Below are 123,454 nucleotides of genomic sequence, written 5' to 3'. Positions count from 1 at the left end.
GCTGGCCGGCTGGATAAACGGATGGGTGGATGGGTGGACAGGGGGAAGGAAGTTATGTGGGGTTGTACGTGCACAATGCACAGAGGTCCACGAGAGGATGGGATGTGTGGAAGGGTGGATGAGGTAAGTGGGTGTAGATTGAGGAGGTGCTCCGGAGGATGGGTGGACGGACAGATGCCTAGAGAGATGGGTGGGACGGTAGATGGAAGGGTGGAGGGTGGGTGGATGGATGGAGGAAAGAGGCGGGTGAGGATGGGCAGGATAGGTGGGTGCATAAATGGATGGATGGCACATGAGTGGAGGGCTGAAGAGGCAGGGTGGGCCGTGCAGTTGGAAGGATGATGCTTGGATAGGTGGATGAGGGTGGGTGGGCGGGTTGGACGGAAGGTGGAATGAGTGCTGGGCAGGAGACAGAGTCAGAGGCACGGACTCTGGACCCCATCCGAGAGGATCAGAGGTTGGCGGACGTGGGAAGGACCAGTTTGAACTGCCCAGGTTGGGTTTGTTGAGTCTTTCCTCAGGGATACTCTGTTCTGAGAGATGCTGAGGGAGGGGCTTGGGAGAAGAGCCAAGGGTTTGAAAGTGAGGTCCAGACCACCACTTCCCCTGTGGAGCTGTCCCCAGCCATTCCATCCACACTCACATCCTCCACGCACCCTCCTTTGACTTGGTGACAGTGAGGGCACCCCAGTCCCATATTTAGATTTTGTTTTCCATAAGCTGATGGGGATGGCCCCTTTAGCTGCTTCATCTCCCATCTTAAAGTGAGAACAGTCCCTCTTCTTCTGAGACCTTTGGCCAGATACCCATAGGGGACCTCCCTGGAATGAAATACAGAGTCTTGGAGGAATGACCTCAGGGAAATTGCTTCAGGGTCATTCTCTACCAGGATGTTTATGCCTCGCAGCCCCTTGCTTCTTTTTCATAACTTGTGGTCCACTCTGAATGCAAAATCTTCTTTGGGTCTGCCTAAATATCCAATACTATACACATTTGTCATCTTAGCAGTCCACTAATGCCTTTGCTGCCCAAGCCCCGCATCTGGTCCAACTGTCTGCTTTTCTCAGCTTCTTCCCAGGAGGCTCCATCAGGGTGTCATCACTGTCACCATCAAGCATTCATTCGCATTCACTGTCAGCCTGAACGTCAGCAGCTCCTCCCACCCGGTTCTCCCTATGACCATTGCCATAACCCCAAACAGTGCCACTACACCACCATCACCGTCAGCACCATCTCTGGTCACTGCACATTGCTCCCCTCATCAGGTGAAGCTCCGTCCAAACCAGTCCCCCTCGAAGGGCCAGCCTGTTGCCTAAGCCTCTAGGGGTGTCCTGAGGGGCTGGTCGGAAGAGCTAGGGGGACACAGATCCCAAGGCAGTTGGGAGGGCAGGGGAGGCCCCTTTCCCAGTCAACCTCCAGGGCAGCCTTATCCCTCCCCCTCCCTCCCGGGGAAAAGACCTTCTTCCCAAAGTCTTCGAACTGGGGGAAGAGACGGAGGTGGTGCCCCCAGCGGGGTGGGGGTGAGGGGCTGCCCCACCTGCACCTCCCACCCTTCCAGGCCCAGATCCTCTCCGCCGCTGCCCTTGCTTCCATCTCCTCCCTGCACTAGCAGCTCGTGGCCACCAGGGGTCCTCTGGTATTAGGCCACAAGGCCCCGCCAAGGGTGCCCGTAGCTCTGAGTCAGGATTTCAGCTGCTGCTTTGCCACCAACCCTCTCCCGTGGATGGGGGAGGGTAGCAGCCATCCCACTCCTCTGCTTTGGGATCCCCGCCTGGGGTTCCCAGGGTGAGTCTGGGACCCCCTCCACCCAGGCCATCCAGCGCCAGGTGGAGTTCCCTCAGATGGGGCTTCTCAGCAGGGCCGTGCCTCCCCCTCCCTGCTCCGGGACCCCTTGCCTCCCTCCATTACTTGCCCCTTTTAGAAAAGTGTCCCCTTGCCCCAGTTCCTGATCCAGACCCCAGACAGTTCCCTCTCCTAGAAGCAGAGGTGCCTAACTGCCGCCATGCTCCTCCTTGAGGAAGGAGCAAAGTCAGCATGGCCCCTGAAATTCCAGGGCGCGGATTCTATCCACTGCCCCAGGCCCACACCCAGCTGAGTGCCCTGAAATAAACAGAGTCACACTGGCCCCGCTGCAGCCTCAGTGCCCCTGTGAGTACCGTGACAGAGGGTTTTGAAGGTAACTTGCAGCCCAGACACCCCAGGATTCTAGAACTCTAAGCCAATGGCCACTCTTCCAGAGATTTGCTACCAGTTTACATCCAGCACCCTCCACCAAAGCTTATGCAAACCCTTGACCGTCTCACAGCCACCTGAGGGCGGGGCCACAGCTTGAAGAAACCCAGGGTGGGCTTAGCACAGGAGGTTGAAACTGATGATCCCCTGCCAGGTCAACACTATCCAGGTTCTAGAACTTCTTCACCCAGCCGCAGAGAGAGCATGACATTAAAAGCCCTCTTCATGGCCATAAACCAATCCCTGAGCACAGCCATTGACTCATTGATCACTGACTGGTCCCACTCTGAGCCTTGTCCTCATGGCAGTCTTACCCACCCAGTTCTTTATTCCCAGGCCTGAGTGTACACGCTAAGGCATCCCTGAGGGATGAGAAACAGGAACTTTGTGGGGGGCTGGGAGGACCCCCAGTGGAGCAGCAGGCAGCTTACCTCGAGGCCCTATTTCCAAGCATTTTCATATAGGACAGTCCTCTCCTCAGGGGAGAAGGGGGTCTACCTGCGGTCGTGTGCGGAGCAGGTGGTCTAGAACCAAGCTCCCTGACTCCTGGCTCCTGGGACAGAGGTGGAGCAAGAGCCCTTAGCATCTGGCAACCACCCTTCTCCAGGCCTTCAGAGGCCACCTGCGGGCTGAGCAGGAGGGCATTGCACAGGATGCCCAGCCTGGGGACGTTCGTGGTCCTCTCCAGCCACTCCGTGAACTTTGCCAGCCAGAGTTGGCGGGGGGGGGGTGCTGATTAGCATCAGCTAATCAGTAATTAGCTGATTCACACACACATAATTAGTTGTGGATGCAACATGCCACGATTAGCCTCCCAGCCAGGACACGAAGGACCTGAACTGCCACTCAGCAGAAGCGAGGCCCCGCCCTGCGGTAGCTCTGCCTTCTGCGTCCCCCCACCTTCCCACCCCACTCAGCCCTGGTCCCTTCAGGCTGTGCAACTGTGAGGGGAGGAAAAAGAGGAGGGACGCTTGGGGAAGAAGGACAGCAAGGCCAGGGGCTCCCAGCTCCTCCGGTTAACCACAGGTTCTAAAGGTTCTAAAGGATGAAGATCAGAAGGGCCCCTCCTCCGGGAAGTCCTCCATCCTCCCCGTTGATCTCCTCATTGGCAGGCGTGGCCCCTCGCTGTATCCCGGGAACACACCAGACACATCTCAGCCCATCCACAAAGTCAGACAGTCCAAGACCCTCCCTGGGCCCAGTGACAGTGACGGGACCCTCCACAAGGGACTCTGCACCCCAGGGCCAGCCCAGAGCTGGGTGACTGGGCCAGCACATGGTGGGTCTTGGGCAGATGTGCAGCCAGCTTCCATTCCGTGAAGTCCACAGTCCTGCGTGGACCATCACACTTCACCAGCCCAGGCCAGGTCTGGACACACAGCAGCAACCCAACTGTGGTCTGCGTTCTAGCCGACTAGGTTCAGGGCCAGCGTCAGGGTGAGTTACCAGGAGGCGGGCAGTGAGAGGGCCCAGAGAGGCCGACCTCCCCTCCCACCCTCCCCTTTGCCCCTCTCCCCAGGCTGCCTACCCCTGGGCCGGGGGCGGGAGTGGCAAAGGGCGGAGAAGGTCAGTCTCCAAAGATGGCTCTACAGAGCTGTCCAATAGAGTGGACGGTGGCCACGTTCTGTGTGGCGCGGTCCGTCACGTCCACCACTGGCCACGCGTGGCTCCCGAGCCCTTGAAATGTGGCTCGTGTGCCCGAGGAACTGAATTTGTAATTTTACTTACTTTAGACGAATTTCACTTTAAACAGCCACATGGGGCTGGTGGCTGCCCTACTGCTGCTGTGGCCGGCCATCCCCGCTGGGGTCTGGCGTCCAGGACTCCTGAGGCTCCCCTGGGAGGGCTCTGGGCTGGAGGGTGCCTGAGATTTGTCATTAACCGGACTCTGGCGAGCACATGACCTGCAGCTCCAGGCTCGGCCGCAGAGTTGGTGAGCCGCCCAGCACCCTCTCCCCTCCACACGTCGGGGCCCAGGTGAGAGTGGGGCGTCCTCGGGGCGCGTTGGTGCAGTGGCTGCAGCCAGACTGGAGGCTGGGTTGTGTCCGGACTGCTCCACTCTCTCGCTGTGTGGCCTCAGGCAACTTACCACCCCTGTGCCTGCTTCGTCTGTAATGGGGGCAGTAATAGTACCACCTATGCGGTCTGTCAGGATTAAATGAGTAAATCAAGGAGGGCCTGGCACAGATGGCGAATACCAATGGAGGTGTGGGCTCCACGCCAGAGCCCCGACTTTCCTGCTCTCTGGTGCCAAGCTTCCTGGCTGGGGCCCAGCGCCCGCCCCACTCGCACTTGCCTCCCGGCACTGACTCAGCCCAGCCCACAGGACAGGACCCGCTCCCTCCAGTCCCTTGGGGTCAGGCGGCATGAAGGCGGCAGGTGGCGGTTGGCTGCCCGCGGCTCTGTTCCCCGTCTGGCCCTGACGCCTTGAGCTCCTGCTACCCGCCCCCAGTGCCAAGGAGCGAGATTCCCGTGGACCACCGTTCACACCCTCAGTGTGGCCCTGGCCCCGGGGGCCCTCCGGGGCCACCACCCATGCCGGGCTGGCTGGCTGGGTGACGGGCCCCGGGAGTGGAAGGACAGGGAGCAGGAGGGAAGAGCTGCCCCACGATTCCAGCCGTTACAACCCTCAGCCCTTGGAAGTTCCTCCTACGCCTGACCTTAGGCTCTCTTGCTGCAGCATGGGCCCCGGCCCTGCATCTGGTCCATGCTCGCCACCTCTGCCTAAGGCCCTGGAGGACACCAGGCCTGCCTGATGCAGAAATCTCAGGCTGAGGGTCACTCGGGGGGACACCAGGCCTGCAAAGATGGAGTTCCCTTCGGCGAGGCAGCGCGCTGGCTTCTGTGGATGGCATCGAAGCCAGGGGGGTCCTGGGGTGTGGGTACCCGGGAGAGGGCCGTGCCTCCTGAGCGGGGGAGCAGGTGGGCGGAGGTGAGGGTCAGATCGGCCAGTCTCACTCTGGACTCTGCCGAGCCCGCCTCTGCGGCCCAGTCTGCCCTCGTCACTGGGCGGCGTTATTTCTTTGAGCTCCCCGGGAAAGGCTCAGAGAGGCGAAGCTGCCGCTGGCGGGTCTCCATCGGGCGGGACTCAGGCGGGCTTCTGGGAGGAGGAGGAGGGGGAACGGGGCACTTGTTCGGGGGACTCAGGACCAAGTGCTTGGAGAGTTTCGTCGACCTGATCCTCAGGCCCGGGAAAGTCTGCGCGGCCAACCGTCCCCCCGCAGCTTCTGCGGGGCCCGCAGCCCATGCCCTGCCTGCACCACCCGTCCGCAGGCCCAGGACGCCTGGCTTCCCGGCCACGGGGCTGAGCCCTCTGCCTTCTCCCGGGGAGCCCAGGGCGCCGAGCTTATGTAACCCGAGCGTGCTGCCCACTCCTCGGCACCCCTTGCCCGCCCCGCCCTCCCTGGGGAGGAGGAGGCTGGTGTAGTTTCAGACTATTTTCAACAACTCGTTGTCACAACTCTCAGGTGAGAACCGGGAGCAAACGGAGGGTTCCGCGCCCCCGCCCCCCGCCTTCCCCCACCGCAGGGCACCCGGCAGAGGAAATGCAGGTCAGGGAGAGGCATGGTGGCGCCAGCTCGCAACTGGCACTGTTGCCGCTGCTGCTCTGGGGATCCTGGACAGGGCCCGGCTGGGGACCCCCAAGGGCCTTCACGGCCCTGCAAGGGGGCTGCCTGAAGCGCATCGTCCTGACGTGTCCTCAGCAGCTGTGCTGGCCAGCCCGGTGCACGCCCCATCTCCATCCATAACCTCCAAAGGCTGCAGGGCGGGGTGCCATTCCGGAGCTGGGAATCTCATCTCGTGGTTCAGAATGCTGATGTGACTTGCCCAGGCTCACACAGCCGGGGACTAGGATTGACACCAAAGCCTTCGCTCTGACTGGCAGTGACCGAGAGTCATGGACTTGTTCTTCAAAGGGGGTCTTCAAGATGGACAGGGCAGAAGGGGAAGGGGGGATCATTGCACGTAGTTCCTGCCTCGGGCGCTGGACACTTCTGAAGCGCCATTTCCAGTCCTGACGACGTCCTGACTGAGCCCTGATCCTGGGCGTACTGATCCCTAATCCCTATCACAGACTGAGCCCTGACCCTCCCCAGTCACCCCTGAGGATGGCTATCAACTGCAGCCATTTGACCCGTCTCCCTGGGCGCCTCCCATGGGCCTGGCACCTGCTGACACCGGGCCGGTCCCCACCCCACCCCTGCCGCCCCGGTTCCCAGAGCAGAGGCCGTGTGGACTCAGGGCCCGTGCCAGTAGCCGCCCGGCTTCCGTCAGGCCTTCCCCTGGGCTTAGCAGGCCCTTGGGAGTGAGGACGCCGCTCCGCTCTGGGAGCTTCCAGTGGAGGGAGATTAAGCATTGAATAAACCGTGCAGAGAAAATCAGAACAGACGATCGCAGGGATCGCAGAGCCGAGGGAGCTGAGGCTCGAGACGGCCCAGCTGGTTTTGCACACCTGTCCACCACACCTGGCGCCCAGCGGGCTCCGAGTGGCATGGATGAGGCATTGGCCCCCTTGTGGGCACAGGCCGAGTTCTCCCCCGCGAGCCGGTGCCCTGCCCAGGCCCCCGAGACAGGCGCACGACCCCACTCTCACCACCTCTGAGTGCCAAAGAGGCCCCAGGTGTCCACAGGGACCCTGGACACCACCTCGGCCTCCACTTGGACCCTACCCCGCCCCCCGGGCCCTGATGTCCCATCCCCATGGCCCCACCAGCAGGTCTCACTAGCTGGCACCCCAGGACACAGCCCAGCCTGGGTGGTGGGTGGCCAGAGAGACAGACGTGTGGAGGGCGGTAGACACAGCTCCACGCCAGGGTTTCTCAAGGAGTGGCCTCGGTCCCCCAGGGCTCCATAGGGTGACACTCTGCCTGTGCGTTGGGACAGGGGGCCTTGGCCTCTTGTTAGTCTCTCTCCTGGAGCCCAAGTGCCGGTGGTGGACACCAAGTCCAGGGCCTGTAAGGGCCCCCAGGGAAAGTTGGAGTTAGGACGGAAGGGAGGAGAGAGAGGAGGGCGGAGTGATGGGGACGGATGCCACGTTTGAGACGAGGGAGGGAGGCTTGCAGCTCCGGAAGACGCGTGGATATTTTGTGGAGCAGAGACAGGGCGAGAACATTGACCTGCTGGGTGCTCTGTCACGTGTGGTGTCTCCAAGCCTCTCCTTCCGCCTGGACCCCCGCAGCCCTGTCCCTCCACCACCTATCCTGAACAAGACCCAGGGTAGGGCAGCCCAACCAGGAGCGGGTAGGGCTCTCCCAAAGGAGGATAGGGAATTTGCTTGTTCATTTGCATGCTGTTTGCATTCCAGTCAAAGGTGGCATCAATCTTCCAGCTCCTGGAGTTGGTTCCTGGAACCGCACACTCCCAGGACCTTGTAAGTGTGTGGCTGCTGGGAGGGGGTGCAGAGAGAGGGGCTCAGCTGGGGGTGGACTCTACATGCTGAGAAGAATGCATGACATTTGCTCACCACTTTCACATTTACATAACACCTTCAAATAGTTCAATTTATTTCACTCTCAAAACAACATCAAAAAGCAGAGGGGTCATGGAGCATAATTCTACTCTTAAAGGGTGGGAAACTGAGGCTCAGAAATGACAAGTCAGTTGTGCGAGGTCACGTGACAAGCAAGGACCCCGGCAAGGATCTGGATCCTACAAATCCTCTCCTGCTCTTCCAGCCGACTCGTCAATAGCCCTGGCTATTCAGCTGCCTGCTCTGACTTACACAGTGCTGGTGACGGTGATGATGGTGATGGTGATGGTGGTGCTGGTGATGACGGTGATGGTTGTGGTGGTGGTAGTGATGGTGGTGGTGGTGGTGGTGGTGGTGATGGTGACGGTGGTGGTAGCGGTGATGGTGATGATGGTGATGGTGATGACGGTGATGGTGGTGCTGGTGCTGGTGGTGGTGGTGATGGTGGTGATGGTGGTGGTGGTGGTAGTGATGGTGGTGGTGGTGGTGGTGGTGGTGGTGATGGTGGTGGTGGTGGTGGTGGTGGTGGTGATGGTGACGGTGGTGGTGGTGGTGATGGTGATGATGGTGATGGTGATGACGGTGATGGTGGTGATGGTGGTGGTTATGGTGGTGGTGGTGGTGGTGGTGGTGGTGATGACGGTGATGGTGATGGTGATGACGGTGGTGGTGATGGTGATGATGGTGATGGTGATGGTGATGATGGTGATGGTGATGACGGTGATGGTGGTGGTGGTGGTGGTGGTGATGGTGATGACGGTGGTGGTGATGGTGATGATTGTGATGGTGGTGGTGATGATGGTGATGGTGATGACGGTGGTGGTGATGGTGGTGGTGGTGATGGTGGTGGTGGTGGTGATGGTGGTGGTGGTGATGGTGGTGGTGATGGTGGTGATGGTGGTGGTGGTGATGGTGCTGGTGGTGCTGCTGGTGGTGGTGGTGATGGTGATCGTAATGGTGATGGTAAGGACAGTGGTGATTCTGATGATGTTGAAGAGAAGGGGTCTGCCTGCTGTGGATGATTCATGAAGCCAAAGTCAGGAATCTGTGTGCCTCTTTCCTCGAAGATTCTGGAGCCAGTGGCCGGCTTATTTAATGTCTCTGTCCTTCTGCCTGTGGCTAGTCCACCATCCCCTGCTCATCTGGAGCTCTGGGAGGGTGGGGACTGGCTCCCTTCTCAGTGCTCTCCCCATGTCCTGTTCTCCCAGGCAGCCGCCTCAGGCTGTGCTGTCTCTCTCAGCACTCGGGTGGCATGGCCTGGGCATCCTTATTTCTTCGTCCATCTTGGCCCCTACCTCGAGGAGCTGCCTTTCTCGGCCAATGTGTCATGAGTAGATGCCTGAATGAGTCCAGATGTGGAGATACAATAAGACAAGGGAGCAGCTCCTTAGACCCCAAGAGCCCCCATCACTCCACGGCCCTCTTCCCTATCCTGCCCGTTGCCATGTCCGGGGCCAGGCCGCCACCTGCTCCTGCCCCTCTTTGCCCTCGTCCTAGAGCCTGGCTCCACAGGGCCCGCAGGGCTCACTGCTGGTCTCCCCACCCCCACTCACACACGATCACACACACCACACGCGACCCAGCATGCAGGCCCAGATCACGCTGCCATGAAGAGCAGAGCCAGCCCGGGGTCTGTTCTCCTGAAACCAGGATGTACTCACCCTGCTGCGCCCTGTGTGGCCTTGAATGCCGCCCCCAAGCCCCCACAGGGTCCGGCCACTCTCCTTACGGGTGTCCCCCAGCCGGACTTGTACGTTCCCAGGGAGGGAGCTGTGGCTGCCAAGGATTCTTTCTGAGAATTAGCGAACTTGAGTGCCCCTGGGAGCTGCTGGGGTCAGTGCCACAGGGAGAGAGAAAGGGGGGCCCATTCTCCCTGAGCAGGTTGGGGTTGGTCCCTAACCTCTTAAGAGGGGCTTAGATGTAGACTCTGCCACCTTGGGAACCAGCCAGCTGAGACGTTTGCAGAGGGTCCAGGAGGAGCTCCACTCTGAGCCTGCCACCTTTGATGCTCAAGGAGCCCCATGTCCCCTCATGTCCCCCTGTTCCCTTCAGGGAATGCTGCGCTGGCCCAGAGCCTCCAGGGCTGCTGGGTTGTCAGCATTTTACACCTTCATGGTGAGGAGTTAATAGATGCATTTTTTTTTTTTTTTTCGGTACTCGGGCCTCTCACTCTTGGGGCCCCTCCCGTTGCGGAGCACAGGCTCGGGACGCGCAGGCTCAGCGGCCACGGCTCACGGGCCCAGCCGCTCCGCGGCACGTGGGATCCTCCCGGACCGGGGCACGAACCCGCGTCCCCTGCATCGGCAGGCGGACTCTCAACCACTGCGCCACCAGGGAAGCCCAACAGATGCATTTTTCTCCTTTGAAACTTATATAACTTTTTTTTTTTTTTTTTTTGGTATGCGGGCCTCTCACTGTTGTGGCCTCTCCCGTTGCGGAGCACAGGCTCCGGACGCGCAGGCCTAGCGGCCATGGCTCACGGGCTTAGGTGCTCCGCGGCATGTGGGATCTTCCCGGACCAGGGCACGAACCCGTGTCTCCTGCATCGGCAGGCGGATTCTCAACCACTGCGCCACCAGGGAAGCCCAAAACTTATATAACTTTTTAAAAAATATATATATTTATTTATTTGGCTGTGCCGGGTCTTAGCTGCGGCACGCGGGATCTAGTTCCCTGACCAGGGATTGAACCCTGGGCCCCCTGCATCTGGAGCGCAGAGTCTTAGCCACTGGACCACCAGGGAAGTCCCTATATAACGTTTCAGGTGTGCTGATAAGTATGGGGGGGCAACAATTACGGGGGAGCCTCGGCCCAGGACCCAGCTTCGGCAGAGCTTAGCGTCTGGCCTGAGATCTTTCTGCTCTTAAGGGGAGAAGACGTCGCCCACGTGGACAGGTTCTCTGCGGCTTTCCCAGCACTCGTGGCCCCTCCTCTGCCCGTGTGTGAGCCAATCACGCCTCTGCCTCGTTCTTTACATCTCCGCGCGGTGCGCGCTGATCCAAACAATGAGCTGATGCGGTCTGTGGGCCCCCGCGACGCGGGTGAGCGGGGTCCCAAGCTAACTCCTTTCAGCAATTAACTCCACTCTGTGGGGTGAATGTACGTGAAGGCTGTAGCCCTGTGCTTCCTCATCGTCCTGGCCTCGAGGCACTGCATCCCGGATGGGGCCACAGCCCTTTACCGCGTCCTCTATCGCGTTCCCGGAACTTCCGGTTCCCCAGGTGCGGCTATGCGGACGAGCTTCCAGCAGCGCCTGGCTGCTGTCTCCGCATCAAGCTGGGTGGAGCAACCTGCAGGTGACCCCTCGGGTGCATGGGGTGGCCTTTCTGTGGCATGTGCGTCCAGGAGCAGAAGCGCTGGGTCAAAGGGCACGTGAAGCCTGAGCTGTCCAGTGTGGATGCGCCGTGGGCCACACCCACCCTCGGGGAGCCGGCTGCCACCTCACCTGTCCTTGTAGCGGGTCCTGCCTAGGGGCACGCGTGAAATCTCACGGGGTTTCCATTCGTCATTCCCTGTCCCTCGGGTGCGCCCATCGGCATTGGAGGCTGAGCGGGAAGGGACAAGAGACGGGCAGGCTGGGGCAGGTCATCGGTGAGGACGTGGAGAGGCCTCAGGCCCACTGCCCGGAGGCCCTGGGAGTGGTAGACAGGCCCAGGCCAGCGCAGGCCAGGCCCTGGTCCAGGCGGAAGCCCGATTCAGGCTCCTGCTCTGAGTACCAGTGGGCGTGGTGGCTGTGGCCCCTGAGAGAGACCCCAGGGCCTGGGGGCTTGTCTCCACCCCCACTGCCTCAGCCTTAAGCACACAGCCTTCCTGACTTCAGAGCCCCGTCTTCCAACACAGCTCATTTCTGAATCCCTGGAGCCCCTCCTTCCTGGCCAGCCAGACACTTTTTGGACCAGTGAATGAGCAAATGAGACCCATGAATGCATGCATGAATGAATGAAAGAACAGACTAGCTGAGAAGACTTCACTTGGGAGGAAAGATGTCCACTGACTTAGGGATGTTAGATCACCTCCAGTCAACTGCTTAAGGTAATGGGTTCCAACAGGTCTTTGGGTGAGTGGGGGTCTGAGGTCCCCCTGGGTAAGCCCTCCAGCCTCATCAGAGCCGGGCCTGGCCAGGGGACACAGGGCTGGGGGCTCTGGCTTCCCGTCCTCTCAGGCACCCTTGCCTCCAGCAGGCCAGGTGCCACCCCTCACCTGTCAACTCCTGGGCCTGTGGAACGTACAGCCAGGCCCAGCAGCTTGGCGGGCAGGGGCGAGAGAGCAGAGTGGCAGGCCCCAGGCCAGGGTCAGGATGGCAATGCAGTCGGGTGTCGGTGGTCTCCAGGGAGGTGACAATGGCCTCTGAGTGGTCTGAGAGGAGCCACCCAGAATGAGGTCCACCTTGCTGACCAAGCCCTGCAAAGGGGAGGAGGGGCCAGAAATATGCCCGTGGAGACCAGGAAGGGGCAACTACTACCGGCCTGGGGGCCTCTACCCGCTCACCTGCCCACAGGCCCTCCTGCGTACCTGGCCGGGCCCTGGAGAGAGGAAGGTGAGTGACACCGGAGCCCTAGGGCTGGCTCTTCGGGGCCAGTGCCTGGGGCCAGGAGCCGCCTATGGGATTCCTTGGCAGCGTCCCGCGGCCTCTCCAGGAAAGGGCGCCACTGGGGGAGGGCACCGCCGCCTGTCCCGGGCCTGCCTCCTGGGAGCATGGCCCCGAGCCCTCTCCCCACGCAGCCCCTGGCAGGGCGGGCAGGGGCCGGCGTGCCTGGTGAGCTGGAGTGTGTCTCAGCCGGAGGTGCGCGCCCGTGAGTGGAGGAACGTTGCCTGCCAGATTAAATTGGGTGCCTCAGGATTAAAAGTACATATTTATTTTAAGCGGTCGAGGTGTTCGGAGGGAGATGAAAGGGAGGGGAGATGAAATATTACAAACTAGATGATTAAGATGGCAGAGAGGTGCGGGTGCTGGGATGGGAACCAGGAGGGTGAATTGTGAACTCCCCTCTCTGTGCCAACTTAGAGGGAGAAAAGGGAGTTATAGACACAAGAGGAAGAAACGAAACAGGAAACCAACATGCAGCCCAGCCATCCGAGAGGGTTCCTTTAGTGCTCATTCTGGGAAGGGGGGCGGCGGCCGGCTGAGCGGGCCTGGCTGGCGCTCAGCAGAGCCCGCGCAGGCCCGGGCACCGGGCGGGGGGCGTGCGAGCCCGGACAGCTGCGGGCAAGGCTCATCTGGCCCCTGGAGCAGGGCCCGGCCGGCCGCAGGCTCCGAAGAGTATGCTGTGCACTGGAGGGCCCGGCGCCCCGAGGGAGAGCTCGCCATGCATGGGTGGGGGGGGGGGGGAGAGCAGCGGCGTGATGCCGCCTCGGGGCTGGTGGAGGTGGAGCTGGCGGGACAGGTGTGCCGCTGGCCGCGTGTGCCCTTCTCCCCGGTGCTGCTGCCACAACGTGGGACGCGGCAGAAATAAAGCCGGGGGTGCTGGGGCTGGCAGGGTGGGGCGCTGGTTCCGGGGGCGAGGGCATGGCGCCAAGGAGATGGATGGCAGGGTGGCTGGGGGGTGTTGCTGTCAGGCGGGTGATGGGAGTCCCCAGCCGGGGGGGCTGAAATCCTGGCTCTGATCCCGAAAGGTCGTGAGGCCTGGGGCCGATCACTTCATTTCTCGGTCGTCTGTGTTGCTCGACCTCAGACTTCCTGTCTTCCTGTTTCTGCAGCCAGACTCCTCCCCGACAGGATGGCGGGGGTGGGAGGGAACGTGGCAGGCGGGGCAGGGCGTCTGGTGGAGTTGATGGACAGAGGGTGGCAGAGGTAATGCAATGGAGGGTCCGCCCTGGCCCAGGATCACCCCGGGGCCTGGCATGAGGCGCTGCCTGGTCCGGCTCCCGCCCAGGACAGACCCAGAGACCAGCTTCTCGGATCGCCTCTCCCAGAACCGAGATCAGGGCCACAGCAGAGAGCTCTGGGGCTCAGGGCCACCGTCCCGAGTCTTCACGCCAACCTCCTGACTTGCGGAAGCCTCGCTTCAGAAGGCGAGGGCAGGGGGCTGCGTCCCAGCATCGGGCGAGGTGGGGCAGGGCCGCCCCGACCGGAGGGCTTCTTGGTGTGTCCACAGCCCACGTGTCCTGCTTTCCTCAGAGCCCGCGAGGGAGATGGGACGCCCACTTGGCAGATGCGTGGTGAGTGGTGACGTGGTCTGAGGATCCGGACTGAGCTCAGGCATCGCCCGGAGGGTGGGTGCTGAGCTGGACTCCCTGACATCTGCCTCTGGCCGCAGCGGTGCCCAGAGTCTGGTCAGAGGCCCCTACGGCTCTGCCACGGTGGGGGGCTGAGTGGGGCAGGCAGGACACCCCTCAGTCCAGGCCGGGCCCGGGCCCACCCTGTGCCACCCCCTGTGCTTCTGTCACCGCTGACTCTGGAGGGAAAGCAGGTGTATTGGCACATGCCTGTGTGTGCAACCCACGTGTGCGTGCACGTACGCTGGTGTGTGCACACACGATATGCAGTGCAGGCGCGCGTGCACGGAGGCACAGGCGCGCACACGCACACCACACCCATGCGTGTGTGTGCGCCCACATGGACGCACACGGGGGCAAGGCCACAGGCGTGGTGCACGGCACAAACACAGCTGGTATGCACACATGCCACACTCGCGGACACTCATGCACGTGAATGTAAACACAAACACACGAGGTCTGTGCAGACCTCACGGGTGTAAGAGCACAGGCACGTGGGTTTGCCACGCGTATGTGTGCCTGCCTGGCATGTGCTGTGGCCGGACGAGGGAGGAGTGGCAAATCTGTCTGCCTTGGAGAAGCTGCGTGGCCCGATGCATAAACCGCTTGGATTGTATAATGGTCGTGTTGTGCTCTTCACAGCTGAAGGTGTGAGGTGCTACCTGCGAATTTTAAACTGGGCCGTATGGAGACTGGCAGTGGCCTGGGCTTGGCTCCAGGAGGGACAGCAGCCCCTCCTGGTCTGGGGGACTCTGCCCACACGACGCCCAGCCCCCCACACCCTCGCCCCACTGTGGGTGGTGCCCTTATACCCCCGCCCCCGCCAGTGCGCCTCCTCTTCCAGGGAGCCTGCCCTGTGTGCCCCAGGCTCCTTTTCTTCCTCAGGACCCTGTCCACAGAGGATGGCTGAGCCGCATCCTCTCGCACAGCACATGTCTCCCCCACAGTATCTTTCAGTGGCCTGTAACAGAAAACCTGACTCAAGCTGGCTTAAACTGTAAAGGGAATGGATTGACTCCTATCAATGAAAGTCTGGACAGCATGGGTTTCAGGCACAGTGTGATCAGGGCTCCAGCTCTGCTTCTCTGCAATTCTCCTTGCTTTGCCTTGTCCTCATGTGTCACCTTTGTCTTCATGATGGCTCCCTTCACAGAGCAGGATGCAACAGCATCCTTAGCCCTCACCTGCACCCCCCCCACACAGTCTTCCTCATCGTGCGTCTTTTACCTCACGGTACAAGATAACCGCTCAAGCTCCAGTTGTCACGTCTGTCTTCCGGTCAGCAGCAAGAAGAAGGGGAGAAGAAAGGTCTGCTCTGCTCTTTATGGGCACTTCCCAGAGGTTGCTCACATCACTTCCCATGAATCCCATTGGTCAGAAAGTAGACTCAGGCTACCTCGCAGTGAAGTCTATTCTGGCAGCTGAACGTCTTCACCCAGCTGAAGACCCAGGGTTCTATTCCAGAGGAAGGAGGAGCGCTGGGTAATGGGGCCTTTGGCAAGTGGCTATGGACGCCACCCCCTTGGAGTGCTAGGACAGTCCCAGCACGGGGCCTGCCTCACCGTCGTGGCTCCGCCCCATCAGCACGCAGAGCCGTGCCCCGCGCCAGGAGCCATGGCTCGGGGGTGACTCAGACACTGACCTACCCTTGGTCACCCACAGACCGGTGGGGAGATAAGCCTCGGATCCAGGACAGGGGTGGCGAGGGACACAGAGATGGTCAGACGGATGCCGCTGAGGGAGGGATCCCTTTGCATGCTCTGGGCAGGGTGGTCCAGGGCGGGGAGGATCCCACGGCTGGGCGTGGGGCAGGGTGCCCACTGGCCCTGGCAGCGGCACCCCAGAGGTGGGCCGTCCAGCTGGGGAAACGGGCTGGCCTGCCGCGGAGCAGGGGCAGGTGAAGCGTGCGGGATGGCGTTGGGCCCCGGTGCCTGTGCCTGCCCGGCATCCCCGGGCTGCTTGTGGCCGCGGGACCTGCCCCGCGAGACGCCCCGGCGGCCTGACCCGCTGCCCACGCTGTCCGCCTCCGGCCCCCCTGCCCCTCCCCAGAGCCTCGAGCCACGGGGCCGCCGTTCTCGCTCACGGGCTATGCAGGGAGCCAAAGTGTCACTTAACGGATTAACAGGCCCCCTCCTGCAGCGGGAGGCACCTTTGAGCACCACCCACTTTGACTGCTACGAGGGGGGCCCTTGGCAGCAGGGTGCCCGAGGGCCGGCCGCCACCCAGAGGTCCGCGGGTGTCGTGCCCCCGTCACCCATGGGCCGGGGGGCCCTGCTGAGCCCGTGGGAATCCCTGCACGGGTTTCCAGCTCCCGCGCAGCGTCGCCGCTGTGCCCCCCCGCCCCGCTCGACAGGTGCCCTCAGATGGAGGACGGGGTCACTGCAGAGTGACCTGCGGGCAAAGCAGAAGCAGAGGAAAGGCCAGCGGCGCGCCGGGAGGGGCCTCCCTGGCCTCAGGCAGTCCTGGCTCCAACCGCTAGCCTCTCCTGTGCCTACCGCCCCCCCTGCAGCTGGGCCTCCAGCGCCTCCTGAAAAGTGGGGCAAAGCTCTCCCCGTCAAGGGAGTGGCGTGTGCAGCGCCCGGCAGGGCCCAGCACACAGTAGGCGCCCATTAAATACCATTCTCCATCTCTCGTTTCCAGTCTAACGGGGAGGGGCGCCGCTGCCCTCAGAGAGCCAGACGGGGAGACTGGGGAGATGGACCAGCCCGGGCGAGGACAGGTGCAAGTGTGGAGGGAGGGACCGAGGGCCACCGACCGCCTCGCTCAGCATCATAACGAGGACAGGAGCCTGTGAGCTGCGGTCCCACCCAACGCTCCCGCCGGGAGTACTCCAGAAGCCCGGCCGTCCCGGGTCCGAGGCCCTCACCCCGGACATTGAGACTAATTAATCCACACGTGGAGTTCTGTGACTCTGAACATAGTGTATATTTGTTTGTCCACCACAACTACCAGGATACGAACAGTCTCGTCCCCGCCCAAACCCCCCCAGGCCACCCATCTGTGGTCACACCTTCCCCTGACCCCTCGCCCCGGGCCACCACGTGTGTGTCCTGCGTCACTACAGGTTTGTTCTTCTGAGGCTGTCGTGTCCGTGGAATCGCACAGAGGCCGAATTCTGAGGCTGGCTTCTTTTGCTCAGCGTAAAGCTGTTGCGGTCCACGTGCACTGTTGCGTGTATCTAGCTGTTTTCTTTTTCCTGCTGGGGACCGTCCCACTGCACACAGGGACCACAGCTGGTTTAACCTTCAACCTTTGAAGGACATCCAGTTATTTCCAGTTTGGGGTTATTACAAGTGAAGGTGCTATGAACACTTGTGTACGGGTTTTTGCGAACACGAGTCTTTGTTTCCGTTGGGTAAATCCCTAGGATAGGTATCCGCTTATCAGGAATCTTATGGGCCCCGCATTATGTGTATGTCTAGCTTGATAAGAAGCCACCAAACTGTGTTTCAGAGCGGCTGTCCTGGTTTACGTCCTCACTGGCAGTGAACGTTCCGGTTGCTTGATGTTGTCAGGTATGGTGGATATTCTTTATTTCAGCTGTTCCAATAGGTATTAAGTGGTATCTCATCACGGTTTGAATTTGCATCTCCCTAATCACTAGTGATGTTGAATATTTTTCCATATGCCTATTTATAATCTGAATATCTTCTTCGGTGGTGTGTCTTTTCAAATCTTTTGCCTTTTTTTTTTTGTGGTATGCGGGCCTCCCACTGCCGTGGCCTCTCCCGTCGCGGGGCACAGGCTCCGGACGCACAGGCTCAGCGGCCATGGCTCACGGGCCCAGCCGCTCCGCGGCACGTGGGATCCTCCCGGACCGGGGCACGAACCCGCATCCCCTGCATCGGCAGGCGGACTCCCAACCACTGCGCCACCAGGGAAGCCCCTTTTGCCTTTTTTTATTCCCTTAACTTTTTATTTCAAAACAATGATAGACCCACAGGAGGTTATGAAATTTCCACAGAGAGAGACATCCTTCATTTGGGAATGTCTTCATTTCACCTTCATGCCTGAAAGGTATTTTCCCTGGACATAGAAGTCTGAAATTCCGTTCTTTCTTTCAGTACTTGGAAAATATTGTTCTACTTCTGTCTGGCCTCCATGGTTTCTGATGAGACAGCCAAAGTCATCTGGATAGCTTTCCCCTTATAAATAATTCGTTGTTTTTCTTTCTGCTTTCATTTGTCTTTAGTTTTTAGCAGTTTGATCTTGATGTGTCTGAGAATGAATTTCTTTGGTTTGTGGATCTTCCTCAATCTGTAGGTTTATGTATTTTATTAAATTGGGGGAATTTTCAGCCATTCTTTCTTCAAATATTTTTTCTGCATCACAATTTTTTGTTTCCCTCTGAGACCCCAAGTTTGTGAATATTAGACCTTCTGATATTATCCCACAGGTCCTAGAGCTCTATTTTTCTTCTTTTAATCTATCTTCCTCTCCTGCTCATGTCAGATACTTTTTATTGATCTGTGTTCATGTTCACTAGTAATTTCTTCTGTCATCTCCATTCTGCTATTGAATTCATACCCGGAGTGTTTTTACTTCGGTTATGTATTTTTACTTTGGTTATGTAGTTTTCAGTTGTCCTGTTTCCATTTGGTTCTTCTTTATGTCTTTTTTTCTTTGCTAAGGCTTTCTATATGTCTGTTTATTTCAAGACTGTTTGCCCTTACTTGTTGGAACATTTTTATAATGGCTGCTGTTAAGTCTTTGTTTGATAATCCTAACATCTGTGATATCTCAAGTTGGCTCCTGTTTATCATTTTGTTCCATGAAAAATGCAAGTTGTGATTTTCCTGTTTCTTCATATGCCAAATCATTTTGGATTGTATCCTAGAAATTCTGAATATTATTTTATAAGGCTCTGGATATGTTCTAAGTCCTGTGGAGATGTATGAAACAGACACTTAGCCTTTAGCAGGCAACCAACACAGTTGGGTCCAGGCTGCAGGTTCCGACCAGTCTTCAGGGGTTGTGATTTCCTACCTCAGGTCAGAGTTTAGAGCATTTCAGTGCTATTCAGATCCATCCTGTGTGAGCATCCAGTGGACATTCTGGGACTGGGCAGTATGTACCCTGTAGGTAATTTCTCAGCATTTTTGGCACACCGTTTAGGGTCCACACCTGCTTAGCTTGGGGCTGATCCTCAGCAAATCATAAACAAGTAAGGGGTCACTTTTCCAAGCCCCCTCTCTGTGTTCTCCTGGTCGCTTGTCTCCTGGGATGCCTCCCTTCGGTCTTCTGGCCAAAGGATAGGGTTTTCATTAGGACACTCTGCTATCTACTTCCCATGACGGCGCCCACATCCAGGACCAAGTAGAGTGAGGAGGGAGGGAGAGAGAAAAAAAGTGGGTCCACCTGGCCTTCTTGAGAGCACAGCTCCTGATTGGGGAGGGAATCTCCCCTCCTTTAGCACACTTCATGCCCTTGGCCCTACTGCTGTTGCTGGTTGCCAAGCTGGCCACTTCAAGGACTGCCTGGGGGCTGGGTGTGGGACTACAGAGAAAAGAAAAATAAATGGGGTACCTCTCCCACTCTCTTTCAGCGTTAGGAGTCCTCTTCTTTGAGCCAGAAGTAGAGGGATTTTCTTTGAACTCTCTCTGGTGGCATGGATGCCCATTCCAGACTTCAGGCGGCCTTGATCTAAGCTGGGGGACATGAGGGAAAAGGGGGGGAACTGGCCAGTGAGTTGAGGGTGCTTCAAAGTCCAGTTTTCTTCCCAGGCACCTGCTAAGCTTTACTTGCGAGAGCCCCCCGCACTGCTCTAGGCGCTCCGTCTGGATTTGCAGCCACGATCAATGAGGGGGTGTGTGTGCCTGTGCCGTCCTACCTGCAACTGAGCCCCCAGAGACTTTAACACCAACCTCCCTTCCCCACGGCCTCAGCCTCTGGCCCCCCCCCCAACCTGTCTCCAAACGGGAGGAGAAGGCAAAAGGGGATGGGGTTCCCCCATTTCATTACCTGTCTCTCCAACACAGAGGAGTCATAGACCCTCCACCTGGGACACTAGGGAGGGTCTAGGCTTGACCTGCCGAGCCAAGCACCACCCCACGTTCAGAAGGCTGGGGTGAAGCAAGCCAGGCCACACGACGGGGTAGGCGAGGTCCAAGGCCATCGCTGACCGCTCGGCCTGAGCGTGGCTCCCAGAAGCATCGGAAGTCAGGAAGGACAGGTGGGAAGGAGCGTCATCGTCTGACCTCCCGAAGGTTCTTGGACTCTCCCTGCACCGCCTAAAACTAAACTTCCCTCCTCGACCCTTAAGAAAAGCCTGTATCTTCTCACGAGGTACTGGCCCTCTGAGCCGTTAGATGTTTGTTCTAGAGTTCTCGTCCTTCTCTGTCATCAAAGGGGTGGAAAAACCAAATGTCCATTAGGTGAAGGACAGAATTCCCAGGACTGAGAGCCGGTGGGCCTCCGGGGGGCGGGGGGCGATGGGGCTGAGTGTTGGTGACCGCGCAGTTATTGCAGCAGGGGGACGTGAGGTGGCCCCACGCACAGCGGTGGCCGGGGGGACAGCGGAGGTGTCGGTGTTCCCATGGTGACGGCAGGGGTGGAGCCACTGGTGAAGTGGAGGCAATGGCCGACGGTGGTGTGGACATTTGGACCCGCACCCAGCAGCGGGGGTCCCCATATCACAGGCACTGCACGCTGGTGCGTGAGCCCGACCTGACATCAGACGGCAGAGGTTGGACGGTGGCCACGTCTGCCTTGTGCGATCCGGACGGGAGTTTGGCCTGAAGCTGCCAGGGGTGTCGGACGGAGGGTATGGTCGCCTGAAGGAGAATCAGGCTGTGTCCCCAGAAGCCACCGCAAGCCCCACGACCCGGGGTGGAGTCACTGCTGACCTCTCTCCTCCCCAGCGTGGTGACTTCACGGGGCTGAATTCAAAGCAAAGGCAGTCGGTGGGATGGAGCTGGAGAGGAAGCTCTACCCCCGGAGGACAGGGCTGCGGGCCTTAGACGGGGAGGGCCAGCGGGGTGCCCACCTTCCACACAGAACTGCCCTGGTTGCTTGTGAGGGACTCGCCAGGAGAGTGACCCGGAGGGGATCCAGACCCGGTGATGCTTGATGGGGACACTTTCAAAGGCACCCAGGTTCCCAGCCAGGACCTGAGCACTGTTCCTCCTGGGGTTCCAGGACCGTGGGAGACCTCCCGCCTCGCAGCCAGACTGAGACCCAACCTCGGCGCACGTGGAGCCCTGAACCTGGTCACAGGCTGACCCTGGTCCCAGTCTGAGCCCCTACCTCACCGGACAGCCCAGTGGCACAGTGCTTGGCCACAGGGAAGCCTGGGTAGGAGAAGCAGAGGGGCAGTGGTTATGGGGACCCCACTCTGAGCTGGGCACGTGGCTCTCCCGACATCCACCAGCAGGTCCACACCTTGTCCTGGGCCCACGCGCCCCCACTCCCTCCCCACTGCCCCCGAGACCCCCGACTCCTGGCGGGAGAGGCAGCGACCACGCACGCTTGCGGTGCTGCACGGTGACTCCTGCAATGCTCCCTCGCTTTATTTTTATCCCCATCGAGCCCTATAAATACAGCAGTGATCACCAAATACAGTCAACGTGCGCAACGCCTCCTGCCCGCCGTGTTGCACGCCCACACAGCCGGGGGCCCAGAGCGGAGGGACAGACACGCGAGGCTCTAGGGGAGGCGCGGCAGGTCCTCAGCTTGGAGCCCTGGGACAGACCCCATCTCCCTCCCAGTGGGCATGCTGGCACCTCTCGTCTTTCTTCTCAGTTGTGACGCCCAGTTAACAGGACATTTTCTTTCCCTGGGATCTCTGGATCTCAGTTTTCCCATTCGAGAAATGGGGGTGACAGCCTGGGTGGACATCGTGTGTGGTCACTGCCCCACGCCCGACGCCCACTCCTGGAGGGGACAGGGGCTTCGCCGCTTTCAGTCTCTTCTGTCCCCTGTGCTTGGTCAAGACCCTCTGTGAATGTTCGTTGAGTGAGTGGATGGACGGATGGATGGACGGAAGGAAGGCGGGATGGCTGGCTGGGTGGGTGGACGGATGGAGGACATGAAGTAACGGCCCCACTGAGCACCTGAGGGGGTCAGCGCGGGGCGAGGGAGGTACCACTGTGCTTTATCAGGGCAGCCCCCCCACCTTCACCTCCAGGCAGCCCCTCCTCATGGATGGGGATCTGTCAAGGCAGGGAGGGAGGAGGGGCTCTGCAGCTCACCGGCGGGACTGCAGGGAGGTTCCCAGGCAGGGGCAGGAGGAGGGGCCCATAAAGCCAGAGAACCAACGTGGGGGTTGCTGTCCAGCCAGGAAGCTCTGCTCTGTCCCCCAGGGTGATGGTGCCCCCAGGTGAGACTTGAAATCGAGGCCAACGTCTTCTTTTCCCAGATGGGAAAGGAATGTCCGGAAATGCTGATGTGGCTCAGGACACGGGGAGTCAAGGTCAGGCTGGGGCCTTGGTCTTCCCTGATCTCACCCCACTGACCACCACTCCCGGGCCAGGCCGAGGTGCAGGTGCGTGGGAGGGACAGCCTGAAGGATGGGGACGTCACCTCCCGGGCAGAGGGAACCGGCTGGGCACAGGTGAGAGGACGCACCTGGAGAGTTAGCGGCCGTGGCCTTGCACAGCGTCCGGCAGGGCCTGGGGCCTGCGCTCCCACCCTGCCACCTCGCAGACACCTCCTACTTCACCAACAACCCGGGAGATGGGGCTGGCGGGTGCTTCCTGCCCACACACAGCGCTGTCGTGAGGTTTGGCAGTTCGCTTGCCGGGAGGGGTCCCTGGAAGCACAGAGTGTTTTGATTTTGTAAAATGCGGTTCTCTCTGAGCTTTACCTTTGCTCATTAGCATCTCGTTACTGCGGTTCCCTGCGCACGGCGGGTGGGGATGGGGGGGAACGCACTGAAATCAGTTCTTGATTCTATGAGTGTGAGAATGTGTGTGACTGTGTATGAGTGTGTGGGACTGTGTTTGTCAGTGTCAATGTGTGCAGGGAGGAGAGGAGGGGGAAGCAGGGAGACCGGGCAAACCCCCACATGTTAGGTTTGGCATAGGAGTTCGGGCAGAATCCGACACAGGAGGTCGATATGGCGACCCTCTTCACGCAGCCACGTTAGCTTCATACCGGTCCTGCTGGCAAACTCCTACTCATCCTTCAGCACCCAATCCAAATGCCCCTTCTCTGGGAAACCTTTCCAACGCCCTGTTTCCTCATACAACCTTCTAACAACAGACTCACAGCCCAGTAGGTGATTCTTTGGGCCTGTCTGTCTCCTTCTGCTCCTCTGAGACACCCTGAGGGCAGCACCCACGTGCTCTTGGCCCTGGCATTTGGCACTGGTGCTCCGCACCCACCCAAGAGACCAATGACAAGTCAGACAGGCCATGTGCTCACACGTGCCCAGGGTCTCCAGCGGGCCAGGTCTGGGCTGTGAAGGGCTGTGAAGGCTTCACGGGCGTCGGCCCACACAAGCCTCACGCGGAGCAGGGTGCACTGTGGTCCAGGCTGCAGATCTGAGGAAGCCAAGGCTCAGGGCAGGTGTCGACGTGCCGCCCCTGCTGGCCAGGGGTAGAGCCAGGGGGAGGCGCTGTAGGGTTGGTGGCCAGTGATCTGGCGGCCCAGCTGGAGGGAGAAGAGGGACAGGGAGAGGAGAAGGAGTCGGTCTGTCCCTAAACAGAGACTTGGTACCAAAAGAACAAGGTGCCATGTGTGCAGAGCACCTCAGAGGAAATCAAGGCGGGGTGCGCACAGAAGCCACGTTGGTCCCCGCATGGGGACGCCTTGGGCCAAGAGAACTCACCACACTCCTCCCAGAGGAGCCCAAAGTGCAGGCCCAGCTCCCACCACCCTACCTGGGGGTGAGCCAGACCCACGCAGGGTGCGCGAGTGGCCCCCTGCTCCCTTCCCCCTCCCCTAACACCCCCTGCTCTTTACTTCTCTTCCTCCCCCACTTGCCAGCTCCTCACCCCAACTCCCCGAGCCCCTGGGAAACAGCATTGGGCTGACGTGCCCCCTTCCCCAAACCCCAAGTGCTGTCTGGGGCTCAGATAGCGGTCCAGGCCTTGCAGAGGTGGTGCCTTTTCCTCTGTCCGCTTCCTGTAGCCCAACCTTTGTCCTCTCCTCTCACACTCAGCTGCCCATGGATGAGGGAGCCCCTCGGCCTGGAGCCCTTCCCTCTTGGGGCTTGTCCGGCGTCAGCTGGAGGCCGTCAAGCCGGCGGAGCTCCTCTACGTCCTGGTGACAAGGGGGATGCACGCAGGACGGTGGGGCAGGCTTGGCGCAGCTGGAAAGAGGCGCCCCTCACTGCTGCTCCCGGTCCTATGTCTGGGGCCAGCCACGGGGCCGCCAGACTGCGCGGGAGGCCACAAAATGTGGGTGTGTCCTGGGCAGAGAAATAAGCGCCAGTGTGCGCTGGCTGCCTCGGTTGGGCCCCAAGATGTCCCCTTCAGTGTCTGTCTTCCCGTACATTCTGCTCTCGCCCCCCCACGTGAGTGCCGCAGGCTGCCCAGGGGCTTGGGGGGTGGCCAGCACGCTTACGGCCCTCATGGGGTCCCGGTGTCACCTGGGCGCAGGTGCACTGCCCATCAGTGCACACCCGGGCACAGGTGGTCAGGCCAAATTGTGTGTGGTGGACCTTAAAGGGAGAGGTAGACGAGACCCTCCCTAAAGTCCACTGGGCTGGTCTTCGAGCCCACGGCCCACAATCTGAAGGCCACTACATGCCCATGATCTTAAGCCCCGAGGGATGCGGGCTGTGATGTAGAGGTAGAGCCCTGGCCTGGGCGTCAGAGACAGGCCTGGGGCCCCAGCGCCGCTGAGGCCCCTTGTGGACCTGTGTGTGCCCTTCGCTGCCAGGACCAGGTTCCCCACCTGTGGCTGAGGGAGCAGAAGGGGTGGTCTCAGCAGCAGGGGCTCGGAGGCCATCAGCGGCTGGAGAGGTCAGGACGCCTCCACAGAGGAGGTGTGACAGTGGCATACGGATGTCCACAGGCTCCTTGCCTTCCTGCTGGACACTCCCAACTCACTTCCCAGAAATGCTACCCCTCAAGACACCCCTGTGCCAGGCCTCCTTGTCAAGGGGGACTTCCCTGACCCCCAGCCCCCTTTGGATCCCTCAAGCCCCCGTCTGCTCCTGTACAGCCTTCACCCAGGTTCCCAGTGCACATTTGTGTGTTTTGCGGCCTGCCTGCTAAACAGCAAGCACTGTGGCAAGGGCTGTGTCTTGGTGGAGACTATTAGATGGGCCCCATCCTCCCCTTCTTACTTGGTACAAGAGCCCAGATGGCCGCTGGGAACATAGTCCTTGGGAAGAAGACATTTCCTAGCCTCCTTTGCAACTAAAAGTACCCAGTTTTGGCCAAGCGGGGTGGTGGTGGTGGTGTAAGCAGATATGGGGTGTACAGTATCTAGGAAGTGTCCTTAAAAGGATGGCATTGGGGGTGCGTGCATTCCCACTATCCAGTTCTCCTTCCTGCTGTTGGAAAGCAGACGTGATGGCTGGCACTTACACAGTCATTTTGTGCCATGAGGCAGAAGGCCCATTCAGAGAAACAACAAGATTAAAGGAGTCCAGGGTACTGATGATTGTGAGGCCCACCCTCCCAGCCCTATGGTCTATTTGGACTTGAATGTGTACCGCTGAAAGTAAACGTTGATCTTATTTAAGCCACTGTTATTGGGATTTTCTGGCATTAGCAACCAAATCTAATTGTGTGGCATCTCCAAGGCCTAGCATGTTGCCTGACATCAGAAGGTTGTTGAATGAATAAATGATGGCAAACAGGATAAGATTTGGCAAGAGGAGAGGGGGACACTGTGCCAGGTAGCAAGCCTGGGTGGTGGGTGAGGGACAGACAGACTGGCTCCTTGGGGGTGTGGAGATGCCTCCTCCCACGGTGGTGGGGAATAAGCAGGTTCTGCTACTTCCCAGGAGGGGCGGCAAACTCCTCCTTCACAGAGGTTGAAGTGCTCCTGTCGTGGAGTTTCTTTTTCTTTTTTTTTTTTTTTTTTGCCACTCCTGCTTGGTGGTAAATACCTTGGGAGGCTGCTAGGTGTTTCACGTGGAGTCAGTTTTCTAAGCACCTGAGACTGGTCTCGAACAGTTGGGGGTGAGGTGCTTGTGTTGGCCAAGCCCCTGCTAGGTGCTGGGCCTGTGCCAGCCCTTTCCCAGCACATGTCCCCCAGTGACACTGCCCTGTACGTACGGGTGACAGGTGACAGGGTAGCGGTGCACCACCCTGCCCCTCCCATGCCTGCTCTCCAGCCGGCTCCCACATCACCGCTTTGAACACGCCCAGAGAAGGTGTCACTGCTCAACGTCACACAGCAACACAGGGATAGGTTTGGTGTCAGAAGAGAGTAGGCTCTGTGCGGACACAGAGTGAACACTAGGCCCCCGTGAGCGCAGCTTGTGTGCTCACTGACTTGTCGTCTCTCCCCGAGGCCACACCACACGTAGGGTGCCCTGCTGAGCACCGAGATGCAAATTCAACCACATGGGGCTGCCCTCAAGAGGCCTGTTGCACGGTGGGCAGGTAACAAGCCTAAAAGGGTGGTCCTCATGCCCGGATGTGGTCGTACAGGCTAGGAGTGGTGTCAGCAGCACTGTGGAGGAAGCAGGGGCTTGTTTCCTCTCTGATGAGGGGGTACTGCTGGGGCGGAGGCTCCACCACGCAGCCGCTCCCTGTCCACAGCTTGGGACCCACCCCTTTGCTCCCCAAATGGCTGTTCTCCTTGGGACACCGTGCCCACATTCCAGGCTGGAACAAGAGAAGGCAGAGGGCTAGCTGGCTACGTCGGTCCCTTCGGGGTCTGAAGATTCACCGTGTCCTCTGCCGTCGTCCTCCGGGCCAGCACTACCTTGCTGCCTTGAACAAAATGGGTTCTGTTGGTAAGGGACAAAGGGGGACTGGGCCGCAGGATGACCTGCTCACGGGATTTGATGGAGTAGGATCTGTGGTGAGTGAGTGAGGGCTGCCATGTGCTGGGTCGGGGTGGGGGGGGCAGAGTGGAAGTGTAGACACCTTCCCCTGGACGGGGCTGGGTGGGCTGATTTCCCAGAGAAGCTGACCTGGGAGCCGGTCTTCAGCGATCGACAGGAAGGGTGGGGGAGGGGAACTCGCTGCAGACCCCAGGTTGACGGTGTTTGACCCAGGGATCTGGTACAACCACGCAGAGGCCCAGGTGGCTACCCCTGGTTACAGCGAGCGTTTCTGGGGTGGGCTTCGGTGGCGCTACATGGAGGCTCCTTAAGACCACGCGGGCACAGCGAGAACGCCGGGCAGCGGACAGGTGCTTCGTGGGGGCTGCGGCAGCTTCTTCCCTCCGCGCTTCCTCGGGGGGCTCTTGGTCATCCCCTCGGGCCTCACCCGTCTGGGTCCTGGTTCTCCCAGAGGAAGGTCCTGATGGAGGAGGCCGTCTCTCCTGCTTCTCCGGGGGGCGCTGGTGGGCCTCGCCCCAGACTGGGGAGGCAGCAGGTACTGAGCATCCGCCCTGGGCGGCCCTGCTCGCGCTAGACCACCCGGTCCGCAGCCCCGGGGCACCCGCTCGGCCCGCTGGGTCGGCGGGAAGCACACTCTGCAGGTGATCGTCCTGGAGGAGGTGTACTTCGCTTTCCCCTCCTTTCTTCCACACCCGCGCCCGCTGAGGGTGGGGCATGGCCGGAGCACCCTCAGACCCCGCTCTCTGGAGACTCGTCCCCCGAGGGCCCTCAGCGGAAAGGCTTTGGTGTGTGGTGACGATCCCGTCTACTCCCCCGCAGGCACGGACCAAAGCGTGAGGTCTGCAGGGCACGGCCCCTCCCGGCAGTGCTCAGCGGCCGCCCTAGACCCGGGCGCTGGTCCTTGTGCCCTCCGGACCCGAGTCCGGGTCCCGCACGGCCACTGCGCCGTCGCGGCTCTGCCTCTCAGACCCGTGAGATCCGGTCGGGCCTCTAAGGCGGGGACCGCGCACTCCGCGTCTGTCACCCCCGTTCCACAGATGCGGGGACTGAGATTCGGGGGTGCGAGTGAGCCGACCACCTACAGGCCCGGGAAGGCGGCGGAAACGGCTCGGCCCAGCCCGGCAGGCCGGGACGACGCGTCCTCGGTGGCCCTCGAGGGCCGCGGCCCTGGGTACCCGCGGCGGCTCCCACCGGGCGCAGGCTTTCTGGCCCTGCCGGCCGCCGTCCCAGGCCGTTTCCGCCGCCCGCGCGGGGCACTCTGGGACTTGTAGTTCCAGGGCCCACGCCGTCCGCAGCCCGTCCGCAGCTCGGCGGCCATTGGCTGGCGCGAGGCGTCGGGGCCGACGGGACGGACGGGGGGCGGCCTCGCGGCCCTCGCCGGCGCGAGAGGGGCCGTCACGTGATGTTTGGGTGCCGGCTCCGCCCCCTGTTCCGCCCCTCCCGCCGAGAGCGCACGGAGCGCGCCCGCGAGCCACCGAGGCCCAGGTGAGGCAGCGGCGCGCGGTGGCGCCGGGCCGGCGGGGGCGGGCCGGCGGGAGGAGGCTGGCTCGGCTGGGAGGGCGCGAGGCCGGAGGCGGGGGCGGCGGACGCAGGGAGGGGCGCGCAGGGCCCGAGGTGGTCGGGGGCGGGGCCCGCTCGGCGGGAGGGCCTCCGGGAGGGGCGGGACCTCCATGGGAGGGGCGGGGCCTCGGGGCGGGGTCATGGGAGAGGCAGAGTCTCGAGGGCGGAGCGCTCTCACTGAGGCCCGGGTGCCCACCTGTTGGGCGCCAGGGACGCTGCTCGTCACCAGCGAGCGGGAGGCAGCCCTTGAGGGAGAGCCGGACGCAATGCGCCTCCCCTCCGCTCCTTTCTGCCTTTCCTCTTCGTTTGGCTTAAAACGTGCCTCTGGGGCACGGAGGGTAGGGGTTTTCCCGCCCGTCCAGCTTCCAGGTGCCCCTGATCTGTGCTGCCCCCGCGGAAGCTCTCCAGGGGCTTCCTGTTGGGAGACTTACGTTTCACTCCTCCTTTGCCCTCTGGGCTCTTTGTGCGCCGTCCAGTGTGGCGTCCACTAGCCAGCGCGGCGCAGGCATGGAACACTGCGGTCATGGAAGAAAATTCTTTGGGTCGAGCTGCTGGACTAGATGGGCCTGCTGCCATCGCAGCCACACCTGGCCCCTTCCTCACCCACCCTCTTCCTGCCCTTGTCTTAGTTCCTGGTGGGATGGCAGCTTACCATCTTTCCGGCAGGTCACAGCCCACTTTCCTGACCGCCCTCTCCTACCAGTACCCTGGTTCAGGTCCTTTCTCTTTTCCTTCCCAGCACTTCATGTTTTGTCAGTGTCGCTTGTTTGCTTGTTTTCTTCTTTATCTTGGGTCCCCAGGAGGCAGGGACTGGGATTGTTCCTCACTATAGCCCCAGGGTGGACGGAGTGTCCGGGTGAGGTCCAGGTGAAGTTTATCAGTATTGGAGTGCTTCAGCCTATTAAAATGGTACTTATGAGTGGTCAACCTCATATGTTGTAGGTCCTCGGTAGAAACCCGGTGCAGCCTGCCCAGGACAGTGCAGGAGCCCAGTTGCGACTGCAGTGGCTGTGGGAGAGTGGCAGTCCGAGAAGGCTTCCTGGAGGAGGAGGCCTGGGCCACCTGCACATTTCTCTCCTCCTTTGTTTGCTCTGACTGTATCCAGGCTACCTTCTCCGGCGCTCCTCTTCAGGGCCCTGAGGTGGGCACCTAGACACGGGCACTGCCATCTAGGGGTTTGGGGGCTCATGGGCAGACAGGAGTCCTTAAGTCCCCTCCTGCAAGGTGAAGGTTGGGACCCTGTTCCTGCCTACTGCTCCAGCCACATCTTCCACCGCTTGCTTCGTGTGCCCTGCCAGTACACAAGCCCTTGTCTCCTTTACAGCCCATGTCTTTTCTCACGTCTGTGCCTTCCACTTGGAATGCCTTGTACTCCGGTTCTCTTTGGACGCTTTCCTGTTCCCTTCCTCCCCTGGGTCGGTTCACCCACGTTTATGACCATGGCTCACAGCGCATAGCACCCTTCTGTGTTACTGAGAGTTTCGTTGCTCTCTGACTAGTGTCTGGGAGAAACAAACTGTTGGCCAAGGCCTAGATTTTTTTTTTGAACGCTCACAGGCATATCTGTGGCTGCTGCATTTGTTTTGATGGTGTTATTTGCTACAAAGGAATCTAACCTGGGGGGCTCAGTCCAGCCGTAATTCTTTCTGTTCTTTGAATTGTCGTCTGTGCCACGTTAGTAATGACGGACTCGCTAGGTTGTGCAGGTGGGCTGCCTCTCGGATTCCTGTTTTCTGCCAGAACATTCAGCACCGCCTGGCTCCTAAGTGTTTGCTGGATCCCTGAATGGAGGAGCGGGTGACATAAGACTAAAGTGAAGGGAGAATGAACAGCGGCAGACCCGAGGGAGGCACATGAAGCCTGGATTTGGTGCTGATCCCGGGAGGGCCAGCCTGTGCCGCGCTGAGAGTCACTTGAAGAGCACCCGAGACAGGGCTGTGGGGAGCAGGGACCAGGGGTCTGGGGTCTGGGCTGGATCACACGAAGGGCCTATGGCTAGAGGTGTGTGCCCCCTCCCAACCCACAGAGTCCAGGCTGTCGGCCCCCGGGCTCGGGATCACGTGGCCGGGTCCGCGATGGTGGTAGCAGTGCCGTGGACCTTTGCCTGGCATGATTGCTGTCTGGGAGAGCGAGGTCTTCCTGGGAACTGGCGCGGCAGGCTGCCTGCTGTCCCAGCAGCCCTGCGCTCCCACCTCCAGGAGAGGGCAGCCCGCCCCGAGGTGGACGCAAGAGAGCAGGCCAGGCAGTCATGCTGACCCTGTGAGCCCCCGTCTCGGAGCTCCCAGTCAATTAAGTTTTATTGTTTTCTTTACGTGGGTTGATGGAAGACTGTCTCGTTTTCTGCCTCTTAATGTCCCCCGAGGGAAGGATGGGGACCCAGCCCTGACTGCGTCAGCATCCTGGTACGAACAGTGAAGTCCCGCGGACACGGCGTGGCTGAGTGTCAGCTGTGGGGTCCTGAGCCACGTTCCTCATTAGCACGTCCCCGCCGTCTGTCCTTTCTGATCCCGCAGCCACCGGGAGGTGGTGGCGTCCGCGCCATCGCAGAGGCACAGGCGCTGAAGCTCTGGGAGGGGCTGTGGAGTCGGGGGGCCCGGGAAGCGGGTGCAGCTGCTCCTCTTCTGAGCGACACCCCGGCTCCAGAGAGCGCTCGCTGGCCTGCGCTTGAGGTGGGTGAGCGGGGACACAGGAGACCTGGCCATCGTCACCCTCTTCGTATCCTCATCGTGATAGTCAGCACCGTTTATGGCCCTCGCGCCTGCTAGGTTTCTCTTATTCCTAAGATCGGGACGCTTCCCAGGGCTGAGTAACTTACGGGAGTCACAGGCCCGAAAGTGAGTGGCCAGGGTTTGACTGCAGCACTCTGGCTCCAGAGCCGACTCACCGCTCTGCTGCGCCGCCCGCCCAGGCTTCCTGCTCCGCTGCTTCCTGGGAGGACCAGATCGGAAGATGCCACCGCCCCAGAGGATGCTTTCTGAGTTGGAGAACATCTTTGGTAGTGATGATGATTATACTAATGAAGACTTAATCCTGGGCTTCCCTGCTGGCGCAGTGGTTGAGGGTCCGCCTGCCGATGCAGGGGACGCGGGTTCGTGCCCCGGTCCGGGAGGATCCCACGTGCCGTGGAGCGGCTGGGCCCGTGAGCCGTGGCCGCTGAGCCTGCGCATCCGGAGCCTGTGCTTCGCAACGGGAGAGGCCTCAACAGTGAGAGGCCCACTTACCGCAAAAAAAAAAAAAAAAAAAAAAAAAAAAGAGAAAAAAGACTTAATCTTGACTTTCCCTCCGTATTGAACTGATGTTCTAAAGGAGTGCCTGGCAAAGGTTGAGGGCGTTAGGGAGTCCAGGTCTGGAAGTGTGGTATCTCTCATGGGGGCGGGGGTCGCGGCTGGGGTGGAACTTGGAATTCTTGTTCCCAGTGTGGCCGGATGAAAGGGGGTCAGAGTGAGCCCACCATTGGCCAGGGCTCCTCTCTGGGACCTGTGGAAAGGAGTCAGGTCCTTAGGGCTTTGGGACCAGGTGCCATGCTCGGGCATCCGTCTGTCCTACTGTTGCCCGAGCCAGAACCTGGATGTGGTCGCGGGGTCACAGGCTGCGCCTGCACCGACTAGGAAGCTGGATGTTAGGGGTGCGGGGTGGTGGGGAAGGAGGGGGGAGGGATGTTGTCTGGGGAGGATGAGGCGCAGGCACCCCAGGGGACGGCAGGGGCATCAGAGCTCTGTTCAGGGAGTCGGTGCCAGACAGAGCCGGCCAGCGGCAGCCCCCCCCGCCTTCCGCCCCAGACACCTCTGGCTGGTAGCCCTCCACCGGGAGCCATAATCTGTCCCTGCCAAGTATTTGGAAGGGGACACAGTTTTACACCGGCAGCCCGGAATCGATCTCTCCCACGTGAACAGGGCACAGCAGCCCCCTTCCCGGGCCTGGCGGCCCTCTCAGCACAGTTTCAGTGGCAGTGCCAACAAGGAGCTGGATCCCTGCCTCGGGTGTGCCCTCTTTCCCCGCTACGGCCTCACCCACAGCCAGGGTGCTAATGAGCCTGCGCAGGTGGGAGGTGGGCCTGGGCTTGGGAGGCGAGTCGGTTCTGTGTCTTCCGGGTCCAGGGTCCAGAAAGCCTTCAGCCGCAGGGCGGACGTTCTGGCTGGTCCGCAGCCCCCAGCCTGGACCCCGCAGTCCCCTCTCAGTGTCCTGGCTCTTCTGGCCGGGGGCCGCTCCGGCGTGTTTCCCCGGCTGACGTGGCCCGGGGCGCCTATCTGCAGCATCCAGCCGCCTCCGCACTTGGCCTTTGCAGCTCTCACAGTGTGACCTGAATGTCTTTCCAGCCTCTGGTCAACCTGCTGGGCCGATTTCTCGGCTGCCCAAGCCTGCCCTCTGGGGTCGGCTTGGCTGCCCCTCTGGCTGGAATGGCCGGGCGCCGGTGCCCCCGGGGACATCCCCCGCCCGGTCAAGGCCCAGGTCTGTGCTGCCGTGTGGAAGCCTGGCCCGCCCTCGGGGGCCTGGCACAGGGCGGGGCAGGGGCTGCAGACTGACGGAAAGCCTCGCATGGCTGCTTTCTCGTTTCCTTGTGGTCATTTGTTTGGCGTCGGGCTCCCCATGTGCTCTCCAGGGCCGGGACCCTGTCTGTCTCTGTGGCCCTAGCACAGGAAGAGCACACAGTAGGTGCTCGATAAATGCTCACGTAAGCACAAGCCAGCTGTTGGAAAGGGCTATTTCTCAGCTCTTTCAGCTGGTTTCTGGGCGTCTGCTGTGCCGGGGGCCACCCGCATCTCCAGGTGGGCCAGCCGTGAGCAGAAGGGAGAGGGCAGCTTGTAGGGGGCGGAGCTGCGTGGGGATGAGCCCTCCAGGGCCCTGCAGGCGGGCGGCGCGTGGGACATGCTGTAGGGACCCTGAGGAGCGTGGCCGCAGCTCCGAGTGGAGGGTGTGCTGGTTATAGTGCCCCAGGTCAGGGCGGGGAAGTGGGCAGTCATTTCCTCTTAGCCCTCCGGAGGTGATGCCTGTTTTCCCAAGGCCACGGGGTGCAGAGCGGGCCGGGCGTGGGACCTGGCGTGCCCAGCCCTAGAACCTGGGCTTTCCCACTCTGCCCCACGGCGTTACCGACCCGGGGTTGTGGACCAGTGGCTTGAGGGGGTCCCCGGGACTGGAGGGGCTCTAGTACCCCAGCTGGCAGCATCCTCTTCCTTCAGCCAGAGCAGCTCTGATCTCACCCATTTCACCTGGACCTTCTGAGGATGTTTGTGTTTGAAGAAAAGATTCTGTAGCTGGGAAAAGCTCTAAAGCTGGTTCAACCCTCGTTTTACGCCTGGGGAGGCAGGGGCCAGAGCCGCCTGCTGCCGTGGGGTGCAGCCTTGCCCTACCTCTTCCGTCTGGCAGTGTGTGCTGCTGCCCACCTGCAGGAGGGGTTGGAGGCCCGTGGAGGCAGCAGGCGGGGTTCTGTCTTATGGGCCAGGAGGGCCAGCTGGGCAGGAGTGAAGTCAGGCAGCAGGTGCAGGCATGGATGTGACTGGATGGACAGAAGTCTTAGCGGTGTAGGGTAGGTCTTGCTGCGGTAACAAGTATCCCCCAGGTGCCAGCAGCTTAAAATCACAAAGTCAGCTTTGTGCCTTGGGAGGGACACCCTTCCTTGCTGGGCTTCCCCTTTTCCTTGAAGGATTGCCCTGTGCTCAGAGAGAGTTCGGGCCCTGCGGGGTCACCTCCCCGTGGCCCCCATGTCCCAGGAGGCAGGCGCTCGGGAAACAGATCAGGCTGGATATGTCCTCTGCTCTGGCCACTTGGTGACCTCGGGCATGGAGATTGACAGCCCAGTGTCTTTTGTTTTTTTCATTATTAAACTTTATATTTAGAGACATTGTGTGTTCACACGTACAACTGTAAGAACTGATTCTGAGCCTTCCTGTGTATCTTTACCCAGTTTCCCCAAAGGTAGCATCTCACAGAGCTGTAGCACCTATCACAGCCAGGATACCAACAATGGATGCAGTCAAAATAGAGGCTGTTGCCGTCACGTGGTTGTACTTTTGTAGCCACACCCACCTCCCTGCTACCTTCACCCTCCTGAACTCCTGGGAAGCCCCAGTCTGTCCTCCATTTTTCATATGTCATTTCAAGAATGTTATACAAATAGAATCCTACAGTGTGTAGCCCTTGGGGACTGGCTCTTTTCATTTGGTATAATTCCCTGGAGATTTCGCGAGGTTGTCACATGTACCTGTAGTTTGTTTTGATCACTGAGTCCTGTTCCATGGTGTGAATGGACCACGCTTTAACTGTTCCAGCGCTCTTGCACTTTTTGAATAGCATATATCGTTCAAAAGTAGAAACGTATGAGGAAGCGTACAGTAGAAAGTTAAAAGTCTCCCCATCCCAGCCGGCCCGGTCCTTGTCTCCACATGTGACTCTGCTCTTGGTCTCTTCTCTATCCTTCCAGATACGTAAGAATGTGATGATCTACCAAATGATATTTTTCCTTTTTCTGTCACAAGTCGTGTTATAAATTTCTTCTCCACCTTGGTTTTAATTTTTTCCCCCACTAACCAAAACGTCCTGGAGGTCTTCCTATATTAGTACAGAGAGCTTCTCTTTTTCTTGTTGACAACTGCAGAATATTTCGGGTATGGGTATGTCAGAATCGATTTAATGTAGTCTTTTGTTGATAGAAATTTAGGTTATTTTCAGTCTTTGCCTATTACAGAATGAATGACCTCTTCATACGTCATTTGATGCATGTATGTAGGATGTACGCTCTGAGTGCAAGTGCTGGGTCAGAAGACTCAGACTTTCCTCATTAGGACACACCCTGCCAACCCCCCTCCAAAGGGGAGGCACCGGTCCACATACCCGTGGAAAGCTGCCAGCGCCCGTCCGCCAGCTGCTTCCATGCTGAGTAGGATCAGGCTTCAGAGGGGGACACATCTGCATTTCCTTTATGATGAATGAGTTTGGTATCTTTTTATATATCAAAGAGCCATTTGTGTTTTAGTCGTGAGCTTTCTGTTCCTTGACATTGTTCATGTTTTAAAAACTGCGTTGTTGATTTTTTTCCCTGTAGATTATGGAGATGAGCTCTTTGAATGTCAGATGAATTCGGGGCATTTGCTGCTGCCTTTTGTTGTGCTTACTGTTTTGCCACGTAGCAGCTTTCGTGTAGTCAGATCCGTCAACTTTCCCATGTGGTGTTTGGATTTTGAGTCGTAGTTAACGGAGGCTTCTTTTCTTCAAGTTTAAAAAGAAGTCCTGTGTTTTCTTCTTGTTTTCGTTGATTTCCTGTGTTTTCTTCTCATTTTCTTTGATTTCCTTTTAAAGTGTTTATTCATTTGTCTTTTATCCTGGTGTATGGTGTGAGGTACGAGTCTGACCTTAATTTTTTCCCAGATGGTCTACTAGTAGTCCTGTCCGAGTTATTAAAGAATCCATTTTATCCCCCACGGGTTTTAGGTTCTAGCTTAGTCATGCCCTAAACTGCCATTTGTATTTAAATTTTAAAATAATGTATTTATCCTGATAACAGCCCTTCACGTGAGACCTACCCCGTTTGCAGATTTAAGCGCACAGTACAGTACCGCATGCACAGTACAAGTACTGCGTGCTGTGGACCAGGTGCAGTGTTGCCCACACGTGCTCTGGAGCCACATCATCTTGCTTCTGCATGTTAATTAGCAGCTCTGTATCTCCCCTGCCCCAGCACCTGGCAACCACCGTTCCACTCGGTAGTTCTTTGAACTGGACTATCTAATAGATCCCTCGTATAGACGGGGTCATGCAGTGTCTATACTTCTGTGACTGGCTTATTTCACTTTGCATAATGTCCTCAAGGTCCATCCGTGTTGTCACACACTGCAGAATTTCCTTCTTTTTAAAGGCTGCATGATACCCATTATGTGGATATGCTACATCTCCTTTACCCATTCATCTGCAGACAGATGCTTCGGTTGTTTCCGTATCTTGGCTGTTGTGAATAACACTGCAGTGAACGTGGGACGCAGAGTGTCTTGGAGATCCTGATTTTAATTCTTTGGAACAAATGCTCAGAAGTGGTATTGCTGGATCATATGGTAGTTCTATTTTTAATTTTTGAGGAAGCTTCATACTGTTTTCCATAGCGGCTGTGCCATTTCGTGTTCCACCGTCAGTGTACAGGGTTCCAGTTTCTCCATATCCTCGCCAGCGCTTATTCTCTCTCTCTCTTTTCTTTTTTTGTTGATAATAGCCATTCTGACAGGTGTGAGGTGACATCTCATTGTGGTTTCGATTTGCATTTCTCTGATGATTACTTATGTTGAACAACTTTTCATGTACCTCTTGGCCGTTGGTATGTCTTTTTTGGAAACATGTCTATTCAAGTCCTTAGCCCGTTTTAAAATTGGGTAATTTATTAGTTTTCTTAAATTATTGAATTGTAGGAGTTCCTTATATGATTTGGAGATTAACCCCTTATAAGATACACACAGTCGTATACTTAGCATGGTTCATCTTAACGATTTTACAGTTTTCTTGACTTTTCGTGGTGCGGAAGTGCTACACATTCAGTAGACACCATGATTCGAATTTTGAATTTTGATCTTTTCCTGGACCAGCGATGCGGGGTGGATACTCTTGAGATGTTGGGCAGCGGCAGCCGCAGCTCCCCGTCCGCCCCGAGGTCACGAGGGTGCACAGCCGGTGCCCAGACAGCTGTTCTGTATTCAAGTTCAGGACAGTGTTCAACCAGTTACGTGAGACAGTCCACACTTCAGTATGAAATAGGCTTTGTGCTAGATGGTTTTGCCCTCTTGTAGGCTAATGTGAGTGTTCCGAGCACGTTTCAGGAAGGCCAGGCTAAGCTGTGACCTTCGGTAGGTTCAGTGTTTTAAATGCATTTTCGACGTACCTTCAGGTTACCATGGGTTTATCAGGGTGCAACCCCATTGTGGGGCAAGGAAGGCCTTCTTCCACTCCATAGGTGCCTTGTCACTCGATGAGTACTTCCTTTGCTTTGCAGCAGCTTTCTAGTGTGATGTCGTCCCACTTAGCTGTTTTATGTTTCTGTTACTTGGTGCTTTTGGCATCATATCCATGAAATAATTGCCAAAACCAGTGTTGTGAACCTTTCCCCTTGTGCTTTCTTCTAGGAGTTTTACAGTTTGGGTCTTCTGTTTTAAGTCCTTAATTGATTTTTTTTTTTTTTTTTTTTTTTTTGTGGTACGCAGGCCTCTCACTGTTGTGGCCTCTCCTGTTGCGGAGCACAGGCTCCAGACGCACAGGCTCAGCGGCCATGGCTCACGGGCCCAGCCGCTCCGCGGCATGTAGGATCTTCACGGACCGGGGCACAAACCCGTATCCCCTGCATCGGCAGGCGGATTCTCAACCACCGCGCCACCAGGGAAGCCCTTTAATTGATTTTGAGTTGACTTGCGTGCATGGTGTAAGATAGGGTCCAAGTTCATTCTCTTGCAGGTTCAGCTTCAGTTTCCTGGCATCATTTGTTGTGGAGACTGTCCTCTCCCCTCTGTGTGTTCTTGGCACCCTTGGCAGATCCACTGACTGTGTGTCGATTTATTTCTGGGCTCTCTATTCTGTGCCATTGGTCTGTGTGGTCATCTTAATGCCAGTAGCATACTGTTTCAATGACTGTCACTTTGTAGTATGTGTTAAAATCGGGATGGGTGACGCGTCCAACTTTATTGTTCTCAAGATTGATTACGCTTGTTTGCCTGTAAACTGTTCCATCGTCCATGTGTCCAGCTGAAACCTCTATTTTAATTTTTAAGGCCTTATACCGTGTTTCGATATATCAAAGAACTCATTGCTCTTTTGTCATATTTTTTTTGCCTATTCTAGATTATCTTTACATATGAACTTTGAATTAGCTTGTCTATTCTTTACTCAGTCCCCCCCACCAAACACACACATACACACATTCGCATTCCTAAAACCTGATTGGTTTTGGGTTGGAATTGTGTTACATGTACAAACTAACTCAGGGAGAGCGACATCTTTATGACATTGAATCTCCCTTCTTAAGAATGTGCTGTAGGGCTTCCCTGGTGGCGCAGTGGTTAAGAATCTGCCTGCCAATGAAGGGGACACGGGTTTGAGCCCTGGTCGGGGAAGATCTCACATGCCGTGGAGCAACTAAGCCCGTGTGCCACAAGTACTGAGCCTGCGCTCTAGAGCCCATGAGCCACAACTACTGAGCCCACGTGCCACAACTACTGAAGCCCGTGTGCCTAGAGCCCAAGCTCCGCAACAAGAGAAGCCACCACAATGAGAAGCCTGCGCACCGCAGTGAAGAGTAGCCCCCGCTCACCTCAACTAGAGAAAGCCCGCCCACAGCAACGAAGACCCAATGCAGCCAAAAATAAATAAATAAAATTATTTTTTTAAAAAAGAATGTGCTGTACTTTCCCAATTGCTGAGGTCTCTTTTTCTGTAATGTTTTCAAGTTTATTTGCAGGAATTTTATCATCTTAAATGTGATGGTTAGGAGTCTTTTCTTCTGTATTATCCTCTGCTTGTATATACATGTATGAATACTCTTGATTTCTTCATATGACTTGTCCCATGCTACCTTGCTGAATTCTGTATTTTTAATTGGGTTGGCCAAAAAGTTCATTCGGGTTTTCCCGTGAGATGTCACGAAAACCCGAACAAACGTTTTGGCCAACCCAGTAGTTAATTACCTTGAGTTCTCCAGGCGTCCGATCATAGCAGCGGCCAATAGTGATATTTAACCTTCCCCTTTCCAGTTTTTATATCCCGGGTTCCTCCTGTTACCTCACTGCAGGGACTCACCCTTCAGTATCTCTGGGGAGCTGGTGGAGGCCACCTCCCCTGCGCGCCCCTGGCGTTTCCCCGTGGGACAGATGTGGATTTGGAGTGAGACACATGCCTTCCACGTGTCAAGGAAGAGCCTGTCCTGCCCATTTTACTGAGGGTCTCATTTTTAAAACTCAAGAATTGTTGTCGAATTTTGTCAGTTTCTTTAAAAAAATCATCTGTGGGATGATCATATGACTTTCCTCCTTAGCTAGAGTAACACGATGAATGACACTAATGAGAGCTGCTAACAGCGAGACCTTGAGTTCCTAGAATGCCCTTCTCTTGGTCTGATGTGGGATTCCTTTCAGGTGCTGCTGGACACTTCGTGCTGTTTAATTTAGCATCTGTATTGCTCTTCATAAGTAGGCTTGGTCTGTCATTTTGTTTTTGGTGTGTACTTTCTTCTAGGTTTTGATATCGGGGTCGCATCTGCTTCATAAAAATAAACATTTTCTTTCTGATGCATTTCTAGAGTAATAGCGTATAATAGCATAGAAATCCCTGGTCTTTAAAGTGTTGGTAGACTTTGTGAAACTGTTGGGACCCAGTGCTCTTCTGTTAGTTTTGTTTTTGTTTTGAGGAAGAAAATCCTGTAATTTTTTTTCTTTCTTTTTTGGGGGTCAGTTTTAGAAATTATACTTTCCTGGAAAATTATCAGTTTTGTCCAGGTTGTCAGATTTATTCATGTAGACTTGAGTATAATTATCTTTCACTCTTCTCTTAATTTTCTTGTTTTCTGTGATTATTTCCATCTTATTTGTTCCTGTTTTTTCTTGGTTGGATTGGCTAGCTGTTTCCATTTTATGGTTTTTCTTTGTCTTCAAAGATTAACTTTTTGGGTATTTTAAAAAATTCATTGTCCTTTTTTTTTTCCTGCTTCCTAATGCGTCCCTTTTTGCTTATAGTTAAGAATTTCTTTTGCTTTCTCTCAGTTTATCTTATCATCCTTTTCCCTAGGTGTTAAGATGCTTGATTAACTTGTTTCTGTTCTTTTCAAAAAAGTGTTTAATATTTAAAGGCTGTTCTTCAGTTCTGATAGTGTGTGTTTTCCTTATCAGTGCTGTCTGCAAGTGCTATAATTTTGGTTTGTAGTCTCTTTTTTGGTCCAAGAGCTGTTGAGGAGCAAGTCTTAAAAGCATCTTTTGATTTCTTGGTTTTGTTGTTATGCTGGTTTTAATTGCTCTTTTTTTTTTGTTTTTTTTGGCCGTACGCGGGCCTCTCACTGTTGTGGCCTCTCCCGTTGCGGAGCACAGGCTCCGGACGCGCAGGCTCAGCGGCCACGGCTCACGGGCCCAGCCGCTCCGCGGCACGTGGGATCCTCCCGGCCCGGGGCACGAACCCGCGTCCCCTGCATCGGCAGGCGGACTCCCAACCACTGCGCCACCAGGGAAGCCCCCTTAACTGCATTTTGATCAGAGAATGTTGACTCTTCTCTTTTGAACTTTTTGGATTTTATGTGGTTTTTCTTGTGGTTCTAACACGGAGTCAGTTTTCACCATTGTTACACAGGCACTTGAAAAGAAGATCTGTTCTCTCTTTTGGGTGAACAGCAGTTGATGTGTGTGTCAGTCAGTTTCACCACCTGATCGTGTCGTGGGTCACACAGGTCTTAGTGTTTGTCCTGCTCTGTCGTGGACTGAGAGAAGTGAATTGCAGTCCCGCCGTCGGTCTGTCTCGGTCCCTTTCTCCTGTGTCTCCCGTGACTGCTGGCGGCTGTGGTACAACTATCATTTTTATTCTGAATCGCGTCCTTGGTTTCGTCTCCACGCAGCCTGACTTCGGGATCCCGGGGCACTGCCCTCCCTCTTGGTTTGCCTGGCGCGCCTTCGGCTTCCTTCTACCCAGCACCTCCTGCGTGCCTTCGTGGGTGTCTCTTCCATAGCATGAGGTTGGATTTGCTTTGTCATCCAATCTGAGAATCCTCCTTTCTTTGACGAGAGAAGTTAACCTCAGTGCCATCAACTGACGGCCAGCCGGCTGTCTCCGCGAGTGTGCTCAGCACCGCGGACAGCTCCGAGGGCGGGGCCTCCATCCCTGCAGCCGCCCATCCTGCTGGCGGACACCTCCCTGCAGGCCTTGGGGCTGGGCTGGAGGCCCGGGGCTGCCCTTGGGTCTGAGCCACTGGCCTGCCCTGGCATCAATACCAGCGGGTTGGTGGGCAGTCAGGGGAGGGGCTGCAGGGTGTGACTGTGGGTTTGGGGGTGAGGGCCAGCTCTCCTTTCCCCGGGGGCCCCTCCAGCTGGGTCTGCACTTTCGGGTCCGGGGCAAAGAGCCTGGGCTTTGGGGGTCCAGCCCACACCTCCTGCCTGTCCCTCTGGGCAGTGACGCTTGTGGTTTACCTCTGCCGTCTGTAGAAAGGGCGACCCCCATCTTCCTGCTGCCACCCCGTCTCCTGCAGGAGGGGTCTGGCCCTCCTCATTAAAGCAGCAGACAACAAGCTGTCCGCCAGCCCCTGCCTCCTTGGCATCACTTCGTCCTGTGCTCTGCAAGGGAGGAGGTGGCGATGAGCTGGGGGGTGGCAGTGGGGCTGGCGGCTGCAGCCGAGGGTCGGCCGGGTGATCCTGCCCCGGGGGAGGGGGGTGCCGAGGGGTGGGGACGGCAGTGGAGGTTTCCCGGTGGCCGGGGTGGTGTGCTGACACTGTCCGGTCACGCTGCTCCTGGCGGGGCGGTGTGATGTGACGGTGAGACTGGAATGCAGCTGCACCCTGGACACTTAGGTGGTGACGGTGGCTCAGAAGAAGGTCCAGATCTCAGCGCACCAGGCCCCCGTCTCCTCGCTCCCTCAGCACGGGGCTTCCGCACGGCGCCCCCAGCGTTCGGCTCGGCTGCCTTCCGTAGCGGTGGTCAGTATGCGCCTGTCTCTGCCCGGATGAGGGTGAGGGTGGGCCAGGCAGGGAGAAGGAGCTCTGGGCGTGGGGGTCATGGAGCCTGTGCCCTTGGGGTTGAGGCTTCAGGTTTCGGGCGACCCCCTTTCCCTGTGACCGGTGGGCTCGGCAGCGCCCTCAGCCAGCCCGTTCCTAGGACACGGCATGTGCATGGCAGCCCCTCCGCCCTGTGGCTGCCCACGAAGGGCCGGGGGAGAGCCCTGGGGCTTCTGCTGTCTCTTCCGGTGACCGTGGCCACCCTGGCCTCGCCGGCCCCTGTTGGGAGAGCTGGGCTGTGACGCCCACGCGTGGCCTGAGCTCCAGTCTGATGCTGCTGCTCTGACGGGGCCGTGGCCGCGTGGGGTGGGGACAGCACTGGCTTTGCCCAGGGACGGACCTGGGTCTGGTTCCCGCCTTGGCCTCGGATCAGCCGGGCTTCCTGGGCAAGCGCCTCACCTCCCTGAGCCTCGGTTTCCTGTCCACGAAGTGTGCCAGCAAACGTTCCTTCCCCACAGTTAAGTGGTGGCCACGGGCTGTGAGTCCAGGGCCTGCCGGGTAGCTTGTCCCTGGAGAGCAGGCTGTCTGGTGAGGTGGGCTGGCTTCCCTCCTGAGCGGGCCGTGCCCAGGACAGTGGGGCCTCCGGCTCCGGCTTCAGGCCGCGCTCCTCCCCCACCCCACGGCCCGGGCAGTCTTGGGGTCGGCAGGGGAGTGAGTCCTGGGCGCGTGCGGCCGTGCTGTGGGCCCCGCCCTCGTGGCTCAGGCACAGCCTTCTTGCTCCGTGGCTGCCGCCGTCCTGGGAGAGGGCCTGGCTGACGGGCAGGCAGCAGGGCGGTGGGCAGAGCTAGGCCCTGAAGCCGGGCCTCCCCTGGCCTTTCCGGGAGGGGGCGGGGGGTGGGGTGGGGGTGGTGTGACGGGTGGGCCGGGGGAGGGCACGGGTGGCTGGCACCCCAACCGCCCTTTGGTGCTGTCAGCAGTCCTGCTTCTCCGTGGCCATCCTGGGGTGCCTGGGGCGCCTGGCGGGCGCTCTGTTTGACGAGGAGTCCACGTTGCTATAGCAACACTCCACCGCATACTGTTGGGTCGCTTTTGTCTTTCTTTGGTAAACTTCGTTTTCCTAAGATATTATCCATCTCATCCATGTTTTACGATTTATTCGTATAGAGATTTGAAAGTAGAGCCTTAATGATTCCTTACTTTTTTTGTTTCAGTGATTTGCCTCCTTTTTCATTTGCTTATATTGTGTATTTGTGGCTTCTGCCCTCTTTTCCTAAGTTAGATATTGGTTGTCTTTTTTGTTAGTACTTTTTAGAAAACAGGATTTTTTTTTAAGAGATTTTTTTTTTTTTTTTTTTGCGGTACATGGGCCTCTCACTGCTGTGGCCTCTCCCGCTGCGGAGCACAGGCTCCGGACGCGCAGCCTCAGTGGCCACGGCTCACGGGCCCAGCCGCTCCGCGGCACGTGGGATCTTCCCCCACCGGGGCGCGAACCCGCGTCCCCTGCATCGGCAGGCGGGGACCTCAACCACTGCGCCACCAGGGAAGCCCAGAAAACAGGATTTTGATTTATAAATTAGGTCTATTGTTTTTCTGTTTTCTACCTCATTAATATTATTAACTTTTATTTATATTGCTTCCTTCCTTGTGGTTACTTCTGACTCTTTTCCAACCTTTTGAGCTAAGAAAGAAGTCCATTTGTTTCCATTTTTGTTTCATGAAATGTTAAGTGTTACGACTTTTCCACCGATCACTGCTTTAAACGTGTTCTATTGGTTTTCACATGTAGTGTTTTCACTTTTTTAAAAAGAAATTTCATTTTAGTGTTTTTTTTTCCTTTTTCTCCAAGACTTGTCTAATTATTTTTGAAGTGGGAGGAACTTCTTGGTTTTAGAAGGTGTGTCGGACACGTGTGCGTGTTACCGCCAGTGAGGTGCGTTACAGCTGATGCTGTAGCTGTGCAGTCTTGGTGCGCAGCCCACGAATATGGCGTGGCCCCTCATTTGTTTATGTTTCCTTTACTTTCTTTTAATAATTTTTTTTTTTTTTTTTTAGTTTTCAGTACACAGATCTTGCATCTTTCTTAAATTTATTTAAGAAAAAACTCTAGTAGAATTTTCATTTTATTTTGAACTTAAAACTCTTGGACGTAGTAATTCTAGTTTTAAAGAAGAGTTCCCAGATTAAGAGAAAGCCTGCCCTTCCGCCAGGTTCCCCACGCGGTACCGTTTCCCCGTATTTGCTTCATCCCCTTCCCTCTTTGTGTTCGTGTGAATGTCGTGTGTTCTTCTGAACCGCTCGGCGAGCTGCAGACGTGATGCTCCTCGATCCCCAAACACAGAATCTCTTGCGTAACTGCAGGGCGGTTACCAAAATCGGAACATTAACACCAGCCAGTACTCTAGCCTAAGGGTCTTACTGGTGTGCACGGGTCAGACCTTGTGAGGGATCCAAGTAACTCGTCTTGGCAAAATGAAATCCAGGATTGTGTGTTGGTTTGGGGGAATGACGTCCCTTTAGCCTCCTTGAACCTGGACCCTTAGTTCCTCTGTCTTTGTTTCCTGAAACTGACATTGGTGAAGACTGCAGGTCAGTTGGCTTGCAGGCTTTTGCTCAGCTGGGTGTGTCTGACGTCTCCACAATTGTTTGTTCTTGGCAGGCGGACCTGGAACGCACTGCCGGGTCCTCCTCAGCGTGTGTGGCAGCAGCAGGCACATGACGTCTGATATGTCCCCGATGGTGTGATGTAGGTCCTTGGGTTAAGGTGACTAGTCGGCCAGGTTTCTCCTCTACAAGGTTATTCTTTGTCCAATTTTAATTAGTAAGTTTCTTGGGGAAGATACTTTGAGACTATGTGAATATCCTGTTACTCATGGGACTTTCACCCACCAGCTCTAAGGTCCACTGGACATTCTTGCCTGAATCAATTATGATCACGGTGTTGCTAATTCCATCATTCCTTCCCCAGTTGTCAGTATGTGCTCTAAGAAAGAGCTTTTTCCTTTTTTTCACTTGTTTATTTGTTTATAACCATGTGGACGCATGGATTTCTATTTTACTTCTTTATTATAAGGCTATAATAAATAAAAGTTATCTTTTATTACCATTGTCTCTTTTTAAAAAATTAATTATTTTTTGGCTGCATTGGGTCTTCGTTACTGCGTGTGGGCTTTTCTCTAGTTGCGGCGAGCGGGGGCTATTCTTTGTTGCAGTGCATGGGCTTCTCGTTGCGGTGGCTTCTCTTGTTGCGGAGCATGGGCTCTAGGCACGCGGGCTTCAGTAGCTGTGGCACATGGGCTCAGTAGTTGTGGCTCGCGGGCTCTAGAGCACAGGCTCGGTAGTTGTGGCACACAGGCTTAGTTGCTCCATGGCATGTGGGATCTTCCCCAACTAGGGCTCGAACCCATGTCTGCTGCATTGGCAGGCGGATTCTTTTTTGTTTTTTAAATAAATTTATTTATTTATTTATTGGCTGCATTGGATTTTTGTTGCTGTGTGTGGGCTTTCTTTTAGCTGTGGCGAGCAGGGGCTACTCTTCGTTGCGGTGCGCAGGCTTCTCATTGCGGTGGCTTCTCTTGTTGTGGAGCACGGGCTCTAGGCACGCGGGCTCAGTAGTTGTGGCTCACGGGCTCTAGAACGCAGGCTCAGTAGTTGTGGCACACGGGCTTAGTTGCTCCACAGCATGTGGGATCCTCCCAGCCCAGGGCTTGAACCCGTGTCCCCTGCATTGGCAGGCGGATTCTTAATGACTGCGCCACCAGGGAAGTCCCACCATTGTCTATTTTCATGCTAAAGTTGTCCCAGACTTGGCCAGCGGAAGCCTTTCAAGCTCGTTCCTGTGTCCTTTTGGGATAGCCCCACCTTGCTTTGAGCACTTCCTTACTCTTTTGTGTAACAGAATATTCTAGGCTTATCTTTGATTTTCTCTGCCCAGTCCTGGAATCAACCATTTCTCCAAGCAGTCTTAATTCCTTTTTGTGAAGAATGGTATTTTGTAACCAAGATCTCTGTGCTGGGCGTGTCCGTTGCTCTGGGGTGTTACCCCATCTTAGGGGACAAGGCTGGGAAGAAGATGAACATTACACTCACAGCTGTGTGAGCGAGTGGTCTTTATGCGGCTCTGTGTACCCACTCACGTCTCTCTCTGCACCGTCTGTGTGCAGTGCAGACTGCATTCACACACTGCCTGCCGGCTCCAGTGGGCGGGGAGGGTGCTGGCAGGGTACCAGGCAGGTGCAGGAGTTGCTCTTTTCTTCCTCCGCAGCTGTGGGACCACAGTGGGACCGCAGTACCCAGGGCAGAGAGTACTAGGGAGGACTGCAGCCATGGGGCTTGGGGTGGGGGGCTTGTCCTAGACCCCGTCTGTCTCTGTGACTTGGGTGAGTCGGTTTCCCTCCCTGAGTTCAGTTTTCTCTTCTTAAAAATTGGGGTTTGACCCACAGCCAGCATCGTTCTCAATGGTGAAAAACTGAAACCATTTCCACTAACATCAGGAACAAGACAAGGTTGCCCACTCTCAATGCTATCATTCAACATAGTTTTGGAAGTTTTAGCCACAGCAGTCAGAGAAGAAAAAGAAATAAAAGGAATCCAAATCAGAAAAGAAGTAAAACTGTCATTGTTTGCAGATGACATGGTACTATACATAGAGAATCCTAAAGATGCTGCCAGAAAACTACTAGAGCTAATGCGATGAATTTGGTAAAGTAGCGGGATACGAAATTAATGCACAGAAACCTCTTGCATTCCTATACACTAATGATGAAAAATCTGAAAGAGAAATTAAGGAAACACTCCAATTTACCACTGCAACAAAAAGAATAAAATACCGAGGAATAAACCTTCCTAAGGAGACAAAAGACCTGTATGCAGAAAACTATAAGACACTGATGAAAGAAATAAAAGATGATACAAACAGATGGAGAGGTATACCATGTTCTTAGATTGGAAGAATCAACACTGTGACAATGACTATACTACCCAAAGCAATCTACAGATTCAATGCTATCCCTATCAAATTACCAGTGGCATTTTCCACAGAACTAGAACAAAAATGTTCACAATTTGTATGGAAACACAAAAGACCCCGAATAGCCAAAGCAATCTTGAGAAAGAAAAATGGAGCTGGATGAGTCAGGCTCCTGGACTTCAGACTATACTACGAAGCTACAGTAATCAAGACAGTATGGTACTGGCACAAAAACAGAAATATAGATCAGTGGAACAGGATAGAAAGCCCAGAGGTAAACCCACACACATATGGTCACCTCCCTAACACCATACACAAAAATAAACTCAAAATGGATTAAAGACCTAAGTGTAAGGCCAGACACCATCAAACTCTTAGAGGAAAACATAGGCAGAACACTCTGTGACATAAATCACAGCAAGATGCTTTTTGATCCACCTCCTAGAGAAATGGAAATAAAAACAAAAGTAAACAAATGGGACCTAATGAAACTTAAAAGCTTTTGCACAACAAAGGAAACCATTAACAAGGCGAAAAGACAACCTTCAGAATGGGAGAAAATATTTGCAAACGAAGCAACTGACAAAGGATTAACCTCCAAAATATACAAGCAGCTCATGCAGTTCAATATCAAAACAAACAATCCAATCCAAAAATGGGCAGAAGACCTAAAGAGAAATTTCTCCAGAGAAGATATACAGATTGCCAACAAACACATGAAAGGATACTCAATATCACTAATTATTAGAGAACTGCAAATCAAAACTACAATGAGGTAGCACCTCACACCAGTCAGAATGGCCATCAAAAAATCTACAAACAGTAAATGCTGAAGAGGGTGTGGAGAAAAGGGAGGAATGTAAATTGATACAGCCACTATGGAGAACAGTATGGAGGTTCCTTAAAAAACTAAAAATAGGGCTTCCCTGGTGGCGCAGTGGTTGAGGGTCTGCCTGCCAATGCAGGGGACGCGGGTTCGTGCCCCGGTCTGGGAGGATCCCACGTGCCGCGGAGTGGCTGGGCCCGTGAGCCATGGCCGCTGAGCCTGCACGTCCGGAGCCTGTGCTCCGCAACGGGAGAGGCAACAACAGCGAGAGGCCCGCGTACCACAAAAAAACCCCCAAAAACCTAAAAATAGAACTACCATACAACCCAGAAATCCCACTGCTGGGCATATACCCTGAGAAAACCGTAATTCAAAAAGAGTCATGTACCACAATGTTCATTGCAGCACTATTTACAATAGCCAGGACATGGAAGCAACCTAAGTGTCCATCAACAGATGAATGGATAAAGAAGATGTGGCACATATATACAATGGAATATTACTCAGCCATAAAAAGAAATGAAACTGAGTTATTTGTAGTGAGGTGGATGGACCTAAAGACTGTCATACAGAGTGAAGTAAGTCAGAAAGAGAAAAACAAATACCGTATGCTAACACATATATATATGGAATCTAAAAAGAAAAATGGTTCTGAAGAACCTAGAGTCAGGACAGGAATAAAGACGCAGACATAGAAAATGGACTTGAGGACCCGGGGAGGGGGAAGGGTAAGCCGGGATGAAGTGAGAGAGTGGCCTGGACATATACACACTACCAGATGTAAAATAGTTAGTGGGAAGCAGCCACATAGCACAAGGAGATCAGCTCGGTGCTTTGTGACCACCTAGAGGGGTGGGATAGGGAGGGTGGGATAGGGAGGGTGGGGGGGAAACGCAAGGGGGAGGAGATATGGGGATGCATGTTTATGTATAACTGATTCACTTTGTGATACAGCAGAAACTAACACACCATTGTAAAGCAATTATACTCCAATAAGGATGTTAAAAAAAAATTGGGGGTTTGGGCTAGATCAGGGGGTGCCTGGCACAGGGGCCTCCACCCCCTCCCCTGGGCCCACGGTAGACGCCTGTCATCCTCCAAGGCCCCCATGACCCCAGACAGGTCCCAGATGTCTTCTCCACAGGACACTCCAGATGCGGGGCCTGGTGTGCCGGGCAGCTTGGACTTGAGTGATGTCCTTGCCTTCATCCCGGGGTCTCCGAGCTGCTTTGGCCTCCCAGATGCCCCCGGTCGGAAGCCACGTTGGTGGGCCCGTGGGTAGTGGCCAGTGGGGGCAAGTGTGGGTCTTGCTTGAGGGCTCTCGTGTGTGGGCTGATTCACGGCGTCCTCCCGGCCCTCAGGGGGCAGCAGCCGGGGCCGCTCAGCCTCCACCTGGAGTGGTGCGGGCGGGACTGGGCATCAGTGCTGCCTCCTGCCTCCCCCTCGCCGGGGCGGCGCTGCGGTCTCTAAGCGACGCAGGTCAGGACCCGGAGCCATGCTGCTGGGCCCAGGGTGGAGCGGAGCACAGAGCAGAATCGGGGGCAGGTCTGCCCCAGCAGCTCCCCTGAAGGCGGGCGTGGGACCAGCTGAGCAGAGGTGCCGCAGCGGTGGGGCTTGGGCAGTGGGCGAGGTGCCCGGCCAGCTCTCCTCGTGCCCTGTGTCCTTCAGGGGGCCTCCCCTTCGCCCCCGATGCCTCACACAGAGCGGGCCCTGGGGATGCCCTGGCGAGGCCTCCTGGCTGCTCTCGGCCTGGGTCAGGCGTTTAGGCATGAGCCCCCCCCCGACCCCCGAAGTCCCATCGGCCCTGACCCCCTGCTTGTTTGGGCTTAGCGAGGAGCAGAGAATTCGCTGAGCAGTGGACCAGCACCCCCTGGATCAGGGCCGACCGACCTGCAGCCTCAGCGCCATGCCTGGCCTTCTGTGTATTTCCCGGCCTGGCCTGTGGCCCGAGGAAGGCTCACCGTGTGTCTGGGGAGGGGCTGGGCCACGCCAGCGGGTGTGAAGCAGCCCACGACACCCACCTGGGCTCCAGGGCCCCTGGAGAGCTGGATTCACCAGGGTTGTGTTTGTGCAGGGGCAGGGGAAGAAGGGCAAGGGAGGGTGGCCGGGCCGAGCCCAGGGTTGGCGCGGGGCCTGGGAGGAGAGGGGACACGGACGGCTGACGGGCGGCGACCCGGAGGGGCTGTGGCCGGAGCTCGGGCCGTGCGGGTGAGGTCCCGAGCGCCGTCAGCCGGGACGAGGGCTGGGTGAGACTGAGGGAAGGTGTGGACGGCAAGCACGAGGTCCCGGACGAGGGGAGGCCCCTGAGTTCGTGCAGCGGTCCCCCTGCCTACGGCCAGGTGCTGAGGCCCCTCCTGGGAACGCAGGCCGGGGCGGCAGGGGCTTTGGGCTCGGCTGGGAGGAAGGCCCAGCGCACCTCCCTCTGCGGACCCGTGGGTCCAGCAGTTCCCTGCTCCTCGCCCGGCCCCCGGGGTTCCTCTGGGCTACGTGGTCTGGGACTCCCTCCCATGGGTGTGGGGGCCGCAGGCCCTGATGTGGCTGCTTCGGGGGGAGGGCAGGCAGACCCGAGGGCGGCTGGATACCAGGCTCTGTTAGCCCTTTGGGGCTCGTGGGTGTTCGGGTGGGTGCAGTGGAACAGGGGCCCGGAAGCGTGGGGATGGGTGCCTGGAGGGTCGCCTCCTCTCGTTTGACTTCCCACCCTCCCCGGGGCTCCCTTCCCGGTACCTCCTACAGGGAAGAGACTGGGTCCAGGCTCAGGACTCGGGGGCACCTGGCCGGGTGGGGCGGGCCCGGGAGTGGACCCTCCGGGCGGAGGACGCCTGCTGCTGCCGTCGGGCCCGTCAGCACGGCCGGGAGGGCCTCACAGAGGCTCCAGCAGGAGCAAGGTGCAGGGCGAGGTGCAGCCCTCCGGGCAGAGGTCAGCTCGTACCTGCAGGCGGGCTGCGGGGTCCGTGTGCCCTCCTCCTGCTCTGGGCTGTGGGCGCATTGTGCGGTTCCTGGTCGGCTCAGGCCTTCGGGAGGCTGAGGGCAGGATGAAGGAGGGACAGCCGTGCCGCTCTCGCTTCTCCGCCCTCCAGGCCTGGCCCTCACTCAGCGCCGCACGTGGCCCCGTGTCACCGTGGGGCTCAGGCTCACAGGTGAGCTCCTGAAGGTCACTGATTGACGCCGCACCCTAATCTGCTAAGGGCGGGCGTGCTGCCCCCTATTACAGATGAGAAAGCAGGACCAGGGGGGTGAAGTGGCTTGTGCAGGCCCCGGCTTGGGAGGACCGGCTCTCCATCCCTTCAGCTTAGTGAGGGGGGCAGGGCCCATTCTGTGGCACCCCCGTCTAGACAGTCCCTTTCCTTGTCTGCTGCTGGGAAGGTCGGCCCTGGTCTTGGGGGGCCCCGTCCTCTGAGAGACCCAGGCCGGCAGGAGAGAGCTGCAGGCAGAGGTCACGCCCTGCGTGGGAGCCCATCCGGGCAGAGACGGCCCTCCCACAGCCTCAGCGCTGGCCCTGGAGCTCGGCTTGTTGGTCCCCAGCCCGAGCCACGTCCGGGTGCCCCCTCCAGCGCCGCGTTCCCTGGCATCCTGCTGGTGGGCCGCTCCTCCCCCGGGCCTGGGGGCTTTGTTCTGCAGGCAGGGCTGCATTGCTGGGGGCGTCCCCTGGCACCCTCACTTCCTCTGGTGCCTGGGGGACAGGATCTGGGCAGTCTGAGGACAGACGCCTCCCTTCAGGCTGCTGGGGGGCGGGGGGCTGACGTCCAGGGCACAGCCGGGCGCCAACATGAGTCAGGGGCACGAGGCTGGAAGAGGCTGACAGCCCTGGTGGGCGGTCACGGAAGCCGCTTGGTAGGAGGCCTCCCGGGGAGCAGGCGTTGCTCCCTTGGCCTCCGCCCGGCAGTTTGGAGGCAGCGTAGGGCTGCCCTCGGACACCACAGCCCAGCAGCATCCGCCCGGCCCTCTGGCCTGGCCCTGCTGCAGCTTCCGCCCGCCCTCCGGGCTGCCAGCGGCTCCCTCCCTCTTCCTTGTTTGGGTCCTTGCTGCCCGCCGCCTGCCCTTGCTGGGGGGACACCTCGGTGCAGAAGTTGGGGCGTGAACTGGCTGCGGGTGGCTGGGCGGGAGCGGCGGGGAGGAAGCTGGGGGTGCAGCCTGGCACGTGGGGAGCCTGGGGGTAGGGGGGGTGGCTGCGAGCCACCGGGGACGGGCCCGCCGGGCTCCAGCTCCCCAGGGCCTTGAGGCCCAGCGTCCTGCCCGGTGGCGTTTCGTGGTCCCAGACCAGTGTGCTCGGGCTGGGCCGAGTCTTTGTGGCCCAGCGGTGGGATGGCCTCCGTCTCCCAGTTCCTGAGCAAAGGCAGAGGCCGTGTGAGACTGCAGCTTAGATGAGATGGCAGGCTGGGGGCTTTCCCGTCTCAGACCAGGACTGCCGCGACCCCTCCCCTTCCTGGACGTCGGTGGCAGCGCCTCGGATAGTTTTTGCCTCTCGAGCAACAGGTGCCGTTGTCTGGGCCCCGCAGTCCCTTCCAGTTGCCCGCCTGTGGCCGGGCACACGGTGGGCCCTTGGGCTGGAGGGTCCCTAGTGCTGCCCCGCAGCCTCCGCCAGTCCCCCAGGTGACCGTGGGCCCGCCTTACACTTGCTGTCCCTCCCGTCTTCCCAGGGCTGCCCTGCCCCTCCCTTCAAACCGTGGCTCTGCGGCTTGACCGCCTGCTCTCTGCTCCCGGCTCAGATCGCGCTTGAGCTGCTGCCCTGGGGACCCTCTGGTCTGGGGCTCTGCTGTGCCCCCAGGGTCTCTGAAAGCTGCTGTTGGATCCCTTGTCGCCCCCTCGATGCTCAGGTCCCCGGGGCCACGGACAGGCACCCTTGACCACGTTGGACACAGCGCCTGGTGCACAGCAGGTGCACCTATGGAACTGGGCCGAGTCCTCTTGGGTCCCTGTGCCTGCCTGGGGTCTGCCCGGCTGCACAGGACAGTGGTGGGGCGGCCTTCCAGAGATCTGAGGAGATTCTGGGTCCCCTCCTGGATCTTGTCTGCTCAAGGCAGACACCCCTGCAGCCCGCAGCTCTTGCTTCCACACTGATCTTTCTGGAGGATGGTCTTATTGAAATTTTGCAAATTGAGCTTTAATATTTTTATGTCACCTATGCAAGAAGTTATGCAGTAAAGGAGCGCTACATGGTTAATTCAGAGAAAAGTCTCCCCTGGCCGCCCTCCTTCCTGTCCCGAGGCAGCTGCTTTGGATTCTTCTAGTGGATCTTTGATGTTTTCCTCTGAATAACACACTCGTGTCGCTACTGCTTGATTTTTTTTCAACATGTAGACATCACTTGTGGACTTGCAAGGTGAGGGTGCAGCAGAGTCAGACGCCTAGGCGGGGTGGGCGGGGCCTGAGTGCACCCTGAATCCCAGCGCTAAAGCCTCTTTCCTCCCTCCCTGCCCGGGTTTGGTTTCTTCCAGCTCTGCAGGAAGGCGGTGGCCCTGCCTTCTGTGAGAAGATGTCCTGCGGATCCATCGCTGGCAGCGGCGGCCTGCGGAGCCGCGGCCCTCCTGGGGGCCCCTCCACACAGGGCTATCGGCCCCTAGGTAAGGACAGCGGCTGGCAGCGTGGGTGGGTCTCCGCTGTGCTGTGTTGGGGGCTGTCTATGGGTTCCGTCCTGCCCGGCGCTGCCTGTGACCCGGGACCAGGGGTGACCCTGGCCCCGGGCTGGGATGATGGCGCCAGGAGAGAGCAGAGCGGGAGAGGCTGCTCTGCCGTGGGGTGGGCTTGGGTGTCTGCGGTGGTCTGCGGGTGCTTGGCAGACGGCTGAGTGGGTGACAGCGTGGAGCGCGTGTCAGCGGGCAACGCCCAGCGCGGGAACCGAGGCCCGCGGGGTGACGGACGCCATCCCGGGCTACACCGGGCGGGACCCGCGTCTGGGGTTCCGGGTGCCGAGCCCTCGCCCCGCAGGCTGACGGCGCGGTCTGCTCCCTCGCCGGCTCCCGTCCGCGGGCGAAGGGGGTTTTCGGCAGGACGTGCGGCTTACGTAACTGACTTCGTGTCCCTGGGGGTGGCGGGCAGACGTGCGACTCAGTGCGTGCGAGTGAGCGCGCGTGGGGACTTGGAACGCGGCGGTTTGCGGCTCGGCGACGCGGACGCCCGGGTGCCCCCCTGGATCCCAGTGCTCTCCCGTCACCCCTGGGCTGCGGGCTACGGCTCCCTGGCTCCTGCTTGTGGTTTTGCTGCTACGCGTCAGTCTCACACAGACCTCGCGGGCCTGCGTGTTTGGGGCTCTGCACGGTCGAGTCGTTCTGCCGTTTGCCGGTTTTGCTGTTTTGCCCCCGAGTCGCTGCCGTTCACGTGGCTGCCCTTCCGTCTCCCTGCGCTGTGGCGCCGGGTCACGTGCGTGGCCACGGCAGGCGTACCTAGTCCATGGGCGAGGGGCTGTTAGGGCCCCAGTTTTGGGCCCCGTCTCGTGGCGGCGCTGAGGACCCGGGACGCCGGCGCTGTCGGGACGGCCCGAGCGAGGGGGTGGCCGGGGGTGGCCGGGGGTGGCTGGTGGTCGTGCTCACCTGCCCCTGCTTCCCATCCCGTCAGCGCCAGACGGCGGCGGCCTCGGCTGCTTGCCCGTCTGTGGGCGTGGAATGGTGTCTTCTGGGTTTAACTCACATTGATCTGGTAACTAATGGGATTGATCAGTTTTTCGTGTGATCACTGGGCACTTGGGTCTCTCCGGGTAACTCTTTCGTGTATTTTTCCTTCGAGTTTGTCTTGTTCTTGTCGATGTACAAGGTTTCTGGAGGTGAGACGTTTGTCCACTGTGCTGGCTTTTCCTTAGGGTGCTGCTGAGGAGAGCAGGTTCTTAATCACGACGTAGCTGAGTTTATCAGTCATGCCCGTGTCATGGCGTGTGCATTTTCTGTTTAATGAAGTCTATGACAAGGTGATAATTATTTTGCCTCTACTTCCTCTAAAGCTTATATAATTTGTTTTTCATATTTAAGTCTTGCAGTCACCTGGAATTGACTTTTGTTTACGGTGAGAGGTGGGAAGGGGAGGGTGGAGTGCAATACCACTTTTCTCCGTGTAACAGATGGTCCCTGGGCCCTTGACTGAAAATTCCATCCCTTTCTACAGACCTGCAGTGCCAGCTCTGTGATGAATACAGTTTCCATTACAGGTTCTCCTGGTCAAGTTTTCTATTCCTGTGCAAAGTTCTTCCCTAATTTTCATACAGTTGTTGTAACTTTGATATGTTTTAGGGCAAGTTGCTCTACTTGTTTTTCCTTAGACATGTCTTGGGTATTTTGGCCTTTTGTTGCTGAATAGATTATAGAATCCCCGTGTCTAACTCGGGCTGGATTGCTTTGCACCCGCTGTGTTAACGTGTGAGAATTGGAATCTGTCATCAGCAGTCTTCCAACCCATGAACGTGTAGGTCTTTCGGTTTATTGGGTGTTTAACGTCTTTCAGTAAAGGTTTATAATTTTCTCCAGAAAGATCTTACATATCTTCCATTAAACTTAACAAAATGAGAACATGTTTTTTGCTGCGTTTATAATTGGTACCATTATAAATGGTATAAATTACACGTTCCAAGTCTTCGTTGCTGGTGCATATGCACACACGACTGGTTGTTTTAAGGAGGAAAGTCCAGAGGTTCTATTTAATTTTTACATCCTATTTTTTAACTTTCTAAATGTGAGATGTCTTAAGCAGAAAGTAGATGCAGCGAGATGTCATGAACCCAGCACCTGTCCACTGGGTTTTGGGGTGAGGGACATCCCCCGTGGCCGGTCCGGCCTCACCTGTGCCCTCAGGACCCCCCTGCCCAGGGCATTTAGAAGGAAGCCCCAGACGTCAGCACATCTCCTGTGTGAGTATTTCAGGGGGTGTCTCCTTTCCGTGACCAAGTGTTGTACGGTTGCAGCCGTGGCTTCCCTCCCACCCGTGGGTTCCGGAGCACCACAGAGACATGCGTTTCCACAGGGTCCTTATGAGATCCACATGTTGTAATCGATGATGCGCCGTTTTTTTTTTTTTTTTTTTTTTGCGGTACGCGGGCCTCTCACTGCTGCGGCCTCTCCCGTTGCGGAGCACAGGGCCCCGGTGCAACCCCTCTGGACGCGCAGGCTCAGCGGCCACGGCTCACGGGCCCAGCCGCTCCGCGGCACGTGGGATCTTCCCGGACCAGGGGCACGAACCTGCATCCCCTGCATCGGCAGGCGGACCCTCAACCACTGCGCCACCAGGGAAGCCCCGATGCGCCTTTTAAAAGGTCTTTCCAAATCTCTAGATTATCCTCTATCTTTTAGTTTTTCTTTTTTCCTCCTGAATTTTATTTCTTGAAGAAGCCAGGTTTTCCCTGTGGAGTGTAATTGAGTTTTGCCCGCTGACTTTGTCCTGCCATTTTGCGCAAGTCTTTTTATTAATTGTAATAATTTGTGGAATCTTGGGTTTTCTGTATAGACAGTGTCATTTATGAATAACAACAGTATTTTCCTCTTCTATTTCAATGCTTTTATCTTTTACTTATTTTTCCTGCCGTCCAGAGCCGGCCCGATGCTCTCGTTCAGGGTTGAGCAGAAATGGTGCTTATGTTCTGTGTGAGTTGGGACCAAGAGGGCTCCGTGTTCCTCACAGGCGTCTGGGATTTTGCTGTAAAACTGCCAGCCGGGCCTGGAGTTTGCTTTGTGGACTGCTTTGGACTGCCTATGACTCTCTGCAGCTGTGAAGGCTGTCCAGGCTCTCTGTTTCTTCTTGGGTCAGTTTGTTGTGTTTTTCTGGACGCGTGTCTGCTTCATCCGAATGTTCAAATTGATTGAAATAACGTTGTGCGTGGTAGCGTGTCACTGTCCAGTGGGACCTGGGCAGCATTGTTGTTTGGTCAAGGGCATGGCTCTGAGGGTAGCTGCTCTGATTCCGACCCCCTGCTCTGCCGCGTTCCAGCTGTGCCCCGACCACCAGAAAATGGACCAGGTTAGGCTTCCCTCCTGTCGTGGTGGAGACTGAGCAAGTTACCAGGGTGAAGCTCTGTTCCTGTTGTTTTGATAACGTCCGTGGCACCTGGATCACATTCTCTTTTTTATTCCTAATGTTGTTTATTTGTACCTTCCCATTTTCTTCTTTTGTAAACAATATTGACAGGCGCTTGGCAGTGTTATAAGCCTCTCCAAAGAGCTGACTTGACTTTCTTGATCTCTATTACACGCTCGTTTTAAAATCGCATGGATTTCTGCCCATGTTTTTACTGTTTTCCTCCTTCTTTCTTTGAGTTGATGCTGTTTTATTTTTCTGACTCCTAAGCTGGATGTTCACCTCATTCAAATTTAGTTTTTATTCTTTTCTAATAAAAGCATTTAAGATTATAAATGTCCAAATAATCACTGTTTTAGTCGAATCTCACACATTTAAAAATATAGAGTATTTTTTTTTGTTAATGTTTAGTTGTAAATATTTTATGTCCATTATGATTTCTTCTTTGACCCAGGATTTATTTAGAATTGTAGTTTGTCATTTCCAAACATACGTATTCCTTTCTAATTGTCTTTTAAAAATGATTTCTAAGTTAAATGCATTTCTGTCAGAAGAGGATCTGCATCCTCCTGATTTGTTGACAGCTGTTGAGACCAGGGCTGCTTCTGGGTTGCTGGTGTGATTCTGGGGGTGACCAGGAAGGCTCCCAGGGAGGCAGGGCTGGGCCTCCCAGCCGGGATGGTGGGGTCCCGCGGAGACCCCAGGTGTGGGAGCAGCCGCCATTGCCAGTACCTGCTGTGTGCCAAGCACCGTGTGTTACGGGTTACTCGGGGACCCGAAAGTTAACTATGAAGAGCTCAGAGTGGGCTCTTATCATAAAATCCCACCACAAATGCAGCAAAAAGCCAAGTGGGACATGACTAACACATAAAGAATTCACATAAATAGAAGGAACCCCCCCCCTGCCCCCCGCCAAATCTTCATACAGATGGGCCAGATCTGTGAAGAGATCGGGATGGCTCACAGCACGTGAGAAGGCACTCAGCCTCATTGGTACCTGGAGAGGTGGAAGTGAACTTGGCCATTCTCCTGTGGCCAGGCTGCGGGGGGGCGGGCTCCCCCGGAGGGGAGGGCACACGGCTCCCTGCCTCCACACTCCGCTGCCTTCCTTCTCTCGGCCCAGCCACGCCTCTTCTCTGTTAGGGAATAATCGGAGATACAGGCAGAGGTGTTTGCCACATGGGGGTAGGAGACAGAGTTCAGAAACGCCGTCACCCCTCAGCCTGGGGAGACAGTGCAGAGAGCCGCGGTCCGGGGCGGGACGTGAGGCCGCCGTGGGGATCCGTTGTTGCAGAGTGCCGACGACGCATCCACGGCCCGGTGGGGTGACGGACGGACATGGTGAATGAAACAGGCAAAGCCCCGTCCGCGGTCTCCTAGTCGCGTGAGACCTCAGCCCCGAGTGTGCACAGCGTTTAGTAGGGATGTGTGGTTGCAGATGATCTTTATTATTTTCTTTATAATTGTCTGCATTTACATGTCAATTGTGTAAATTGTCCCAGTCACCCCCCTCCCCCCCGCAAAGTTCAAGGGTCACGTGATTCCGGAGGGCGGATCAGACCGGCCCCTCCATGGTTGTCTGGGAACCTTGTGGAGCAACCAGGGGGAGGCGGGCAGGGTCTGGACTGCTGGTGACCGGATGCCAGCGAGGCTGCCAGCCGGGCCTGTGGTCTCCCTGCTCCCCACGAAGCAGAAGGGTGACCCCATCGCCCGGGACCTGGGTGGCTGCATCTCCACCCTACACAGTGCTGTCCGGGCAGCCGTCGCCGGGGCAGGGGTTCCCGGGCCTGGGGAGTGTCTGCCTGCAGCGGAGCCTGGGTGGGTGCCTGAGGAGGAGGCCCGGCCTGGAGGCTCCCCAGGAAGCCCTTGGAGAGGAGGGGAGGTCAGGCTCTGACCTCGGGCGGGATGGGCCCTGTCCTAGACCCTCAGACCTGTAGACACACCCGACGTGGAGGCCTTTTCTGCGAAGGAACTGCCGCTGTAGGAGCTCGGCGCTGAGACGGGCCGGGACCGCCAGTCCCCAGGACTTTGCCAGACTGTCGACATGCTCAGATGTCTCCCCTGGAGCAGGCTTCTGGAAAGTGCCCTCCTCGTAGAGCCAGGCGGAGCAGGGCCCACGCGCCCTCAGCGGGCTCTGGCGTGTAGCCTCTGCCCGGCACCACCGCCTCCGTGGGCCCCAAGGTGCCGCGGACAGAAGGCAGCTTGCTCACAGAGGTGTCTGAGTGTCTTCGCAACGTGCGTCTTAGGGCTCAGGAATTTTGGCACACCTGTCCAGGAAGTGTTCCTGAATGAATGAAGATTATCGAAGAGGAAACCCCACAGTTGCTCCTCAGCTCGGCAGCCGAGCGTCAGGGGAACTCGTTTCGTTTTTATTTTCACTTCCAATACACCACGAACAGTGTTTTTATAAAATACAGCAGTATGGCCCTGTGCTGGTGTTGCGGTGATTTCAGATTGCCACAGACGTTCTCAAGGCCTTATTCTCTGTTTTTGCCGCGTTGTTTGTTGCACACAGATTAACACCTGTCAAAGGCCTGGCCTGGTCTGTGGGCTACACCGGAGGCTCTGCTCTAAGGAGTTTCGTACTGGTTTGGAATTACCTTTCAGAAGAACCTGGGTGTGGAGAAAGATTTGGAAAATCTAAAGTTCTGAACTGATTGCTCTCTTTCAGCAAACGGGGCGTTCTGGAGGGTGTGGCAGTCAGGGAGGGCTTCCTGGAGGAGGTGGGTCTGAGTGAGGGGAGCTCTCAACATGGATGCTTGGAGGGCCTGGCGCACCCGCTGTGCTGCGTGAGAGCCTTGTTCTACCAGTGGCACCCTGAGCCGCTCTGCAGGCAGGCGGGGCATAACCGAGACTGTCCCTTGCTGTCTGTAGAGTGCGCTAAATGTTGGACTGAGTACGGAATCCGTCATTTCCCCTGCCCGTCGCCAGAGAGCAGCCTGCAGGACCCCTGTGTGGGCAAGGACGGGGAAGGTGATCTGGGGCCGGCCGGTACGCCCAGAGGCCCGAGGGCCAGGAAGCGAGGTACTTCCGCTGGGATGCTGGGTCTGGGGGTCCCAGGGAAGGCCCCCCAGAGATGACGAGCACTGAGGAGGCAGGGTCAGTGGGCGGGGCATGGACTTCCAGGGGCTCAGGCTGTGGGCGCTTCCCTGGCGGCACAGTGGATAAGACTCCTTGCTCCCAATTCAGGGGGCCTGGGTTTGATCCCTGGTCGGGGAACTAGATCCCACATGCATGCGGCAACTAAGAGTTCGCATGCTGCAACTAAGGAGCCCACGTGCTACAACTAGGACCCGGTGCAACCAAATAAATAAATAAACATTAAAAAAACAGACAGACAAAAAAAACGGGGGCCTGGCCCGTCTCCACTCTCACCCCCACCGGCATGTCCCTTCCCAGGGCCAGCTGATGGCGTGGTGGGGCTGGACCAGTGGCAGGAGGGATGTTGCCAGGCTGTCAGGGCCCTGTGGGCTCCAGGGACGAGGCTGACCCTACAGGACAGAGTGAGGGGCTGGACCCGCTCCCGTGACCCCTCGTGACCCCTTGGTCTCTTGGCCCCGGAGCCTGCATGCTCCTTGCAGAGGGGGCTGGCAGGGGAGTGTCGGGTCCTCGGTGTGTGCTTCAGGAGGACGCTGCGTGGGAGGAGAAGCCGAGGGTGGGACTCTTGCAGCTGGGCAGGAAGGCAGGGGTCAGTGGCGCCCCAACGGGTGGGTTCTTGGTCAGGTTGTCTGGCGTGTCAGTGGTGAGTGCTGTCCCCAGGCTGGCCCTGGCCCCAGAGGGCCTTCTCCCTGCGGACAGGAGACAGCCGTCCCAGCCTTCTCACTCCTTTGCCCCTGACATCAGTTTCTGGAGGCAGGTAGATGTGCACCATGGCCCGGAAGTGAGGTCCACTGCTGCGTGGCGCCCAGCCAGGCCGCTGCAGGGCCAGGACTTGGACCCGGGCCTCTGGACAACCCAGCAAGGAGGGGCCGGTGGGCGGGAGCCGGCAGCAATGTTCTGAATCTGAAGAGGCTCCCTGGGAGCCCCCACCATATCTGCCACCCCACTGGCCAGGGCCTTAAACACCCGCCTTTTGGTGCCTTTCCAGGGCCAGGGGTCACCACAGATGGCAGCGGGACCCCGGAGCGCACCTCGCCGCCTGCCGGCCCGAGGAAGGACTTGGCCGCGAGGGCCCATGGCCGGGTGGCGGGGCCCAGAGCCTCGCGGGCCAAGAAGAGGAAGCCCAACTTCTGTCCGCAGGAGACGGAGGTGCTGGTGGCCAAGGTCAGCAAGCACCACCAGCTGCTGTTCGGCACCGGGCTGCTGAGGGCCGAGCCCACCCGGAGGTACCGCGTGTGGAGCCGCATCCTGCAGGCCGTGAACGCGCTGGGCTACTGCCGCCGCGACATCGTGGACCTCAAGCACAAGTGGCGGGACCTGCGTGCCGTCGTGCGGCGCAAGCTGGGCGACCTGCGTGGAGTGGCCCCTGGCCCCGGCCCCGCCAAGCCCCAGGCCCTGGCCCTCACGCCCGTGGAGCAGGTCGTGGCCAAGACCTTCTCCTGCCAGGCCCTGCCCTCGGAGGGCCTCAGCCCCGAGCTGCCCAGAGGTGAGTTCATCGCCCAGCTCGCCCTGCAGGGAGCTCGTGGCCCCTGAAGGCCGCTGTCCCTCCCCTCACTCCTCCCTCCACGATCCCGGGATCCTTCCCGTCCTTCATGCTCGGCTGCCGCACTCACGTGCTCGCCCCGCCGGCCGTCGTGCGCGCGATCGCGTCTAAACCCCAGGCGTTCGGGGGGCTCGGCTTCCTCCTCGGCGGTGCTCGTCCCCTCCCTCACCCGTCGCCGGGCGGAGCCAGGCACAGACGAGATGCAGCTCTCTTCTCAAGCGCATCTAGTTCCAGCCTTTGCGCTGTGACCTACGACGAGAAAGACCTCTTCTGCTGGCAGTGTCACACGCGAAGCTGAAACACAGGGTCTCCAGGGCAGCGCTTATCTTGCTCTGTCCCAGACGTGCTGGCTTTTCTCTCTCTGTTTCTGATGCAGCGTCCAGAAGAGGCCTTGGCTCGGGCTGGGCTGGCCCTGCAGCTTCAGGATGGGCAGGTGGGGACCTGAGACCCTGTTACCCCGCTTCCCTCGGGCCTCCCAGGTAGAGCCCTTCCCAGGCTTTCCAGGGGAGCATTGCTCTGCGGGGCCTGACTTCTCCACAGAGGCTCCAGTCGGGCACAGCGGGTCAGGGAGGGCGAGGTCAGCGCAGGCCTGCTGTCTGGCAACCCAGAGAGCGCTGGGGCGGTAACAGCAGGTGCCGTCCGGGCGGCACGTGGGCCGCAGAACTGCTGTGTGAGGCCATCGTGGCAGCAGCCGCGGAGCCGGAGGAGGGTGAGGGCGCCCAGTACCCGCGCTGGGTCCCCGCTGCGCGTGCTGCCCTGGGGCTGGGCTGGCCTAGAGCCGGGGCTGCGGTGGGTGGCCCCTGGTCCCCTCCAGATGCCGGCCCAGCTCTGCTCTCGCTCCCAGCGTGTGTGAGGTCTGCGGGCTGCTCTCCTTCGGCTCCGGCTTCCTTCCCTGTCCTAATATGTTCGAGGACTGGCCGTGGGTGTTGGGCGTGTCACTGTCCTGTCCGTCTGTTGCTCAGGAGGGGCTGCTCCACGGTTGGTGTCCTGTCCACGTGGTGGGCGGGCTCCTCGTTGCTGGCTTTCGGCAGAGTAAAAGGGCGTGCGAACATCTGTGTGGAAACACGTCCTCGCTTTCTTGGCGGGTTTGGGTGAATACCTGAGAGTCGAATTGCTTGCTAGTCCAGAGTGAGTGTAAGTTTAACTTTGTAAGAAACTGCCGAACCATCGTTCACAGCGCTTGTACGTTTTCAGGCCCCAGGGCAGCTGTGAGACGCCCTCTGCTTGGCGTCCGTGCTGACAGTCATGCTGGTTTCGGCCACTCAGAGCTGGCGGGAGGGGGGCCTGGCTGCAGTTTCAGGCCGGTCTCTGCACCAGGGGCTTGTCTTGTGCTCCCTGTCCGTTCATGCGTCTTCTTTGGTGCAGTGTCTGCTCACACCCACGTCCATCTCTTCCTGGGCTGCTGGCCTGTCACGTGCATCTGCTCAATCTTCATCCTGGAGACAAGGCAAGGGACCTACCTGCCAGACACCTGTGTTGAACCTATGGTCCACGTTGAGTTAATTTTTGAGTGTGGTGGATTTGGGGTCGAGGTTCCGTAGATAGCCAGTTATCGCACCGTTGGTTGAACAGGGAATGACCCGGGCACCTCTGTTTTCAGGTTTCTTTCAATCTGTGTCTCTGCTTATGCAGCCCACACTGTCTGATTACGGAAACTGTGAGGCCAGCATTGAAATGAGTGGGGAATCATTTCCTCCTGTTTTCCGGAGGGGTTTCTGTAGAATTGGTACTATTCTTCCGTTAAATATGTGGCCACCATCTGAGATGGCATTTTTTTTCTCTGTGGGAAGATGGTCACCCACAGCCTCTTTAACAGTCTGTGCCACCCTTGCTGAGGTTCTTCTTGAGTGAGCTGCATTGTTTTGTGTCTTTCAAGGACTTGTCTGTTTTGTGTAAGTTGTCAGTTGCTGGCACCAGTTGTTCCTGAAGTTCCCCTCGGCTCATCTGAATGCCTGTAGGACCTGTAGTGAGAGCTCCTCCTTCCTTCCTGATGTTGCTCATTTGTTTCTTCTCTATTTTGTTCTCAACTAGTCTGGCTGCAAGTCTATCAATTTTATTGCTAGTTTCAAAGAGCCGGATTTTTACTTCATCCATTCTCTCCATTTACCCACTGTCGATTTAACTGATTTCTGCTGACCTTTATTATTTCCTTTCTACTTTGGGGTTGATTTGTTTCTGTTAGATCATTGACTTGGGACTTTTATCCTTTTCTAATGTAAGTATTTATTGCTATAAATTATCCTCAGCACGTTGCTTGACTTACACACATTTCTATTATGTTTTCATTCCGTTTAAAATATTTTCCAATTTCCTTTGAGATTTTTTTTCTTTTACTAATGGTTATTTGGAAGTGTGTTATTTTTCAAATAATTGTCTATCTCCAGATCTCTTTCTGTTACTGGTTCCTAGTTCTGTTGTGGTCAGAGAATATACTGGGCGTAATTTCAGCTGTTATCAACAGTCGAGACTTGCTCTATGGCCTGAGGTATCGGCATCCTCTGCGAGTTCCTTGTGTGTCTGACAAGGACGTGCGTTCGGCTGCTGCTGGGTGGCGCATCCTGTAATGTCACTCTGGTCAAGTTGCTGGAGAGCACTGACGGACAGCTGCTCTTCTGTCTGCTTGGACTGGGAACTCCTGAGAGTGGGGTGTTGGCGAGTCTCAGTTTTGCCCGTTTCTGCTGCGTGTATTTTCACACAGTGATACGAGGTGCATACTTAGGGGTCATTTGTCTTTATCACTCGTCCCCGATATCATTGTAACCACGTCCTTTTGGTCTCTGGTTGGACCCGTTGTCCTGAATGCTACTCTGTCTGATGTCAGTTGTGGCCCCTCCAGCTGTCTCATGATTACCGTTACATTGATGCATTTTCCAATCCTTTAATTTATGAGCTGTTTCTGATTTTACATGTGAGCTGGGTTTCTTGTGTTCAGTGTGCCCTCGGGTTTGCTTTTGTCCCATCTGACATCTCTGCCGTGGATTGAGTGGTGGCAGCAGTTCACCCTGGACTTCCGGTGACGATGACAAAGATGTGCCGAACCCACACTCCAGCGTGGTCTTTACTGGTCCTGCGTGGGCCGTGATGCGTGACCCTGCTTTAGATGGGTTCTCTCTCGTGTCAAAACGTGTGTGTTTGGGGTAAATCTGCCATTTCGATAGTTGCTCTCTTTGTTTCCCTGTGATCCCGTGTCCTTTTTCTCTCTGCCGTCCTTTCTTTGGAGTGACCGAGTGGAGTGTTCTCTGTTACCTCCACTGCGGGCTTATGGGTGTTCCTCTTTTTGAGCGGTTTTGCTTGGAGTGTGTAACAGGCGTCTTTAGCGTCCACGGCCTTCCCTCACGGAACAGCCTCGCCTCCACCCGGTGCGTGAGCTCCTTACAGGACTCCCGTCTGCGCCCCTCCACCCCACACATACATCATGTCCAACGCCGTTGGTACTCGTTTTGCTTCGACGGTCGCTGTCTCTAAACTAGGTCGGGAGCGAGACAAGACGCCTTCGTGTGCCTGTGCGCACTTGCCCCCTGCAGTCGTCAGCTCCTCCGGCCCAGCCAAGCGTCCTTTGACCTCATGAGCTGCTTTTAACGTTTCCTGTCCTGCATCTCTGGCTGAAAGAGCTTCTCTCAGCTCTTTTCTGCCTGAGAATCAATCTTTATTTTGCTTCTAGTTTTGAAATATATCTCCACTGGGTATAGAGTTCTGGTTGACTGATTTTTTTTTTTTTTTCCTTTCTTTTCCGTGCTTAAAGATGTCATTCCGGGGTTATTTGGCTTCCGCAGTTTCTGAGGCTGCCGTTGCCCTGGGGTGTGCCCAGCAGTGGGGGGCTTGGCCCGAGGAGCTGCCCTCTTTGCCTTTCCCTTCGTCCCCCACTGAGCATTGTGGCTCCTGCTCCATCTCTGAGGCTCTGCTGGACCCCGAGGGGGCACAGCTGGGAGGGGGTGACTCTGCCCAAGCACGGTGGCCCTGGGATCCACCCAGGGATCCACCTTCAGGCTGCGCGGTGAAGATGTGACCTCCCCTTCCTGTCTCTTCGCAGCCACCCAGATGGACCTGAGTGACCTCCAGGAACTGTTCCAGGAGACGTCGGCCAGCGTCTTCCGAATCAACTCCAATGGTGAGTCGGCGCCCTGGCCTCACCCTGCCCTGACCCGGGCCGCGGAGTGCGCCGTGGGAGGTCGGGCTGGTGGCCTCCCGCATTAGGGTGCCCTGTGGCCCAGGCCCGGCCGACGCGGGACAGCGGGGATAGGGGCAGGGCGTGAGCCCGGTGCTTTGGGCTCAGGCTGGGCTGTGTCCTCGGCAGGTGCCCTCTCTGCCCCGTTCCTCCCTCCCCCGTCGCCTGCCTGGGACCTGGACGGGCCGCCGGGGGCGGGGCGTGTCAGAGCCTCCCTCAGACTGGCGGGGCCGCCCCCTCACATGTCACCGAGGCTGGGGGTCAGGGCGAGAGCCACAGCCCACGAGGACAGGGCTTGTCCTCCACTCCCTCAGGACACAGGGGCATGGACACGGGGCGGCCCGGGCTCCCTGTACCCTCATGGGTGGGAGCTCGCGTTTGCCCTGAACTCTGAGCTCTCCCAGGTCAGAGAGCGCTGACGAGCGGGGGAGAGAAGCCCCTCCCTCCCCAGAGCCAGGGCGAGGCCCACTGGGGCAGCTCCCTAGGGCCCCTGAGCCCCACTCGGGCCTGGGCCCCTGTCTCTGGACAGCTGGGGAGAGGGCTGCCCTGGGGCCCTGCTGTGAGGCCTCGGCACCCACGTCCCCGCGCAGAGGCCGGCTGGGGGTGCATCCTGGAGGGTGGGGACCGCGTGGTGGAGCCCCGCTGCCCCTGACTCCTGCCCCCTTCTCTCGGCAGTGGCCTTCTTGGAGCAGAGCCTCCGGTCCCTGGGGACGCCGAGCGGCACGCAGGAGCTGCGGGACAGCCTGTGAGTGTGCGTGTGGGTGTACGCGGGTGTGCCCTGCACCCACTCGCATGCCGGCCCACCCACACGCCAGCCCGATAGCTGGCTGGGCTCACGTGGGGCCAGCCCCAACACAGATGTGAGACATCCATGTAGACACACGTGTGCACAGGTGTGCGCCCAGTTGGCGGGCCATGCGTCCCTTGCGCACTTTTTGCTTCCCTGACCGTCCCCACACGTGTCTGCCACACGCCAGAGCTCCGGCTGCACCTCCGAGGTCTGGGCCAGCCACCGGTGGGTTTGGCGTTCTCTGCCCTGATGATTCTTGATGCTTTCGAATTAGCTGTTATGGCAGCAGGGTAGGGCTTCCTGGTAGCGGGGCTGAGCCCCGCCCTCGGCTCCTCGTATCCCGCAAGTACCCTGGGCAGGAAGAGGGCAGGTAAGGCTACTCCCCTTTATGGAGGGAGACCCTGAGGCCCTGGGAGGGGCTGGATGTGTGGCTCAAGCTGCACCTCTTTCAGCGGGCAGGCCAGAACCCAGCCACCCACTCGTCTGTCCATCCACCCACCCGTCCTTCCTTCTCTCCGTCCCCCCAAGCAGTCTGGGACCACCCCTGCCAATTCTCGGGGTGCAGAGCAAGGCAACAGAGGGCCCTTGGCAGATTCTGTGTGCATTTCTGCTTTAAATTATTCTTTACGTTTCTTATTAAAAGTAGCATGTATTGTTTCCTGATTGTGAAAGCAGTGCGTGCTCGTGGGGACTCGGATGGCCCTGCCAGCCTCTTCTCCGGCCACAGGTGTTTCGTCGCGTCGCGTGTCAGTGACCGATGTTCTGGGTCCCGCTCGTTGCACTTAGGGCTGGGGCTGTGCGTGCCCCCGCCACACACTGAAGACGTGCCCTTCAGAGGCACAGACGGCGCTGTCGGCTCTGTGTGGTTGTTCAGCTGAGATGCGGGGCCGCTCTCGGGCTGGTCTGTCTTCGGCATCAGGAGTGCGCGGTCTGTCTCTGTGCTGCTGCCTGTTTCTGGGTTGGGCTCCTGGAGTGGGGTCCCCGAGATCAGACGGGTGGCCTTCTCAGAGCCCTGACCCTTGAGCGCATTTCCTGGGCTGCCTGGTCTGGGGGCTGGAGGATGGCATCACCGATGCGGGTCTGGAGAGGGAAGCGGGCCCTTCCCCGGGCCCCAGCTGCTCCCCACCCACCCCTGCAGCCTCAGCTTCCAGGTCCACAGCTCACTGAGTGCCTTTCTGCCCCCCTCCGCCCCCCAGGAAGCCCAGCCCTCTTGCCCCTCCTCCAGGTGGGGCTGACCAGGCTCCCTAGCCTGTGTGTCCTGGCCCTCCAGAGCCTTCCGTGGCCCCATATGTGGGGGGAATTTGTGCACCTCCTGGACCGCCAGCATTTTTTAATGCCTTGAGACCGGCACAGAGTTGTCAAGTCTATATTTTCTCCACATTGACAGTCGCCAGCTTTTGCGTTTTGCCAAGTGAGGACGTTAAAAAAAAAAGTGCGCTACCATCCACTATTGCCATCATATTAAAAAAAAGATATTCCGGTACTCCTGAAGTAGGCGGGACCTGATCTCAGGAGAAAGGACAGTCTTTCAAATTGAATAAATACAGCTTCACGAGAGCCTCCCAAGGCTGAGCCTGTTTTTCTCATCTTGCGTGAGACAGGTGTGGGCCTCGTCATGCTGTCAGCCACCGTGAGTGGCTCTGTCCCGCCCCCCAGCACGGGCTCCCAGGCTGGCCGAGGTGGCGGGGGCGGGGGTGAAGGTGAGGCTCATCGGTGTCAGCCCGGGGCACTGCTGGGACCCCCCCCGGCAAGAGTAGCTGAGTGAATGGACGGTCCTTGCAGGAGCCCCGGGCAGGAAGTCTGCCCTGCGGCCTCACCTCCCTGCTGGACATCCTCCAGCTCTGCTCATCTTTTCTGAAATCGTTCTGGCTACTTCTGATTGGTGGTATTTCAGCATAAATTTTAGAGTCAGCTTGTCCGTTTCTGTTTTCTGAAGCTTGCTCTAATTTTATATGGGGTCACAGTGACTCTGCAGACCCATTTAAAGAGAACTGACATCTTAGGGATCCTGAGTCTTCCTGGCCGTGAGCGTGGTCGGCTTTCGTCTCATTTACAGGTTTTGTTTCTTCCAGCAGTTCCTTGTAGGTTTTAGTGCACTGGTCTTGCATGTATTTTGTTAAATTTATGGTAATGATTTCATACGTATATATTTTTATTTTTATTTTTATTTTATTTATTTATTTTTTTTTGCGGTATGCGGGCCTCTCACTGTTGTGGCCTCTCCCGTTGCGGAGCACAGGCTCCGGACGCAGAGGCTCAGCGGCCATGGCTCACGGGCTTAGTTGCTCCGCGGCATGTGGGATCTTCCCGGACCGGGGCACGAACCCGTGTCTCCTGCATCGGCAGGCGGATTCTCAACCACTGCGCCACCAGGGAAGCCCAACGTATATATTTTTAAATTAATTAATTAATTAATTTGTTTTTGGCCGCGTTGGGTCTTCGTTGCTGCACGCGGGCTTTCTCTAGTTGCGGCGAGCGGGGGCTACTCTTCGTTTTGGTGCGCAGGCTTCTCATTGAAGCGGCTTCTCTTGTTGCGGAGCCCGGGCTCTAGGTGCGTGGGCTTCAGTAGTTGTGGCATGTGGGCTCAGTAGTTATGTCTCGCGGGCTCCGGAGCGCAGGCTCAGTAGTTGTAGCTAATGGGGTTAGTTGCTCCGTGGCATGTGGGATCTTCCCGGACCAGGGATCGAACCCTTGTCCCCCGTGTTGACAGGAGAATTCTTAACCACTGCGCCACCAGGGAAGTCCCTATATTTTTATACTATTGTCAGAGGTATTGTTGCTTAAATTTCATTTCCCATTTTTGGTACCAGTACATGGAAATACAGCTGATTCTGCTTATTACCTGTGCCCTGTGCCCTCGTTAGAGTCCCCGTTCCCTAGGGTTTTTCTACATAAATGAACCTGTCGTCTGTGACAGAGACTCTTCCACTTCTTTGTTTTAAATCTCTGTGCTGCTTACCTCTTTCGTCCCATTACAGTGTTGTAACCGTGTCCTTTTATAGTTAGAATGTCATAAACCTTAAAGTTCCACGTGGAGGTGGGCGGTCCTGGAAGTGCACGCCTCTGCCGGTGCCCGTTCGGGGGAGCCACCCGCCTCTCCTGGCAGTGACAGGCTGCTGCTTTGACTTTACAGTCTCTCTCCATCGAGTTGACCACGTTCCCTTCCCTCTTCTAGTTTTCTTAGGGCTTTTGTCATGAATTCTTGTTGAATTTTGTCGGATGCTTTTTCTGCATAGTTTACTGAGATGATTTTCTCCCTTTTAAATTTGTTCTGTTAGTATGAGGATTACGTTAATTGATTTTGGATGTCAGACCAACCTTGCGTTCCTTGGACGATGTTATCCTTTTTGTATGTGGTTGGATTCAAGTTTCTAGTATTTTGTTCAGGATTTTTGCTGCTCTGTTATGTGCCTCTTGCTTCTCTTTGCTTTTAGATTCTTTGTTTAGGTTTTGGTATCAGGGTAATGCTGGCCGCGTAAAATGTAAGTGTCCCTTCTTGTCTGTTTTCTGGAGGACTCTATAGTATTGATATTACTTCTTCTTTAAATATTTGATGGTGAAGTCGTCTGTATTTGTAGGAATGTTTTTGAGAACAGATTTAATTCCTTCAGTAGGTGTAGAGCTGTTTAGGTTTCTTGTTTCTTCCCGAGTCAGTTTCGATAATTCTTGTCTTTCAAGGAATTTTTCTTTTTCATCTTAGCTGTCAAATTTATTGACATTGGGATTCATAGTATTTCCTTATCTGGGTGGGAGGTGTGACAAGGAGGGAGGGCTCTGTGGCGCCAGCGGCCACGTGACCAAATCCCAAGGGGAAACACGGCGTGTGTCCCTGCTGTTTCCTGTGGCCTCCGGGCGACCTGGGAGGAAAGGGTCCCCGCACCGCATCCTCGGCCCACGCCCCCTTAGGCTGGTGCAGGGTCTCCCGCCTATGCCACCCCCGTCCCCCTTTCCGCATGCCGCAGCTCCGTGTGACCCAGGGGCCAGCGTTGGGGCCTGGGGCCTGCCCGTGCCTCCTGGGGCGTCCACCTCGGCAGACGGCACCTGGCCTCATGGGTGGCCTGTCTGGAGCTTCCCATGTTCCGCCCGAGGTGGCCTGGTGCCCACGCCCGCTGCTGCCACGTGGGGGTCCCACAGGGAGCAAAGAGGGGCATGTGCGCTGCAGCTTGAAGGTCGGGAGGGTCTCTGGTGTCTGCGCCCCGCAGCCAGGCCGGGCCCCTTCCCTCACTTGGGCCTGTGAGCCCGCAGGAGGCCTGAGGACAGGGTCTGCCCTGTGTCACTCCGTCCACAGGGGCAGTGGTCAGCCCTAGGCGGCGAGGGGCTGGTCTTTTTAGCACCTTCAAGGTCACACTCAGAATCATAAACCGAGGGGCTGGGAGAGGCCCCGGGCCCAGCGTCCCCACGTTCCTGGGTCTGGAGGTGGGAGTCTCACCGTGGCCCCCAGAGGCCTGGGAGAGGGCCGAGCTTTCCTTAGCGGTGGTCCCAGGGCCACCTGTGTGGCCACCGTGCTTCCTGGGCCCCGACCAGCGCTGACCCCCAGCGGCCTTTGCACAGGGAGGGCCCATGGCTGGGGCCCCGGGGGTGCAGCTGCCGAGCCCGTGGCTTGGGTCTGGGGGTCCATGGGGGCCGGGAGGTGAGGGGCCTGGTGATGCTGACCCGAGTTCACCGTGTCATGTCACCCCCCTCCCCCCGCCTCGCCCGCCCGCCCCCCCGCCGTGTCCGTCCCTCCCTGGGCCTGTCTGCACGTCCTTCTTCCCATCTGTTCCCTTTCTCCGCCGCACGACTCCTCCCTTCCCGTGCGCTTTCCTGTCCCTCCGCGAGCCCCCCACCTGCCGTGCCGCCCTTCTGTGTCACCCCCCGCTTTCTGCTGCCTGCCCCCCGGCCTTCTCTCCCCTCCACACCCCCTCCAGGCACACGGTGCAGCAGCAGACCAACCACGCGATCACAGCCAGCACCAGTGCCCTGAAGCAGATGGCTGAGCTCCTGCGGGGCTGCTCCCGGGTATGTTCCCTGGGGGCCGGAGGGGGGAGACAGATGCTGGCCACGCGGCCGCTCGGGGCAGAGGTCACGCGTCCCTCTGTTCGCTGGGCTGCCGGCCGGGCAGCGGTGCAGGTGCCGGGGGCTCTCGGCCTCCCGGGCAAGAGTGCCCCGTCCCCCTGCCCTGCTCCACGTGCCCCCCCCCACCTGCCACCTCCACGTGTGCCCTTCCTGCCACTGCACTCACCGTCGGCCTCTCCAGCACGGTCACGGCCACCGCATCCCCGGCCACGGCCCCTTCACGGCCCCCACGTCCTCGCCGCCCCTCCCCGCTGGCCTCTCACGTACCCTCCAGCCCTGGCCGGCTGTCTGTTATCCACACCCCACCTGCTCCCCCAGAGGATGGGGGAGCCCAGAGCATGCAGTGTTGTTAAGCCCTCGCGGGTTACAGAGCAGAGGCCTGTTTTCTTCTGCGAAGCCTGTCTGTTGCCCATTCGTTTACATGTGGCCCAGGGCTGCCGGCAGCTACAGCAGCAGAGACCCCCCTCCAAATCCTAAATGCTGAAGTGTGGCCCCTCGCAGAGAGGCCGTGCCTCTGGTGAGGAAGACTCAGGCCCCGTGGCGAGCCCCGCGGGCGCCGTCCAGCAGTGGGCAGGCGCGGACCACTGACGCTGCTCAGCCTGGACGAGCACACAGCTCCCGCGGGGCGGGAGGAGCACGTGTGCGCCCCGCTCGTCCGAGGTGCCCGGAGGCCCCTTTGGAGACAGAAAGCAGACGTGGTAGCCTGGGCGGGGCGCTGGCCTCACGAGGACACAGAGGGCTTTGGGGGCGACGGAAATGCTCTAAAACCAGGTGCTGGTGATGGTTGTACAGCTGAAGCTTACACTTAAGGTGAGCTGTACACCTAAGGTAGATGGCTTTTACCTAGTAAAACAGAGCAGACCCAGCTCGAAAACTTGAGTTACACTTTGATTAAAAAAAAAAAACACACTTAGAAAAACGTCCTAGGATCAAGGGTCAGGTGTCCCCGCATGGCGAGGGCAGAGGGTGCAGCCGAGGTCTCAGGTGGAGGAAGCACTCAGAGCTTTGCTGGGAGTGGCGGGCACTGCCCTGCGTGCGATATAACAATCACAGCCCGGCCGTCGGGACCACAGGCAGGTGCCTGGTCCTGGCCTTCGCCCAGGGTTCACGCAGCACAGGGCAGCGTCTGCAGCGCTTCTGAGGACTTGGTGTTGGTGGGCCTGTTCACGTGTGGCCTTGTGACGCATGTCCCCAGCTCTGTGTGTGTCACGAGGGCTGGAAAGCAGAGTTGACCCCCTTTGGGAGTTCAGAGGGCTCACTTTTAGCCTAATACATCCTTCCTTCTTTCCATCCACCCACCCACCAGCCCCCCTGTCTGTCCATCTGTCCCTCCATCCATTTACCTGCCCATGCACTGACTTACCCGGCCATCTACCCACCCATCCATCCGTCTGAGAACCAACAAACATTTATTGCACGCCTACTCTGCCAGATGCCGGGAGAACACAAATGAGGTCCTACGGGAGGACGTCTTGTCCAGGCGGGCAGCATGGGTCACTGCTCTCGCAGGGAAGAAAGGCGGAGCCCATCACCTGGAGCTGGTGGTGGATCACGTGGGCTGCAGAGCTGGAGATGTTTTGCTCAAAAAGCACTAAATAGCCCCTTGGGCTCTTAGGTCTGTCCTGGGGCATACATATGGTGCCAATTACAAGAGCCTTACCTGGACACTGAAACAGACTCCACAGAGCTGCAGCCACACGCAACTGTGAGGCCCAGACACTGCCAAGTGCCCTCGAAGGGCAGGTGTTGGGGAGCTGGTCTCCCGAAACGTGCCTGGCCTGCTGGTGCCCCACGGCTCCTTCTCACCCATGGGCTTGCATGGGGTGCATGGTGGGAGTGAGGGCTGGGTTCTGGGACTTGAGACGCAGGGTCTGTGGAGTGTCCAGGGCCCTCCTGGGAGCTGACAGGAGGTGCTCGGGGCAGGAGGAGACCAGGAGCCTGGGTCCGCATCCTGGTCCAAGGACACTGGGACTGGCGTGGCTCCATTGGTGCTAGTGCTGTGTGGTGTGAGAGGAGGGGCTGTGGCTCCTGATGGCCTGGTGGTGCCAGGGTCCCGGGCTTGCTTGCCCGTTCCGTCGTTTGTCAGTATGCCTTGAGTGCTGGCTCTGTGCCGGGCATCATCCTTGAGACTGGGGTGCAGAGACGAACAAGAGATGAGGTCCCGTTCCAGCAGGAGGACAGAGGCCGTGTGTGAGTGCTGAGGTGCTGGGGGCAGGGCGGATGGTTTGCCGACTGCAGTTCTGATGCTGGGGATGAGATGCAGCCTCACCACCCGTGTGACCTTGAACAGGCCACTTAGAACTCGTGCCCAAGATCTCCTGAGCCGTTAGATGGGGACCGTAACGCCTCTCACCTGAGTAGTTTGGTTTGGGGGCCGGACAGGCGTATCATGTTAGAGCCGCCGGCCCCGAGGTCAGCGTTGACGATGCCTGTGGTTTGGGTGGAGATGGTCTTCACGGTGATGCTGGCTGAGCCCGTGGCGCCCTTGCTGGTGTTTGAGGTCATGGAGATGATGGCACCGGGTGATGAAGATGAGGATGAACCCAGTTCTAATGGCAGAGGGGGTGGTGACAGCCGTGAGGCTGGAGATGGATGGACGGGGACGCTGTGGTGCAGGTGCTGCCAGGAGGGACGGGAGGGGCACGGGATCATAGCGAACTGAAGCGCCCGGGGGTGGAGGGGCTGCGGGGGCAAGATGAGGCCTCGGCAGCCTGTTGAAGCCGCCCCCCCTCCCCTCTTTGCAGCAGGAGCGTCTTCAGCTGGACCGTCTGAAAACTCAGCTTTCAGACGCCATCCAGAGCTATGGAGTGGTGCAAAAGGTGAGGCCCCTGCAGGTCCCCTGAGCACCCGCTCTGGGTCGGCCTGGTACAGCCCCATCCCCCAAAGCAGAGGAAGGGCCACCTTGCAGACATTGGATAATCGCCACGATCTGACTGGTGGGACCACAGCATGCGTGCAAGTGAGGGATATTTACCTCTGGAGTGCCGCCCAAGAGGGTCCTCCTGACAGCCCCCTGGGAGGTGGGAGAACAGGTATCAGCCATCCTTCCACACCCGCCCGAGTGTGTGGAAGGAAGCCATCTAGCAGATCATCCCCCGAGCCCAGCCAAGCTCCCAGTTTTCCAGAGCCCTGGGGCGGCTGAAGGTGTGCTTTGCTCTTGGTCATCGTCCAGTACTTTGTGTTTATCTGACTGTTTCTTCTCTTTTCCCCACCTTTTCTGTTCTTCCCTTCCCGTCTCCCTTTTCTTGTACTTTATCCAACAGAAAATTGCAGAAAAGTCCAGAGCACTGCTTCCCACAGCGCAGAGGGTTGGCAAGCAGCAGGTGGGTGCTGAGTATTTACCCTGGTCAGTGGGCGTTAGAGGACAGCATAGAATCCAGTGCCACTGGGGCTCCAGGGAAGGGCAGGGAGGACCCAGGTCCTACCGTAAAGCACAGAGAACTATAGTCAATATCGTATGATAAACCATAATGGAAAAGAATATAAAAAATAATGTATACGTGTATAACTGAATCACTTTGCTGTACAGCAGAAGTTAACACGATATTGTAAATCAACTATACTTCAATAAAAATGTAGATAAAATAAATAAAATAAAATAATGAATTAAATATCCTTAAAACAGAAAAAGAAATGGACATTTTACCCTCAGGTCTCTGGCATGGGCTTGATACAGGGAAGTGGTTGCAGACAGTTCTACCTACTGTACGGGACCAACTTGTATTAGACCAACCCTCCTGTGAGTAGGAATGATAGAAAATCCAGTAAAGAGTGTAATTGGAGTCCTAGATGAACAGGAGGGAGAGAGAATGGACAGAAACAATATTTGAAGAGGTAATGGTTGAGAATTTGCCAAAACTGTCCAAATACTTCAGGCCACAGATTGAAGAAACTCTATGATGTATAGGATAAAGTTATCCTGTTTCTTAAAACTACGCTAGTCACATCATAATAAAAACTTGAAAACCAAAGACAAAAATAAAATCTTAAAAGCAGATTAAAGCCAGAAAAAAATTTTTAGATGCCCAAGAAAAAGTCACATTGTTTTTAAAAAAGCAGTGAGACTTACACCTGACTTTTTAAAAGAAACAGTGGAAACCAGAGGACAGTTCAAAGAAAATAACTACCAACCTGGAATTCTACATCTGGTGAAAATATTTTTCAGAAGTAAAGGTGAAATGAAAACATATTTAGAGAAACAAAAACTGAGAGAATTCATCAACACAACTCTCTAAAAGTAGAAAAAGGAAGACAATCCCAGATGGAAGCATAGTAATGGAGGAAGGAATTATGGGCACTGAAAACAATAAAATGTGTGGATACACCTAAATTCATGTTGACTGTTGAGTAATAACAATAATGACTTGTGAGGTTTAAGATATGGGGCAAATGAAAATACTTGTACAACAGCAGCACAGAGGACATAAAGGAGGTAAATGGTGTTAAGGTATTGTAATGTCCTTGCGTCATCAGAGAAGAGACAAAAATACCAACGTAAGGTAGGCTGTAATAATCCAAGGATGCATATTGCATTGTAGGCAGTACTAAAAGGACAATACAAGAATAGAAACTGTAACATAAATTAATAAAGAGGTACCTGTGAAATAATAAATGGTTAATTTCAAAGCAAAAAAAAAAAAGAAATCAACACAGAACAGGAAAAAATAGGAAATAATTGTAAGATGGTTGATTTATACCACTTATGCTAAGCTAAAATGGACTAACCCTTCCAATTAAAAGACACAGATGGTCAGACTTGGTTAAAAGAAAAAAACTGTGTAGTGCTTAGAAGAGTCAAACCTTAAATATAAATCCAGAAAAATGTTGAAAGTAAAAAGATGGAAAAAAAGATATATTGTGCAACCAAAAGCTAAAGAAAGCTGGTGCAGCCATATTAGTGTCAGAATAAGCAGACTCCACATGAAGAATTCTTAGTGGGCATACAGAGGTATATTTTGTAAGGATAAAAAGTTAATTCAAATCATAATTTTAAATTTATATGAACCTAACAATATACCCTCAAAAATAGAAATATAAAGCAAAACTGATAGTAGTAAAAGGAAAGCTAGTAAATCCACGATCTTAGTCAGAAATTAGGACACACCACTTTAAATGACTAATAAAATACATTGAAAAGTTCAGTAAGGATCTAAAATATTCAGGCAATACTACTGATTAATACACGGACCTAATTGATATTTATGACACTAAGAGAATATAAGCATAATGCATATGCTGGATGGTAAAGCAAGTCTCAGCAGATTCTAAATGATTGACCTAATACTGAATATGTTCTCTAACCAGAGTGCAATTAAACTAGAATCTGGTAACAAAATTCTCAACACCAGGGGTTGAGAATTTAAATCATATAATTTGAAATAACCCATGGATCAAAGAAGAAACCCTAGTAGAAATTAGAAATAATCTTGAACTGAACAAAAATGAAAATGCAACAAATCAAAGCTTATGGGTTGCAACTAAAGCAGTGCTTAGAGGGAAGTTTATAACTTTAAATACATATATTAGAAAAGAAGCATGTGTGAAAATTAGTGATCTAATTCTCAATCTCAAATGGCTAGAAAAACAACAAAAAATTAAATCCAAAGAAAATATATAGGAAAAAGCAGAAACCAATGAAAAATGAAATAGACGCACAATAGACAAATTCAACAAAGCCAAAGATTGGTTCTTTAGAATGATTAATAAAATTGTTAAATCCTACAAGATTCATCAGGATACAGAGAGAAAATACAAATTGCTAGTATCAGTAATGAAAATGGCTATATCGTTCTAGCTTCTAAAAACTAAAAAAAAAGTAAAGATACTGTTAGCAACTTCATGCCGATAAATTTGACAACTTATATGAAATACAAGTTTTTAAAGAAAAATGTAACTTCCCAGGATGTGTAAAAAATCTGGAAAGTCCAGTATTTATTAAAGAAATGAAATCCATAATTAACAAACATCCTAGCAATAAAACTTCAGACTAGATGGCTTTACTGATGAATTCTCCCAAATATTTGAGGAATAAATAATACCAGTTTACACAAACTCTTATATAGAATATAAAAAGAGGGTATACATCCCACCTTGCTTTATGAGGCTAGTAAATGGAAAATAACATGTTGTCTCATGAGCATAGAAGCAAAAATCCTAATCAAAATGTTAATAAGCTAAGTCTAGCAATATATATAAAGGTAATACATCCTTATAAAGTGGGGTTTATTCTAGGGATGCAGGGTTGGTTTACATTCAGAAATAATCAGAGTAATTTACCATGTTAATTCAGTAAGAAAGAAAATCTATTCGATCATCTCAATAGACACGGAAGAGCATTTGGTAAAATTCAGTACCCACTTAGGGGGACTCAAAACTTTCCGCAAACTAGGAGTAGATAGGAATGCCTTTAACCTGATAAAGGGTATCTTCAAAAGTCTAACAGTCATGGGGCTTCCCTGGTGGCGCAGTGGTTGAGAGTCCGCCTGCCGATGCAAAAAAAAAAAAAAAAAAAGTCTAACAGTTAGCAGCACACTCACTGGTGAGATATTAAAATCTTTTCTCCTGAGAGTGAGGAGGAGATATGGTGTCCAGTATTATTGCTTCTATTCTCCATTGCACTGAGGGCATATCCAGTGCAATAAGAGATAAAAAAGAAATAAAAGGCTTAAAATTGGGAAGGTTTAAAACCCCTTCACAGACAACGTGATTGTGTAACTAGAAAATGTGAATGAATCTGATGAAACTTAGAGTTCGTAAGTGAATGTAACAGGATTTCTGTTATCATGTCAGTATGCAAGAAAACATTGTGTGTGCCAGCAAAAGAAAATTTGGAAATGATACTTAAAAAGTGATAGCATTTATAGTAGCATCAAAACTAGGAAGAAATCTATGATCAGTCATTTAAGCTTCTATATCGAAAACTATAAAACATTACTGAGGGAAATTACAGAAGATTAAATAATGGAGGGGTACACCATGATGTATAAAGATGTCAGTTCTCACCAAGTGGTTCTGTAGGTTCAGTACAATCCAGATAAAAATCCTAGCAGGTTTTGAATATGTGTTTGTATATGATGTGTGTGTAAATTGTCAAACTGATCATAAAATCTATATGGAAATATAAAGACCCCCGAATAATGAAGACAATTTTGAAGAACAGAACTGGAGGGTTTACATTCCCAGGTATCAGAACACAATATAAAGCAATAGAAATTGGAACAGTGTGGTATTTGTTGAAGGCTAAGCAAACAGACCAGTGGGATCAAAGTCGCACATAGATGCAGACTCACACATACGTGATTACCTGGTTTGTGGGAGATGCACTGCCACGCAGTGGGAAACACAGGATTTGCACAGGACTTGATGCTGATTGGCTGATGGTTGAGCTGAGAAAGGTCCTGTTGAGCACACGGCAAGTACGGGTCCGAACACCCCGCCCACTTCATCTCGGTGTCGGAGTGACTGAGGAGCGGTGTGCAGGGCAGGGTGTCCACACGAGGCGACAAGCCAGCTCAGGCTGTGAGTACCCTCTCAGCCAGGAAGTGCTCCGGGCCCAGGGCCATCGCGACGTGGCTGGGAGGGGGCTGGACCACTCCTGGCACAAGGCTGCCACCCCCAACAGATCCTTCACCCCGGTTCACCCAGGCTCAGAACACTTCCCTGGATCACAGATCTAAATGTGAATGGTAAGGCAGTGAAGCTTCCAGAGGCTACCATAGGAGGCCGTCTTCCTCCCACACAGATGAAAATGTACTTACTATAAAGCAAAAGTGATAAACTTGACTTTGTTACAGTCTGTACAACCCTAAGAGAGTGAAGAGGTGACCCACTGAGTGAGAGAAGGCATTTGCACATCACGTATCTGAAAGGACTTCATAATATGTAAAGATCTCTTACAAATCAGTAGGAAAAAAGGCAGACAACTCAATTCAAAAACATAAAAGGGCAAAAACCTTGGGCGTGCACGTTCAAAAGGGACGTCGGAATGGCTGGTAAGCACATGGGTGTGTGCTCGGCATGTGTCATTAGTAGCAGGCGAAGTTAACCCGCGGTGCTCCACCTCTGCACACCTCCCACCCACCAACACAGCTAAAAACAAACGAAAACGCAGGAGCGTTCCGAGTGCCGGCCAGGCTGTGGGGCAGCCGGAGACCTTGCGCAGTAGCCGGGAGTGTGAGTGGTGCCCCCCCCCGCCCCGGTAGCTGAACACACCTGTGGAGTGAAACGTCCTGTCCGTGGCCTTGCAGCGCCACCTCAAGCGTATTCTCGGTGAAGAGTCACATAGAAGAACGCCGAGCACACGTGAAATGCAGCAGCAGACACCTGGGGGAGAGCCAGCCTGCGGTGGGCTGGACAGAGCATTTGTGCTGAGTCCGCACATGGGAGACTCTGGCAGCAGAAGGGTTGTGCTGTGGCCAGCAAGGCCCCGGTGACATCTCGGACACACGCTGAGCCCAAAGAGGATAGAGGTCAAAACCGGACCAAACCAGCGGGCAGAGTTAGAAGCCCCTACCCTTGGTAGGGGACAGCATAATGAGGAGGAGGCTGGAATGTCCGTATCTTGACCCGGAAGTCTTCCTTTTGTTACAGTACAGACCGATCTACACTTGTGATTTGTTCATTCAACAGCTGATGTCCTGTTTCAGTAGAGTTTCTCTTAAAGAGGAAGACGGTGGTCAGCAGTGCTTCTGAGAAGTTATGAAAGATTAGGTTATTTCCAGGAATCCTGCAAGCTCTAGTTGAGGAGACGACATACTGCAGGATTCAGCCCGGGGGTGTTGCTGCACTGACGCTCCGGACTTCGGGGCCGCCATCTGCAGGCCGGTGGTCCGGGTCCTGGCAGGAGCCAGGTGCCCACTGCCTGCTGGCTCTCCTCCGAGCGAGTGCTGGGTGTGGCTGTGAGCAGGTTGAAGCGGGAGCAGGTTGGCTTCTCTGGAGTCGGCCTTCTTGGCTGTGGTCGGCCGCAGCGTCAGCTGGGTCCTGGGTCAGTCTCCTACCCAGGCCTAGGCAGTGGGCAGCCCCCAGGTGCTTCTGGGCCGGCCTCTGTCTCGAGGCAGGGCTGTGCCTGTCCAGCGCTGGGAACGCTCCGAAGTCTGCATCGCCGTCGCCGGCTCGGTGTGGGTTCACCAGGGCCCCATCCTCCCGGCAGCAGCAGTGGAGACCGCCCCACCTTCACGTCTGCTGGGAAGTACCCTCGTCGTGCGTCCCCGCCAGGCGCAGGGCGCATTGGCCCTGCCCCTGGGCCCCAGCGCCTTTATTTAATACAGGGCCAGAGAAGAATTGCGACAGCCACGCCTGTTCTGTGTCCTGGGCTTTACTGAGCCTCCGGAGACTTCCGTCAGCTAACACACAGCCTTTGGCTATTTGGAGAAGTGGATGACCAGCCTCGGGCTACTACACAGAAGCTGTGTTTCCCAAGTGTGTGACCAGCTCTCGTTCTGACGCTTGCCCTCCTGCCGGGGTCACGGACTTCCCATGCAGAGCCCTGGGCCGTAATTGGCGAGACAGCGGCCCGTTTCCCAGAGCCCCTGAGAGCCCTGGGTTTTCGCTCACTGGCCCTGGGTGGGGGGCCACGCTGAGCCCCCGCCACGCGCCCTCCTGGCCTCCCTGAACCCCCATCGGGCTCCATCTCTTCTCACGGGAAACCGCTGGGCCCGCCCCCCAGCAGTCACGTTGGATTGTGGGCTAATGGACGTGTCGGAACGGAACCCAAGCCCTGGGCCTTGGAGCGAGGAGAAAGCCGCCTTTGTTGGCTGCCCTGCGAACTGGAAAACCCTCAGACGGCTATCCCCTGCGCTGCGGCCCCAGCGCCCGCCCTGCCAGCAAATCCTAATCCTGGCTTCAGAGCTCAAGATCCAAATTGAGCCTCTGTGAGGAGAATAAAGGGTGCTTTCTGATCCTTACAGGAGGGGGGCTGTGGCGGGATCGGCCCTCTCTCCCTCCCTGGTCCCTTGTCCTGAGCCGCCTGGAGAGGGCGGCCGGTACCTGTGGAGGCCAGGCGCCGTACCCACGCCTGCAGGGAGGCCGGCACCCTTTGCTTCGGCTTTCTGGAGCTTCCACGGAAACCCAGACTCCGGGAGGCTTCACGCGACACCCGGGGTGTCACTTCTGCACCGTAGTGTCTGACTCGCTTTCAGCTGGTCCGTGGTGCCCACTGCAGGCTGCGCCCCGGGGCCTCTGCCTACCCCCTGCCGGTCGGGCTGTGCTTTACAGCAGAGCTGCAGGGGGCGTGCCCGCCTCTCGGGCCCTGGGTGCGCAGGCCAGGGCGCTTCCCACGGGGGCTGTTAGATTTGCCAGAGAGGCCTTTAGAAGCCCCTGTCCAGGCGGTGCCCCAGGCCAATGGAATCAGGTGGGTGGGGGGCAGGCGTCAGTGCAGCTCCGGGCTGGGTGCCCTGTTCTGGAGCAGCCGCTGCTGGGAGGGGTGCACCGTTGGGGTCCCCCTCAGACACGCGTGTCCCCTGCCCTGAAACTCACTTGCCCGGGGCCGGCCGGCCCTGCTTGGCTTCCGACCTGGGCTTTCTGTCGGCATCTCGTTTTCTCGTGTGCTGGCCGGTCAGTGCCTCGCCTTCATCACGGTCACTTCTTTTTGTGACTCTGGGACACGGGTGGCATCAGCCCCGTCTTAGGGAAGCGAAGGCTGAGGTTGGAGAAGTTAAGGAACTCGGCAGGATCACACAGCTAGTAAGCGGCAGAGCTGAGCTCTCTCGGTCCCCTCCCTGCCTCAGACGGAGGGCGGGGGATCAGCGAGGGGGGCCAGATGCCACACCTCCTGCTGGGAGCGAGGGGTGTGCCGGGCAGCACGGGGGAGGGACGGGACAGGGGCCTGCAAGACAGCGCAGCTGCTGTGTGGTGAACACAGGCCACAGGCCTTGGGCGCGGGTCACTCTTCCCGCTCTACGGAGGAGAGCGCTGAGGCCCTGAGAGTGTGCCGCTGGCCCGACGGTGCCAGTGCTGGGCCGGAGGCTGACTTGGCTTTGCAGCCTAGGCGGCGCCTGGGGGGCGCAGAAGGAGAGGTGGGGGGGGACACACGGCCCGGCACTGCTCACTTCCTCCCGCCCATACCGGGGAGGGGAGGTGGGAGGAGCGCCCGTCGGCAGAAATTTTAGATCTTTTACTTTGTATTCGCGTATGCACGTATTTATTTATTTAGAGGCCTCTGCTGGCGAGGTGCTGCGTGTATCGGTGTGGTCTGTAGGGAGAGTGCCAGCTTTTGGAGGGGGGACGGGCTGCGTGCGGACCCGTCACCCTGTAACCCAGGGGAGCGCGCCCACCCTGAGGGGCCGCGAGCAGAGCAAAGGGTGGCAGCCGGCGCGCCCCCTTTCCTAGGCGTGGTCACACGCGTGCCTTTCCACTGCCTTGCGCCCGCCTGCACCAGCGTTTCTCCAGATGCCCCAAGGTCCTTGTTTGTGCCATTGGCTGCTTTTGGTGCCCAAATGAGTAGGTGTGCGTGGTGTCCATCCGCTCCATTCCACCGCAGGCCAGGCCTGCGGCGGCCACCACGGGCCCAAAAGTGGAGGAAAGAATGTGGACACTAGACTGTGTTCTCCTCCTGCTGACCCGAGGGGCCTCCTGTAGGTGGTGTGGTGGGGCCCGCAGGGGGCAGGGTCTGCTGGGGGGACCGGCACAGAGACCGTCCTGTGGAGCCGAGTGGACCCCTGGACTGCCCCCCGCCACACACACACCTCCAGAGTCACTTCTCTGGCATCAGTGTGGCCAGGACTCTGCCATGGGACCCTGAGCTGCACAGCGCATGGGAAGGTGGTCTTCATTGCAGGCAGACATCAGGGGCCTGTAACAAAGGGGAAGCAGAAAAGAGGCACGCGGCAGCCTCTGCAGCCTTCTTCCAAGGTGACCGAAGCCAAGTATCCCGGGCTTGTGGCAGAGGGCTGTTCCATGGGCAACGGCAGCCCTGTGTTTCAGCCCTGTCCCTGCTGCCCAGACCCCTGTAGGAGGGGCTCAAGAAGAGCGGCAGCTGTCCCCCCACTGTCTCTCTGTGCGCCCAGCACTGACCTCTGCCTCCAGGGCAGTGTGTCCCCGGGCCGGGAGGAGGGCATGTCGTCAGCATGGTGCCGGCACTGTCTTCTCTCCTGGTCTGTGGTTCTCGCCCTGGAGCTTCCTGTGCCAGGTGGGAGCCCGGAGCCCTGCTCCACGTCCCGGCTCTTCTGGGTACCTTGGCCTCTCGGCCTCTGCGGCCTCACCTGTAAAGTGGGCTCCTGGCTGCTCCCTGCAAGGATGTCAGGAGCGTCAGAGATAGCGGCTCCAAGGAGCTTCGACGCGTGTGGGAGGTGAGGGGCACTGGTGGGCAGGCTGCCCTCCCGGGGCTCTGCCCGTCCTCTGTGCCTTCTCCTCTTGCCCTGGTTATCACGACAGGCCTGGGGGAGCGGGGCTGGGGGGAGTGCGTGTGCCGTTATCTGTCGTCCCAGGGGGGTGGCCGTGGGGTGCAGGTCAGTAGTCTTTGTTGCTGAACGTTTGCAGGTAAATTGGAAGCATTGTTCGTGTGAAGCTGTCTCACCTCTGCGGGGGGTTGGGTCGGCGCGGCCCGCCACTGGCACCCCACTCCCCACTCAGGACCGGCGCCTCAGGGGTGGATGTCAGCTCACTTGTACCGAGGTTGTCCCATCAGGGAACAGATAGAGTTCATTAAAGGGAGAAGCTACTAGTTTATTCAATTCGAAAATTTGGTGAATTAAAGAAATCAGTAAAGGATAAGACAACTTGAAAACCTCCCTCAGGCTTTCCTTCCCCGTGATCTGGTCCCAGCTGAGGCGGGTCTGTGCCCTACTGGGTGACGTCCATGCTTTGGTTTCCATGGCCCCTGCCCGGCAGCTGCACTTGGTCTGTAACTAGCTCTGGGATGGGCTTTCGGGGGGGCCGCAGCCCCCAGACGAAAAGCTGGGGCTTTTGTGCATGTAGGGACGTTTTTCTGGGGGCTCACGAAGAGGCCTGTGACCCCTCAAGATCTGGGAACGTGGCGGCTGTGGTCTGCAGGGTCTTGTGTGTGGCCCTGGCTCTGGGGGGCTGTGGGGTCCTGCCGAGTGCTCCCTGCAGCCAGGCCTGGGACGGCCACAGGGCCCGGTGTCTGCCCACCATCTACGGCAGCCCCAGCCCCCAGGACCCTGTGGGGACGTGCCTCGAGTGACAGGGTGGAGCCCGCCCCCCCGCCCCTTCAGGGCTGCAGGCTGGGGGCTCCTGGGTGCCTGCCGAGAGCTCGGCCTGGTGGCAGCGGGCTGTGCGTGCGGGTAACCTTGGTCTGTGTCTCGGCAGAGTCCCCAGGCCCCGTTTGCTGAGCTGTCCGAGGACGAGAAGATCTTTAACGGGGGTGACGGCGTGTGGCAGGCCCAGGGGCAGGCGCTGCTTCCGGAGATCACCGAGGAGGACCTGGAGGCCATCCGGCTGCGTGAGGAGGCCATCCTGCAGATCGAGGTGAGGGCTGGCGTGCACACGCGTGCGTGTGTCATGGGTGTCCCCGGGACGTGGGTGTCCCCGGCTCCCGGCCGTGGCGGCTTTCGGCGCTCCAGCAGTGGAGGCTGGGCCGGCCCTGTGCTGGTGCCACTGCTCTGTGACCAGCAGACTGAGGCCCACCCCCTGCCCGAGCCCAGAGGGGCTGGACCTGGGCTCCCAGGGCATTGCCTGAGCTTGGCCACCTGGGCCACCCAGTGGAGAGAGGGAGTCCAGGGAACCCAACAGAGTCTCACCCTGCGTCTCATCGCCCTGCCCCCCTGCGTTTTCCTGGTGGGCTCAGCCCTCTGGCCTGGAGCCCAGGGCCTGTGCCCGGGTGGCACGTGTCTGTCTCCGTGGCTGCTTCCTTCACTGCATGCTTAGGTTTCCAGGAAGCCATTTCTCTCTGATGAGGCCATTCAGCGCCCAGAGCAATTAGTTCCAGTGGATAGTTTTTGAGTGAACTGCCGAGAGAACTGAACCTGTAATTTGGGGCGGCTGCCAGCAGGTGGCGGTGGTGTTGTCAGGGTCCAACCATGGGGTGTGGGGGGCTGCTAGTTCTTTGTTCTTCTCAAGTTTGCACGTGTGTAATACGTGCTGCCAGATGTTTTGCTGGCCACGGATGACCTGTGACAACTGCCAGAGGTGTGCAGTTCCCTGAGATGGGCCTGTGGGAGCAGGTGCCTGAGTAGGTGTGCCAGCATGTGGGTGGATGTGCAGGTGCAGGGGCAGGTGTGCCAGTGGGTGTGCGAGGGGGCCTCCTGATGTGGGAAGTGCATGTAGAACGTAGCCGTTGGGCTGCCTGGTTCTCTTGATGGTGGGGCCTGAGTCTCCGAGTGTGTGTTCCCTCCTCCCTCTGGGCCTCGGTTTTGCCTGCCAGTGGAGGATTTGGGGGGCCTGCCTGCCCCGAAGCTCTCAGGAGCTGGGCTTCTGGAACAAAATTTCCCTAAAAGCAGCTTCTTTTAGAAAAACAGAGACTTGGGCAAGTTGGTAAACTGAGTCAGCGGCCCAGGCCCCGTCACCGTGTCTGCAACGAGCAGGTCGTACACTCTTGAAGGAGGTGGACGCCCCCCTGAGAGGCGGGGTTCAACCCCCTTCCTTGTGCCCAGCCCCGCACTTTGGCCTGGTGGAGGAATGCTTGTTTCTTGAGCCCCGGTCAGAGGGCCTGTCTCAGCAGACTGCCTCCCCGCACCAGACCTCGCTGCCCGGAGAGGAAGGCGGCCACACGGGGGCCGTGTCTCGGAAGGCAGGCCTCTCCCTCTTGACGAGATGGTCCAGAAAGGACCAGACACACAGAGGTGTTTTTAATCGTGCTGTTGGCCCGGTGAGACCTGCTTTCCCAGAGAGGCTGAGAACGGATCAGAAGCCATCGCCCCGGCAACTCTGGGTGCCGGCAGGCCTGAGCGGAGAGGGACCCGCTTCTTCCTGCAGCTCGGGAGCTGAAGCCCTCTTAGGGAGAGCCCCCGACAGCCCCTCGGGCACACCCGGGGGTCTGGACCGGCTGTGTGAGGTGGGAGGAAGCGGCTGCTTAGGACGGACTTGGCCTTGGCCTGGCACATAGGGAGCAGAGGTGCAGGCTCCCCAGCAGGGCCCAGGGCCTGAGGACGTGGGTGGGGTGAGGGCCGCCCCCCAGGAAATGCTGGGAGCTCCTGAGCGGCTGGGCGCCCCGCTCTGAGGGCAAAGCCCCAGGAGGTCGTGGGGTTTGCTCAGGGGGTCAGCCAGTGCTTTGGACAGCCTCTCGTGGCCACCAGGTTGAGGTGGGGGCCAGATGCACAGCTCTGTGCCCACACGGAGGCCCCCAGGTGGGGTTCAGGGGAGCAGAGGCCCAGGTGCCGCCAGCCCCTCCTCGTGTGAGTGGTGAGTACAGGCGGGGCGGGGGGGCTTTACCGGGGGTGAGGGGGCCCCATGTGGAGGCCACTGCTGTCATTTAGCCAAGGTGGAGGGGCACGGGCTGGTGGGAGAAGAGCGGGGCTCTGGGCCGACTAGGACCTCGGTTGATGCAGGGCCGGCCTGAATTCAGTGTCTCGTCTGTGTCCCTCAGAGCCAGGCTGGAGCTTCCTGGGGGGCCGTGGGCGGGACCTGAGGCCAGCCTCACTGATTTGCTTGTTTCCTCGTCTGCAGCGTGGCTGATGCGGGTACCAAGCAGGTGCTGGCCAGAGGGTGATGGCGTGGGACGGGGAGGCAGCATCACTGGTCTTGGGCACCCCACCTCCCTCGGTCCCTCCCCCAATTCGGGGTCTTTGGAAGTGGGGAAGACAAACTCAAACTGTCATTAGCGTTTCAAAAGCCCTCCCCCAGGTTTGCAGCTGTCCCCGGTGGTGGCACACCTCTAACGGGACTTGCTGGGAAGGCTCGGAGACTCAGTCTGTGCAGCAGAGACTGGTCTGGGTGCAGGTGGGTGGCCCCCGGCCCCCTCCAGGGACAGCCGGAACGCCCGCTGCTTAGGTTTCTTGGGGCTTTTTTTTTTTTTTTTTTTTTTTTTTTTTTTTTTTTTTGCGGTACGCGGGCCTCTCACTGTTGTGGCCTCTCCCGTTGCGGGGCACAGGCTCCAGACGCGCAGGCTCAGCGGCCACGGCTCACGGGCCCAGCCGCTCCACGGCACGTGGGATCTTCCCGGACCGGGGCACGAACCCGCGTCCCCTGCATCGGCAGGCGGATTCTCAACCACTGCGCCACCAGGGAAGCCCTCTTGGGGCTTCTTTGTCCAGATCTGCAGGGCCTGTCGGGGGCTGGGCTGTGGTGAGTGGGCCAGTGCTCTGGGAAGGGGAGTGTGGGAACAGCCTCAGGAGGACGCACGTGGCATTTCTCACCTTGGCTGCAGACCGCCTCCATGTGGAAACGCCTTACCGCGCCCCCACTGCCGCCCCCCACATTCCAGGGGGGCTTCCGGACTTGCATGGGTTTATGCATTCACAGTGTTACTGGAGTGAGACCTGTGGTCCCAGGGAGCCCCTGTGAGGCCCTGTTCTGCCTTCAAGGACTTACCTATTAGGTGGGGGGTAGGGGGTGTGGACAGATGGGGAAACTGAGGCCCAAAAGGTGGAATTAACGTCACGACAACAGGTCAGTCACCTCCGATTCCTTCATACTCTTCTCTTGTCTGCTTTCTGGTCCATGATGGGCATTTTCGGGGTGGCTGCTGGGCACCTAGCAGCCTGGCGCTGAGGGTGTAGAGCTGATGGGTCCACTCAGTGTCTCTGTCCCTGATCTCCTCCCCCTCCCCGAATCACCTTATGGGACAAAATAAAGTGCCAGCCTGGGGTGCCTTTTCCTGGCTTTAGACCCAAGTCTCCACTAACTGGTTGGGTGACCTTGGGCCTGCCTCTCACCTCGGTCATTTCATCTGTGAAATGGGTGGGTCGTGGGTAGCCTCCCTCTCAGGGCCCTGCCATTTCAGACGGCCCGTGGAGGGCTGTCAGGGGCTGACTGGCACCTTGGCTTGCCGGCCAGGGATCCGGTGGTGAGTGGGCAGGAGACTGAGGGCTGCCAGGGCCTCCCGCAGTGATTCTGGGCCCTTCCCTGGCTCAGTGGCCCCTGGACCTCTCAGTGAGGTTTCGAGTGAGGGCATCCTGCCCTGGGGGCGCCGTACAGACCTCCACCCAACCTCCTCGGGCAGCCCGTCCTCTGGCAGCACAGAACGTCCTTTAAGACCCTTTGGGGGCTCCCCACTTGTGGGCACGATGAGATGGCCCCCACTGCCCTCTTCCCTGTTACCCCGCAGACACTCCCGCCCCCACCCCCGGGCTCCCGTGGTGCCCAGAATGCGCCTCGCCTGCCGCTGCTGTGGCTCCTGCCGCCCGGGAGCCCCGCCCCTGCTCTGCCCTCTGCCTGGAGCTTTAGGGGCGGCCTGGCAATGGAGAGCTGTGTGCCTGGTGTTCCAGTAGCTGGCTCCCTGTCCCAAGGACGGCTGTGCTTGGCCTGCAGGCTCCCAGAGTGCAGGAGACCCCTCTGGACAGCCCCTTCCAGCCAGAGGAGCAGAGGGGCACCTCGTGGCTCCAGAGGGCAGAGTGGCTGATCACGCAGGGGAGCTGCGCCGGCCCAGGGCACACGTGTCCCCGGCACGCGCTCCCGTGCAGCCAGGATGCCAGTACCCGCTCCCCGACAGGCACGCCGCGTGGCTGGGACCCGGGTGGTCTGAGCCCTGGCTGCACCCAGGCGAGGCGCATCGGGAGGGCTATGCCAGGCCGAGGGGAGCTCCGAGTATACGGGAGCCCGGTCTGCGGGGCGGGTCGCTCCGACGGGAGGGCCCCCGCGGCACCGTCCACCCTCCGCCAACCCTTGGCTCCCCTCTCGGGCTCCTTCTCCCCGCCCTGTTTTGCAGGTGGCTGGTCTCTGGCTTCCCAGCTGACACTGGTCCCACATGGGTCAGGCCTCAGGGGCCCCAAACCTCCCAGGACCCCGAGGGTCGGGGAAGGGTGCTGCTGGGGCAGAGGTGACGGCTCGCAGCCTCCTGGCCCGTGGCCCTGCCTGGAGCAGAGAGGAGAGGGAACGTCCATCTCGTTCGGGAGTGTGAGCTGTATGTGGGTTCCGGCGGCGGCGGGAGGCTGGGTGTCAGGAGGTGTCTGGGCTCCCGGTGAAGTAGTGTCCAGGAGCTGCTGCCCCTCCCCGCTGTCGGCCAGTGGCAGCTCTGCCCCCGGGCCTGCCCTCTGCCCCTCGACGGCCTGTCTGTCCACCCGCAGCTGTGCCAGAGCCCTGCGTCCTCCAGGGCCTTGGCCCTCCCTCCTGTGGAGTCTGGCCTGCAGGGCTGGCTGCCCCCTGCCCATTCTCAGTGGCCGTGTACCCTCCATCCTGTGCCTTCTGTCACTGAGCATGTGGGGCCCTGAGAGAAGGGCTGGGGTCCCTTCGGACACACAACAAGGCTGTGGCCAGCCTGGGGAGAGCCAGCTTTCCCAGCTGGCCGCCCCTCGCATCCCTTCCAGCCTCAGGTCCCCTGTCGGAGCCTGTTTCTTAGTCCCGTGGGGCGATCAGAAATGGGGACTCTCAGATATCTCAGGCTGCTTGGCAGACTGGAATGTGGGGCATCCCTGGGTGCCGCCGTGGTGACCCCTGGGGCTGCAGGCTGAGCTGCGGGCTGGGAGACAGGGCGAGGCCTCTCCTGAGGGGCGGGAGGGGTGCCTGCAGGTCCTCACCACACTCCCCCAGGCGCCCAGCCCTCCGCCGGGGCCTCTTCCCGGGAGACCGTCCTCCCAGAGGGCGGAGGCAAGGCCTCCAGAGCTTCCTCTTCTGGAGACAAGGCCGCCCTCAGCCCGCGGTCTCCCTCTAGCCAGTGGCTTGCCTGCTGTCTGTACAGCTGCGGCCGGCGGTCTCCATGGACCCTCAGGGCCCTCCCTGCCGCCCAAGCGCTGACGGGTGACCCCTGCTTTGTCCCTGCACGGCTGCCCCTCGCCTCTGCCAGGCGTGCCTCCATGCCCCCGTGCTCCTGCTGCCCCGGCAGCTCTGGGCCCACGTCCTCCCAGGCCCTCTGCGGGGCGGCCCTCTCCAGCCCGTGGGCAGTTTGGTCCCCACTCCCAGACCTGGGCTCCTCGTTGCCCCCGAAGTGGGCTGCCCCGTCCCTCCTCCCCGAGTGCGGCCGAGGTCACAGTGCCAGGACCGGGCCAGTGCGTCCCTCGAGCCCCACCCCTGTCCTGAGCCTGGACTCTTGTTCCTCCAGACACTCCGGCAACTTGTTTCCTTTTATTTTCAGGTTTTGACTCAGATGTTCCCCGTCTAAAATTTCAGTTGTCCTCTGCATTGTCTAACATACCACTTAATTACTTATCTCATTATTTCTCTTCTTCCAGGAGAACATAAGCCCCATGGAGGCAGGGATTTTCGTCTGTTTTAGTCCTGGCACCCCAGAGGGTGCACGACACTGTCTGGGCACTCGGGGACTCTCTCCGGAACGATCAAGGGGACGGGGGATGGAGTGCTGGGTAGATAGATGGATGGGTGGGGGGTGGGTGGGTGACGGGTGGGTGGATGGACAGGGTTGAGTGGATGGCAGGTGAATGGATGAAAAGTTTGACGTGTTGGGAGTCCGCAGAAGACTTGTGTTTTAATAAAAGGGCTCTGCTGCCTTTATTTACACACACCTTGTCATCAGCCTGCACAGAAGCCCTGCGAGTGTGAGCGCGCCGCCGTGCTCCAGTTTTACCAGAGATGAGGTGGGGCTTTGGAGGAGTCGTGTCACTTGGCGGGGCCACACAGCTTGCGTGTGGCAGAGCTGGGGCTGGAGCCCAGCTGCCTGACTCGAGAGCGGGGCTTCCTGGCCGCGATGCTCTGACACCTCTTCCTCAGATGAGGAGGATGCAGCAGGGCACCGAGGTCGCCCCACGAGGGGATGGCGGAGCCCAGGAGCCAGCCCACGGGGCCCAGCTCCGCCTGCCCATGGCCGGTCACTTAACTTGGTTGAGGTGGGCTCTTCCTGTCTGGAGGGCAGGGCGGTGCCTGGCCTCCCCAGGGGGTTGGGAGGAGGTCGAATGAGACGGGCACGTGCCCCCAGCCACTGCCAGCATGTAACGGGCTTGCCAGGCACTGGTCTGGCCGAGTCACCTGCTGCCTCCCAGCCAGCTCTGCCCACCGGCCTGTGCTGCCATGTCTTCACCGGCTCCTTGTGCTAAAAGCCCAGCTCACCCGATCTCACCTGTGAGGCCTGGCACTCCCTGCTCCCCTCCTGAGCTGCTGTGTCACCTGACCCAGGTGCGGAGCTCTGTGCTCACCAGCTGCTCTGTTGCCATGGCTGCCTGGCAGGCCGAGGAGGGAGGAGGCTGGGGTGAAGAGGGCCCAGGAAGGGCCTCCAGGCTGAGCGGAGCCTGTGCGGCCTCAGCCACCCTGCCGGTAGCTGCCACTGTGTGGCCAGAGCGCAGGGGGCTGCTTGATCTGGCCAATATCTAGCTATAAATAGGTGAATAAATCGATAAATGAAGTTTGGCTATTCCATTAACTGGGACCGTCGTCTCTGTAGGTGGAAGGTTGCCAAGATCCTAATTACGAGAAGAGATTGCATGATAGAGAAAACTATGCCGCGGCATTTTCTTTCCTTTCGCTCTTAAAGGTGGAGGGCACGTGCGCGCGTGCACACACACACGCACACGCACGCACGCGCGCGCACACACACGCACACGCGCACGCACACACACGCACACACCCCCCGAGGTTTTATCGTGTCCTGTGCATGGCTGTTATTCCGCAGCGCCAGTAAAAGAAGAGGGAAGATTCCGCGAGAGCTTTTAATGAGTTCTAGTTTTAGAAGCAATCAGGAAAATAATTGCCTGATTTAAACATTTACTAAGTTAAGGTGTTTTATAGTCTCTCCCGCTCTCTGGTGCCCACGCCTGGGCACATGGCTCCCAGTGCGCCTGCCACCCTCGTGCACCGCGGCTGGGGCTGCTTGCCGTCTCCGGGGGCTCCATCCTAGGGCAGCCCTGGGGGGCTTCTGGGCTCCCAGCGTGGCCCCTGTGACCAGCCTGGCCTTGAGGTCACACCCCGGGGACTGAGTCCCGGACTTCTGCCTGGAGCTCGACTCCTACCCGGGCTCCTGGTGGGGCCCAGATCTCTGGCACATCCGCCTTATTTGCGCTTGGCATCTTCCATCGGGAGCCGAGGCCTGCTCAGGTGCCCAGCACGGTGACCGGGGAGACAGCCGTCCGTGCCGGTCGCCTATGCCCGGACGCGGCCGCTCTGTGTGCTGCCGCCTCCCCTGGGCCCCTCCCGCTCCTGGCCCATCGTCAGGTCTACCCCCAACAAGCACGTCCCAGCATCCGGGAGTGATCCTGGACGAGGAGGAGGTGTAGCCCACAGGCTCCTCCACCGGCCAAAGGCCTGGGGCTGGGGGTGGGGACCGCAGCGCCCGGGCATCCAGGGTCACACCTGCTCCCCATTACTAGCGAAGTGCGCGTGGGGCTCCCTGCCCCAGACCTAGCAGGGGGGCCGGAGGCTGTGTGCCCACAGGCTCATCTGGCTGGGAGCTGGGATCCTGGGGTCCCCATGCTCTGAGCAGCCCCTCGGAGCCAGTCTGGTCCGTTCTCTGAGGTCACATAGGAGGCTGCTGCCTGGGAGTCCAAGGAGGGGTCTGTGGCCCCAGGCTCGCCTGCCACCCTCTCCCCGGCTCTGCGTAGTGGGGGGCGCCCTGCTGACCCCCTCACGGTGGCACGAGGTCGGGGGTCAGCCGGGTGCTGGGGCAGTGTCCCCTGCTCCCATCTTCGCTCCCTTGGCCACCAGGCTGGTGGAGACCTGGTGGAGCAGGGGGGGCCCTGGGACGCCCTCACTGCCCTTATCCCCCCAACGCGGCTTCCTTCTTTTTGCGTGGGTCTTTGTTCAAAAGGATTGTTCCAGAGAGTGGGGGGGGCTCTTGAGCGAGGAGGACGCTGTGCTGTGATGTAAGACGTGCAAACACCTGGGAGTCGGGACAGGCTTCTCGTCGGCAAGGAAGTGCGCCGAGCTGGAGGGGCTGGGCTGGGGCGTCGGCGGGGGGCCCAGGCCGCGGAGAGGAGCTGGGCTCACGCTTGGCCAGCACGCCTCCTGTCCCAGGGGTCGCGGGATGAGTGGTTCGGCTCATCTCGTGTGAGGCATAGAGGGAATTAGGGGTCCGGGTCCAGCCTCGTCCTGGGCGAGTCAGGTCTGAGTCACGTGGGGAAGGGTCTCTGCTCCGCCTCCTCGGTGCTGCCGGCCTGTGTGCCCGGTGCCCTGGGTGCATCTCAGCTCACGCCAGCAGGACCCGATCATTGCCGATCCAGGCCGCCGTCCTCGGCCACAGCCCCGACCGCGTTCGGAGGGCCCCTCGCTACAGAAACGTCACGTGGGGAGGAGACAAGGCCCTGGTGGAGACGGCAGTTTGTAGAGCTGGTCGGCAGCCACAGCGCCTGTGTGTTTGCAGCGGTTGGAGCTTTGCCTTGGCTGCTGCATCTCCATGGGGGCCTCTCCCGAAGCCCAGAACGTGAGCCGGACTGGGGACCCGGTGTTCCACCCGGGCTGTCCCGGGTTCTCGGGGTCAGTGCTGCTCCAGACAAGGAACACCCGCTACAGTAGCTGTGTGTCCCGCCGAGGCCAGGCCAGACCAGGGCGGCGCACGGCTGCTCCTGCCCCAGGGGCGGCGGGCTCGCTCCCAGGCCCCCAGGAGGCACCGGGCTCGTGACCCCTGCTCAGCCACCCCCTCCCAGTCCTCTCCTTTGCCGAGGCTCCGCCCCTGTGCCCACGGGAAGGGATCCAGCGCGTGCACGTTAAGTCTGCCGGCACCGGTGGCCGTGGCTCCACACGTCCCTGGGAGCGAGCGCGACGCCCCTGCGTGCTGATCGGGCGTCCCACTGCCGGGGCTACCCTGCCCCCAGCGGTGACCCGGGGAGGGGTGCCGGGCGGACGGGAACGCGGGTGCCGGTATTTCCCAGCTGCGTGTCCCAGGGCAAGTCCCTTAACCTCTGGTGATGATTTCCCTGTCTGAGAAGTGGGGGTACCAGCGGCGCCTTCACACAGCATAGGAGGCTGTGTGCCCTAGAAAAGCTCCTCTGAGCCCCTGAGACCAAGTGCACCCACGGTCAGGCTCAGGGCCCCCAGGCCAGCCTTGTGCGAGAGAGGCTTCTGTCCGCGGCCCACCGGACAGGCTCAGTGGCCGAGGTCAAGGTTGGTGGTGTGGTGGCCTTGGGACGGGAACCTGGAAGTGTGAAGAGGTGGGTCTGTCTGCCTGAGGCCTGGCTGAGCCCACGGCGGCTGTCGCGTGTGACCTTGAGGTCTGGACCTTAGGGTGGCACCTAAGCTTGGCCTCCCCGCCGGTGGCCTCAGCCAGGGAGGGCCGTGTGGATGCGGATCCCGGAAATGGGCCCAGGCCAAGGCCGCTCGAGGCCCCACGCTCACCACCACCTTCCTGGCCGTGGCCCCGTCCCAGCAGAGCCGCCGCCGCCGCCGTGTGTGAGCCCAGTGGTGGAATTACAGTTGATAGTCCACGTTGGTTTAAGATCAGGCTAATTGCTTCATCTCCCAGAGCCCTCCGAAAAAGAGAATGAGTCTCCTGGTAATATTTTGCAGTGGGGTGAAGCGACCCCTGTGGAAGTCAGTCCAGGCTCCGCATGAGCTGCAGGGTGGTAGGGGCAGGGGCGGGCTGTGAACCCTCCCCCACGTCTCACGGGCGTGAAGGAACCTCCCCTCTGGCTCTACCCTGGCCACGCGCCGGGCACTGAGGGAGGAGGAAGTTTGGATTTGCCCGGTGGTAGGTGGGGGAACCTGGCTCCAAGGTGAATGGCTTTGCGCAGGGTCACCTGGCTGGCCGGTGGGGGAGCCGTCTCCTGCAGGGAGAGGGCTTCGAGTCAGTGAGCATCGGTGCCGACCCCAGCCCTCCCCCTTCCTGTGAGGCCCGGGAGGTCACGCACCTTTCTGAGCCCCACAACCTCCATTGTCGGGTGGGTGCTGTGACCTCCCTTCACAGGTGCTGCCGGGTGTGAAGGCGGCCGTGTGTGATGTGCCCCTAGCACAGCCCCAGGTGAGTGAGCGGCGTGGCCGCATATCCCTCACCAGCGTGACTGGTACTTTTGCGGGGCAAGTGGAGTTAGGATAGAGGCGGGCGGCATGGAGGATGCAAGAGGCCAGCATGACATGCGCGGTGGGAGGTACCCCAGAGTTTCCTGGTCTCAGTTCTGCCTCTTACCCCATTCAGTAGCTTCACGAAGTTACTCATTCTTTAGACAGCAGTGGGGCTACCGTCCATCCATCCACCACCCATCCATCTACCCTCCACCCACCCACGTGTGCTGGCCCGTGCTAGGTGCCTAGTGTACAGAGAAGGAGAAGTGGGCCCTCTGTCAAGGAGCCGCCTCGGGAGGGAATGAGGAGTGAGGTGTCCGCAGGCCTGGCGGGCCTGTGGGAGGCGCGGACGGTGCCCTCTGCTTCCGACAGCCTCTTCCCTCCTTTAGCCAGGCTCGCAGGACAGTGCTGGGGCCACAGTCCTGCACTAGACCAGACTGCAACCTCCCAGCCCCTGGGTCCTCTGTACGCAGCGAGGGAGCCCACAGCCCCGGGATCCTCAGCATGGGGTTTGGCCTCGGGGTCAAGAGACAGTATTTCAGATCCCAGCAATGTCTCTGACTTGCGGGGTGACCCTGGGCTTGTTTCTGGTCCTTGGCTCTCATTTAGCACTCTTGGTGGCCATGCCCTTGACCTAATGGCTGCCACCTTGTTTCCACAGAGTGACCTATTGGACGTGAACCAGATCATCAAGGACCTGGCCTCCATGGTGTCAGAGCAAGGAGAGGCCATCGGTGGGTACCCATGCCATCCACCCAGCCACCTGCCCGTTCCCCCAGCCGTGGGCCGACGGCAAGGCCTGGGCAGGTTTGGAGGCCTGAGCGTCTGCCGCATTCCCTCCCCACTTCCTCAGGTCGCCCCCAGCCCCTCGGGAAGGCCGGGCCTGAGGAGTCTCACGCCAGAGGCTGGCCCACCCGTTCTGCTCATGGAAGAGCCCTGGCCGGCCTGCCCCACCCCGCCCCGGGCCTTCCTCCCCAGCCAGGGACTCCCCAGGGGGAGGGCAAGCTGTCCTGGGCGGGGGATGGGCTGCAGCGGGTCCCCCCCGCGGACACTGCTGGGGGCGTGGAGCTGGGAGCCGCTTCCCAGGAAACGTGCGTGGTGGGTTACAGGGCTGAGGGGGGAGCTGACGTCCCTGCTGTTCCCCAGTCTCCCCCACGTGAGGGCCTCCGCCCCACCCAGCCCGGCCTGCCACCCGCTGCGGCCTTAAGGCTTTCCTGCTGCTGCCCTGAGTGCACGGGTGCCCCGGGCAGCAGGGAGGTCGGGGAGGGGGTACTCATAGCCCCTGGCCTGGAAGAGCAAGGCGGCTCGGGGCGCCCAGAGCCACTCGGCCAACAGCACCCAGCCACGGCCCAGGGCTCGCCCCCCCGCCCCTCCACCTCCCCTCCACCCCGTTCCCCTGCCGAGTCGTTGCCTCACCGGGGTCTCCTGGCTGTGAATAACCTCCCGCCTCTCAGGCCCGGGCGCCAGGGAGGTGCTGAGGCCCGTGCATGTCCTGCTCCCCAGCGGGCAGCCCGGCTGCCCTCCTCGGGGTGTGCTGCACCCCCAGGAGTAGAGCGCTGCCTCCGGCCCCTCGCTCACCTGCAGAGCCCTGCTGGCCTGGGCGGCTCTGGGCGGGGCTGCCCGTCACCCCAGGACCCCCTCTGTCTCCATGTCCTCCCTCACCCTCGCTCTGGCTGGCCGTCTCATGGTGGGTGTGCAGGAGGCTTGTACGCCACAGATGGACACCCAGGTGTCACCCGGATGGTCACTGAGCCCCATCACTGATCGGGAGGGGCTGTCTCCCGGGCGGGGAGGTGGCGAGGACTCACCTGCCGTGACCCCGGTTGGGGCCCGGTGGAGGGGATGGGCGCCTGGCCCCAGACGGGACCCCGCCGCATGCTGCGTGCTGTTATGGGTGTCCCTGCGACGACGGTTGTTGGTCTGGGGCCACTGTTCCTTCTACGGTGGGCGGTGGAGACCCGGGGCCACGAGCCGGGGTCGGAGGCTCCGCTCTCCACGGCCCGTCCCATCTGCCGCCAGGCACCCGTTGGCCTCCACCCGCCCTGAGCCTCGGTGCCTTTCCAGGGTCCAGCAGCGGCAAGGCCGTGTGCCGGCGCAGCTCCAGCCCCGAGCCGGCCGTGGTGGCCCTGCTGCCCGGGCCGGGCTGCGCACCCCTGCGGCCGGGCTCCCACTCACGCACCAAGACGCGGAAGCCCAACTTCAGCCCACAGGAGACCGAGGTGCTGGTGCAGAGGGTGACGCGCCACTACCCGCTGCTGTTCGGGGCTCTGCGGGGCCCACCCGCCCGGAAGCACCGCGTGTGGAGCAAGATCCTGCAGGCGGTGAACGCGCTGGGCTACTGCCGCCGGGACCTGGGCGACGTCAAGCACAAGTGGCGAGACCTGCGGGGGGTGGTGCGCAGGAAGCTGGCCGAGCGCCCCCGGGCCCCCGGCCCCATCCTCACGCCCGTCGAGCGCATGGTGGCTGAGACCTTCGCGGCCCCGGGCTCCGCTGGCGAGGGCCAGGCCGCCGAGGCCCTGCCGAGTAAGTGGACCCTCGACAGCCTGCACGGAGCTTCGAGCAAGAACCGCGGGGAGAGCTGAGGCCCCTCTGCATCTAGATGGGGAGACCGAGGCTCCAGGCCAGTCCTGGGCATGAAGGAGCTGAGGCTCAGAGCCAGGTCCATCTGGGGTCGCCCCACATGACAGGGCCTCCGCAGGGCCTCAGAGACCTCCAAGAGCCGAGGTCCCCGTGAATCGCTCGGGCGCTTGTGGGAGGCTGGCACTGTTTCCTCCATCACTGGCCCGGCTCAGCTCACCTCCCTGCCCCTGCTGTGCCCTGTCATGGGCGTGGGGCAGGCAGGGGGGTGAGCTCACCCCCCGACGCCCTCTTGTGCTCTCAGAGTAGGGTCCCTTCTCCCTGGGTCACTCAGCCCCCAGAACAGGCCAGGGCAGTGTCTGGGGCTCGCAGCCTCCCAGGGCCTGCTGACCCTCGGAGCCCAGGGCCCACCGCCAGGGCCACCTTTGCAGAAGTTTCTGAGCCTGGTGAGGAAGAGGGTGCCTGGCTGGGCCCTCCTGGCCACCTCCAGCGTCTCCTCCTCGCACTCCTGTCCTCCTCCTCCTCCTCGAGACGCCTCTGAATGTCCGTCAGGACTGCCCTTCGCCAGGGGTGCCGTCTGCCTGCGCATAATGGCTCCACCCACAGCTCGAAGCTGAGCTCCACCGGACCCTTCCCTCGCCCCTTCCTGGGGAGCTGCTGGAAGGACTTTGGAGACGATGCCAGAAGCAGGACCAGCTCCCTCCTGAGGGCCGCAGAGTGGACGGCAGGATTCAGCCTCGTGGGGACAAGCAGGGGCCACAGACGCCCCCAACAGAGGCCCCAGCAGACCTTCTAGTCGGGGTCTGCACCGAGCAGGGCTGGGCGGATCAGAGATGCACGCAGATCCAGGACACGGCCGTGCCCTGGGCTGGACCAGGTCGTGGGCCTGGAGGATGGGGAGGGGCCTAGTGCGGGAGGCCACCCGCTCCCCTACAGGCAGAGCCAGACCCGGTTTTGGGGTGCTGCAGGGTGGGCACACGCTAAGGGCCGACGGGGGCTGGCAGCAGGTGGCACGGGTGTGGCCCCGGGCGTTCAGACCCGTCCCGCGAGTTCCCAGCCCCGGATCGAGGCAGGAGCTTGGTGGCTGTGTTTCTCCTGGTGGCCCCTGTGTGGGGCGCTCGGCATACCCCCGGGTCACGGGGCCCAGCCCGGCCCAGTCCCTGCCCGCTCTGGTGGGCCGGCGGCCCCTCTCCTGGACCCCGTGGCTCCCAGGCTGTCCTCCATCAGGACAGCACGCTGACAGTGAGCTCCTCTTGGGATTGGCTGGGCGCAGTGCTGACTCGGGTTTGTTGAACGAGTGAGAGAGAGGGGTAGGGGCAGGACACCCCCTCCCCGCTCCGGTGGGCTGAGACCAAGCAGGGGAGTGGCTGCCACGCCTGGTTTGGCGGTGGCTTGAGGCCCAGCCCCACCGGCTCCTGCCTCTGGGTCAGTCCTGGCCTGGGGCTTGGGCAGGGTCCGGCTGCACGTTGGCAGAGTGCAGGGCCCCCCCCCCCCCGGCGGGCCTGTAGCTCTGTCCGTGTTTGGGGGAGTGGTGCTGAGGGGCTTCTCTTTGGTCCCGGGGGGCCTGACCCAGAGTCTGGGTGCCCCGGAGACCCCCAGAGCAGAGGCGTCCAGGGCAGCTCCCGCCGAGCACCCCCCGCAGGGACTGGGGGTGAGCCCGGGGGCCTGTGGCCCTGCAGGGCTGCCCCCGGCCAGCCCCGGGTCTTCAAGACATGCGAAGGCTGTGGCCAGGGTCGAGGAGGCACCAGAGCCGCAGGCCCCGTGGTGGGTGCTGCCCGCCCACCTGGCAGCCCCCAGGGATCAGGTGGAGGGAGCTGGCCGCCGGCCGGGGGTCTGCGTGTACGACGTCCCGGGGTAGGGCTGCGTCTGATCTGGGGGCACTGAGCAGACGTGCGATCCAGCCCTCCAGGGTGTGACCCCAGTGACCAGCTGGCCTGGACACCGCTGTCTTCCGGCACACGGGGCAGCCGTTCTCACCTCTCTGCCACCTCCCTCCCTGGCGGGCGTGGCCAGGCCACCGGCGAGAGGGTCTGGGGCACGAGGTGGCTCCTATCCACCTCAGTCCTAAGTCGTTGGCGGTGAGGGGGGCGGGCCTGGGTGGGCGCCTCCTGGCCGCGCCTCCTGGCCGCGCCTCCTGGCAGCTCTGAACGGACAAATCAGCCTTCTGTGTGTCCTTTCTTCCCTGCTGCTCTTCCAGACAGGCCGGAGAGACAGTGACCTCGGCGTGACGGGGCCGAGGACGCCTCTGCTCTTCCGGGGCTGGGGTGGGGGGGCGGCCCTGTGCCTGTGAGAGAAGCAGGGGTGCCCCATACTCTCCTGATGGGGCTCCCCTTGGAGGGGCCGGACTCACACTTCAGGGAGGGAACCGCAGGCAGGGAGGACGCTCCCTGCTCAACCCAGGGCCCAGGGGCCTTGGTGCCTGGGCGGCGCCTGCGTTTTGGGGCACGGTCCCTGCCTCGGCCCGGGTGGCGCCCAGGTGCGCAGCTCACCAGGGAGATGTACGCGTTTAGCCGTCGCTGCCTCCGGAGTTCTCACCAAAATGCGCGAATTTGGAGGCTTGTCCTCTTTTCCTGGAAGAATTTACTGGATGCGTGTGTTTGCGTCTGGTCTCTGCTGAGGGCCGTGCCCCTGGCCGTGGTCACTCCCTGATCGTCTGGGCGGTCCTTCCCTTTGGGAGGAGAGAAGACAGCATAGAGAATTGCCCTGGTCCTCAGCTGGGTGCAAACCCGGTCCAAGGGCGGCCCCTGGGCCTCGTCAGGGCGGCTCAGGTGCGCTGCGGGGCTGGCATCTCGGGGGCTGCGTGGACGTACCCAGCTGGGCCCTGCCTGGAGTCCTGGCCCCCGCTCGGCCCCTCCCTGTTGTCAGGACGGCCGGTCAGTGCACTTGCTGATGTCCGGGGCCGAGCGCGGCGGAGGGTGTTCCCAGGCGCAGTCTCGCTGTCTTCACGGCGACGCTGAGAGCGTGCGGAGTCATTGCAGGGCCGGGCCTCGCCCTTTCCTGAGCGGGCTGCCACGGCTCCAGGGCACGGGCGCTCCCAGCTCTCTGTCCTGACAGCTCAGGCCGGCCAGTGCCCACGCCAGGGGGTGACCAGTGCCCCGTCGCCGCAGCCTCTGTTCTCTGGAGGCCGGACTCCCCGCTTGTGCCTCCGGGTGATCACCGGGGGGCAGATGCCGTCCACGCCCCATCCCCATGGCCCTGGGTGACCTCGGGGTCTCCACTCTGTAATTGCTTCTGTTGTCTTGATTTGCAGATAGTATTGAAGCCGGCCTTGAGGCTGCGTCCTCGCACGCAGAGGCGGCCAGCGAGCTCCTGGCTGGAGCCAGCCGGCACCAAGTAAGTCAGTGTGAGGGGACAGCCCGCCGCCCCTCCGGCCCCTACCCGCGCCTGGGAGGGGCAGGCCCGCAGGGTCTCTGCGCCCAGGCGGGCTGCTACGGGGGAGGGGAGAGGAAGGGCTTGAGGGCCGCGGGCCCAGGGTGGGAGGTCCCGCCTCCCCCTAGTCTGCACCACCCGCTCCCCAACCCCGCCGCTGAGAGCACACCCGGGGCTTCTGCCCACTGCTCAGCAGTGAAGTGAGAGGGCAGGGGTGAGGGGCGGCCAGGAGCAGCACCCACCGGCTGGGTGTCGCTGCAGTGGGTGCCGACGTGGCTGTGTCTCCCTGTTCCCAGGGTGTGCGGCTCCCTAGCTGCCCCTGCAGGAAGCCCCGCGGCTTCTCCCTTATTCTCAGGAGGGCAGGATGGGTCTCAGTGTCTGCTGCCTTCCTGGAGGGCGCCGGCCGTGGAGAGGGCCGCCTGGCCTTCTAGCCGCCGGGCCGGGTGTGTCCGTGTCTGCTCCTGGCCTGGCCCCTGGCTGGAGCTGGTGGGGCCCCCTCTCTGCTTGGGACGAGTTGGCCGGCTCAGAGGGAGTGAGGACAGATATCTGACCCTGATTTGCTTGAGATGGGCTTAGGGCAGCCTTGGGGACCAATGCCGGGCTGCCGGGCTGCCGGGCTGACCTTCAGCCACCGTGTGAGCCCCTGACTAGGCCAGGCAGGCTCGGACCTGGGTCCAGCGGGGAGGGGGGGTCAGCAGCCGCCCTCCACTTGCTCCCCTTCACTTGTGGCCCTCTGCTCCCTGCTGCTCCCCGACTCGCAGAGGCGGAGCCCCCAGAGCGCGTCTCTCCTGGAGCGTGCGTCCTAGGGGAGGGCGGGGTGGACAGTGCGGTCCAGTGACGCGAGGGCCCTGGGCCAGCCGAGGCGGGGAGGGCTTCCTGGGGGAGCGCCGAGCAGGAGTTGTCCTGGCAGAGGGGACGGAGGCCAAGGGAGGGGCTGCCCAGGCGAGCATGGGATGCCACAGGCCGGGGTGCGGTCAGCTGCGTGGGGGCTGAGCCGGCGGGAGCAGGGAGGGGGCCGGGGAGAGATGATGGATGACGTCCTGTTCCCTGGGGGCTTTGGGAAGTCAGGGCCGTGCTGGGCAAGGGACTCCGGTTTCCTTAGCGGGGAGGAGAGGGTGCGGGGTGATGGTCTGGACCGGGCAGGGGTGTGGGCGGGGCAAAGAGTGGGAAAGAGCGGCCCCCTCCGAGCAGCTGTGCTCTCTTCCCGGGCTTCCCCTCCCTCAGGGAGCCCAGTGGGCAGAGCACCCGCGGGACTGGAGGCCGCTGGACTCCATGAGAGTGCGTCGTGGGGTGGCGGCTGGCCCCACTGCTGGCCTCCCCTTGCCTCTGTCAGTGGCCACCAGACTCCTAAGTCAGGGCGACAAGCGTCGGCCGCACGTGACAGCCGGTGAACAGCACACCAAGCGGGGAGCCGGCATGTGTCTGCAGGGCGGGGCGGAGGCAGGGCCGGAGGCCGTGTCTGCTGGCGCCAGCTCGGGGCTCTCTGCCCGAGCCACGGGCCCCGACCTTCCAGCACGCCAACGGCGGCCAGACCTGCGCACGGACCTCTCCGCCTGGCCGGGTCCTTCCAGGGCCTCCCAGAGTAGGAGGTACAGGCTGCAATTGACAAGCAAGGCGGACTTGTCGGAAGCCCAGGGCCCGGCCTCTCCAACGGGAGCTCTCCGAGTGGGCCCGTGTCTGCCGAGGGCCCTCACCCCCAGGAAGCCTCCTCTCGAGAGGGAAGCAGCACGCCGGCAGGGTGGCTCCCCCCGTGAGCTTCCGGGCTCAGAAGGGTCAGCAAGCGCCTGGACCGCAGATGCCTGGACCCCAGAAGGAGGACGTGACAGTGAAGAGGAGGAGGAGGAAAAGGAGGAGCAGGAGGAGGACAGGCAGCCAGCTGTGCCTCCAGACACATCAGGCTCAGAACCCCTCCCTGGGGCCAGGCAGCCCACGGGCCAAGTCCTCTGGGCTGATGCTGTCATCGCCCCTTTTCCATTGCAAAGCTGGACGCCCTGTGCCGTAGGTGAAGTGAGAGGGGCTCTGATCCAGGAGGTACAGCCCAAAGGTGCCGCCCCGTAGTAATTCCTCCTGCTCTTGGCCACTGCGACGCGGCGTGTCGGCAAGTGTCAGCAAGGCAGGACACCACAACCTGGGGCGCACGCCCAGGGGTTTTCCCTGGGACCTCGGTTGACTCATCCTCCACAGCCAGCCGATTGGAAGGCTAGCCTTCAGCCGGGCCTTTCATTTGCAGACTAGGGATTCGAGACCCGAAGGAGAGAAGGGTTTTCCCAAGGTCACACAGCTGTCAGGAGGAAGAGCTGCTTTTGGAGCCCAGTTTGTAGGATTCCAAGTATTGGCTTTTCCTGCTACCCTGGGGTAGCTCTGTTTTTATATACAGCTGCTCATCTTTATGGGATGTCCCCTTGGTGGATGGATGGATGGACGGAGGGACTGAAGGATTGGAAGGGTGTATACACGGTGGGTGGGTGGGTGGGTGGATGGATGGATGGATCAAGGATGGGTAGTGGATGGATGGATGATGGATCAAGGATGGATAGTGGATGGATGATGGATGGATGGATGGTTTGAGGATGGATGGCTGAGAGATGAACTGATGGATGGATGAATGATGGATCAAGGATGGATAGTGGATGGATGATGGATGGATGGTTTGAGGATGGATGGCTGAGAGATGAACTGATGGATGGATGAATGATGGATCAAGGATGGATAGTGGATGGATGATGGATGGATGGAGGATGGATGGATGATGGATGGATGGAGGATGGATGGATGGTTTGAGGATGGATGGCTGAGAGGTGAACCGATGGATGAATGATGGATGGGTGTAAGGAAGATGAAGGAAGGAGGAGGGCAGATGGCGGGACGGATGGATGCTTGATGAACAAACAGATGGGCAGACAGGAGGCTGGGTAGATAATGGCCAGCTTGGGTGGGTGGGTGGATGGACAGACAGATGGCAGCATGGTGGCGGCACCTTGGCTTTGGAGCTGCCGGGTTGAAGTTTTACCTCGACGTTGCTGGAGGACGTCTTTCGCCCTCTGAGTCTTGGTGTCCTAGTGAGGGTGCTGCCGCCCGCTGCAGAGGGGCCCCGCGAGACCTAAATAGCTGCGTGGGCAGAGGGCCTCGTGCAGGCGACGCTCCCCGGCATTGCCCCGGTCCTGGCTGGCGAAGGCTCACGTTTCCTGTCTCCCCTCTGCCAGCCGACGAGGACGAGGCCCCCGGCTGCCTGTGGCTACCCCTGCGGACGCTGGATGGGCCGAGCCTGCCTGAAGCCGACCCCCGGGACCCCCGAGGAGCCTTCCCTGCGTCCCCCTCCTCACCCTCCCCGCCCGCCTCCCCGGCCTCGGCACCCCCCGTGGCCACGTTCCCTGGGGCCTCCGGGCCCTCGCCGCCCTCCTCGGCAGCACCCCAGCCCTCCGGGAAGCCCGCGGGGGCTGAGGCCTCGGACTTGGAACGGCGGCTGCTGGACTCGCAGCGGCAGCAGGGCGCCCTGCTCAGCTCCTGGTCCCAGCGGCAGAGTGCGCTGATGGCCCAGCAGAACCTGCTGCTGCAGCGGCTGGCCGACGGCGTCGAGGCCCTCAACCGGACCCTGGAGAGGCTGGTGGAGGCCCTCCCGATCCGGGGCGCCTCGCCCGCAGTCCCCGATGGCTCCCCTGGGGGCGGAACAGCCTGCAGGCCAGCTGGAGGCTCCCAGGGCAGCCCCCAGGGGAGCCACGCAGGCCAGGAGGTCTTCTCAGGGATGATCCTGAAGGTGGAGGAGGAGATCTAGGGTCTGGACCCCGTGGGCCGTGTGCAGAGCAGGGACTCCGGTCCTGCCCCTCCGAGGGGCAGAGACGGGGCCTCGATCCAGCCGGAGAGGACGCAGGACTTCCGCCTGTGGTTGCCCCTTCCGTCGTGCCATTGTCCGAGGGCCTGGGTGACGGGACGGAGGGCCGGGCTGAGGTCCGCTCGGGGGTGACGCCGGTGGGCGGAGCGAGCCCCCTCCGCTCCCATCCCGTGCTCCGACGGTCGGGGCGAGCGCTGTGGAGTGCAGAACGGGGCGCCTCTCGGCGGGCGGTGGGCGAGCGGAGCTGCGGGAAGAAGCACGCGGGGCGCGGCGCCCCCAAACCACTGCCTCGGGTGTGGGCGCTGGAGCGTGGCTCTGCTGGGCACCCAGAAAGCCCCCGGCACGTGCCCCGGAGCGACTCCTGGAAGCCCCCCTGCTCCGTGGGTGTCCAGACTGAGGGGGGCTGGGCCCCAGCTTCCTCTTGGTTGTGCCCCGAGGGAACCACGCCCCGTGGGCCTGCGGCTATTTCTCTCAATTTTATGTTTGTGGTGTGGGGTATATAGATATATATATATGTATGTATGTATGTACACATATGTTCATTGGCACTGGATTGGGTGGGATGCCATTTTATACCTGTCGACTTTTCTTGGAAAAAGATATTTTTCTTATATAAGCATAAAATAACAACAAAAAAAGGCAGTGATGGTAACGAGGGTGACGCCGACAGGAAATGAGACGGAGCCCGTCTGTGTGCGCGTGGGCTCTGCCTCTGCCCGTGCCCGGCAGGCAGCCCTGACCCCCCCGGGTGTCAGATCCGCCTCACCTGTGACTCCTGGCCCTGTGGGTCCCTCGGGGCTGGCCCCAGCTCCTGGCCCTGCCAGGCAGGGCACACGGACCGCGGGGCACACGGGCCTCAGCGCACAGTTCGGGTGGCTGTTGGGGTCCTCGTGGCCCTGGGGCCGTGCCGCCTCCAGCTTCCCCTTCGCCTCCTTCTCCAGACTCGCGATGAAAACCTTTTCCGGAAGCAAGAGGCTGAGGTCCTGGCATGGACTGGACAGCATGCTGGTCCCAGGGCTCCCAGGCAGGCAGCTGGCGCTGAGGCGAGCAGAGACCGGGGTGGAACTCACACGGTGGGAGGGACTCTTCCTGGTTTCTCTGTTTACCGTGGAGCCGGCAGCGGTCAGCAACTCTTGTCCACAGAAGAAAGCCCGAACTCTGTAGCTGCCCATCCAGCCCTCTGCAGTGTGGCCAGTGCCCTTCCAGCCGCCTCTCCCCCTGTGGTCTGGAGGACCCCGTGTGTTCTCCGTGGCGGCCTGTCCTTCAGCCCTGCAAAGCCAGAGTGCGTTTCAGTGCCATGTCTGGCATCTTCCTAGAGCTTCATTCCAGGTGAAAGGCACGGACCCTGCTTGTCCACTAGTATGCCCACTGCAGTGGACACACACCTCTCTATAGGCCACGAACACTGCTCTCCAAGGTTACCCACGAACCCTGGTCAACACCTACTCGGATCCCAACCTAGCCCTGACCCTGGTCTCGCTCTGAGCCCAGACCCTGGTCTCACGCTGAGCCTCGACCCTGGTCCCATGCTGAACTCTGACCCTGGCCAGTCCCTTAACCCCTACTGGACACCTCCTCTGGGTCGTGCACTGAGTGCTGAGGGCGCAGAGCGGCCCAGGCTGAGTAGAGGTCTGCCTGCCTCCACGGGCCCAGTGCGCTCTTTGCCCGCTGAGGGCCAGGCAGGGCGTGACTGGGATGGGGTGCCTGCCTGTCGGGCCATCGGTCTGGGGGTGCACGAGGGAGCCTGGGAGGCCGGCAGTGGGGACAGGGGCCTGCCTGGCCTCGAGGGCAGGGGTGTTCACGCGGGAAGGGGAACCAAGGGTCTGGGGTGGGAGTGGCCGGAAGATCCGTTAAGAAGGAGGCTGGGTCTTGGTTTAGACAGGAGCTGGTCAGAAGCAGAGCTTTGAGGGAGGAGTACGTGAGGTGAGGCAGCGGGGAGACATCTGACCCTCCCGGGGGGGGGGGCGGGGGGTTCCGGCACCTCCTGTGCTTTCTACCCAGACTCGGGGCCGGGTGACCAGGCAGATGGTGGGCCTGGACAGGGAGATGGGGGAGAGGAAGGCCACCAGGAGGGTGGTGAGGGCGGGCGGCATGGCCGTCCTGTGCGGGGCCTGGGGGCCGGGGGGGCTCTGGCAGCCCAGGGTCGGGGGCCGTGTGCCTGAGGAGGGCAGGGCCCACAGGCCAGGGCTCTGAGGACCCCGTGTGGGAGCCCGGGGACAGGGCAGCAGGGAGAGGAGGAGACCCCGTGGAGGCTGGGTGACAGGTGCCGGGGGGGTGGGGGTGGTTTAAGGAGAGGGGGAAGGGCAGCTGCGTCCTGTGCACAGAACAGCCCAGAGGTGTGAAGACTGAAGGGTCCTGACTCAGGGCGTCTAGAAGGCGTCAGCCACCACGGCAGGCCATGTTTCTGTGGCTTGCTCTGGTTGACTGCAAGACCTCTGTGCGCCAGAGAGACAGGCTGGAGGGCGGCCAGGGCAGCTCTCATCAGATCCTGAAGAGACCCCGGGTCACCATGGCAAATCTGAGACCGGGTGGCCTTGGGGGCGCAGGGGTGGTGGCCGGGGTCATGGAGAGAGCTGGGGGCCTCTTGGAGCCCGGTTTCAGGACTCCCCGTTCACTCCCCGTCCCTTCGTCACGCTGCTTTACCAAGTGCGTGAGCCCGTCCATGGGACCCCGAGGGAGCAAGGCCAGGTCCCCGGCCTGGGGGAGCCGCAGGCAAGGAGGGAATTGGGCAAATCCTTCTTGGTACACTGCGGGTGAGGCAGCCCGTGCGGTTCCCCTGCTAGGAGACAGCTTAACGTGGGAAAAAACCACGACTGTAAACGCTTTGCTGGCTTGCAGGGGGAAGGAAAATAACCAGACTTGTCCCCGCACCGCCAGCCCCTCGCCCCCCCAGTCAAAAGCGCTGGACGGGAGGCAGCTGAGATCCTGGCAGATGGTCCTTTCGGGGAGAGTCCCATAGGCCTTTGGGGGCGCTCAGAAGAGGAAGAGCCACGTGAGCCCACGGGCAGAGGTCAGTTAGTCTGCAGTGGGCGGCCACGGGGTGCAGAGGAGGAGGGAGGGCCAGCAGTTGCAGCAATAACGAGACCACAGCTTTAGGCCCGCTACAGGCGAAATTATGTCCCCCTAAAGTTCAGATGTTGAAGTCCTCACCCCAGGACCTGAGCAGGTGACTGTGTTTGGAGTTGGGGCCTTCAGAGGTGATCGAGGTAAGGTGAGGTCTCTGGGGTGACCTCGGATTCAACGTGACTCGTGTCCTTATAAGAAGAGGAGATCAGGACACAGATGTGCACAGAGGGACGGCCGCGTGAGGACACGGGAGGGGAGGGCTGTCCACACGCCAGGGTGATCGGCCTCAGGAAGAGCAGGCCTGCAGACGCCGTGGTATCTGACGTTCGGCCTCCAGGACGGGGTCGGGGTGCGTTTCTGTTGTTGGAACCACTGAGTCTGTGTTACTTGTTAGGGCAGCCACTGCTGACTCGTGCAGCCCCCCAAGAAATTAATCAGATACCTAACATAAGATAGTTTCTAAGAAATATTTTTAAAATAAGATGAAATCACAAAGATGAGTAATAATAAGAGATGATCAAAAGTGACTCAATGAGTCTGGGAAAGATCAGTGATAACTTCTAGAACAAAGGTCTCCGTGGGGGACCGGGCAACACGTTTGGTCCCGGATGACGTGAGAGGAGCAGCCTGGAAGGTTTAGCTGGGGAAGTGACAGTGTGCCAGGGAGAGCTAGGAAACGGAAGGGGTGACGTGTGAAGGGGTGTGGAGGGTATACCAGCAATTCAGCACAGGTCTGGGCGGGGTCCCAGGAGAAGAGAATTGAATGAAGAAAGGCAGTGCGTGAGGAGGCCCCACCCGACCGCCCACCATCCCGCAGACACAGGAGGCACCTGACACCTGGCAGCTCCATGCCTCCCGGAAACCGCGGCCCCAGAGCGGGAAGGAGGCTCGGGAGGAGAGGGAGAGTGACAGCCCCTCTCCCAGCTCAGTCACAGCAGCAACCTGGAGGCTGGAGACAGTGGAGTGAGAACCACCCAGGCTGAGAGAAGGGACTGTCAGCCTGGAATCACGCCGCCCGCAAAACCATCTCTGGAGAGCAAAGACAAGCGAAAACTTGAGGATTTGCCGCCAACAGACTTGCACTAAAGGAGCTTCTGAAGGATGGACTCGAGGATGGAGAATAATCCTCGAAGGAAGGTCTGTGACAAGGAAAGTGAACCAAGGAGCTGGTAAATGTGGGGCAGATCTAACAAAGGACTGTGTGAGATAATGACATCATTTCATATTAAGGAGTGATTTGTGACTGTAATGTCTTACTTGTGCGGTTAAGTTTTTAGAAAGGACAGAACAACAATGGGACAGTGATAGTGATTAAATTATTCTGAGCCCATTTTCAGAGAAATTAAAGATTCATTAATTTTGGTGTCTGTTAATAACTATACATGGTAAAAACTCAAGGATTCCTTCATTGAAATTAAAGACTAATGCTCTTCAAACGACCCTGTTAAGAGGATAAAAAGACAGACTACTTACTGGGAGATAATGTTTGTAGATCACATATCTGGCAGAGGAATTGTATCCTGAATATATAAAGAGCTCTCTAAATCCAACAATAGAAAAAAGATACTTGAATTAGAAAATGGGCAAAAGATTTGAGCAGACCCTTCACCAAGGAAGATATATGGATAGAAGATAAGCATCTGAAAAGATGTTCAACATCACTAGCCATTAGAGAAATGCAAATTAAAACCAGAATGAGATACCACCGCATGCCTGCTACAATGGCTAAAATAAGAGATACAATGATACAGAGAAAGTGGACCATTCATACACTGCTGGCAGGAATGCAAACTGATGCAGCTACTCTGGAAAACCCTGGGGTAGTTTCTTAAAAAGTTAAACATTCACTTACCATACTTCCCAACAATTGCACTCCTGTGCATTTATCCTGAAGAAATAAAAAGTCATGTTTACACAAAAACCTGTACGCGGATATTCACAGCATCTTTATCTGTAACAGCCCCAAATCGGAAATAACCCAGATGCCTTCTGTGGGTAAATGGTTAAACTGTGGTGCATCCACGCCAAGAAATACTACTCAGCAATAAAGATGGATGAACAAGGTGGAGGGTTCTGAGGGCATTTTGCCGAGTGGAGGAGCCTGTCTTGTAGAGCCCATGCTGGGTGATTCCATGGGTCTGACATCCTCTAAGGGACGGGATTGTGGAGATAGAATCGGGGCCGGGAGGTGGGCTGGGTGGGTGCAACTCTAGGACAGCACGAGGGTACCCGAGGTATTGGAGCAGCTCTGTATCCGGTCACCACAGCGGTACAGGGATCTGCATGTGTGATAGCGTCTCACAGACCTACACACACAAGACACCAGTGGAAAATACAATAAAATCGAAGGCAGCAGTAACCTCTGGAAGAGTATTGTAGGAGTCTATAACTTCCACACCAGGAAGAAAGGAGTAAGAATGCAAGTAAGCAGACGAAAAGTCTTTACTGAATACAAAAGGGGGAAAAAAAGAGAGAAACTAAAATAATACAGAAGAAAAAAAAATTGGACAAATAGAAAACCTGAGACAAGCTTTTGAAATCGTGTCCAGTAAACAAATTAATGTGGACGGATTAGAAGAGCCTATTAAATGTCAAGGATCATGAGATTGTAAGAAAAAAAACATCTCTTTGCCATTTACAAGTGATCCAGTAAAACATAAGGACCAGAAGGTGAGAATGAAGCTGTAAAGAAAGACACACCGGTCAGAGAGTCAGGGAGGGTGTGAGTGGTAAGGTCAGCTTTGGACAAAATGGACGTGAAGACAGATATGTACATGAATACTACCAGAATTAATCATATAAGTAAATATATTAAACAGGATAGCACAGATTACTGCATGATTGGCTCAGCTCCGCAGGAAGATGAAAAATCTTACATTTCTATACACCTAATAAAAGAGCTCTAAATAGATAAACAAAGCCAGAACTTGCCACCTGCAAAGGGACTCCGTCACGAGAGTAGAAGGTGTCAACATGGGCACAGAGACTAGGAATTAGTGAAGATAGTTCAGGTTTCAGTAATAATCAGCACTTGACTTACTGGCCCCTCAAAGAGCAGATAACGGTCTCTTCTCCGGGACGCCTGGGACGGCTACAGATTTTGACCATCACTTAGGTCCACAGAGCAAGTGTCAACAAACGTCAAAGAATCAGTCATGGGTAAAACACTGCAATTATTAGAAAATGCAATTAGGAAAATGCACAAAAATAAAGAAAATGTTCCTTGTATGTTGGGAAATATTTAGAACAGTCCTAACTAACTGGGAGGTTGATGAAGAAATCATTAATAGATATGTAAAAAAGACATAATTGAATAATGATGAAAATACTACATATCAAAATCTGTGAGGTACTTCAAAGGAAATTAATAGCCTTAAATACTTATACAGGACTTCCCTGGTGGCGCAGTGGTTGAGAGTCCGCCTGCAGATGCAGGGGACGCGGGTTCGTGCCCCAGTCCGGGAGGATCCCACGTGCCGCGGAGCGGCTGGGCCCGTGAGCCATGGCCGCTGAGCCTGCGCGTCCGGAGCCTGTGCTCCGCAGCGGGAGAGGCCACAACAGTGAGAGAGGCCTGCGTACCATAAAAAAACAAACAAAAGAAACCTTATACAACAAAAGAAGAAAGGCTGAAAATTAATGATTGATATTAAAAAGACATTAGATAAGGGTAAAAGGAGTACAGAATGAACCCTGAGAAATTAGAAGGAAGAAGATTATAGAGAGTAAGCGGAATTTATTAAGTAATAATAGCATCTGCAGGAAGCCAAGAGCTGGTCCTTTGGAAAGATGGTGAAAGTAGACAAGCCACTAGTAAGATTGACCAGCATTGAAAGAGCAGCAATTCCAAAGTAATCAGAGAATTCTACGAATGGTCTTACACCAAGTTTGGGAACTTAGGGAAAAAACAGACAGATTCCTAGAAAAGTACAATTTGCCAACATTGACTCAAGAATAAATAGATTAGTGCTTCTGTAGCCATTAAAGAAACAGAATGGGTCGGAAAGGCTTTCTCCCCATGGAAACACTCAGCCCTATTGGTCTTTTACATGTGTTCTACCCAACTGTCAGGGCAGAGATCCCGTCTTGTACAAACCTCCCCGGAGAACGGAAAAAGGGGAAGTTCCTAAATACATAACTCGAGGTCAAATCAAAGGTGACCTACGTCCGGGAAAGGATCATCGTGGTCATCGTGGGCCTGTCTGTCTCATGGACACAGACCTGGTCACCCTATCACAACGCAAGCAGACCGTGCTGAGTCCTGTGGCCTGCCTTTTGGAGCTGGTAGTTTAGCAGGAAGCCCGGAGAAACCAGCGGCTTCGGGGGAAGTCATGCCCCCCACCCTCCATGGGGCTGCCTCAAGGACGAGGATGAGGGGTGATGCCGAGCTTTGAACGCCCGCCCTGAGGTGGCGTCCCCACAGCGTGGGGAGCTGTGCAAGTGTCCTCAGGCAGCAGCAGCAGCAGAAGAAAGCAGTGACTGCCCCGCAGGTGCCAGGGGCAAGGTCGGCCTCCTCTCTTCCCCCTCTCCTGCATCCTCTCCACATACCAACTGCTCCCCGGTGTAGGTCTTAACTCAGACATGTGCTTAACAGAGAGGCTTCCCCTGCTGTCTCTCACCCTCCCGTCCCCACACGTGCCAACCCCCCCTGTAAGTCCTTGTCCTCCTGGGCAGGTCGCCTCCACAAGGCAGGGCTCTGGCTGCCCCCGGCCCCCGGGACAGAGCCCGGCTTGCAGTCCGTGCGCTGTCAACGCACCGCGTGGCCTGTGTGCCGCCCGTACCTATGCAGAGGCACCCGGGAGGCAGGGCTGGGGCATGGTCCCCTGGGCAGGGGAGATTAGGAGGTGCAGAAAGAAGGAAGGTCTCCAGTGGGCCAGGCCCGGGGTCAGATGGTGCCTTGGGGAGCTTGGGCTTCTGAGCTAATCCAAGTCCAGCCAAGGGCAGGACCCCCGAAGGGCCCAACTGGTGGCCTGGCCCAGGCCCCCCGAGCCTGCAGGGCGGATGAGGAGGGACTCTGGCCAGAGCTCCTCATCTTGTTCCCAGCGACAGGGTGTTGTCATCTGAGAGCCGGAGAGGCCTCGTCCAGGCTGTTTTGGGCCTGGGACCTGCTGCCCTGGCCAGGCTGAGGGCCACGCCGGGCAGCTTGTGGGGGAGGGGAGGCGCGTTTTACTTTGGAGCCGAGCAGGGTAAATAAGCCGCAATTGGATTTGCCGAGGCCTGAGTCCCTGGGTGCAGAGCACACTGGAGAATCTTACTTTCGTGATCAGATTGTTGTAAATCCTCCCCGCCACCTGCCGGGAAATGTAAATGTGAATTGGGTTCCAGGCGCCGGGAGGGACAGCTGGGGGGGGCCGCGGGGGGCGGGAAGGGGGACCCCGTGTGCACCCGGGCCTCGGGCTGGACCCCAAGCCGTGCCCCTTCCTGCGCGCCGTGGCTCTGTGCGCCCCGCGGCCCTGCTCTGAGTGATCGCCCGCAGAAAAATAACCCCAGGCGAAGGTTCAAGTCAATCTGCTGGTGGCTGGGCTCGCCACGCCCGAGTAGACGGGCAGAGGTCGCGGGCGTAGGACAGAGGGGCTGGGGGGCCTGCCCTTGGGAGTGAGTGCGGGGCCGTCGCGTGTTCTTCCTACTGTGCTGACCACACGAGTGGCGCTCCCCGTGGGTGCGGGGGTCCAGCCTGACACACATTCCTGTTCTGGAGACAAGGGTCGGGGGGGGCGGTCCTTGAGGCCCAGGAGAAACTGCCAGAGTGATGGCTAATGAAATGCCAGCCCCGTGGGCCAGAGGAGGACAGAGGATAAATCAGCGCGGCCCAGATAGATGTGGAAAGGCCTCCAGAGGAGGAGGGCACTGGCTGTGAGGGGCGGTCTTAAAGCTCGAAGTGCCTGCCCCCCGAGGGGTGCCTCTGAGCCCCTGAGGTGAGAAGAGTCTCACCCCCCGCACGGATGAGACCTGTGAGGCCAGATGGTGAAGACTTGCCCTAGCCTCAGGGACACGCAGCCACCACCGCTCACGGCGTGCGGGGGACACAGGCACGGGCAGGCCCTGGTGGCGGGCAGTGCATGTGTGTGTACACGGTGTGTGTGTGCGCACGCGCTCCGGGATGTTGCAGCTATGTGCGCGAAGTTTATGTATGTGCACGTGTGTCGCGTGTGCCCGTGCACGTGTGTGTCGCGTGTGCCCGTGCACAGGCATCTGTTCTCCCCGCTTGCCACACAGGCAGCGTCCGGAGCATGAAGGTGGGAGCGGCCCGCTTCCTAGATGGGGCACCAGGTGGGCAAAAGGGCTTCTCTGGGAGGCCGCTGCTCTGTGGAAGGCCGGTGAGGGAGCCGGGCACGGGACAGAGGAAGAGCTGCACACCCCAGGCCAGGCCGCCAGCCCCTGAGCTGCCCACCCCTCCGCGGGAGGGGCGCCTGGCCGCACCTCCCGTCACCTGGCCGCTGATGAGACGTGCCCCTCTCCTGGGCGGGTCCGCAGAGAGCCCAGGCCATGTCCACAGTACCCGTGAACACCCACCGGGGGTCGAGCTTCGAGCGGCCCTCCTAGCATGGCTTCCTCCCGGTCTGGACTGAGCTCCACAGCACCATGCGAGCAGAGGAGCTGCCTGGCCTCCCCGAGCCTGGACACAGGGCAGGCAGATGGGAGGGGCGGGCCGGGGGTCCCGCGGGAAGACGTGGCCCGGAGGAGGGATGGAGGCTCCTGAGGCATCGCCTGGCGTCCGGCGCGGTCCTGGCGGTGAGACTGACCGGGCCGGCTGTCCAGGGTGCCGGGGCTCACAGACAACTGCTGCGCATGCTGGGTGGCCCACTTCAGCGTCTCCCTCTGCACCTACGAGCCCCTGCCCTGCTCCGCAGGCTTCAGCTGGGAGGGACGTGGGAGCTCCTGGCTACTCCAGAGGAAGGAGGTTCTCAGGCTCAGGTCACCCCTGAGTGGGGGCTGGACTGGGAGTGGGGAATTGACCGCTCCAGAGAGGTGACGAGGGGACACCACCCCACCGCGGGGTGACTGGGGGATGGCTGTGTGCGTGGGAAGGTCCCTTTCAAGGCAGAAACAATGCAGTTTTGAAGTGGTAGGGAATCTGGGCTCATTTTCAGCAGCTGTATGCAAATTGCATGCAAATGAACCTCTTTTCCTTCCAGTACCAGTGAGCGGCCCCGGGAAACAGTGATCCGGAGGGCCAGAGTGAGCCCAGCATCTTGTCCGATTCACAGCGAGAATCCCCTTCTTCAGAAGCTGTGCCGAGTCGGGGCAGCCACCGCTGTTTATTTAACAGATGAGGACGGTCCCTGGAGTCACACAGACTGGGTTCTAATCCCAGCTCCGCAGAGACTGCCTGTGGGTGACTCTGAGCCCGTTGCCGAGCCTCTCCGCTCCTCATTTCCCTCTTCTGTAACATGCGTACAGCACTGCCGCAGAGGGGTGCGTGCAAAACACTTAGCACGGTGACTTGTTCTGATGACGGTGTGCTGGTGGTGATGGTGGTGGCGGTGGTGATGCTGATGGTGGTGGTAGTTGTGGGGGAGGGGATGATGGTGGTGATGGTGTTGATGGTGATGGTGGTGGTGGTGGTGGTGATGATGGTGGTGATGATGGTGGTGATGGTGGTGGTGGTGGTGATGATGGTGGTGGCGAAGGTGATGGCGATGATGGTGGTAGCGGTGGTGATGGTAGTGGTGGTGGCGGTGATGGTGGTGATGATGGCGGTGGTGGTGGTGGTGGTGGTGGCCGAGCATAGGATGAGTGTCCAGGACCTGCCAGAGGGCCTGCTGGGCCTGCTGGGAGCTTCCCACCAGGCGTGCGGTTGGTGGGGGGCATGGGGGGCGGGGCTGCAGCACCCGAGGAGCCCTAGAGCGTGGCCGGTCCCTGTCCTGCTCTCATGACAAACAGCCCACTGTTGCCCATTTTGTGGACGTGGGGCTGAAACTCAAGAAAGACCAGCACTTGCCACAAATCATGCAGCTGGTGAGGGGTGGAGCCGGCGTTCAAATCCAGTCTCTGATGCCCGGGCTTTCCCGCGCACCTCGGAATTTTGGACAGAGCCCGGAAGTCGGGAGCAGGCAGGTGTTGTACGGAAGGGCCACCAGGCAGCGCGAGGAGCCGGAGGAGGAGGAGGAGGCTGGCCAGCGAGACAGGGTGCAGCGGTCCCATGGGACGGCTCCCTCCCCCACCCACTGTGCCCAGAAGGGGCTTCTGCGCTCTCCGGAGGCTCGGGGAATATTTGGTGTGTCTGTCGCCTCGAGCCGGTGGAGGTGGGGTCTGGAGAGGGGCGGTGTGTGGGCGGTGGGGGGAGAGGCTGGGCCGAGGGGGTGGCCTCCGTGCCAGGACTCGGAACACGTGGGGCGCCGGGGAAGCCAGCTGCAGCCCCGAGGCTTGGAACCCGGCGGAATCCAGTTGGCTGGGCCCTGCCTTCTGAAAACAGATATAGATTTGGCTTCATCGAGAACCTCGGCGCTGCCAGGCCCACAGGCCCGGGCCCACGGCTCTCGTGCTCTTACCACCAAGAAGGAAGGGGAAAGGGAGACAGAACTGTGTAGCCCTTTTGCAATGAGAAGCCAGGAGTGTTTGCGTGAGATCGATTTCTGTTTCTGGAAGAGGCTCAGCTCTTAGCCCAGCCCCGCCACCCCGCTCCAGCCTCGGGTCTGAGGGGTGGGTGGGCGGCTGCGGTGGGGTGGCCTGAGACCCCCACCTCCCCCGCACCCTGCGTGTCGCCAGCCTTGTTGTTCGTGTCACTACTGCATTCCCGCGATGTCGCACGAGCGAGGTCACACCCAGCAGTGGCTGGGCGGGCGCCCTGGTTGTCCGGCTTCCAAGCCTGTCCTGCCACCGAGTCCATTCTCCCCGAGTCAGCGCCGCCTGCCCCGTCCAGTCCCCCTAACGTGCCACCTGCCCTGGGAAGGGCTGCGTCTGGCCTGGGCTCCTCGTCTGTGTGAGGGATCAGATGTGTCCTCCAGGGCGGGAGGTGCAGGGCGGGATGGAGGGGGCTTGTGCCCCAGCTCTGCGAGTCCAACCTCACTCAGCCGAGCCGCACACCTGTCCTGCGCAGGGGGCAGGGCAGGGGGCAGCATGCCCATTGTACAGATGAAACAACTGAGGTGTGGGGAGGTTGGGGGGCCCCCCGTTCAAGGAGGAGCCAGGATGGGGACCCGGTGCTGAGGCCACCCCTGGGGGGGCCTGCATGTGGGAGTGATGGTGGCAGCGACCACAGTAACTAACAAGGGTGCCTGCAGGGCTGTCTGGTCCAGACGAGCTCCCGGCCGGGGAAGCAGCGGAGCTTAGAAATGCCCCAGCCTGAGTACTGGCTGTGTTAGTTACTTGCTGTGCAACTTTGACGAAAACTGCGTATTATCTCTGAGCCATCCTTTTCTTGTCTGGAAATATCCTTTGCCCGGGGTTGGAGGATTAAGGGACACCGTGCAGGTAACTAACTGCCTGTCAGGAGCCCAGCCTGTGCAGGTGACCCCTTCTTGCACTGAGCACTGTCGCTGCCGACACCACCTCAAAGTTCAGGGCTGGGCAGGGTTCCAGCCCCAATCTGTACGCAAGGAGAAGAGGCCCAGAGAGGCTCCGCGACTTGGCCTGGGTCACACAGCCGGTCGGGGGCACAGCCCGGAAGAAAACCCCGGTGCCCGTGTCCTGGCCATCTTCCTCCACCTGCTGCCGATGCATTAGTAATCGGCCCTCCCAGGAAGACAAGTAGAGTCTCTGTTTACCTCTTGACAGCAGAGAGGGGGAAACAACAAAATTAAACCAAACAAACCGCCCAGACAATCAAACAAGCTCTCTCTCAAAGTGCGTGCTCTGCAGATAGAAGAATGCGGAGGGGCGGAACGCGGCTGCTGGGAGACTGAAGGATGCAACCCCTCCAGCGAATCGCGGGCCTGTCTCCAGGGCGGGAGCGCTCCGGGCCTGATTGATGCTTTCAGAAGGCAGCGGCGAGAGGCAGCCTGCCCGGGGCGGGCAGGTGTGCGCTGCGTCCTAACCGGAAGGGCTGTGGCTGCCTGGAGCGCTGTCCTGGAGGCGTGGGCTGTGGCGAGGAGAGCGTGAGCAGACCGAGTGCTCCCCATGCTGTGCTCCCCCCAGCCTCCTTGTCCCTCAGAAACAGGGGGGTCCAGCTCTCCTTCTTTATTGTGGTTTTGGGGGCGGTTGGCATCTCCTTTTCAGCCCCAACTGGTGGGAACCGTGAGCTCTGAGGAGCCCCAAGTGGGCACCATTGGATGAGCCCCCGTGATCTGGGGTCACAATGTGGAGAACAGGGATCTGACCGAGGTGAGCGTGGGAAGCCTGGATCCGATTCCAAACAACGTGGGCTTGACCCGGTCACTTGCCTTCTGTGTGTTCATGGGCCTTGGTGTTCCCAGCCTGTAAATGGACCACGGAAGGAGAGTCAGAACCACGGACAGGGGCAGGGGCGGCTGGACACTGGGTCATCCTTGAGGATGTGCCCTCCTGCGCCTGGCTCAGACCCCAGGCCTAGGGGGGCAGCGATTCACCCTTGTCGCTCTGCGGGGGTCCCGGGATGGGAAGGATAGTCACTAAGCATCGTCCCTCCCCTTTGCGAGGCTTTACCTGTTTCCCAGGTGCGCCTCCCTGCAGCCCCAGGGTAGGAGCTGAGTGCACATTGCAGAAGGGGGCGGGCGTTAGGCTAACCCCCCTGCACCGGTGGCCCGTCCAGCCATGTCCTTGCCTCCCTCGCACATCGGTGACCCCATGGTCCCCACTACCCGCCCCCCCCGCCCCCGGTACCTCACTGCTGCTTCAGGAACATCTGTCAATGGCTCATAAATGATGTTGCCAACAGGGCAGATGAAAAGGTTCAGAAGGGAAAACAGGAGCAAGGGGACAGCTTCGATCCTGGGATTGTTAAGCCGTCCCTGATGCTGTCCCCGCAAGCAAGACTTCTGCCACGCTGACGCCCTCGGCGTTGATGGCTGTGTCCCTTTCCGCTGGCCCGGCGCCCACCGCTGTCTGCCGGGAAAGGGATCGGGGGCTACACCTTGGGGCCCCCCCACTTGGAACGTTAGCACCTTGAGGAGTTTCAACTTGCTCTGCTCTGGTGGAGGGAGGCCTTGTTACAGCACCATTTTTAGCCTGGTGAGGAGCTCTCCATGCCCCCCGGATTTGCACTTTCCCTCAAAATGCTCTTGCTGCTGGCAGGAGAAGAGATGTGAGAATAAGAGAGCAGCACGTGGCTGTGAGCGTGAGGGGTTCCAAGTGGTGTTTGTTAACTCAGGGCCTGCCGGCGTTAATGACTAGCACACACATCCCGCTGAGCTGCCAGCCTTGGCACCGGGTCCCCTGTGTTAATGGTCACCAGAGCCTCGCTGTCAGCTTTGGAGGAGGGAGCGAGAGGCCAGAGAGGCTGCAAGGGCCGCCGAAGTCACACGGCAGGTTCGCGGCAGGATTTGGCATCCCCCTGGTAAACGGAGCTCATCCTGTTCCTCCTTGTATCAGTCAGCTCAGGCTGTTTGGCTGCAGTAACAAACGAGCCCAAGGCTGGGTTTGGTTCTAGCTTGTGTTACATACCCATAGTGGGTTGGAGGTGCCTTTGCTCCTGTGCTTTGACTCTGGGACCCAGACTGATGGGCAGCCTCCCTCAGACATTGCCAGGCTCACAGCAGAGACCAGAGCATTGGAAGAATCTCACAGTAGCTTTGGGTATGTGCTTGGGAGCAGCAAGTGACCTGCTGCACCCACCAGGCACTTCACAGGCCGGAGCCGGGGCCAATGGGACTGCTGTGTATGGTCCTGCGGGGAAGAGGGGGGGGGAGGTGCTGAGAGAAGGGCCGTGCACTTTGGAATGAGGGTAGAAACTGCCCCCTGCTCAGAATCACACCCCTACCTCCAGCAAGCTCTCTCCACCCCGGCTTCCTTCGTCCCCTCCTCTCGTGGCCTCTGCCCAGGCCCTGCCCTCCTTGGGGGTCTGGGGAATTGCCACCCCCTCCTCCATTCCCTGAAGTCAGGGAGGGACCCCAGTCCCCCCACCACACACTGACCTCAGTGACCCGCTGGGTTTGGACCTTCTCTCCTCTCACGTCCTGGGCCTGCTCTCCCCATCCCTGAGGGAGGAGGTGGCCTGGCCTGGGGCCCCCAGTCCGTGGGGTTTGGAGCTCATCCAGGGGGCCTCCTCCAGGCCCTCCTCGTACTTCTGTGCCTGGGGAGCTTCCGTCCCTGTTGCACCCCTGCATCCTCACCCTCCGAAGCCCTCTCCTGACCCCTGTCAGGTCTCAGCCTCCGCCTCTGGTCTGGGTGGGGTCCCGGGCCTCTGGGGGTGCCCGTCTCCCGCCTCTGCCCCGGCCACCCAGGCTCGGGCTTTGTGGGTGCCTTAGGCCAGGACTAGTGCCCCCGCTTGTCAAGGAGGAGAGCTGCACGGGTGGGGTGCTGTCAGCGCAGGTGCAGAACTGTGAGAGAGGGGGTGCTCGGGAGGGCGCTGGACGCGTGGGCTTCGCGGCCACGTTGGGCTGCAGCCTTTGTGACCTCCTGGCTCGTCCTGTGCCCAGACACCCGGGGCATGCCGGCGTGCAGCGGGACGTGCTGGCGTGCAGCGGGGCCTGCCACACATCGGCAGAGATGCCCGGGAAGAGGAGCGCGAACCACACGCTTTGGGTTCCAGATCACCAGCCTCGTCGTGTGCGGGCGTGAGCTCACTTGCGATCTTTGGTGAGCCCGGGGTCTCCCTGTCCCCACGTGGAAGAGAGACCCAGGGCTCAGCATGGCTACGGGGCCTTCCCAGTTACGCTTGACTGAAACCCCGCCTGCCTGACCCTGGGTTGGGGGTCTGGTCAGGCTGCCTCCCTCCGCTGAAGCCGGGACTTGGGGACACGGCTGGGGCGGGGGAGGGGCGGGGCAGGGGGAGTGTGCGCCCCGAGTCCGCTCCTGGCAGGGAAGGGTTTCTCTGGGTTGAGACCTAGGAGTGGGGCACGTGGACGGTTCAACTTGACCTGATGAGACTAAGTTGTCTTCCAAAGGGGGTGTCGATCGTCACACTCCCCCCAGCCATTTGCGGGCCCTGCCCGTCCGGTATGTGATATCGTCAGATTCCCTCATCTTGGCCAGGCTGGTGGGAGTAAAATAAGGGTGTAATTGTGGTCCTCATTGGCACTTCCTTGATTACTAATGAGGTTGGAATTTTTCATACGTTTACATTTATGTTTCCTTTGCTGTGAAAGGTCTGTTCATGCCTGTTGCCCATTTAAAAACTTGGATTGTTTGCTTTTCCTCCTCGGTGGTTTGTGGAATGTACACGCGCGCGCGCGCGGGCGTTCTAACCTGGACGCCACTGCTCTGGGCGGCTGGGCCTGCTGCCAGCGTCACGGCCCGCCCGTGCCTTCCCTCCCGCCCCCAACGTGGGGTCCCTGCACACTTGTAAGTGCCCCCGTCCCAAGTCCGGGAGATGTTCTCATTTGTTTTCTTATGGGCTCCCGGCTTTGCCTCTTACATTCCTACGCGGGTGTTCAGTCCCCTGCACCGTGTGGGAAGACCCCTCCTTGCGCACCCGCCCTGCTCCCGGTCCCACGGCAGCTTCCACACGTGCTCCCTTCTGTTCCTGCCAAGCCCTCTCCCCGCGCCATTTCTTCCTTGTGTTCACCACTCCGCCTTTGTGCTAAACGATGCTGTCTGGCAGGTGGACCCCACCCTTATGATTTCTAACAGCAGCCTGGGTCTCCCTGGCCCTTTGCTCTCCCGTATATATATATATATATATATATATTTTTTTTTTTTTTTTTTTTTGCGGTACGCGGGCCTCTCACTGTTGTGGCCTCTCCCATTGCGGAGCACAGGCTCCGGACGCGCAGGCTCAGCGGCCATGGCTCACGGGCTTAGTTGCTCCGCGGCATGTGGGATCCTCCCGGACCGGGGCACGAACCCGTGTCTCCTGCATCGGCAGGCGGACTCTCAACCACTGCGCCACCAGGGAAGCCCCTCCCGTATATATTTTAGAATCACCTCATCAGGTTCCATAAACAACCCTGTTAGCATTTTTTATTGGAATTGCATTGAATCTATGGCTCAAGTGGGTAAGAATTGATATCCTTGTGATATTGGGACTTCCTATCTGTGAACACAATATATCTCTCTATTATATTTATGTCTTTTAAAATACATTTTTTTTTTTTTTGCGGTACGCGGGCCTCTCGCTGTTGTGGCCTCTCCCGTTGCGGAGCACAGGCTCCGGACGCGCAGGCTCAGCGGCCACGGCTCACGGGCCCAGCCGCTCCGCGGCACGTGGGATCCTCCCGGACCGGGGCACGAACCTGCGTCCCCTGCATCGGCAGGCGGACTCTCGACCACTGCGCCACCAGGGAAGCTCTTAAAATACATTTTAAACAACTGTCTCCATATATATCTCATACCTTTTTAAAGATGGAGTCCTAAACATATATTTGTTTATTTGTTTCTATAAATGGTACATGTACCAGCATGTTGCTGGTATATAGAAATATGTGTGATTTTTGTGAATTGAGTCTATATTCATCCAGATGTTAATGTCTCATTATTTCTCATACTTTGCCTAAGAATTCTGTTAGGTTTCCTTTGAAGATAATCCTGTTATTACTGATAATAACAGCTTTATTTCTTCCATCCCTATACTTACGCCTGTAATTTCTCTTTCCTGATCACTGTGTGGGCAGGGAGCCCTGGTGAGTCGACTTAGAAGGAGGGACAATGGACATCCTTGTTTGGCTCCTAATTTTAAAGGAATGCTTCCAACTTTACCCGTTAAGCATGTTAATTTTAGATTTATTGTACTCTTTCTCAGATGAAGGAAATTTGCTAGGAGCTTGATAAGACGTTTTTTTAAAAAAACGATTGGATAGGTGTTCAATTACATTATATATATATATATATATATCTGTTAAGACGATTATTTGGTTTTTTTCTTTTAATCTGTTAATGTGGTGCATGGCATGTGTAGCTTTTCTCACACTCGTGCCAGAGTAAATAATATTAGTAAATAATGATGATGATTATGATGATGATTCACTTTCGTTGAAGGTTCTAATCTGATACTATTTTATTTAGGATTTTTGCTTCTATATTGGCCTCTACATTTCCTTACTTTTCCTGATCTTGTCTGATTTCGATAACAAGTTTATATCAGCCTCATAGAATGAGTTGGGGATGTATTTTCTCTCTTTTGCGTCCTCTGTTCTATATTATACGTTCTCATAGCACACACAGATCATTCTGGTTCTTTTTTCTTTTTGATTCTGTTTTGGCAAG

The 123,454-nt window shown here is 58.4% G+C and overlaps 1 protein-coding gene and 1 non-coding gene across 4 annotated transcripts; one reads left to right on the top strand and one right to left on the bottom strand.

Moving 5' to 3' along the window:
* Positions 1-10,371: 10,371 nt before the first annotated feature.
* TRNAW-CCA (transfer RNA tryptophan (anticodon CCA)) lies at positions 10,372-10,445 on the bottom strand. Its single transcript has one exon. It is a non-coding gene; the product is annotated as a tRNA-Trp (tRNA).
* Positions 10,446-28,143: 17,698 nt separating this feature from the next.
* On the top strand, positions 28,144-105,838 carry TSNARE1 (t-SNARE domain containing 1). 3 transcript variants are annotated; one of them, XM_059042564.2, is made up of 13 exons: positions 28,144-28,313; positions 53,265-53,390; positions 59,695-59,844; positions 60,908-61,405; positions 65,493-65,570; positions 66,303-66,372; positions 71,325-71,415; positions 74,217-74,291; positions 74,736-74,795; positions 84,736-84,894; positions 96,059-96,131; positions 101,225-101,307; positions 104,547-105,838. In XM_059042564.2, the coding sequence occupies exons 2-13, from the start codon at positions 53,303-53,305 to the stop codon at positions 104,871-104,873; spliced, it is 1,752 nt and encodes a 583-aa protein (XP_058898547.1). In that variant the 5' UTR covers positions 28,144-28,313; positions 53,265-53,302; the 3' UTR covers positions 104,874-105,838. The 3 variants fall into 3 exon arrangements, with proteins under 3 accessions (XP_058898547.1, XP_066873404.1, XP_066873405.1); XM_067017303.1 differs by lacking the exon at positions 101,225-101,307 and adding an exon at positions 97,462-97,920 and having other exon boundaries at positions 104,547-105,803; XM_067017304.1 differs by lacking the exon at positions 101,225-101,307 and having other exon boundaries at positions 104,547-105,688.
* The last annotated feature ends 17,616 nt before the right edge of the window (positions 105,839-123,454 follow it).

This window comes from Kogia breviceps, chromosome 17 (assembly GCF_026419965.1).
Source record: "Kogia breviceps isolate mKogBre1 chromosome 17, mKogBre1 haplotype 1, whole genome shotgun sequence".
Taxonomy (NCBI): domain Eukaryota; kingdom Metazoa; phylum Chordata; class Mammalia; order Artiodactyla; family Physeteridae; genus Kogia; species Kogia breviceps.
This window is presented reverse-complemented; position numbering and strand designations above follow the sequence as displayed.

Bases quoted from the DNA above. Each gene is read 5' to 3' on its own strand.
- TSNARE1 (XM_067017303.1), top strand. From the start codon at position 53,303: ATGTCCTGCGGATCCATCGCTGGCAGCGGCGGCCTGCGGAGCCGCGGC. The intron at 61,406-65,492 runs GTGAGTTCATCG...GTCTCTTCGCAG, and splicing joins CAGCCCCGAGCTGCCCAGAG to CCACCCAGATGGACCTGAGT. The intron at 97,921-104,546 runs GTAAGTGGACCC...CCCCTCTGCCAG, and splicing joins GGCCGCCGAGGCCCTGCCGA to CCGACGAGGACGAGGCCCCC.